Below are 121,060 nucleotides of genomic sequence, written 5' to 3' on the forward strand. Positions count from 1 at the left end.
CTGTAAAAAGATTTAATCAGTCATGAAGAAACTCCCAAAAAAGAAAAGTTCAGGACCAAATGCCTTCACATGTGAATTCTACCAAGCCTTCAAGAAAGAATTAGTGAAGACTTCCAGAGAAGATGGCGGCTTAGTAAGACACGCGGGTCTTAGTTCCTCCTCCAGAACAGCAACTAAAGAAACAGAAACAATACGAAACAGCTCCCGGAGCCACGACAGAGACCAAAAAGACAGCGTACCCCATTCTGGAACGGCTGAACGGGCAGGGAGAATCCGCTGCGGTGAGATACCCGAGGGGCGCGCGTTTTCCCGGCCGGGGCAGCTAGCGACTGGGGTCCCCTCTACGCACGTGGCTCCCCGGTCTGACTGGGAACGTTGGATAGCGGGGCCCTTCCACCATGCTTGGGGTCTCGGGCCAGCTGGGCAATTTGGAGTGGCACTCCCCCAATCCGCGGCGGCCGGTGACCCCCCACTCCACGCGCAGTTTCCCGGGCCGACTGCGAGACTCGGATTGGCAAGTTAAAGGAGCCACAGCATCTTTTACTGGTGGGACCCGCAGACAGATGAGCGCCACGAGCGCCACCTACTGGGCAGGAAAAGAAAAACAGAGCCCAGAGATTTCACAGAAAAACCTTTCGACCAGCCGGGTCCCACACCCAGGGAAATCTATCAAATGCCCAGACGCCAGCAGAAAATAATGGATGACGCTCGGAAAATTGAAGATATGGCCCAGTCAAAAGAACAAACCAATAGTTCAAATGAGATACAGGAGCTGAGACAACTAATGCTGAATATACGAACAGAAATGGAAAAACTCTTCAAAAACCAAATCAATAAATTGAGGGAGGACATGAAGAAGACATGGGCTGAACAAAAAGAAGAAATAGAAAAACTGAAAAAAACAAATCACAGAACTTATGGGAGTGAAGGACAAAGAAGAAAAAATGGAAAAAACAATGGACACCTACAATGGTAGATCTAAAGAGACAGAAGCTACAATTAGTGAACTGGAGGATGGAACATCTGAATTCCAAAAAGAAACAGAAACTACAGGGAAAAGAATGGAAAAACTTGAGCAGGGGATCAGGGAACTGAATGACAATATGAAGTGCACAAATATACATGTTGTGGGCGTCCCAGAAGGACAAGAGAAGGGAAAAGGAGGAGAAAAACTAATGGAAGAAATTATCACTGAAAATTTCCCAACTCTTATGAAAGACCTAAATTTACAGATCCAAGAAGTGCAGCGCACCCCAAAGAGAATAGACCCAAATAGGCGTTCTCCAAGGCACTTACTAGTTAGAATGTCAGAGGTCAAAGAGAAAGAGAGGATCTTGAAAGCAGCAAGAGAAAAACAATCTGTCACATACAAGGGAAACCCAATAAGACTATGTGTAGATTTCTCAGCAGAAACCATGGAAGCTAGAAGACAGTGGGATGATATATTTAAATTACTAAAAGAGAAAAACTGCCAACCAAGACTTCTATATCCAGCAAAATTGTCCTTCAAAAATGAAGGAGAAATTGAAACATTTATAGACAAAAAGTCACTGAGAGAATTTGTGACCAAGAGACCAGCTCTGCAAGAAATACTAAAGGGAGCACTAGAGTCAGATACGAAAAGACAGAAGAGAGAGGTATGGAGTAAAGTGTAGAAAGAAGGAAAATCAGATATGATATATATAATACAAAAGCCAAAATGGTAGAGGAAAATATTATCCAAACAGTAATAACACTAAAAGTTAATGGACTGAATTTCCCAATCAAAAGACATAGACTGGCAGAATGGATTACGACCCAGCAATACCACTGCTAGGTATCTACTCAAAGGACTTAAGGGTAAAGACACAGACGGACATTTGCACACCAGTGTTTATAGCAGCATTATCTACAATTGCAAAGAGATGGAAACAGCCAAAATATCCATCAACAGACGAGTGGCTAAACAAACTGTGGCGTATACCTACGATGGAATATTATGCAGCTTTAAGACAGACTAAACTTATGAAGCATGTAATAACATGGATGGACCTAGAGAACATTATGCTGAGTGAGTCTAGCCAAAAACTAAAGGACAAATACTGTATGGTCCCACTGATGGGAACCGACATTCGAGAATCAGCTTGGAATATATCATTGGTAACAGAGACCAGCAGGAGATAGAAACAGGGTAAGATAATGGGTAATTGGAGCTGAAGGGATACAGACTGTGTAACAGGACTAGATACAAAAACTCAAAAATGGACAGCACAATAATACCTAAGTGTAATGTAACTATGTTGGAACACTGAATGAAGCTGCACCTGAAATATAGTTTTTTGTTTGTTTGTATCTTTTGTTTTGTTTTTTTCCTTTTTTTATATATATATTTTTTATTAGTATTATTATTTTAATTCTCTTCTCTATATTAACATTCTATATCTTTTTCTGCTGTTTTGCTAGTTCTTTTCCTAAATCGATGCAAATGTACTAAGAAATGATGATCATACATCTATGTGATGATACTAAGAATTACTGAGTGCATGTGTAGAATGGAATGATTTCTAAATGTTGTGTTAATTTCTTTTCTTTTTTTTGATTAATAAAAAAAAATTAAAAAAAAAAGAAAGAATTAGTACCATTACCCTAAATCCAAAGCCAGACAAAGATACTACAAGAAAAGAAAATTACAAACCAATCATTTTAATGACTACAGGTGCAAAAATCCTCAACAAAATACTTCCAAATCGAATCCAGCAGCACATTAAAAGAATTATAAGACATGATCAAGTGGGATTTATTCCAGGTATGCAAGGCTGCTCAACACAAAAAAATTAATGTAATATACCATATCAATAAGTCAAAGCAGAAAACCAAAAAAAATAAAAAATAATTAAAAATTTTTAAAAAAGCAGAAAACCACATGATCCTCTCAACTGATACAGAAACAGCATTTCACAAAATCCAACATCCTTTCTTGATGAAAATACCTCAAAGGATAGGAATAGAAAGGAACTTCAACATGATAAAAGGAATATATGAAAACCCACAGCCAACATCATCCTCAATGGGAAAAGACTGAAAGTTTTCCCTCTATGATCAGGAACAAGACAAGGACTCCCACTGTCACCATTGTTATTCAACACTGTGCTGGAAGTTCTAGCTATAGGAATTAGACAAAAAAAAAAAAGAAAAGAAATAAAGGGCATCCAAATTGGAAAGGTAGAAGTAAAACTCTCACTGTTCGCAGATGATATGATACTATATGTCGAAAATCCAGAAAAATCTTTAACAAAGCTACTAGAGCTAATAAATGAGTACAGCAAAGTGGGAAGGTACAAGATGAACACACAAAATTCAGATTGCTGGTAATGAGCAATCTGAGAAGGAAATCAAATAAAAAATTCCATTTACAATAGCAACCAAAATAATCAAATATTTAGGAATAAATTTACCTATGGATAGAAAAGACCTATACACAGAAAACTACAAGAAATTGCTAAAAGAAGCCATGGAAGGCCTAAATAAATACAAAAGCATACTGTGTTCATGGACTGGAAGACTGTTCTAGTTTGCTAGCTGCCAGAATGTGACATACCAGAAACAGAAAGGCTTTTAAAAGGGGGAATTTATTAAGTTGCAAGTCCACAGTTCTAAGGCCGTAAAGATGTCCCAATTAAAGTAAGGCTTTACAAATGTCCAATCTAAGGCATCCAGGGAAAGATACTTTGATTCAAGAAGGCCAATGACGTTCAGGGTTTCTCTCTCAACTGGAAAGTTGCACAGTGAACATGGCAGCATCAGCTAGTTTTCTCTCCAGGCTTCTTGTTTCGTGACGCCCTCCTGCTGGGACATTTTCCAAATGACTCTGACTGAGTGGGCTCTTGTGGCTCTAAAAGGGACTCTCTCCAAAATGTTTCCTCTTTTAAAGTACTCCAGTAAACTAATCAAGACCCTACCTGGAATGGGTGGAGTCACAACTCCACGGAATCCATCTAATCAAAAATTACCACCCACAACTGGGTGGGTTACATCTCCATGCAAATATTCAAAAAGCTCCCAGCCAGCAATATTGAATAAGAGTTAAAGGACATGGCTTTTCTGAGGTCCACCACAGATTCAAACCAGCACAAAGACTAAATACAGATAAGACATCAATTCTGCCCAAACTGATTTATAAACTTAATGCAATACCAATTAAAATCCCAACAACTTACTTTGAATAGAAAAACTAATAACCAAATTTATTTGGAAGGGCAGGGGTACCCCGAATAAATAAAAATATCTTGAGAAAGTAAAATGAAGTGGGAGGTTACCTGACCTTAAAGCATGTTAGTGGTCTCACTAACATGAACTAACATTAATGAGTGAACTCTGAGAGTTAAAGTTGAGAATACAGGCTATCAGGAGATAGAAAGAGGTTAGTGACCGGGCGATTGATGTTAAAGTAGTACAGAATGTTCAACTAGGATTCATCGTATAGATTCAGAAATGGATAGCACAATAACTCTTTCTGGCAGCACAATATTGACAGCACATCGAACAAAGATGAGTACGAGTATGGTTGAAAGAAGGTTAGAGGCAGGTATGACAGCAGAAGGAAAGAAGACAAAGACTGAACTGTTTTTTCAGTTTTTTCATGCTCTCATGAAATGTTTTTGCATGAGAACAAATGAATGCCAACAGTGTAAGGTGCTGAAAAAGATATGGTATACAGGTAAAATATAAAATTGATGCAAGTTAGGGTCTCTAATCAACAGTAACATTTTAACATGCTTCCACTCAATGTAACAAAAGCATTATGCCAAAATAAATGTCAAGCAAGGGATACGGGGGAGAGGCATGGGTTCTTGCAAAAAAAGGAAACACCTCATATAGATTATGGTAGCGACGGCATGACATATTTATTTAGGTTGGATTTTATGATGTGCAAATAAAACTGTTTAAAAATGAACAGAGAAAAATAAGTGCTAGAGGAAATGTGGAGAAAGATGCTAACTAATCACTGTTGGTAGAGAAGCTGACAGGTGCAGTTCCTCCGAAAGGAATGGTGGTGGTTCCAAAGGAGACTATAGGTAGGGTTGCCATACGATCTTGCAACCCCATCACTAGGTATATCTACCTGGAGGAACTGAGAGTGGGGACACAAATGAACGTTTCCACACTGGTGCTTATGGTGATTCACAATGGGTAAAGGTGGAGTAATGTATAACCACTGAGGAAAGGAAGGGGGAACTGTGGTGTTTACATACAATGGACAACTGAGCACTGCAAAAAGGGATGAAGTTGCAAGGCTTGCAACTAGGGGAATAAACCTTAAGGACAGTATGTTGAATGAAATGTCAGAAACAAAAAAAATATTATCATGCCTCACTTGTGGACATCTCCTTCAGAGATGTTCCCCAACTTTGCAAGAGAACCAGACCTTTGTTCCCCCACCTAAATTGTCATTGGCTGTGAGGAGACAGATCACTTCAACAGCAGGCAAATCCCAGAAATGGACACCCATCTGAGAGCTATCTGTCATCAACATCTAGAAGTTGGTGGCAAAGTGATATCTGGCAGTGTCCCACCTTATCCCCTGCAAATGCCACTGATTGTGAGAGTGATTCTGATATCAGATACTAGAATATGAAAAGGTGTACATCTCAAAATGTAGTGTGTTTCTCATTCATATGGACTAACTACAATACACAAACTCAGAGAACTGAAGAAGAGCATGAGTTACCAGGTTGGGGCCTATGTAATCAGTCCTTGGTTGTAAGCCCTTACAGCAGCCACTTATATTCACAAGTTGCAAATTATTTCTAAATTCTGAAATACCGCGCTAATTGTATATAACATGGTTGTTCCCTGAAACTTCGGGTACTTATGTGACACGTGAAATCAAGAATTAGAAAGCCGAAGCTATGAAAGTCAGCAAAAAAAAAGCTGACAAAGAGATCAGACTTCAACTAGAAATGTGAATGAAGCTTATCTAGACAGGATTAAGGTAAAGCAGAATACTGGGTAAAGGATGATATGGCCTATATTTTCAAACTTCAAGTTCTGTGCAAAACCAAAGGAAGAGAGGTTTATTTGGTACAAAATTTAGATTTTTGGGCAGCACATTATCTTATTTAACTTGTATGGTCAGTTTTCTTGAACATCATAATTTCATGGAATCTTGAATAGGGCATGAAATCTTGTTGGTTTGTACAGGTTAGTGTGATGCCCCATTATATCCCAGAATAAGTTGGGCACAGAATAAAAAAGTATTGGTAAAGTCCCCTTGGGGGACTGGGAATAAAGGAGAAAATATCCAACTTCCCCACTCCCAATATTCTCACAAGCAAAGGGGACAACCAATTCAACAGGCTGAGCCCTCAATCTTGAGGCTCGCCCCTGTGAAGCTTACTCCTGCAAAGGAGAAGCTAAGCCTAATAGTTATAATAATGCCCAAGAGTCACTCCCAGACACCTCTTTTGTTGCGCAAATGTGGCCTCACTCTAAGCCAATTCAGCAGGTGAATTCACTGCCCTCCCCTCTACGTGGGACCTGACTCCCAGGGGTGTAAATCTCCCTGGCAATGTGGGTCAGAACTCCCAGGATAAGCCAGGACCCAGCATCATGGGACTGAGAAAGCCTTCTTGACCAAAAGGGGGAAGAGAGACTGAGACAAAAAGTTTCAGTGGCTGAGAGATTCCAAATAGCCAAGCGGTCATCCTTATGCATCATACAGATATCACTTTTTAGTTTATGGTGCATTGGAGTGGCTAGAGAGAAGTACCAGAAACTGTTAAGGTGTGTTCCAACAGGTTTGATTCTTGAAGATTATTGTATAACTACATAGTTTTTGCAATGTGACCATGTGATTGTGAAAAATCTTGCGTCTGATGCTTTTTTTTATCCAGGGTATTGATAGATGACTGAAAAAAAGAAATGATAAAAATTAAATAATGAGGGAATAAGGGGTAAAAAATTGGGTAGATTGAAACACTGGTGGTCAATGAGAGGAAGGGGTAAGGGGTATGAGATGTTTGAGTTTTTTCTTTTTTCTGTTTATTTCTTTTTCTGAAGTGATGCAAATATACTAAAAATGATCATGATGATGAATACACGGCTATGTGATGATACTGCAAGCCACTGATTGTATAATAGGGTTGGACTATATATATGTGACGATTTCTCAATAAAAATATTTAAAAAAAAGTTATTAGTGACTTTATCTTTTACAATAATAAGCCTCCCTGGTGGAGCCTCTACCACTACTGAAGTAAACACAGAAAGTGCTAGACGGGACTGGTGCCTGGGCTTCACCTCAGAACCAAGCTCCATTCCATGACCCCTTTCCCTGGTCTTGGAAAAGAAAAGGAAAACATGCTCCATGCTATGGCTCAATACTGACTTTTACTTAAGTTAAAGAAGGCTTCACTTACTTAAAACTGCACTTTAAAAACATTTTAGTGGGGAAACGACACTTTTAAAGAAAAAGATAAAACAAGTCTTGGTGCCTAAATAAAATGACAAACTGTGATACGTTTTTAACAAGAAACTTTATTGAATTACAAATTTAAAAATGAATGACTTAATTTAAAAGTGGGAGTAACTTTACTCCTTTCTTAAATTTACTCTTTCCAAAAATGCACTATATTTTTTAAGTGACAATGCAATAGGTTAATCTGTGAACTCACAAAGTAAAGACGGGCTGGTGGAAGGGGGCCAAATCTTACAAATATGGGTCTTAACGTGGATGTTCAAATATTATCTTCCATATTACATCAAACTGATATGCAACAAGAAATGGGAAAAAGGGGGATTGGAGGGGAGTGTCAAGCATGGACTGAGGTCTCTTTAGCAGCATCTGACAGAATGCAGATTGAGTGGGATAACATGTAGCCTTTTTAACAGTGGCCTTTCAGATGCACTGGAACAAGTGCACAATCAAGGAACCTGATAGAACAAATGTACACACCTCAACAAAAAGTAAAATTTTAACTGTAAGAGCTGTATAGAAGACAACTTACACTACAGCCCATATCCAGTCTGTTCAACCTCATACAACATGTAAAAGAGAAAATCAGCAAATAAAACTAAGGGCAAAAATATTTTCCATCAACCTCCGTATGGAAAGACCACAGTTTTAATGGCTTATACAATCCTTAAGCTTACTCCTAGGTCAGTGTGGATTTCCAAATCAAAATCAGATCTTGAACTGTTTACATTAACTACTCGATAGTAAAATGCTAACATTTTCTTCCCAGCAAGTCTTCCATGAAGGACAAAAATGGTTAAAAGCTTTCATTCTTCGCCTATGCAGGGATTTATGAAAAAAAACTAGGTCAGCGTGGATCTCCAAATCAAAATCAGATCTCGAACTGTTTACATTAACTACTCTATAGTAAGATGCTAACACTTTCTTCCTAGCAAGTCTTCCTATGAAGGACAAAAACGGTTAAAAGCTTTCATTCTTTGCCTATGTAGAGATTTATGAAAAAAACATACTAAACTATGACAGCGTTCTGCAAAACTAAAATAATTACAAAATGAAACAGGCAAACAAACAACGAAACCCAACTGATTTCAACAAAGTAAAGTCAAGTTACCAAAAGTAAAATCTGTTAAGAACAAGTACATGTACAAGAAATTACAAGAAATGATGATCATGGTTAGTTACAGATGCAAAATATCTAATTATCCCATGCTTGAGAACATAATAATTAAAATCAAATTCATATGCTGGTTCAAATATTATATATAATTTAGATAAGCTGGTCAAGTACTATTTGAATACACACCATATTTGATAAACCTAAAATTATATTACCTTTTCTTCTTTTCTAATATTTGCAGGTACATGCCAATATGGAAATAATCTAATTTCCACTTATGTATAAAGAGAAGAATAACATTTTTAGTGTAATGTTTCAGACTGTAAAAAAGATAAGGTATATTTTCCTTTAACAAGAAAAGAAGAAATCGAGTGCCAAAAATTTAACTGATAAAAGTTTAATATCAACTTACTTATAAAAATGAAAGAAATATTCTGAAACAGATACCATACAATTATTATATGGTCTCCCTACTGCTATTTGAACACAGAAGGTATTTAAGGAAGGGAAGTTAAGTCAAAAACAGACTAACCCAAGGGATGTATGCTGCTTTAAAAATCTGATTTGTCAGAAAACTAGTTGCTTGGCAGAGTTTTAAAGCTAATTACAAAATCCATTTTCTTAATGGTCCAGACATCTTGCCAATTCTCCCAACTCAGCAGAACTGTCAAAAAAGAAGAATATTTTGTAAGACTTTTAAATACAGGCAATGAGTTACATCCCCCATTTATTACAGCATAAAACTTCTTTTGCTAAAGAGGCATTTTTGAAAACGATGCTATATTTTTCAGATGTGATTATCTACCTAAAATGTTTTACTGTTCCAATTTTTAAAAATGTTAGTAGAAATACCTAACTAAAGAACCAGTATAAAAATACTTTTAGCATTTTTTTCCACTCATTTTTAGCATCTATTCTTAACTTTTCAAGGCTTAAAACAATCATTTAACAACTCCAAGGACATTTCCTTGAAGAAGAACACATCTGAACTTCTTGAGTAAGGCCACACTAGGCACTGAACTTTCTTAAATCCAATAGGTACTATGTCTGAACTTGTGCTGCAATCAAATAAATGCCTGTATTTAAAACCAACTTCAATACGCCTGCTCATGATAACAATAATGATCCATCAAACAAAACAAACTTAAGAGACTATCTGGAAACTCTGCATAACCTGAAATGTAGGTATTATTTCTACTTAGTACATAAGATGTCAGTTCAGTAAAAGTGGCAAGGAAATTCAAAATCAGTTTGTTTGCCTCCAAAGACCATACTTCTACCATCTCAGCTTTTCCAATCCCACCCCACACTACCCCATCCCCAACTCTGTTAAACATAAAATTGTTCTCAGGACCGATGTGCAATTCTTCTTCCAATTTTAAACCCTACTTTTTTGGCTTATCAAAACCACTTAAGAACGTATCGTTTAAATTACATTAATTTCCTGCTGGGGCTACTTCAAGAGTACACAGACATTATGACAGCTCAGTGAAAAGCCTAGCAAACTATGACAATATTTATCTGTAATTTCTGAAATAAACACTAAAATCGTTGGGCTTGATTTGAAGAAGGTAATGTAATTTTCCAGAAGCAAAATCTATTAAGACAAGTAACACATGGATACAGATTTTCCCAAAATACAAGAGTAAAAGCAAACTTTTGTACACTCAAACTAAATGACTACAATACAGAACTGTGAAACAGTCACCACACATTTATGATTCACTCCTGCTATTTCTGCAACAAAACTGTATAAAAGTAATAAAATAATGTTAATACTCTTTATTTCCAATGGGGTACAAATTGGTATATTTCATTACAAGTGGTAGGTCACAGCATTCCAGAGCTCTGTGTAATGTGAGGATGTATACTTATTTATATACACAGGTAGGCTTATAAAAAGTCTTGAGCAAAGTACCCTTTAATAAAGAAGTACATGCTTCACCTACTCTAAAAGACCAAAGGAAGAGAGGTTTATTTTGTTCAAAACTTAAATTTTCTGTAGCATATAATCTAATTCGACCTGTCTGGATAGATCATTTAAACAACTCACTCACTGAGCCCAGAATGGGAATGAGGGCTTGTAATTCCAAATAGCTTAATGTAATCCCCAGATACATCCCACAATATATTGAGCAGATAATTTAAAACTATTTGCAAAGTCCCCTGTGGAAAAGAAAGATGTTTATTTGCTGCAATATTTATATCTTGGGCAGCATATTATCTAATTTAACTTGTATGGGCAATTTACTTGAACACCATAATTACATGGAATCTTGATTAGGGTGTAAGATCTTGTTGGTTTGTACAGGTTAGTGTGATGCCCCAATACATCCCAAAGTAATGTGGGCAGAGAATAAAAAGAGTATTTGCAAAGTCCCCTTGGGGGACTGAGGAGAAACGAAGAATATTAAACTTCCTTATCGGGGAATTTCTGATATTCTCACAAGCAGGGGAGACAACCAATTCAATAGGCTGAGCCCTCAATCTTGGGGCTTGCCCCTGTGAAACTTATCGCTGTAAAGGAGAAGCTAAGCCTAGTTATAATTTTGTCTGAGAGTTACACCCAGGGAACCTCTTTTATTGCTCAGATGTGACCTCTCGAAACCAACTTGTCAGGTGAACTCACTGCCCTCCCCAACTATGTGGGATAAGCCTCCCAAGGGTGTAAATTTCCCTGGCAACATGGAACCTGACTCCCGGGGATGAAGCAGAACCTGGCATCATGGGATTAAGAAAGCTTTCTTGACCAAAAGGGGGAAAGAGAGAAATGAGACAAAATAAAGTTTCAATGGCTGAGAGATTTCAAACAAGTTGAGAAGATATCCTAGAAGTTATTCTTAGGCATTAATAGATATCCCTTTTTAGTTTATGGTGTACTGGAGTAGCTGGAGGAAAGTACCTGAAACTGTTGGGCTGTGTTTCAATAACCTTGATGCGAGAAGATGATCATACAATGATATAACTTTTACAATGTGATTGTGTAAGTATGAAAACCTTGTTTCTGATGACCTTTTATGCAGGGAATGGACAGATTAATAAAAAAGTAGATAATAAATAAATAATAAGGGGGATAAGGGGTAAAATAAATAGGGTAGACTGAAATACTTATGGTCAATGAGAGGAAGGGATAAGGGGTATGGCATGCATGAGATTTTTTTATTTTTATTTCTTTTTTGGGAGTGATGCAAATGTTCTAGAAAATGATCCTGATGATGAATATACAACTATGTGATGATATTGTGAGCCACTGATTGTATATTATATATGGACTGTATTGTCTGTGTGTGAACATTTCTCACTAGAAGTATTTTTTAAAAAAAGAAAGTCTCACAAGGGATGGGAGAAAAAAATATGAAACTATTAAATTTCAACAACAGGGAAATCCTTGATACTGTTTCAAACATTAGGAACTCCCATGTCAATAGATGCCAAGCCCTTGATCTTGAGGCTTGCTTTTCTGAAGCTTACATGTGTAACGCAGAAGCTCAGCATACCTATACTTATGCCTAAGAGTTACTTCCAGAGGACCTCTTTTGTTGCTCAGATGTGGTCTTTCTCTAAGCCCAATGCTGTAAGGAAAATCATTAACCTCCCCCTATATGGGACATGACATTTCCGAGTGAGAAAGTCTCCCTGACAACATGGGATCTGACCCTGAGGGATGAGCCTGACCCTGGCATTGTGGAATCGAAAACGCCTTCCGGACCAAACAGGGGAAAATAATTGCAACAAATAAGGTAGCAGGAGCTAAGAGAGTTTAAATAGAGTCAAGAGGCTACTCTGGAGGCCAATTTCATGCAAGCTTCAGCTAGATATTGCTACTTATCATGGTTTCCCAAACCCCAACCAAAACCATTCCTGCCAACCCTAAAGACCACCCAGGGTATTGTATGACATTCTACAAAGGTTCCATGCGTAGGATTACTTTCCAGAAACCTACAACCTCCAGATTGGTCTCTGGACCAGATAAGTCCTTAAAATACAGATGGGCCAGGCTCTCCAGAACATCAGCTATTTCCATCCCCTATTCCATATTATCAACAGCTCCTTCCAACGTGAAAAAGTTAGAATGGGCATAGCCCAAATACCCCTAAGGTGTGGGAGGAGTTATAACAGAGAAGACAGGATTTAACAAATGAATATGACTTCTGAATCATTACATTAATATTTCTTTTAGTTTGCATTTCCTTGGAGCAGCTAGAAGAAAAAACCTAAAATTGTGGAATTGTAACCCATACCAAACTCTAAAATCTATTCTATAACTAATTGTTGCAGTGTGCTTTGAAGAATAATGCTTCTTTGTATATGTTATTTTTCATAATAAAAAAGAAAAGAAATACATGAATGCAAGAGGGTGCCATACCTTCCATCGATTTCCACATTCATTACAGACAACAAATGTTGTCATTGGTTCATCAGCACTACGGGTTTGTACCTGCAGCAAAATTAAGTGAAAAATACTCTATTACTTTTCACAATATCATAAAAAGTCTAAACTAAATAAGAACATTCTACATGAAGATACATAATAGCCACAACAGTCCTACAATAAAATACATAAGGGCCTAAAGCAAGTTCAAATATGGTAATTATAATGTCTAGAACATGCATTCTAATTCTTTCCTTGTCTTCTCATTTGTTTAATTTATCCTATGAAGCGGGAAAATTCACTAAAGTCACTCATTAATTGTTTTTTATAAATGGCTAACAAATATGAAAAAAATGTTCATCACTCTAAGAAGCACAAACATGCAAATTAAAAGTTATTATCCATTTTCCCCTTTCAAATGAGCAGAGATGCAAAAACAAGACTATTATCATTCTGACAAATAAAAGAATGCAAATCTCCCCCTCTCAGCAAACTAGACAGCAATACAGTAGAAACCTTAAATACATTTTCTGTGACCTAGGAATTTGATAGCTGATCTATTTTAAGATGAAAATTAGAAACATGAATAGAGATCTGCGTATAAAGATGTGTGAAGAGTGTAATTTTATAATGGCAAATACAGGAAACAAACACCCAACGGAGAAATAATGAAGTAAGGGAGACTACATCCACTTGATGGTATATAATGCAGATATTAAGATATGTACAAAGATAGTTTTTAATACTTAAGAGGAAAATACTACTTACGTTATAGTAGTTAAGTGAAAAGTATACAAAAATATCTGCAGTGTTTAGCTACAACTCTATTTAGAAATAAATTCACAAAATATTGTAAAAACCAAAATACTGGTCATTCTTCTCTCTGGATGTCAGATCGATGGGGGATTTTGAATATCTTTTTCCTATTTTTCTGTATTTCCAAATTTTCTATAAGAAGGTACTATTATAATGCTAAAAATGTAACATGATTTTTTAAATTCTGTCTACACAGGACAGAAATTTCAGAATTCTGAAATTCTCCACTAAAGAGAACTTCTGGAACCAAAGGTCTAAAAGACAAAAGATTATTTCTTTAAACCATGCATTCTTGAATGAAGCTGACAAAGCATTAGTATATAAATCAGAAGTTAGTCTTCATTTTAATAATTCTTCATTTTAATAATTCATTTTAAGGGGGAGGAAAACATGTGAAAGTAAGAACCTAAAAACTCATAATATTGTACTTTAAATAAGGTATATTTAAATTCACTATGACAGCATATGGTGTATTGAAATAGCTGGAGGGAAGTACCAGAAACTGTTGGGCTGTGTTCCAGTGGCCTAGATTCTTGAAGACGATTGTATAAAGATATAACTTTTACAATGTGACTATGATTGTGAAAATCGTCTGATTCTCCTTTTATCCAGGGTATGAATAGAGGAGTAAAAAAATACAGATAATAAATAAATAATAAGGGGGATAGGGGTAAAATAAATTGGGTAGATGGAAATATTAGTGGTCAATGAGAGGGAGGGGTATGGCGTATGGGACGTATGAGGTTTTATTTCTTTTTTTCTTTCTTTTTCTGGAGTGATGCAAATGTTAAAAAATCATCATGGTGATGAATACACAACCATGTGTTGATATTGTGAGTCACTGATAAGTATGAAATGTATGTATGCAAAGATTTGTCAATAAAAGTTTTTTTTTAATTCACTGTGAAATGATGACATCTCAGTTTATTGCCACTTTAACCATCGGTACTTTCATAGTATCCATAAACTATCAACATAATCTTTAACTCAAAAGATTCTGCATATTTAAGGCCTTAAGATAAAAAGTGGTTTGAAAAACCTTTTTGAAATCTTTTACCCATACTTTAAAATTAATATCCAGCACCCTAAAAGTAGGTATGAGAAGCTGTTAGCTCTCTTGGTAAAAATTTTGTCTTCTGATGGGTACATGTTAACCAACAGACACAATTATTCACTCATCCTTTATCTGTCCAAAAACCCTTGGAGTTTTCTACCTAAAGTCAGGATATTTGATTCTATTAAAAAATGACTGACATCATTTCTATGCTAGATTCTTTCGGTTAAAAGGAACAAACTTATATATTATGTTCTTTTATCTTAGTTGCTATAATTTGAATATATAAATATGTCATTCCTATTTTGTGTATTTTCAAGAGACTAACTTTAATTACCTTTCTAGTATATCAAATATTTTCTACTTAAATGAAACTTTCAGGATAGACTTTTTATTTCTAATGTTTCTCTACTTGACTAAAATAAAACATCATTTCAAATTCAGAATTTTCAGAGTCCACTTTCACCATGTTGTGAAATATAATACTTTAGCAACTGTTAATAATATTTCTACAAAATAAAACACTGAAATGGATCAACCAGCTATGACTAAGTGAAAGACTTCTAAAAGTGCTTTAGACTGATTAAATAAAGCATATATAAAATGGAATATAATGCACCCAAACAAAACAAAGAAGAGACAAGTTTATATTACCATATATATATTTTAAAAATGGAAAAACAAAAGTGTATTCATAAGGTAAAATAGTGAACCTCAAGAGAAAACAGTTTAGCAATGGCATAGAAAGTTAAACACATAACTATCCTATGATCTGGAAATCCACTCCTAGGTATAGGATACCCAAAAGAATTGATACTCAAATAATTACACATCAATGTTCACAGCAGTACTATTCACAATAGCTAAAATAAAAAAACAACCCAAATGTCTATCAACAGATGAATGAATAAACCAATGTGGCATATACACACAATGGAATATTATTCAGCTGTAAAAAAAAAAAAAGTGAAGTTCTGATACATGCAAAAACATGGATGAACGGTGAAGAATCCATGCTGACTGAAATAAGACAGACAGAAAAGGCCAAAAATCTTATGACTCAACTATATGAGGTAGATTAGGAAAAGTCATAGAGACAGAAAATAGATTACAGGGTACCAGGGACTGGGGTGAGGGGCAATGTGAGTTATTATTTTTTAATGGGTGCAGAGTTTCTATTTGGGACGGTTAAAAAGTTTTGGGTATAGATAGTGGTGATGGTTTCAAAACACTGTGAATGTACTTAATGCCCCTGAATTATAAACTTAAAAATCATAAATTTATGTTAGGTATACCTGACCACAATTTTTAAAATGTTAAAAAATAAATGTGCTGTAGTATAAAAAAAAAAAAAGTGGGGCAGTGAGATGGTGGCTCACTGGCAGAATTCTAGTGTGCTGTGCAACCCAGTGACTGCCCACGCAAAAAAAGAAAAGAAAAAGTGAATTCAATTTTGCATGTACATGCACAAAATATGTAGAAACCATAGTAACCCTGGTTTGCCTCCAGGAGGGGGAGCTAAGTGGCCAGAAGTGGAAGGAAATGTTCCACTCTTAACCTTTGGTACCTTCTGAATTTCTACATTAAGAATGTAATATACTTTCAAAAGGTTTTTTTTTTAAACATGAAAGCTCCTTTCCACAACTTATACGAAACGTTTAGCCATAAGATGTCCTATTTATTTATGTGCTGAATTCTCTGTAAATCAGAAAACTCAATTCCTTATATCTCCCTATTACCTAAAATCTAACACTAAGTTATTCTTTAAGTGGAAATTCCACTTGTACACAGATTAGAGATACAGTGCAAAAATTCACATATTTGGCAAATGAAATTAATGATAGCAACAAAAAACATCTTCACATTTGCACATTCAACCAAAACAACTATAATGTGGGTTTTCAGCTGGTTCCAGAACAAAAAAAGGAAAGATGTCAAATCATACAATAATGCTAAAGCTACCAATGTAGTACAAAGAGGAACAAATTTCTGGGATTAAGCCAAAGTGCAAAGGCTGAATGTGAAGGGGAATGAAAAATGCTCATTAAATTATATGGTCCTGAAAAATGTAGGGAATTATAGCCTATTCACCTATAACCTATACTCAACTGCTTCTGAACTCTAAGAGAAAGAATATGGCCATTTTATTAAATTCTATATAATGATTTATACATTTTATTTAACTGATGTAGCTTTCATAGTAACTATTTCCATGACGGCATAAATAACCTATTTTCAATTCAACAGAACCTATAAATATTAAGAAAGCATTCTTACGCTTGAGATCACATCTCCTTTTGAAAAACAATCAAAGTACTGATAATTATCCTTGCTACTTGTTTTGAAATAGGAGTTTCAAGCATGCCTAAGATCAAAATAAGAATCTGTAAACAAGCACCTGTGTGTAAGTACAGTTCTTCTTTTTACATTTGCCACATGTGAACAAGTCAGTCTGGGTTCCACCCGTTTTGGCCATTTGATGCTCTCTGATGGCTTCTTTGGTCAAGTTTTTCCGCATCTCTTTGAGCTCATCGCTAGCCATTTCCTGTTAGGGAGATGGCAATATGACTTGGTTAGAGGCACTTTCTATATTTCTTTACAGTTTTAATCCTCAATTATCCTCAACTAGAGAGTACGAGGAGAACCAACATCAATTTTTAAAGTTATGAAAATGGAAAAATCAGTATTTTTTCTCAAAAAAGATTAAGACTCATACATTTACCCAGCTGTTCCTATACAAACCAACAAGGTGACCGACAGCCCTAGTTTATAAGGAAAGCACATCTTTATTAAAGAAATCCAGCTAATAAATGTGAAAGGAATGGCGGAACCTAAAAAGTTACCATTTTGCAACTCTTAATGATAATCAATTCAGGAAAGGGTTAGCAATAGATAATCCATTAGATGAAAGGCTGACAGAGCATTTCACAAGGTAAGAATCAGGCTGTCAATACCAAAACCCACTGATCAATCTCAACAAGCTAAGAGTAGAGATACAAGACATTATGTCTCCTGGTGTAATGCAATATAACACTGTTAGATTCAGTTGTCAACTTGGCCAGGTGAGCATACCTAGTCTTGTTGCTGCGGACATAAACCAATGGTACATGAACCTCATCTGTTGCTAATTACATCTGCAGTCGGCTAGGAGGCGTGTCTACTGCAATGAGTGACGTTTGACTTAATTGGCTGGTGCTTAAATGAGAGAGCGCAACGTAGCACAGCCTAAGCAGCTCGGCATTCCTCATCTCAGCACTTGCAGCTCAGCCCAGGCCTTTGGAGATGTAGAAAGAAGTCACCCCAGGGAAAGCTGTTGGAACTGAGGGGCCTGGAGAGAAGACCAGCAGAGACCATCCTGTGCCTTCCACATAAGAAAGAACCTCAGTGGAAAAGTTAGCTGCCTTTCCTCTGAAGAACTAACAAAATAAATCCCCTTTTATTAAAAGCCAATCCGTCTCTGGTGTGTTGCATCAGGGCAGTTAGCAAACCAGAACAAACACCATCACTTAGGACATATTTTTTGGGGGAAAAAAAAGAACTTAAACCTAATCAAGTTTATCAATCAAGTTAATCAAGCTTCCAATTTACAAAAACAAAACAATAAAACAGAAAGGATAAGAAAACAAGTTAAACAACACACTGAAGAAGAAAGAGACAAATTCATACTGTGGGATAGTCTACAGGAGAAATGAACTGGTTTCTCTGACAGGTCAATATCATGAAGAAAAGGGGAAAAAAAAAAACTATGGACAGAAGAAACTGCTTTAGATTAAAACAAAAAAATATAAAACTTAAGAGACCAAACTAAAGGTAATGGTGTAGACTTGGGACCCTGTAACAAAGTAAATGTACTGTCGGGAAGACATGAATATGAACTAGATAGCAGATAACCCCAAGGAATTATCATTAGCTTTGTTGGATGTGATAATGGCAAGGTAGCTACATAAGAAAATTATCATATCTTTAAAGATACCTCCTAAGCACATAGAGGTAAAAAGAAATAATACCTATGAGTTGCTTTAAAATAACTGAGAAAAAAAAAATGAAAAAAGGGATAGATGAAATTCTTAAATACCTGAAGCTGGGTAATAGATAGATGAGATTTCACTGCACCATTTTCTCTACTTTGGGGAAATTTTAAACTTTAAATTATTGTATTGAGGCTTTAAAATATATATTTTTAAATACAGCAATTTTTACTTAGTATACAGAAAGAGAATTCACTCTCTTGGGTGCGTAATAAAATAGTGAGATTATAGACAAACTACAAACTATGATTTTTGTTCTCTCCATTACTCCCTGTGAAAATTTAAGGAATAGTCAATAAGATGTGACAAATTTTGGTGTTAACCATGAAAAGTACTTAAAGATACAAAGTCTGTTTGCAATTAGATTCAACTCTTTGATTCTATATGAATCCATATTAAGTAAAACACTTCGGCTTTTTGACAATGAGTCAATGCAATCATCAAAAATCACCGTACAGCTGTGAAAGGGGCAAAGCATTGATGTCAGCAGCCAACAGATTTAATGGTCTTAACAATTAATCTACTCTAGTGTCTATATAAACATATCAGAATAGTTAACTTATTATATGCATAGTATTTATATAATACTTTGATTTAAATGGGATTTACACTTGACATGGAATCACATCATGGAAACTTTACATTACGGTATACTCACCTCTGCTGTCATTCTAGCAAATAAGTCAGGAGGAATATTCCCACACAGTACATTTTTCCTTAAATTTGGATTCTTTGCATCCTTAAGATTTGATATCCTACTGCGTACTCTATTTTTGTATTTCATGTCCGTATTCCTTATTTCTTGATATATAGGTACAACGCCATTAAGGAAAAAAGACTAAATTATAAAGGTAAAACCACGTTTTCCTATTCTGCAAGACTAAGAATTCCTGAAATATTCTAAGCAGTTCACAGAAAATATCTGTTTTTCAGACTAAGCTAAAAACAAGACAGTTTCTATCTGGTTCCTTGTCACTGGCCAATAACAGAAATCATACTAAGACCCTGGGATTGAGTGATGTTTTCCTCTTCATGTTAAATGCCAGCAGCATACAAGCCACTAGGGTTTCAAACAGCAATTCAGGTACTCAACCTGAGGTGAGCAAATTTTGAAAAGAACTTGAACTTTTTTTACTAGTTTTAAGCTGCCCAACTCTGAATTCTAATAGGATCCTCACAGTTGACTGCAGGGTTCCCTTTGGGGCCTTCTGAGAACAGAACATTCACAAAGGCTCTGAAGGCTCATTTCCACCCCCCACCCCCAGCCCTATTCTGCAAAAATTAGTTTAGCAAGAAACTAGGGTAGCAGATTTAAATGATTTGAACAGAAGAGGTCACAGCCAAGGCTGGGCTCTGGAAGAGACTCTTTTCATTTCTTCAACCAATCACCCAGATGATTGGTTGAAGAAGATGGTTCCTGCCTTCATCCCCTACTCAAGATCCCTCTCCTGGGGCCCTCTCCATGGCAGGAAGACACTTCTCTCAGAGGAAACAGGTTCAGTGGATTGTGTGTGCTCTGCTAGGTTTCCTCCAACATGAAACCCTATTTCACATTTACTAGTGTGCTTTCCATGTCCTTTTGTACAATTGTAACTGAAATGCGACATTCTCAATCTGCAAGGCAGAAAAAAAAATGCCATTCAACATATTGTGTTTACTTTTGAACACTTTGAATGACAGGAAAAACAGCAGGAGTAAAATGACATGGATGCCCTCCTCTTTCCCAACAAAACAACAATACAACTGAGATTGAAATCAGAGAATAAAATTTCAGATTCTACACAGGAAAAAAAATTACAGTTAATGTAGCAGATCACATAAAGCAATTATGAATACAAACAAAGGATATCTTCTTCAATTTGAGATCCTAATTCTTCCTCATCAGCTCCAATAGCAATGTAGTCGTCTAAAAGCAGGAACAAAGAATTGTCAAGAATAAGTCACCTTCACACATTAAGAAAAAATTTCAATGCAGGAACTGCATTCCTATTTCTTCAGCCCCAGTTGCCTTCCATAAAGAATCCTTTTAGTTTAGCTTCCTTAGAATCTAGTCCCTTTACTACTCGCTAGACTCCTCTGGATTCACCTAATATCGACAGTGCTCCTGCTCATGTTGACTCTTCAAACCCTCAGGGGCGGGGCAGGACTGATCTAGCAGCAATTCCTCATTTCACAACTCCACAACTTCTGGCTGCTCCAGCAGAGAGTAGAGAAAGTTATAGAAAGAACTGTCTTGTCTCCTGTGAATCAGGCTTCAATGCAAAGAAACCATTCATTTCATCTGCCAATCACATATATGGACAAACTCAGAAGGCTCCTATACAAATATTCAAGAGGATAGAAGGAAATAAAAAGGAACCAGAAAGAGAAAAGAAAAACATACAAAGAAACAATAAGGGAATCAAAACAGAAAGGGCATTGTTTTGACTTTACTATTATTACTTTTATTTTTGTCTCTATATTAACATTCTGTATCTTTTTCGGATATGTTGCTAGTTTTTCTAAACCGATGCAAATGTACTAAGAAATGATGATCATGCATCTATGTGATGATGTTAAGAATTACTGATTGCATATGTAGAATGGTATGATTTCTAAATGTTGGGTTAATTTCTTTTTTTCCGTTAATTAAAAAAAAAAAAAAAGAGAAGGGGTAATTGGAGCTGAAGGGATACAGACTGTACAACGGGACTGGATATAAAAACTCAGAAATGGACAGCACAATACTACCCAATTGTAATGCAATTATGTTAAAACACTGAATGAAGCTGCATGTGAGGTATAGGTTTTTTGTTTTGTTTTTTTTCTTTCTATTAATGTTTTAATTCTTATTCTGTTGTCTTTTTATTTCTTTTTCTAAATCGATGCAAATGTACTAAGAAATGATGAATATGCAACTATGTGATGTTATTAAGAATTAGTGATTGTACATGTAGAATGGAATGATTTCTAATTGTTTTGTTAATTCTTTTTTTAATTAATAAAAAAAAAAACAGAAAGGGCAGAGTAAGGAGAAAAACAGATCAAACTAGCTATGCTTTAGTATAATAGAAAAGAGAAAAGATGAATCTGTATAAGATGATAAGTATTCCTCTTTATGAAACTATGAAGTCAAAACTTTACATGGTCAATCTGGACAACTTCAAATTAAATTAAGTTCCCATACATAAATCAAGATTGCTTTTCCATTAAAAAAAAAAAAGGAGAAAATGGAATTAAGAACACAAAATTTACATACTTTACATCATACTAACGTTTAGCAATGTTAATACTCCAAAAACAATACTCCCCCAAACTCTCCTTCTGGGGGCGGAGGAACCGGTTTACAGATTAAACGTAGGAGAGGAAAAAAGATATCATATTTGTGAAAAACTTTAAAACACTGTGAGTCAGGAAAACATCCGTATATTACAAGAAATCTATTTCTTGGAATTCACTTCGGGTGTCACCATATAGCTCCTCCTCTCCCCCTCCACTGATCCTGTCAGCAACAACTCCTCCCTGAGTTAAGCAGTGGTCAGTGTCTTCAGCTGGACAGTGCCTGTCAAACAGCAAGCATGGAGGCAGAGATGAAGGTGGAAATGATGGTGACGTGAAGAAGTGGGAAGGAAAACAACATATGCTAAACTTACCTCCTGTTCGGAGAGCTGCAGCAAGCATCTCTCTACACTTTAACCGTACAGAATCAGAAGTGCTTGGTGCCCGAGGAAAAGATGAAACATAAGTATCTCGAGCATTTGTCTCATCCTTTCTGCTGCTTACGCTGCCACTGGAGCTACCAAAATACAAACAGGCACACACACACCAAAAGTAAATCAGGAAGAACTCTCCCAAGTAACATTACTGCCATCACTTTCTAAGACCAAATTTGGAGACCTATAAAAATGAGATAGTATTTCAGTGATTCTTACATGAAAAATTTTTTTGCCTGCATATAGATTAAAAAGAAGTTAAAAATTTAGGACAGATAAGAGTGACAAGTTTCATGTATTTTTATTTATTTATTTATTTATTTATTTGACATGCGCAGGCTCTGGGAATTGAACCCAGGTCTCTGGCATGGCAGGTAAGAAATCTGCTACTGAGCCACTGTTGCCCATCCAAGTTTCATGTATTTTTTAAATTAAACATTTCACCTTAATTCATCTTTTAAACATTAAACAATTATTTTTAACAGAGAAAATACCCATTACTACTCAGTACAATAAATCAACAGCAAGGCTCTTGGTTGAGAGGAGAGGGGTGAAGGGGACGGGACCAGGGAACATGAAAACTCTTAACCAAAACGAGGGGGGAAACAAAAGTGTTGGAAAAACCCTGTTCCAATAAGACAACCAGTGGGGTCTACGTTTAAAAATACCCCCTTCAATGTAAAAGCCATGTACAGTGAAAAGTGAGCCATGAGAATTTTAATAAGAAGGCTCAAATTCTCCCCAGATACAGCAACTCATCTGGTCATTAAGCTAATTTAATATCTTTCCAGTCAATCTAATCATTTCAATTGCTCCTGATAAACTCCTTATATTAGAATCTCACCAAAGTAGGTCCTTTACAACGTGCTTTTTTGAGACTGTTTTAACAGCTTTCATTAAAAATATTTGGGATAAAACTTTCTAAAAACTAATATCATCACCCTCTATAGTTCTCATTTGCTGTAATGCTGCAAAGAGTAACCTCCTTGCCTTCTCTTTGAACATAATCCACTGCTACACTTCAATACAAGATGACCGTGGGCAAGAGAGCCATTTCATACACCATCTACTCTGTCATCTCATTCCCAAAGCCTCCTCTGAGTTCTCCCTCTGTTTCCAAAGCATCAGTTTTACACAGGTTTGGATTATGAAGACTTTTCATGATGTCTTCCCTACCAGACCAAGCTTCTCAAAAGCAAGGACTAGGACTTAGTCTTCTTTATATTTCCAATAGGTAGCATACCACCATCAGTGATATATAAATCAATCAATTCTTAAAAAAAAAAAAAATCCCACTTTGTAAATATTTGAATGGTATGTTTTTACTTTCTGTGCTTGTAGCCAGATGCTTAGCCCAACAACAAGAAACTGCCTAGTTGGACAAATGGAGCCTTGTCCATGCTTGCCTCACTACTTCAGGCTCCATTCCATTCTGGTTCTCTTCTAGGCACTCAGTCACATTACTTTCTCCTTAAATTCTTATATAACCCTTCTCAGCTACAAATCACGTAGATCTAACCTTACATCTTCCTTTAGATTATACTTCAGATTCATTCCCCCAATCCTTTTTATTTCCTTCAGTGTGTGTGTGCATAGATCAATCAATCACTTGATTTATCAGGCTTCAGAAGTGTAATAATTCTGTGCTTTTGTAGACAGGTTCCAGGGCCTAAATTTCAAGTACATAAAACTGATAAAAAAAATACTGAGAACTTACTCCCTTTAATATTTATTTAAAATATTTGTCTTTACTTTCATATGTTCAAGGCATTAAACCACGGTCTTTGAATATAACCCAACTGAAAATAGGTTAAAAAAATTTCATAAATTATGGCCCATACCTTTTAAAAATATCAAAGTCATGAAAGACAAGCACAGAGTATAAAGTTATTCCTGATTACAATAAAACTAAATAAATAAGACAACTAAATTCAATGTGTAATCCTGGATTAGATTTTGGAAAGATCTTTTTTCTTTTTCAATAAAAGACATGATTGGGGCAACTGTATAAACATGAATAAGGTCTGTAGATTAGAAAAAAAACATTGTATCAATATTTATTTTCTGATATGACAGCTGTACTATGGTTTTATGTAAGAAAATATCCTTGCTCTTGGGAAGTACACAATGAAGTATTTAAGGGAAAAGGGGGCATAATGTATGTGAATCACACTTATTTGGTAAAAAAAAAATAAAATTAATGTGTATATATATATATATATACTCATACATGCACATGCATATACACATATATACAAAAATAATTTGGGCATTTGGGTAAAGGGCTTATGGGAGTTTCATGTTCTATTCTTGGAATGTTCTTAAAAATCTAAAATTTCTTCAAACTAAAAAGTTAGAAAAAACTGCAATTTAATCCTACTTTTGGCTCACCTCTCCTAACATGAAATATACTAGTACTAATATATAAACCAACAGTGTTTGAGATATTAACAACTGATACTTTAAAAATGAGGGACACGGGGGGGTGTGCAAGGGTTCAGTGGTAGAATTCTTGCCTGTCATGTGGAAGACCTGGGTTCAAGTCCCCGTCCATGCACATCCCAAAAAAACAAACAAGCAAAACAAAAAATAAACAAAGAAAAATTCAATAAATAGTGCTGCAATAACAGGATACTCACATGGGAAAACAATGAAATGTGACCCTGCCATACAGCATACAAAAAAAAAAAGGGGTACATTACCAATTTTGGAAAAATAAAGTTAAAATAGGTAACCTTAATGTCTTAACATATCTTTAAGACTCCAAGTGGGTTAAGCAAGCAAAAAGTTCAGGAATTTTTCACTTTGGAAACCTCTGCTCTAAAGCAGTGGTTCTAAAACTTTAGAATATCAGAATCACCTGAAGGGCTTGTTTTAAAAAAAAAAAAATTCTGGGCCACACCTCCAGAATTCCAGATTCAGAAGTCAATTTTAAAATGACAACCTTCTAAAACAAAGGACCCATATTAATCCACCAGGCATAACATGTATTAGGGCAGTGTTCATTATATGAAAGGGAAGAGTAAACGCTAAGGTTTTATGAGAACTGGAGAGCAATTTGAACCCTCATTACTTAACTTCCCATCTTAAGTTCTTATGACAAATAACTAAATTTGGAAATTAAAACATAAAAAGGAGAATTAGATCCACAGCCAAAATAAATCTAAAAAAGAAATGTTGTAAATGGAAGAAGTGACCATTGAACCCCTAATGGGATGCTTAATTATTGATTCTGTTGGTGCCTATCCCAGCAGCCCCATTCAATGTACAGTACAATGTATATGAGCTTTTCTTATTTATGTTAATGTCTTCTACCGCTCTTTTAAATTTCCAGGAAATCTTGTAAGAAAGCTTGAGTATTTTGCCATATCTATTTAGTAATTGCCTGATTAGAAAATACAAAGAAGAGTAGTTACAGGATCTAAAGACCCTGGAGGAGGTAACGGAGCAGGTGAGGCCGTCTAGGACGTTCTGCATGAGTGAGCTTCCACAAAGTGAGATACCTTTCTTCTCTTGCATCAGGGCTATTCTGCGATGTCATGGCAGGTTCTTTTTTCTTTTCTTCAGAGTCTTTATCAGTTGATGGTCCATCTGAAAATTTATGAAATTCTGAATTTGTTAACATTAGGGTTGGAGGGGGGAGGGTGGAAAGCCCCTGAAATATCGCATGTTATCTTGGTATTTACATACATACAAAAAAACATCAAGATCTTACTTACATTTATTTATATTTATTTATATTATATTTATATTACTATAAATATATTATAATTTATATTTATTTATATTATTTATATAAAGTTTATGCACACAATTCCATTAACGTATGTGTCTGGGTATTTTTCACAGTGCATGTTTAGTCAGCAGTCTCAAATAAATTCCCTCATTTGGTGGGAACAACAAATTACTATGCCAGTGAGAACCCAAAAGGAAAGAAAGCATACAGAAAGAAGGGGATAACAATATATGAAAAAAAATCACCATTCTCATTTAAAAAATAAAAGCAGAGAGCATATATAGCAATATTGTTCTAACAATTTTTCATAAAGCAAAAACATTTAAAGTAGCATCTAGTGCCTGCCCATACAAAAAAAAAAAGGCAGCATCTAAAATATAAATATTTCAGGGATAGTGAATAAAGAACATTATCATAGACTAAAATACCTCAGGATTAGTAAGGTCTACCAAGTACGCACTCTTTTAAATACTCTAAAGCAGAGCACATGAGCTTTAGGAAGTCTTACGGAGATGAGCAATTAGACACTGGGAAATAAAGTACATTTAGATTGGAGCAATGCAGTCAGTACTTTAGGGCTGACAAGAAACAGTCATATTTCAATGCAACAAAGTAGATTTGAAGCTAGATTCTGAAAATATTTGGGCCTACTATATTAAATACCCAACTGATTGACATTTTGCTTCCTATGTAAGTAATAAGGGCTACATAAATAATTCTTCCAAGTCTTCACATCCCTCTGTATCAAATCTGGAAAAACTTAAGCTTATATTCAGCTGTATATCAGGAGGTCCTAGGAAACTTTTAAACATCTCATGCCCAAGCTCCACTCCAGAGCCATTCAATCCAAATCTCTGGTAGTGAGGTGCAGGCATCAGGACTGCTAAAGAGAGGTTCCCCAGAAAACTCCAGTAGGCCATCTGGCTTGAGAGTCACTGATACAGAATGATCCAAATCACAACTCTACAATTTGTCTTGCAGAGTTTAGGTTTATCAAAACTAAAATATAATACAAGCTCATGATACAGCTTAAGTGCATGCCTTAGTTGTAACATACTAATTTTCTAGTCCCCTATTACTCTATATAAGTCAGATAGAGGGCCTCAAAGTCTAAAGACGCTATAATATACTGTGGTGGAAAATAAAGATTAACAATGACATTAAAGAACACGGCAGGCAAGTTTAAGTACATGCAATCTTGAATAAGGCATGAAATCTTGTTGGTTTGTACAGGTTAGTGTGACACCTCGCTATATCCCAGAGTAACCTGCACAGTGAATAAAAAACTATTTGCAAAGTGCCCTTGAGGGATTGGGGAGAAAGGAGGAAATTTTAAAGTTCCCCATCTGGAGAACTTCTGATATTCTTGCAAACAGTGGGGACAACCAAATCAATAGACTAAGCCCTCGATCTTGGGGTACACCCCTACGAAACTTATTCCTGCAAAGAAGAAGCTAAGCCTACCTACAATTATGCCAAAGAGTCACTCCCAGAGAACCTTTTCTGTTGCTCAGATATGGCCTCTAAGCCAACTCAGCAGGTGAACTCACTGCCTTCCTCCCTATGCAGGACATAACTCCCAGGGATGTAAATCTCCCTGGCAATGTGGGACAGGACTTCCAGAATGAGGTAGGATCTGGCATCATGGGATTAAGAAAGCCTTCTTAACCAAACGGAGTAAAAGAGAAGTGAGACAAAATAAAATCTCAGTGGCTGAAAGATTTCAAACAAGATTCAAGAGGTTATCCTGGAGGTTATTCTTATGCATTATATAAATATCCCTTTCTAGTTTATGGAGTATTGTAGTGGCTAGAGAGAAGTACCTGAAACTACTGAACTGTGTTCCAATAGTCTCGATTCTTGAAGATGATTAAACTATATAGCTTTTACAATGTGGCCATGTGATTCTGAAAACCTTGTGTCTAATCTCCTTTTATTCAGGGTATGGACAGATGAGTTTATAAATAAATAAATAATAGAGGGGGGATAAAGGGTAAAAAAATGGGGTAATTCAATTGAAATACTAGTGGTCAATGAGAGAGAGGGTTGAGGGGTATGGAATGTATGACTTTTTTTTTTCATTTTTCTTTTTCTTTTTCTGGAGTGGTGCAGATGTTCTAAAAATGATCACAGTGATGAATACACAACTATGTGATGTTATTGTGAGCCACTGATTGTATACCATGCCTGCCAGTCTGAATCTGGCGTGTACCCTAGAAAAGCCAAGTTCTTTAATCCCCATTGAACATGGCTGGGTGCAAGCTTTTTGACTGTGGGTGGTAACTTTTGATTAAGGGGTTTCCATGGAGATGTGTTTCCACCCATTCAAGGTGGGGTTGCTTACTGGAGTTCTTTAAGAGGGAACCATTTTGGAAAAAACTTTAGAGCTACCAGAACCGACAGAGCCCCAGGGAAGCCACTGCAGAGAAAATTAGCAGATCTCACCATGTGCCTTTCCACCTGAGAGAGAAACCCTGACGTCACTGGCCTTCTTGAACTTGGATGCCTTAGACTGGATATTTTTATTGCCTTGCTTTAATTGGGACATTTTCATGGCCTTAGAACTGTAAATATGTAACTTAATAAATTCCCCTTTTAAAAAGCCATTCTGTTTCTGGTATATTGCATTCTGGCAGCTTGCAAACTAGAACACCATTCACGGACTGTGTATATGTGAGGATTCCCAATTAAAAAAAAAAAAAAACATGTCAAGGACTAAGGGATATTGAAAAGTAACAGGATAGAATATTCAAAAAAGAATGAAATACTATCTAATAAGGAGCTAATATTGTCAAGGGAGCAGTAAAATGGATTTCATACACTACTCTCTATAATGTGAACTAGTACGATCCATCCAGAAGGCAAAGCAGGAAGAGGCACGAACAACCCGTAATACATTCACAGTACTTGAACACAATACAGCACAGTGAGTCGGGTGGTGCTCCAGGGCTGGACCCGGACTGTCTGCAGTCACATCCCAGTTTAGCCACTCACCACTCAGCTGACCATATGCCTCAGTTTCCTATCATAAAATAGGAATTTTAATAGCACCCACCACACTGAACAGCTGAGAGGATTAATTGCATTAATACAGGTTTATGCTTGGGAGTTATCTTAACTATTTAAATCATGCTACTTAATAGCAGTATAAGTAAATCCTCTTCTAGAAATCTAAATAACAGTCTAAAGAAAAAGCTTTAGGAAGAAAGTTATTCCCTGGAACATTAGTTATAATAACCATACAGTAAAAAGAACCAACAACAAATCTAACAATGAGCAGATGGTTAACTAAATTACGGTATAGTCACGCAGTGGATTATTCTTAAAAATCAATAAAAATTACAGTTATGAAATGATGGAAAAATACACAAAATTTTCAAAAAAGGTAGAATTAAATATACATTCAGGTTAAATAAAATTACAGTTAAAGTAAGATCTATGCACAAGAGGAAAAATGATAAGAATTATAAAAAGATATTAACTTATGGCTGTATTTATAGAGGTAGATCTAAGAAAGATCATTTTTCTCTTTCAACTCAAATTTTACGTAATGAACATATAAATCTTTTAACATGTCTTTTAAGTGAAAAAGATTTAAAAGAGACTTTGATATGAAATTCACTGTGTATTTCTAATGATATTCATTTATATAACCAGAAGAAATAATCAGTAAATTTAATAATGATATAATATTGTTATCTACAGAGCTTATACAAATTCTGCCAATTATCACAATACTGATCTTGACAGCAATATTCTTTCCTGATCCAGAGTCCAATTCAGGATAGTATATTATATTTAGTTTTCTAAGACTAGACTTTTAAAAATCTTATACACTTTATAATTTTTGTTTCCTAGGGCCAAAGCTCTTACAATAGATGTTACTTTTGTTGCTGTTTCTGAAATTTTATAAAGTTCACTTTTTGTACTTTCTCTTCTATATAAGACCAACAGCTTCAAAATTAAATTTTCTTGGCACCCAAATTTTGATCTCATATACCATTCTCCACTGAAAGAAACCAGAGGTCCTTAGAGAAATGGCTGATCCCAGACTGGAGCAAGGAAGATAAATGAAAATGGTACATTTTATCATGCCACAAGGTATAAGAAAATGATAAAACAAAAAACTGATGAGTGCATATATAAAGAACACAGAGGCCAGTCTGAAGCCAAATTTGGGGAAATTTAAGTATCAAAATAAATGAAGAAAAGAAAGGCCTTGAGCCCCATTCTATTTGAGTTGAATGTTGTGTATGGTGAGATTTTTGTTTATTTTGTTCTGAATTTAAAGTGTGCAAAATAAGGAAGCTACAGTTTTATTTAAAAAAAGAAAGTATCACAATTGTGTTTACAACTGTTTACAAACCAGTTGTATGACTGGTTTAGCCAAGAATCCGTGAATAGTAAATATTGGGAGGGGGAACATTATATAAGGAAAAACAATAAACTATACAGTGTACATCTTGATTGGGTTACCAAAATTAACATCATCGATGCCTTTGGATGTGATACCCTGAGAAGGATGCAACATCACTCATTTCAACTGCAGAGACTTTTGGATGTGATATCCTGAGAAGGACGCAACATCACTCATTTCAATTGCAGAGACATCAGCTAATCCAGTCATGAGAAAATAAGAGATGAACTCCAAGTAAGGAACACGCTATTAAAAACAAAGAGGGGTGGGGACACTTGTATTCTTCAAGATGTCAGTGTTAGAAAGACAAAGAAAGGCTTAGGAACTGTTTCAGATTAGGACACCAGGTAAGTGATCCTGGGCTGAATCTTGTCTTGGGAGGTGGGGGGCAGACTATAAAGGACATTATTGGAACAACCGACAAACCTGGAACATGGACTGTATAGATACAAATATTGTAACAATGTTAAATTTCCTAAATTTTTTGTACTATGGTCATATAAGAGAATAAACATGCTCTAAGGAACTCCACACCTAAATATTAAAGGGTAAAAGAACATAAAACATGCGATATAGTCTCAAACAGCTCAGAAAAAATAATTCGTGTGTATATATTCAAACATATACACTGAGAATATGACAAAATAAATGTGGCAAAACATTAAAAATCAATTATTTGAATAAGTGTACATGTAAATTTTTAAATAATCTTACAAGTTTTCCTTAAATCAGAAAATTATTTCAAAAAGCTTCAAAAAGTATACACAACCCTTCCCTTGGGGGGAAATTTAATTTGCTTCTTACAGAAGTTATCCAGTTATAAGCGTTGAAAGTCAAGAAAACTAAATCTAACTTAAAAAGCCAATCTCTCAAGAAGGTCAAGCTAACTTCCCTCACCCTTATTTTAAAGCACTGATTTCAGTAACATCTAAATTCATAAAGAGAAAAAATTGCAACAAGCAACTGTTTAAACAAATCAGATCACAAATATATGCAGGAGAAGGAAGATAAATTATACCTAGTAATTTTTTCCAGGATTTGATGAGAGACTTTGCTAAGGATGTAACTTCTTCATCTGTACTCTGCTTGCGAATAGCATTAACTGACATTCCGATTCTTGTGGACTGTAAGGCAATGATAAACAAAATTTGTACAATCTGTGCAAGCAATTTCATTTTAGATAATTTGGCATTTCACTTATGTTTTTCTTCTTTCCCAGATTCCTGTTTCCATCTTAGAATTTTAAAAAATTATAAATTTTTTATAGTATTTTATACACACATTCCTATCAAGCACTGGACTTCTCAATTTCTTATCACAGAAGATCTGCAATCATACAATCTGCTATTGTAACACAGGTAAAGAGGTCAGTCTGGCTTTAGCAATTCTAACAGATGTGCTGCTTAGCTCCTAAGAGCACTTGCTGCATGCAGAACACTCAAATACTGCCATCTACAGAGGTTTAAAAAGCACTTTTTTCTTGGCTGTAATCCACATACAATCACAGATATTAAAATGGGTTTCATGAGGTGGTGAGGGTAGGCAGTAATATGAATGTGACTAATCCCACTAATATTGCATGTTACCACAATTTAGAAAGAGAGAAAGAGCAACTAAAGAGACCAAGACAATTAAATATAATACTGATTTTGGATGAGATCTAGCAAAGGAGGAGAAAAGACTTAGAGGCACATTATTGGGACATATGAAAAAATTGGACTGTAGACCATAAGCTTTATATCAGTGTTAAATTTCTTGAACTTGATGACTAAACTTAAGGTGGTAGCATAAGTGAACATCCTTGTTCTTCAGAAATGCACACGGCAGTATTGAATGTTCAATGAGCTTGATGTATAAAACCTACACTCGATATTCAGAAAATGGATAGACAGACTGAGGGATGGATAGACAGAATGAAATGGCAAATGTGGCACAACAATAAAATTGGTGGATTTGGGTATGGGGCAGCAGAGAAGTGTATCTGGTTTCTCTGCATGGGTTTTGTTGGTGGTTGGCTGGTTGGTTGGTAACTGTCCTGTAAATTTGAAAGTATCACAAAATAAAAAGCTAAAAAATGTGGTGGTGGATAAACAAAGCAGGCCTTCTAGGGGCCTTCTTAGACTGCTGCTTATTCTCCACCTCTGGCTTATGACATGGCCTTGTGGGCTATTATCTCTGTGTCTTGGTTTCCCACACTCAATTCTGAATGTTCACCAAGAAAACACCCTAATAAAGAACTACTGATAGAGTATTTACTATTCTCCAAAATAAGGACTTCATGGAATACAGGGGATTTAACATATGGTAATACTATGTGTCCAGGACTAGGCTGGGAACATCCATACCCAATCTTCCTAATGTCTTAAAGTTGACACCATTATCACTATTTTTAAATACAAAGAAATTGAAAGTTCACATAAATAACTGGCAAAGCTAGGGTTTTTTTTTTTTTTTTTTTTTTTTTTTTTTTGTAGTGGAGGGGGTGGTGCATGGGCTGGGAATAGAAAAGGCTGGGATTTTAATCCCAGACTGTCTATCTCCAAACTCCATGCTTTTGCCATCACTGGTATCCAAACTGTGGTTTTCAAGTTGTGCTCCAAGAACACAAAAGCATGACAGGCCAACTATAGATGATGAGTAAAACATGGTAAACTATTTAGTAAGAATAGGTTAAGAGACAATCTCTTAAAACACGTGGTCTATGAAAGAAAAAAGGAACAGAAGAATTCTCAGTGATAAAAAAAGGAACAAAACCCCTTCTGCAAGCTTTAAAACAGAAAAATAAATGGGCATTTAAGACTTCCTTCTAAATTATTCAATTTGTGTGACAAAAAAGTTTTATTCAAGAATTCAGAATTTTTTTCTTTTCTTTTTTTTTTTTTTTTACATGGGCAGGACTGGGAATCAAACCCGGGTCCTTGGGAATGGCAGGCAAGCATAATCAAACCCGGGTCCTCGGGCATGGCAGGCAAGCATTCTTACCTGCTGAGCCACCGTGGCCCGCCCCAGAATGTTTTTGGCTGGAGTGTTATGTGCAACATCTCTTGGAAAGCTGAGCAAGGCACATAAGGTAAGAGCAGAAAGGTAAGTTTTTAGAAGAAAACCTATTTTATTTAATGAACGGAGGAAATAACTTGAGTTACTAACCTATTTCTGAAGCTTGAGATTGACAGATTGATAAGGAAAGTAGTACTTTAGAAGGGAGCTGGAGGTGAGCAAAGGAATAAGGAGAACATAAGCAAATTGTATGTTGTTGGGTGATTGCTTTTTAATTATCATAGGATGTACTGATCACTAAAAAGTCAACTCCCAGGGGGATGTGAGGCTGTACAGTGGTAGAATTCTTGCCTGCCACGCAGGAGAGGCTGGTTTGATTTACAGCCCATGCACTTCCCAAACAAACAACACACACACAAAAAAACAAAAATTCAATAAATGGTGCTGCAATAAGGGAACACTCTTATGGAAAAAGAACGAAAACATGAACCCCGCCATACAGCATTCAAATTAAAAAAAAAAGCCACTACCCTGCTTAGAAATTTTTTTAAATAGTTAACAACACAGTCATCTATTTAAAAAAAGAAGCTACAGAACCCACATAGCCAGAGACCTTTGGAGATAAAGAAGAAAACACCCCTGGAGAAGCCATTTTGAAATAAGAAGCCAGGAGAAAAAGCTAGCAGACATTGCCATGTGCTTTCCCAGCTGACAGATAAAACGCTGAAGGTAGATAATGACTATACTGCCCTTCAGATTCAGCACATGGCCTGATAAGCTGTCTTACAATATCATTTGGCCCCTTGGCCTTCATGCCAGGAAAACTTGCCCATACAAATGAAGTAAATGTTTTACTTGTGGACTACTGGTTTCCAAAAGTGCTCAGCAAAGCAGGCTGTAGACTAAGCTGACCACAGGAAAGAACATATAAGAAAAATAACAGATGATTTTTTAAAAAGCGAAGAAAAATTTTGAACCCAGAGTTGAATTCACAGAGGATTTGCAAAAAAATGAGTGATGCTGCAGATGATATTGTTAACGTAAGAGAAGATAATAAAAGTGACTTTCAATTTAAAGAAAAACACTGAATTGCCCATAAACCTCACTCCAAACCCAAAACTTCAGTTTTTTTTTTTGTAAATTCAACCTTTAATAAACACTTTTTTAAAAAAGAAAGACTGGGAGGGCCACGGTGGCTCAGTGGCAGAGTTCTCGCCTGCCATGTCGGAGACTCGGGTTCAATTTCCGGTAGCCGCCCATGCAAAAAATAAAAATAAAAAATAAATAAAATAAAAAAGAAAGAGTAATAAACAGTAGAATAGAGAGTGAAGGAAACATTCATTTGGTTTGGGTGACCTGGAAGGTTTCTTTGAAGAGATACATTTGAGCTGACAGTGGAATGATGGAAAGAACTAGCTGTATGAAGAAGTTCTGGGTCACAAACTGTCTAGGCAGGAGAAACAGCAAATGTAAATGCCAGAGGGTGGGGTGGGAGGTGGGACATGTTCAAGGAATGGCAAGAAAGAAGGGGGAAAGCGGTAGGTAGGGAGGAGGCAGAACCGGTTCACTCACAGATTTGTAGTCTGTGGCTTCATCCTCAGTGCAAGAGGGAGCTACTGAGAGGCTTTTCAGAGAAATGACATGAGCACATTTTCATTTTTTAAAAATTGTTCTGATTTCTCTGTGGACAATGGGCTTTGTAAGGTTCAAGCACAGAGAGACCAGTGAGGCATACAGACCAGGGTCACTGTCATGGGCAAGATGTCAGATATGGGATATATCTAAAACTTCAGATATTTTTGAAGACTTTTCTTCAGTGGTGTAAAATCCAATGATATGCTTGCTAATGAGGAACTGTGGGCTCAACCTGGAAGAACTAGAGAGACAAGAAAAATTGCTGGGGAAACTTGATAGCCTGATTCAGGGATTGCAATTGGAGAAGATACAATTTCTTCTGAAGAGGAAAAAGATCAAAATCCACACAGATATGGTACACATCAAGTAACAGATTCTCTTACTCCCAGCAGTTATCATGGGGATTTTACAAATTCAGAACTGTTCAATGGTCAAGTGGCTAGTCAGCTGAATTGTTTGGTGAATGGTATAAATCCCTATCCTAGTAATGAAGAAGATGATGATAATGAGAATGGGGATAATGAAAAAGTCCATTATGCTTTAGGGGTTGGAGAGAATTCTGTACCAACAATATATTTTTCTCATATTGTTGAACCTAAGAGGGTCTGAATAAATACTGGAAAAAAATAGCACATTAAAATTTAGTGAAAAGAAAGAAGTCGAAAGTAAGCAAAAGAACAGCTCCAGCAGTGGTCATTCTGTCCAGCAGCTGCCAACCATTAGGACTGCGGCTGGCATTTACAGAGTCTTTATTGATGTTGTGAATGGAAAATATGTCCCTTGTAAATCAATCCTAAAGTCTTGAAGAAGAGAGAACAGTGTTTGTAGTGACACGAGTGAAAGCAGTGCTGCTGAATTTGATGAAAGACGGTGAATTCTGAAGAGTATTAGCTGTGAAAAAAGTCACCTGCAGTGATACCAGTGAGAGCATTTTGGAAGAACAACAAGAAAATCATCAAATCAAATTTTTGCTTTTACCAGAACATCTGAGGCTTTTTCTGGAACTGTAATAGAATAAGAATTTTTATACCCTCCTCAACATCTCCTGCAGCAACTGTTCATCCTTGCGTTACCCACTATTCCAGAACGAAAATAATTTTGAAGATGTATCAGAAGAAACTACCAGAGGGTTTCAAAGTTCAAAATTCCCAGATTGCAACAGTAAAACTAGGCTCTGCTTGCAGAATGGGAGTTTACATCCTGAACCTTAGTCTTCCATTTGTTTAGGATACATAGCAAAATATGTTACAGTAGTTTGAGATAAAGGATCCTGAGTTCTCTTATCCTTAGAGTAGTATTAAAATTAGATGCTCAATCAAGGGACTGAGAAAACCCCTAGAATGAGCTAAGCCTCACCATCAAGGGATTGAGAAAACCTTCTCGACCAAAAGGGGGTAGAGTGAAATGAGACAAAATAAAGTGTCAATGGCTGAGAGATTTCAAACAGAGTTGACAGGTTATCCTGGAGGTTATTCTTACCCATTAAATAGACACCACCTTGTTAGTCAAGATGTAATGGAGGGTGGGCCACGGTGGCTCGGCAGGTAAGAATGCTTGCCTGCCATGCCCGAGGACCCAGGTTCGATCCCTGGTGCCTGCCCATGTAAAAAAAAAAAAAAAAATTAAGATGTAATGGAGAGGCTGGAAGGAACTGCCTGAAAATGTAGAGCTGTGTTCCAGTAGCCATGTTTCTTGAAGATGATTAAATAATGATAGGGCTTTCACAATGTGACTGTGTAACGGTGAAAACCTTGTGTCTGATGCTCCTTTTATCTACCTTATCAACAGACGAGTAGAACATATGGAATAAAAATAAATAATAGGGAGAACAAATGTTAAAATAAATTTAGTTTGAGATGCTAGTGATCAATGAAAGGGAGGGGTAAGGGATATGGTATGTATGAATTTTTTTTGTTTTCTTTTTATTCCTTTTTCTGAATACATGCAAATGTTCTAAGAAATGATGATGATGAATATGCAACTATGTGCTGGTATTGTGAATTACTGATTATATATGTAGAACAGAATGATCAAAAGTTAAGAATATTTGCATTTGTTTGGTGTTATTTGGTATTTAAAAAAAATTTTCTTTAATTTGATGCTCAAAAATATTTAATATTCAGCTTATTTTGTTAATTCCCTAAATACTACCAGTACACTTGTCTAAATGTGCCCTATGATACAGCAACAGTACTTCAAATTATGTTTCAAGGAATATTGTTCTTATGTATTATTTTTGTGTTTCAATACAGGCAATTTGATACCAGCTGTCATAATGTGCATACTATATGGAGCGTTTTAAAGTAACTATTAAAATTTCAAATAGATTCAACAATTATATTTCATTGCTTGCTTTAGCATTTTAAAGGCACTTTATCAAAAAAAACATTCAACTTATCTTGTAGGTTTTGCAGTTAGGTGGCTATTTAAAAACCTTTCCCCTTTGAATGTCATGCTAAATCTCAAAGGCAGAAAGCTTACATGTACCCTATGAAAAAGTTTCTTTGACTGTAGAAGAATGGTATTTTTTAAAATTGTTTTTTCAAGTAAAAAATTTTATGGAAAAAAAAAGAATACAGTCATCATTTACATTTAGGTAAACAAGCTTACCTAAAAAAGAGATTGCCAAGAATAATAAACAAGGCTGTGAAGTACAGTGATAAACAAGGAGGAAGTTAAAATATTTATTATTTCTTTTAGTTACAATCATAAATACTACTAATATAACTACAGTTTACTGCCTTTATAATTCAAAGAAATGCTCAATTTCAATTACATGGTAGTTCATAGACCATGTTTAATTACTCCTGCCACCCTTCCTTGAATTCTGATGTAATGGGAATAGAAATATCAAAAGCATTCATGGATAATGGGAAATGTCTAGTAAGCAACAACCAGATTCATGTTATTGACTACATTTACTTCCCTCTTTTAACATTTTGCCTTTTATTAATGTTTTATTTTCATCATCTAGTCTTGATAGAACATTAAAATAAGACACCAATAACAAATCAGTGCAGTATCCAGTTCTATGCAATCCAATCCTGTACTTGATGGAGAAGAGCGACACCCAACATCCTCACCGGAGGCCAGCTTCATGTTGGCAGCAGCTATCAATTACACACCACAAATGTGCAATCTTAGGAAACCAACAACAAAGTGCAACCACCCATAGCCAACTTGGAGGTTCAGGTTGTTTCTTCATGGGGAAGTTGAGATTTTTATGTAATGGCAACTTAGTAAATTACTGTTTCATGCTGCTATCTTAAAAAAAAAAATAGAAGTCAACATTGGTTTACACCATAATAGGACAATAAAAAAATTTATAAGGGTACTTAAGATGTTTTGGAATTTCATGGCAATCACCTATTCAAAAACTGTGGCACAAACAAACACAAACCTGTAATAATTCCAGAGTCATGGGAATATTCTTAAGCTCCTTCAGCAAATCCAATGCTCCAGCCTGTAAAATAAAATAATTTCACATTGAATTCCCAAGCTGTTAACGGAGGGACTAAAACAGAAATTTAAAGTTATGTTTCTCTATCCACAACTTACCATCACTCACTTTTAAATGTGAGAAAAAAGGTAGATTCCTATATATATGTAGTGTTTTTCCTACGGAGTTTGTAACAGAGAAGATTATAAAATCCATTTACTGCTTTATGACCAGTACTTTTGAACTAACTGATAAGTATTCTTATGAAAGTATTCTCTACAGTATTTGTTCATATTTGTATCTCAAGTAGAAATGTAAAACTTATTTCTTAGTCTAGTGATGTATACAACACAGCCCAAACTTCCATAAAGAAACTGTGCTTGAGCAAGGAGCCACCCTGAGAAGTGGGAATAGGGATCAGAGGATGCTGCAGCACCACTGGGCATTCACACCACTCAACATGGGAAAGGGTGCCTCTGACAGAATCCTCATGAAGTTCCTCAGTATCACTGCTGTCAAGAGAACATTGCAGGAGATGCTGAGCCTCAATAGCATCCTAAGGCAACTCTGCGAGGAACCCGGTACTTGTCCTGCATTAGGCTCTTTTTCAGCATAGAGATGCCTAAGAAAGCTGATGTGATGAACAAGGCCAGTAACAAATCCTGTGGCCACGAAAGGGTAGGCTGACGGGATACTCATTGAGGAGCACAGGAAAGCAGCAGAGCCCAGGGCCGTCCTGGATCTGGATAAAAGCCAGAGCAAGGAACCAGAGAGACCACTTCCTCACTCTAATCCTATGGCAGTTCATCCTAAAGGCTGTGACATGCCAAACCTGACTCCAAACAAAATGCTATCATTCTGGAGTGATGCAAATATTCTAAAACCTGATCATGATGAAGAATACACAATTATTTGACATCTGAAGCTGTAAATTTACCTATTGCAGCACCTCCCTCAGAAGGAGAAGCTAATGTAGAACTCTGTCAATACCTTTCCAAGGATTAGAAATCAAGAAAAGTGATGTGGTTTCTGATAAGGGTGGTAAATCTCATGAGAAGGTAGTGAAACTTTTGGCCTCCACAACTACAGAAGAAATCTTAGAGAAATTTAAAAAGGAACCTGATAAACCTACTGATGATTACACTTTAGAGTCACTCCCAGAGGAACTCTTTTGTTGCTCAGATGTGGCCTCTCTCTCTTCAAACCAATTTGGCAGGTGAACTCACTTACCTACCCCTACATGGGACATGACTTCCAGGGATGTAAATCTCCCTGGCAACGTGGGCCCCAACTCCCAGGAATGAGCCAGTACTCAGCATCATGGGATTGAGAAAGGCTTCTTGACCAAAAGGGGGAAGAGAGAAATGAGACAAAATAAAGCCTCAGTGGCTGTGAGATTTCAAACAGTGAGAGGTTATCCTGGAGGTTATTTTAATGCATTATATAAATATTCCTTTTTAGTTTATGGTATATTGGAGTGGCTGGAGGGAAGTACCTGAAACTGCTGAACTGTGTTCCAGTAGCCTTGATTCTAGAAGAACACTATGTAATAATATAACTTTTACAATGTGACTGTGTGATTGTGAAAACCTTGTGTCTGGTGCTCCTTTTATCCAGGATATGGGCAGATGAGTAAAAATAAATATATAAGGATAAAAAATAAATAATAGGGGGAGATAAAGGGTTAAAATTAGGTGAACTGAAATACTGTGGGTCAATGAGGGGGAGGGATAAGGGGAATGGCAAGTATGAGTTCTTTTTTTTTTTCCTTTTATTTCTTTTTCTGGAGTAATGCATATGTTCTAAAACCTGATCATGATGAAGAATACACAACTATATGATGATACTGTGAGCCACTGATTGTATAATATGGTTGGACTGTTCATGTGTGGATACTTCTCAATAAAACTACTAAAAAAAAGGTGAAGATAGAGGCCAGAAATGAAAAATACATCCTTGAGAAACTTTTTTTACTGCTACCAAAGATGAGGCTGTTAAATCGGAAAGCATATTTAAATACAGGAAAACATGAATATATATATATATTTGTTTTTTTAATTAAAAATAAGACTAAAAAAATCAGTGAAATTTTAAAAGAACTATATACTGATTACAGGGTTTAAAATTCCCAACACATAGCAGCTTGGAGTATGTAACTACGATTTCATGGCACTATAACATAACAGAGATGGAAAGGATATTCAAGATGACTTCCTTTCACTCCTTTCAGTTTATGATGATGGAGTCTAGTATCCAGAGGTTGAGAAACTTAAGATCAACCACGCAAGATGGTGACTAGAGCCCAGATCCTTTAATTCCTAGTTGAATGTTTGTTTATCGTGATTGGAAATTTAAATGATATTTCCATTCTTGCTTTACTTGTTTAGAACATTTCTGGAATTCTGAAGATCGCTTTCTAATCCAGTTTACAAGTGACAGAATATCTGTCAGTGCATTGTAGTGTTTATTTAAATATCAAAAAAGAGAGAGAGAGAACCTTGCTGTCCATCCTGGCTCTTGCACAGAAGTAAAAAGCAAACTGAAAGAAAATTCAGAACTAAGGATCTACACTAAGCTTCAGGACTGTTCATTGCCAGTTTTCATCTAAAGTCAAAGGCTTCCATGTGGATGATTTAGAAGACCAACACAGATACATGTAAGAATTAGAAAAAGCATCTAAAGTTCTTCTTGACCAAAAGGAGGAAGGTAAATAAAACAAAATAAAGTTTCAGTGGTTAAGAGATTTCAAACATAGTTAAGAGATCATTCTGGAGATTACTCTTATGCAAGCTTCAGACAATTACAAATTGCCATAGTATGTCAAGCTCCAACGAACAATATTCCTGAAGACCCTAAAGAAAACCCTGAGTTTTATCTAAGACTCTATAAAAGTTCTACCTATTAACTTTATTTTTTCAGAAACTTTAAGCCTCCAGCTGGCTCCTATGCCAGAAAAGCCCTGAAACCCAGAGGTACCAGTCTCTCCAAGAGCATCAACCAGTTTCATTTCTCTAAACCATAATGTCAACACCCCTCTTCAGCATGAAGAACTTAAATGGTCACTGCCCAGATATCCCTGAAGACGGAGAGAATGATCAAATGAGAGGGAGGAGATGTAACTGAGAAGTTAAGATTTACAAGTGATTATGACTACTGAATCATTATATAGATACTTCTTTTTAGTTTCTAGTGTGATTAGAATAACCAGAAGGAAATACCTGAAATTGGTGAATTGTAATCCAGTACCCTTGACCTTTGATAATGATTAAATAACTATATATAACGCTCATCTTGTGACCGTGTGATTGAAAAAACCTTGTGACTGACACACCCTTTATCCAGCCTATGGGTAGACAAGTAATAAAGACATATATTAGAAAAAAAAAGTTAAAAGAACGGCATCAGATAAGATGCAACAGCACGACCTACAGCTTGTGGCCCCAAATTCAAATTCAACAGCTACCTTAATCTAACAGTTCATCAAATCGATATTTTCTTTAGCCTAATATTCACTTGATGTACTATATTTAGACACACCACTATTTTATATACCACTAATAAACAAAAAACTATGACTGTTTTCTTATCACTTCTTGGTACTTTTGCATATTGAAAGAATTCCAGTAGACTTGGTGTATTAGTTAGGGTTCTCTAGAGAAACAGAATCAACAGAGAACATTTGCAAATATAAAATTTATTAAAGTGTCTCACATGACCATGGGAATGCAGATCCAAAATCCGCAGGGCAGGGTGTGAGGCCAACAACTCCGATGGAGGGTCTGGACGAACTCCACAGGAGAGGCTCACCAGATGAAGAAGGAATAGAACCTGTCTCTTTTAAATCCTCCTTAAAAGGCTTTCCATGATTAGATTAAGCACCGCTCATTGCAGAGGACATTCCCCTTTGGCTGATTACAAATGGAATCAGCTGCGGATGCAGTTGATTTGCTCATGATCTAATTCTATGAAGTATCATCATTGCAACAGACAGGCCAGCACTTGCCCAACCAAACAGGTACCACAACTTGGACAAGTTGACATACGAACCTGACCATGACAGTTCACCCCTTGTCAACTTGGCAGCTATATATATAACCTTAAACCATACCCAATTTCCAAATAAAAACAAAAAAACACACATTTTTTCTTTTACCTAACAATATTCAACTGTCCTGCATATAACTGGAAACACATTAAATCTCTCCAGAATAGGGTGCAAATCCTTGGGCAACATTCATTCTTAAACTTGATATCTTACAACTTAAATAGTGTAACATGAACAAAACAGCATTACAGTCCTCGTTTCTGTAACTGATCACGTGGTTGAAGTTCATATTTATCACTACCTTCTTCCACTACCCATTCCATGTTCCCTTTACCCTCAGCAAGCACTTCAGCTAGCCGCGGTTCTTTGCCTGGTGGGATGACCCAAACCCCCACCAATGAAGATTCCTGAAGTTTCAGACCCATTGGTAGTCCTGCCTGGACTGGATTGTTGCAGTTTTTCATTGATTTTAATCACAGGGCATGGTAGTACTAAAAGACGCCCTGGGGATCTCCTATATTTCAAGAAAACTCTTCTTTACCTCCATTATGTTGTTGCAGTCCTACTTCCTCCTGATACTCAGGGTCAATCACCCCAGACAATAATGTAATTCCCTTCTTGGCTTGTTGATCCAGTGGCATAAGTAGCCCAAAGTGACCAGGTGGCAGTCTTAACTTCCAGTTCAGTGGAATCATTGTTGTTTCTCCTGGAGGAAGCACTCCCCGTTTTGGAACTAAAACCTGTAGACCAGCAGAGCTCAGGGTTGCAAGAACAGGAAGCAAAAAATTTCCCAGTGGATCACTAGGCGTAATAGTGAGGGGTACCACTCCCATTTCCACCCCTTGGTTTCTGGACCCATGGATCCTGTCTATGGGAGAAACAGCACCATACAGCGGATGCTGATTCAGAGCATATACAGCTTCCTGGAGAACATTACCCCAGCCTTTCAAAGTATTGCCACCTAGTTGGCACTGTAATTTAGTTTTCATAAGGCCATTCCACTGTTCGATCAATCCAGCTGCTTCTGGATGATGGGGAACATGGTAAGACCAGAGAATTCCATGAGCATGTGCCCATTCCCGCACTTCATTTGCTATGAAGTGTGTTCCTTGATCAAAAGCAATGCTGTGTGGAATACCATGACGATGTATAAGGCATTCTGTAAGCCCACAGATGTTAGTTTTGGCAGAAGCACTGTGTGCAGAGAAAGAAAACCCATATCCAGAGTATGTGTCTATTCTACTTAGAACAAATTGCTGCCCCTTCCATGAAGGGAATGGTCCAATGTAATCAACCTGCCACCATGTAGCTGGCTGGTCATTTCAGGGAATGGTGCCATATCGGGGGCTGAGTGTAGGTCTCTGCTGCTGGCAGACTGGGCACTCAGCAGTGGCTGTAGCCAAGTCAGCCTTGGTGAGTGGAAATCCACGTTGCTGAGCCCATGCATAACTTCCATCCCTACCACCAGGACCACCTTGTTCATGAGCCCATTGGGCTATGACAAGAGATGCTGGGGAAAGAGGCTGACTGGTATCCACAGAACGGGTCATCTTATCCACTTGATTATTAAAACCTTCCTCTGCTGAAGTCACCCTCTGGTGTGCATTCACATGGGACACAAATATCTTCACGTTTTTAGCCCACTCAGAAAGGTCTACCCACATGCTTCTTCCCCAGACCTCTTTGTCACCAATTTTCCAATTATGGTCTTTCCAAGTCCCTGATCATTCAGCCAAACCATTAGCAACAGCCCATGAGTCAGTATACAAAGGCACCTCTGGCCAGTTCTCCTTCCAAGAAAAATGAACAACCAGGTGCACTGCTCGAAATTCCGCCCACTGGGAGGATTTCCCCTCACACCACTGTCCTTCAAGGATACTCCAGAAAGGGGTTGTAATGCTGCAGCTGTCCACTTTCAGGTGGTATCTGCATATCATGCTGAACCATTTGTAAACCAGGCCCAAGTTTTCTCTTCCTCAGTCAATTCACTATAAGAAACTCCCCAAGAGGAAATGGCCTTGGTCTGAGAAAGAGAAAGTAATGTGGCAGGAGTGGAGACCATGGGCCTTTGGGCCACTTCTTCATGTAACTTACTTGTGCCTTCAGGACCTGCTCTGGCTCTATCTCATATATACCATTTCCATTTTACAATAGAGTGCTGCTGTGCATGCCCAACTTTATGGCTTTGTGGGTCAGACAACACCCAACTCATGATAGGCAACTCAGGTCTCATGGTAACTTGGTGGCCCATGGTTAAGGGTTCAGTCTCTACTAAGGCCAAGTAGCAGGCTAAAAGCTGTTTCTCAAAAGGAGAGTAGTTATCTGCAGCAGATGGTAAGGCTTTGCTCCAAAATCCTAAGGGTCTGCGTTGTGATTCTCCTATAGGGGCCTGCCAAAGGCTCCAGACAGCATCTCTATTTGCCATTGACACTTCCAGCACCATTGGATCTGCTGGATCATACGGCCCAAGCGGCAGAGCAGTTTGCGCAGCAGCCTGGACCTGTTGCAGAGCCTCCTCTTGTTCAGGTTCCCACTCAAAATTAGCAGCTTTTCTGGTCACTCGATAAATGGGCCGGAGTAGCACACCCAAATGAGGAATATGTTGTCACCAAAATCCCAAAAGACCAACTAGGCATTGTGCCTCTTTTTTGGTCGTAGGAGAGGCAAGATGCAGCAACTTATCCTTCACCTTAGAAGGGATATCTCGACATGTCCCACACCACTGGACACCTAGAAATTTCACTGAGGTGGAAGGAAATTGCTGGATTTATCTCCCATCCTCTGACACGCAAATGACTTACCAGTAAATCTAGAGTGATTGCTACTTCTTGCTCACTAGGTCCAATCAACATGGTATCACCAATATAATGGACCAGCGTGATGTCTTGTGGGAGGGAGAAATGATCAAGGTCTCTACAGACAAGACTACGACGTAGGGCTGGAGAGCTGATATACCCCTGAGGTAGGACAGTGAAAGTATACTGCTGACCTTGCCAGCTGAAAGCAAACTGTTTCTGGTGGTCCTTATTACTAGCTATTGAGAAAAAAGCACTGCCAGATCAATACTGCATACCAGGTACCATGGGATATATTTATTTGCTCAAGCAATGATACCACATCTGGAACAGCAGCTGCAATTGGAGTTACCACCTGGTTGAGCTTACAATAATCCACTGTCATCCATGAAGACCCATCTGTTTTCTGCACAGGTCAAATATGGGGATGTGGTGGGAATCAACATCCTTGCATCCTTCAAGTCGTTAACAGTGGCAGTAATCTCTGCAATCCCTCCAGGAATCTGGTATTGCTTCTGATTTACTATTTTGCTCAGAAGGGGCAGTTCTAGTGGCTTCCTCTTGGCCTTTCCCACCATAATAGCCCTCACTGCACGAGTTAGAGAGCCAGTGTGGGGATTCTGCCAGTTGCTCAGTATGTCTACACCAATTATACATTCTGGAACTGGGGAAATAAATACAGGATGGGAACTGGACCGACTATGAGACAGACCTGAGCTAAAACTCCATTGATCACCTGACCTCTCCATAAGCCCCCACTCTGACTGGTGGACCAGAGTGATGTTTTCGGTCACCTGGAATTAATGTCACTTCTGAACCAGTGTCTAATAATCCCCGAAATACCTGATCATTTCCTTTTCCCCAGTGCACAGTTACCCTGGTAAAAGGCCGTCAGTCTCCTTGGGGAAGGCTTGGAGGAAGATTAACAGTATAAATTTGTGGCAGTGTGACAGGGTTCTCCCCCAAAGGGACCTGGCCTCCCCTTCATTCAAGGGGCTCTGGGTCTGTAAACTGTCTCAAGTCTGGAAATTGATTAAGGGGCTGTGACTCTGTTTTTGCGTAATTCAGGTTAGACTTCTGTTCACTTGACTTAGAACTCTTTTGTTTATACAGCTCGAACAAGAATTTAGTAGACTGCCTTTCTATTGTATTTCTAGGTACCCCATGATTTACTAGCCAATGCGACAAATCTCTGCATGTGATATAATTTTGACGCCTGCTTTGAGTTTGCTGTCTATTATAATAGCCACGTCTACCCTGTGGCGATTAAGTGCTGCCACCTGGCTTCTGCCAACTCGAGATCCCATCATCCCCATTGTGTTTAAAGATTCCAGCTCTGTGACAGCAGTTCCTACAGTAATATCTGACCTACAGAGAAGTGCAACCACAGAGTGCTTTAGGGATGATGGTGCTAGTTTCACAAATTTATTTCTCACCGTTCTGGTAAAAGATGCATCCTCCAGACACTCCTGGGGTGTAAGAGCAGGCTTTGCATGATAAACACACTCTAACATTCCAATCTCTCTAAGCCTCTGGATCCCGTCATCTACATTATATCCGGGCAGTTCTGGCATTTCAACTTCAGGTAATGCTGGCCACCTTTTTTTTTTTTTTTTTTTTTTTAATTTTTTTATGTGGGCAGGCAGCAGGAATTAAACCCGGGTCCTCTGGCATGGCAGCGAAGCATTCTTGCCTGCTGAGCCACCGTGGCCTGCCCTGTTGGCCACCTTTTGATCCATGTTTCAACCAACCATCCAAACAAACTGTTAATACCTTTTCTAACTGCTCGAGCTGTAACACTGAATGCAGAATCTCTGCTTAGTGGGCCCATATCAATAAATTCAGCCTGATCCAGCCTTATATTCCTCCCCCCATTATCCCACACCCTTAAAATCCATTGCCATGCATATTCCCCTGATTTCTGCCTATATAAATTGGACAACACACAGTTCTTTTGGAGTATAATGCACCTCCTCATGTGTGATACTTTGTACCTCACCTTTAGAGGCCTATTGAGACTTTAGTTATAGGTCTGGAAGAAATGAGGGGTGGTGGGGGTGGGTCATGAAAAGAATTAGAAATATCTTCCAAGCCATTTGCTTTAGGGCCTTCATTTGCAGTTTAATCTGGTGAAACAGGATTAATCACTCTAGGGCTAATCCCTTCAGGAGGAGGTTGGGTAGACAACTCCTCAAGGCAGAAGTGGGGCAGTTAGGTCCTCAGGGCAAACCACTACAGGGTTATCTAGAGAAGACTCAGCATGATCTAGGGTTTCAATCTCACCACCCAACATCATTATCATATGTCATCGTCCCATTTTTCAGGGTCCCACTCCTTTCCAATGCCCTCACTTTAATGGCAAACACCAAGCAAGATTGAGATTTCAGTTTACGTTGTAAAGTCGCTACCCTAACAATAAGATTCTGAGTCTGATTTTCAGAGATCTTAAGTCTACAGCTACAGGAAATAAGATTTTCCTTCAGGATACTCATAGAAACATCTATATCTGTTAGACGGTGCTTAAGCTTCTCATTTGAAGCCTTAAGCCCATCCCTTTCACTCCTTAATGTAGCCAGTGTATCTAACAACAACCAACCAACATCTCTATACCTCTTATTTCTACAAAACTGTAAAAGTGTTAAAAACATCGTCCCCCAGAGCCTGGCTTCGTACAAGCGAAGTATTAGGAGAATTGAATGCTGATATTTTGATTATCTCTTTTGCTAACTCACTTCATGGATTGGGAGTGTCATTCTGATTATGGGAATCAGAGTCCTTACTGTCTTTGAGTCCAGTCAGAGCAGAAAACCATTCATAAAAACCCATTTTTAAGATTTTGTTTCTTAATAACCACTCCTGGTACCAAGATGTATTAGTTAGGGCTTTCTAGAGAAACAGAATCAAGAGAGAACACTCGCAAATATAAAATTTATTAAAGTGCTCACGCAATCACGGAATGCAGATCCAAAATCCACAGGGCAGGCTGTGAGGCTGATGACTCCGATGGAGGGTCTGGACGAACTCCACAGGAGAGGCTCGCCAGCCGAAGCAGGAACAGAACCTGTCTTTTCTGATTCCTCCTTAAAAGGCTTCCCATGACTAGATTAAGCATCACTCATTGCAGAGGACACTCCCCCTTGGCTGATACAAATGGAATTAGCTGTGGATGCAGCTGACGTGATCATGATCTAATTCTATGAAATGTCATCACTGTAACAGACAAGCCAGCACTTGCCCAATCAGACAAACAGGTACCACAACTTGGCCAAGTTGACACATGAACCTAACCATGACACTTGGAATTTTTATCTTTATTACCTTTTACACACATAAAAGGGAAAATAAAAGCAAAACAAATTGGTTAAGGTGTGCCTAAAACTACTTAATATTTAGAGTCCAACTCCTAAGAATCCCTTTTGACTCAGAATCGACATCATCTGTTTTTACCTCACAAAGTATTATACTAAGAACAGTAGCAGTAATGCAGCATTTCATAAAAGTTCAAAAATTCAGAGGGTGGCCATGCAGTTTGTAAAGCTAGCTGTGTTTTTCAACCAACTCCTCTTTCAACCTTTCCACTCTTTAGGTTCACACGGTTCACTAATGTCTCTCGAGTTTTCCTTCCATCTGCTGACACCCATTCTAGGTTTGATATACTGCAGTGAAAGTATATCTGGTCAACATTACATATCATCTTGATTTCTGAAATGTGAAAACTAGGTATCCTATAACAAAGCATATTTCAGGAAAATAGAAAGTATGTCCCTCACTATCTTCCCAAAGGAAAAAGCACAGAATCCAAGGCATCATTTATTTCCTAAATATAAAATAAGCAAAAATTTGCAGTCTCATCATTTTCCCATTTAAAGTTGACTGGCATTAGACTTAGCCATGGAAAATAAACAATATTAAATTAATTTTTCTTCCAGCAAAAGACCCATCATTTTAATTTAATCTAATATCTCACAAACAAAAAATTAAGCTTAGAAATTATTAAACAGGATATTATAAAGGATTTCGATGATTTGCTGCTTTAAGATTCCTTCTAATTCTAAACTCTATGAATTCTTCTTATTCAGAATCAACCAAAAGCAATGAATCATTATGGTTGTTAAAGAGACAATCAATGACTTTAAATTTACTATAAAACATGAATTTCTAGAGGCATGACATTTTTGTGAGAAAGTAAGGTCCTCAGCCTCTTATCTACAAATCCCTAAACCGAAAATCAAAAGAATTCTAATTGCACTTTTTTTGTGTCGTAATATATATATAACAGAACTTGTCATTTTAACCATTTTTAAGTGTTCAATTCAGTGGCACTTATTACTTTTACAATATTGTGCTACCAGTACCTGCTTGCATTACCAAAACGTTTTCATCATCTAAAATAGAAGTCCTTTAAGCAATAATTTCCCATCCCCCCGCCCCCGCACGAGTCCCTGGTTACCTCTAACCTATCTCTCTGCATTTACTTATTTTAGATCTTTCATTTAAGTGGAATCTTATGATACATGGCCTTTTGTATCTGGCTTATTTCAAGGGTCATTCATTCTGCAATATGTATAGGAACTTCATTCCTGTTTATGGCTAAACAGTATTCTATTATATGGATAGAACACATTTTATTTATCTACTTATCTATCGATGGACACTTGGGTTATTTCCAATGTTTGGTTATGGTAAATAATGCTGCTATGACCACTGGTGTACCAAGTATCTGTCTGAACCACTGGTTTCAATTCTTTGGGTCTATACGTAGAGTGGAAATGCCAGATCATAATGTGATTCTATGTTTAACTTTTAAGAAACTGCCAAATTGTTCTCCTTCTCATGGGTTGTTTTTTTTTTTTTTTCAGGAATGGATTTTATTTTACATCATAGTACATTATGCATATTTTTTTTAACATTTCCCCCAAATTGTCATTTCTTCCCTTCATACCCTGGCACTTGAAGCAGAAGGCCCTTTCTCTGCCTCAATACATTCTTCTTAATCCATGAGCACTTTACAACACAAAATGACCATCGTAATCATTTCCATGAATTCCATCTCACCAGTTTATTATTCAATCCAGGGACTACTATTCCCAAATTACCAGCAGAACCAGATGTAATCTGGGCAACTGAAGGCCAGTATTAGGCATACAATTAATTTATAAGTGCTTTAGAGGTCCTCTCTTTATCACATGCAAAATAAAAAAAAAGAGGCCTCCCATCCTGATCCTGCACTTGCAGGGGGGAGGGGGGCGAGGGGACAGGGAAGGTCTCTCTGGATTGTAAGATGTGCAAATAAAACTGCTTTAAAACAAACAGAGAGAAACAAGTGCCAGAGAAAATGTGGAGAAAAAGATGTACCTATTCACTGTTGGTAGGGAAGCTAAGAGGTATAGCCTCTTCGGAGGGCAGTGTGGTGGTTCCCCAGGAATCTAGGGGTAGGGATGCCATATAACCTGGTAACCTAGGTACATACTTGGAGAAAACAGACATTTGCACACTGGTGTTTTCTGGGGCAGTTTTCGCAGTTTGTGAGATCTGCAATGGATAGAGGTGGCCAAAGGGTACAAGGACTAAAGAATGGAAGGCGGAACTGTGGTGTTTACATACAACAGACTAGTCAGCCACTCCAAGAAGGGATGAAGTTGTGAGGCATGTAACTAGGTGAATGAACCTTAAGGACAGTATGTTGAATAAAATGTCAGAAACAAAAAGATAAATATTATCATGCCTCATTCATATGGATTAATTATAAGATACAAACTCAAAGAACTAAAGTTGACAGCATAAGTTATCAGGCTGGAGCCCACTGTAAAGGGTCCTAGATTGTAAACTCTTACAGCAGTTACATATATTCAGGAGTTGCAACTGATATTTCTAAATTCTGAGATATTGAGCAATTTGTATATAATCTGGTTGTTCCTTGAAACTCTGGGTATTAATGTGACACCTGAGACTTACAGTTAGAACACCGAAGCTAAGAAGCCAGCATTACCCCATTCACCAACTGTTTAAAAAGCTGAAAAAGCGATCACACTTTATTTAGAGATATGAATAAAGCTGCTCTGGATAGGACCAAGGTAAATCAGAATAGTGGGTAAAGGATGATATGGCCCATATTTTCAAACTTCAACCACTGTGCAAGACCAAAATGAGAGACGTTTATTTGGTGCAAACTTTATATTTTGAGTAGCACATTATCTAAATAAACTCTCATGGTCAGTTTACTTGAACACCATAATTACATAGAATTTTGAACAGAGCATGAGATCTTGTTGGTTTGTACGCATCAGTGTAATGCTCTGACATATCCCAGAATAATTTGGTTGGAGAGTAAAAAAAGTATTTGTAAAGTCCCCTTAGAGGACTGGGGAGAAAAGAGGAAATATTCAACTTCCCCATCTGGGGAACTTCTGATATTCTCACAAGCAGCAAAGGACAACCAATTCAATAGGTTGAGCCTTCAATTTTGGTGCTTGCCTCTATGAAGCTTTTTCCTGCAAAGGAGAGGCTAAGTCTACTGATAATTATGCCTAAGAGTCACCCCCAAAGAACGTCTTTTGTTGCTCAGATGTGGCCTCTCTCTCTCTAAGACAATTTGGCAGGTGAACTCACTGCCGTCCCCCCTACGTGGGATCTGACTCCCAGGGGTGTATATCTTCCCAGCAATATAGAACCTAACTCCCTGGGATGAGCTAGGATCTGGCATCGTGGGATTGAGAAAGTCTTCTTGACCAAAAAGGAGAAGAGAGACATGAAACAAAATAAAGTTTCAGTGGCTGAGAGTTTTCAAAGAGTCAAGAGGTTATCCTGGATGTTATTTTTTTTTTAATATTTCTATAGACAAATTACACACATATAGTCCATTCATGGTATAAAATCAATGGCTCACAATATAATCACATAGTGGTGTATTCATAACCATGATCATTTTTAGAACATTTGCATCACCTGGAGATTATCCTTACACATTATATATCCATTTTTAGTTTATGGTGTATTGGAGTGGTGCTCTAGTTTGCTAGTTTACAATTCTAAGGAAAATGTCTAAAAATGTCTACAAGCAAGTCTATGGAAACGTCCAACCTAAGGCATCCAGGGAAAGATACCTTGATTCAAGAAAGCAGATGAAATTCAGGGTTTCTCTCTAAAGCGGAAAGGCACATGGCGAACACCATCAGGGTTTCTCTCTCATCTGGAAAGCACATGGTGAGCATGGCATCATCTGCTAGATTCCTCTACAGGCCTCCTGATTCATGAAGCTCCCCCAGGGGCATTCTTCTTCATGTCCAAGGGTCACTGGATGGTGGACTGTGCTTTGTGGCTCTCTAACATCCTTCTCTGCTCTCTCAGAATCTCCAAAGGTCGGTGGCTGGTGGACCCTGTGGTTCTCTCAGCCTCATGGCTCTACCTGGCTCTACTATGGCTTTCTGATCATTCTCAAAAGGTATTCTCTCCAAAATAGGTGTCCTCTTTTATAGGATTCCAGTGAACGAATCAAGACCCACGTACAATGGGAGAAGATACGTCTCCATCTAATCAAGTTTAAAACCCACAACTGATTGAGTCACATCTCTGTGGAAATAACCTAATCAAGTTTCCAGCCTATAGTACTGAATAGGGATTAAAAGAAACAGTTGCTCCCACAAGACCGATTAGGATTAAAACATGGCTTTTCAGTCTTTAAGTCCAGGGTACAGGGGGAAAACTGCTATTGCATGGTATGAGCTATGTCAAAAGGAAACCATCAGCATTACCACAGCAACAGCAGAGGTAAAAGGGTGAGGGACAAGAGTTAAGAGGCGGGTTAGATTTCCTATTCGGTGAGAGTGTGTTTATTGGTTTTCTGTCTCTTGGGAACAATGAAATTATCTAAAATTGAGAATGTTGATGGACTGTGAAATTTTGAGTCCTCTACATGATACCTGATGAATGCAGGTGACTGAAGGATGCACTGACGGAGAAGTAGATTACCAAACAATGGTGTACACTTACGGACAAAGGTTATGCTGCTAATAAAAGAAATAATGTTGTGAGGCATACAATGGTGTGAATGAACATGTAGGACATTTGTTAAGACAAAATAAGCCAGTAACAAAGGAACAACAACAGTATGGATACCTTTAGGAAATGCTTATAAGAAAACAGGGGCCTAGATTGTAAGCTTTTAGAGGAGACACATTAAGTTCAGAGTAGTGATTATTATTTCTGGATTTTAAGAAGCTGTTTTATATACATAATCTGATATTTATATATAAGAACGAAGCCAAACACGTTGGGGTCAAAGTAATTCAGGACATAGGGGTAAGGAAGACAGTGTCTATATTTTAGAACCACACATACTCTCTGAGACCAATGGAAGAAAGGTTTATTTGATCTGGAAATGAAATTTTCTGTAGTGCATAATTGAATTCAACCTATTTGTACAGTTCATTTGAACAACTGAAACACAGGGAGTAAAGAATAAGAAAGAGGTCCTTTAATCCTGTATAGATTATTGTAATGCCTGGAAACATCCTAGAGTATATTAAACAGATAATCAGAAAGTATTGGCAAAGTTCCCTGAGGGAGGGGAGAAAAACTATGGAACTATTAAACCTTACCATCAGGGAATCCCCTGATACTGTGTCAAACTTTAGGAATACCCAAATCAATAGGCCATGCCCTCGATCATGAGGCTTACTCTTGTGAAGCTTATGTAGGTAGCAGAGGAGCTTAGACTACCTATACGCATTACTTCTGGAGGACCTCTGTTGTTGTTCAGATGAGGCATCAGTCTCTCTCAGCCCAACTCTGCAGGTGAAATCACTGACCTTCCCCCTACGTGGGACATGACATCCAGGGGTGAAAGTCTTCCTGGTGACGTGGGAGATGACTCCCAGGGATGAATCCAGACCTGACACCATGGGGTCAACAATTACATCCTGACCAAAAGGGGGAAAAAGAAGTGTAATTAATAAAGTATCAGTGGCAGAGAGAGTTCAAATAGAGTCGAGATGCTACTCTGGAGGTTGCTCTTACACAAGCTTCAGGTAGACCTTGCTACCTATCATAACCTGCCAACCCCCAATCAGGACCATTCCAGCCAAACCTAAAGAACACCCAGGGCAATATGTAAGATTCCACAAGGGTTCCAGATACTAGAGTATCTTTACAGAAACCTACAACCTCTAGATGGGTCCCTGGTCCAGATGAGCCCTGAAATCTAGCCCAGTTTCTCCAGAACACCAGATAGTTTCATCTCCCTACCCCATATTAGTGACAGACCCTTCCAATATCAAAAATTTAGAATTGCCATAGCCCAAACAACCCCAAAGAGAGGTATGGAAAGATGAAAGGTGATGATAGAATTATACATACAAGATAGGACTTAAATGAATATGAATGTTGAATCATTAAATTGATATCTCTTTTAGTCTCCAGTATTTTAGATCAACTAGAAATAAAAACCTAAAATTGTGAAATTGTAATCCATGACAAATTCTGAAATATGTTCTAAAACTAACTGTCATGCTGTGCTTTGAAATTTATAGCTGTTTTGTACATATGCTATTGTTCACAAAAAAAGAAGGAAAAAGAGTCAACTGTGATGATAAAAAAGTATTTAAGCCCTCTAGCCTCTTATATTCTGGAGCAGCTAGAAGGGAAAATATGAGAGGATTGCATGGTAGCCCATGACAAACTCTGGGATCTGTCCTGTAACCACTTGTTGAAGAGTGCTTTGAAAACTTGCGTTTTTATTTCTTTGCTTTGTATATATGCTACACTATAGAATTAAAAAAAAAATTTTTAATGGCTTTTCTAGGATACATAATTCCTTTCAAACCAGCACAAGTGGCTGGAGGGAAGTATCTGAAACTGCTTAACTGTGTTACAGCAGCCTTGATTCTTGGAAGACTGCTTAACTATATAGCTTTTACAGTGTAACTATATGATTGTGAAAATCCTGTGTCTGATTCTCCTTTTATCCAGGGTATGGACAGATGAGTTAAGAAAAAATAAAAAGAAAGGGTAAAAATAAATAAATAGGGGTGCAAGGATAGTTCGGTGGTAGAATTCTCGCCTGTCATACAGTGGACTTGGGTTGGCATTTCCCCAAACAGAAACAAACAAAATACAACAAACAAAAATTCAACAAATGGTGATGCAATAATGGGATACTTACACAGAAAAATAATGAAATGTGACCCTACTACATAGCATACAAAAAATAATAATAAATAAACAATAGGGGGAGATAAAGGGTAAAAATTGGGTGGACTGAAATACTGTGAGTCAATAAGAGGAAGGGGCAAGGAGAATGGGATGTATGAGTTCTTTTTTTTTTCCTTCTTATTTCTTTTTCTAGAGCGATGCAAATGTTCTAAAAACGATCATGGTGAAGAATACACAATCATGTGGTGATACTGTGAAGCACTGACTATATAATATGGTTGGACTATGTGTGGCCATTGCTCAATAAAAATATTTAAAAAAAAAAAAGATCAAATCCAAAATAAAAAAAAAATAGCCTCTTACTTGGGCAGAAATGTAACTATACTATTATTTTACTTTAGGCATGTGGGAATGCTGCAGCTAGTTGTAAGGTGCCTAATATTCCTCTTTCCAAACTTCCAGACCTAGTGTGAACGTATATACCCTGCTGAATCCTTGAATGCAGATGATTGTTATCAGTTCAAACTGAAGGGAGAACTTTCTCATAGATTTTTTTTTTCCTTTTTTTTTTTTTTTCGCATGAGCGGGCACTGGGAATCGAACCCACATCTCTGGACTTTTAATCAACTCATCTGGCAGCAAAACCTAATCTCAACTGAGGTAAAACTATTTATGTTCTATGGCACCCACTTAATATGAGAGCCCTACATTTCATAACATAGAAATATTAATGTCTGATTATTGGGATTTGCCCAGATTCCGCTGGGGATATTATATAATAAAAAATGTGTATACCATATTATCTTTATAAAATCTGAAAAATTAGGAATTCCCCAATATATCAGACCTTAAGAGCTATGGTTAAGATACTGTGGAACTGTACCCTATATCTATCATGGACATGTAACTTCTCCCTATGTCTCCATGGGCTTTCCTATCCATTTTCAACCTAGGATGAACTTAAAAAGAAGATATAGGTGTGCACAGGTGATTCAATGGTAGAATGCTCGCCTTCCATGCGAGAGACCCGGGTTCAATTCCCGGACCATGCACCCCCCAACCCTACCTCCGCCAAAAAAAAAGAAGATATAAAAATCACACTTACAGTTCCTTAAAAAGTTCCCCTAAGACTCACATCTTCTTGTCTGTCATATATAAAGTTGAGTCTTCTAACACATTAGCAACGTGACATAAGATTTAAGTTGTTTTCCAAGTAGAAACAATAGATTTGCATTGATTTAGTCACACTTTCCTTTTCTGCTTGGTCATTTCAGTGACAGTGGGACTAGAGATACAAGCCATGGAAGGGGACAAAAATAAGTAACACAGGATCAAACGAGGTCCTTTTACATAATTACGCTGTGCTCTAATGAAGATGAGAATTTCATTCAAGGATTTTTAAGAAATAAAAACTGTAATGATCTGAATGAATGACACTGATAAAAAAACAGGTGATCATACATTAATTCAGTGAGAATAAACTTGCTGTGAGTGTTGGTGGATGACAGGCATTGTGGTAAATACATATATTACCTCATTTCATCCTCACAATAAATTACCTTACGCATGTAGATACAATAGGACCTCAATTTTACAGATGAGGAAACTGAAGCCCAGATAAAATACTTTCAGAAGGTCACATGATTAATAACTAGAAAAGGTAAGATCTGACCACAGTTCTGTTAGGCTACATTACATTGCCTTTCAGCAAATATTCACTAACAGTATAAGCCAAGTTCTGTTCTGCGCTGAGAATACAGCAGGGGACAAGACAGAAACCCTTTCTGACTTCAGGGAAATTGTGATCATTTACTTCAAACCTTAAAACAGAGAAAGGAACTTAAATCCCAAAAAGTAAAATGACCTACCTGCCTAAGGTCATACAGATGGGTAGTATGAAAGTAAGGACGAGAAACATCTGACTTAACACGGCTGTGTTTTCCGTTATTAGAGGCAACTAAATAATAATACACCAGTGGTAGTTCTGCTATATGTTTTGCTTTGTGAGCAGGTGAAAAAGTATTATCAAACAAGAAGCTGTTCTCTAACCTTTCCCAATCATCACCTGCCTCTAAAGGTCAAGTCTATTAGATTGCAGCATCTTCTATGTAGAATGATGCAAGAGAAAGAAAGATTCTACCTAAACTTTCAAAGACAAATCAGTTCACAGTACTGGCTGAAAAATAAACTATGGCTATCACAGTACTTTATTACATCATTGGTGTTCATATCTGTTAATGAAAATAAGCATTTTCATGAAACATGGTGTACAGACTTTTACTGAATATCCTATATATAAAAGACTAGAGGATACAGACATCCCTCTTTCTTCAAGGAGATGTAAGAAGAAGGGAGCAAAAGGGGAATTTACAGTTAAGAACATGGGGTATAGCTTTTTTTAAGTAGGCGAGCATAATACACCAACCTCAAGGAGTCTAGTTGAAATGGTCAAATGAGGTAATATGACCCATATAAAGTATCCAAATATAAGCCTGACACATAGGAGATGACTGACAAGAAGTATAAAGGTAGAAAAAGAATGATCTATATCTATCATAACAAAATTCTTCAGGAATTATAGGCAGGCATTTTAAGTGAGCCTTACTGAAGCTCTATTGACTCAAACACTTCTCTATACAATGTATTATGCGTTCAAGGTTTAAAAAAATAAGATGCTATTTTTTAAAAAAGGAAATGCTAAATTATAAATATGTGAGTTACAGCTCAGCAGTATCACCATAAACTAGAAATTACTTCTTACAATACTATCTCAAAAATTGTAGTCATTCAGCACCAAAAGCACAACAGACAACAGAAAAAACTAACTGAACTTCATCAAAATTAAAAATGTTTGTGCTTCATAGGGCACTAACAAAGGAATGAAAAGACAAATGAAAGAATGGGAGACAACATTTGCAAATCCTGTAGATGAGTCTTGTACACAAAACATAAAGCCTCAAGACAGTAATGAAAAAGATAAATAAATAAACCTCAATACCACCCACAAAATCTCTCACTGAACTTCAAAATTTTAAGTTCTTGCTTCACTCCTTCCCTTCTACAGTTTAAACTAGCATCATAAATCCTATGCAGATAAAGCCAACTCCAGACTGTATTTTTTAGTTCTGACTATACCTAGGCACTGGCAAGCATTTTATATTTATTCTTCTCTGAAGCACCTCCAATTTAAATCAAGAAAAGCACTTTACAGATGCTAAGGAACCTGCCTAAAATCAGGCAAAGTTCAGAAGAGCCAGGATTTGGAACCAGATTAAGAGTAATGTTTGGTTATTCACATCATGTCAAAATGATAAAATATATATGTTAAAAAAACACTAATTTGGAACTACCTTATGTGGTTCATCATGGTCTAAGAATTTGTACTACAAAGCAGTACACAAAGTCCTAGGTTGTGCCAGGGTCAGGATATTGATTTGGGCATTAAGTGTTGAAAAAGCAACCTGCCCCTAAACAGCAAGTACCCTTACTTCCTGGTCTTATATCCACTTAACTACTTCAAAAACAGATGTTCAGGTCTTCTACAGACAGTGTAGCATGGGCCTTGGAGCAAAATAGATCCATTTGGCCACTTACTGTGTGGCTTAGGGACAAATGACTTAACTCTCTAAATACTTAGTTTCCTCATTTTTAGAATGGAGATAACACTTACCTTGCAAAGTTGTCTGAAGAATATATGAGATAAGGTATTTAGCAGAATTCCTGACTCGGAATAATTGTTCAATAAATGATAGCTGTTCTTATAATTACTTATATGTGATAGCTATATTTTATTAAACAAAATGATGTCCAATAACAGCACTCAAACTTTTCAATTCCAATGACAACTATTTTACTTCAAACAAAATTTACCTTTTTTATAGTATAAAAATAATACGAGAGAAAATCTGGAAACCAAAGAAAAGGAGAAACAAATCTACCATAACCCTGCAACCCACAACACAACTTCTGTTAAATCACTGGACCCTTGGAAAGCTATTTGTTGGCTGATTATGTGCTTTGGGGGCTAAGGGGAGTCATCTGGACCATTTTCCTTTCTCTTTATTTCATCTGCCAATTTGAATTTCTAGAGGATAGACAGGAAAATGAAAAATGAAAAAAAAAAAAACATGAAAAGAGTTTTTCCTTGGGGAGGGGCAAGCTTTCGTGTGTGTAAAGTTTTAAACTATTAAAATGAGATTTGACAACAGAATTAGATTTGGGAATTATCTGTGGAATTTATCCTCATCTTCCCTCAGACTCATTACTAAAGATCTGAGTACTTATTGATAATTTGAGAACAGCATATAAAATACAAACTGCTCTTCTCTGTACTTACCCACTAAGGAATTGCTCATTCCAAGAAACACCTATTATTATAAGACCAGACTAATGGGTCACACGATTAAAGGACACACATTACAGCCAGAGTTAGGGAAATAAATTACCCCCCCAAAAAAAGGCTTTTTCCCTAGGAGTTTTCATTGTGGGAGTCTTGGGATCTCCAGACAGAAAGAAAAAAAAAACTGTTTAAAGAAAATAATAGAAATGTTCAGCCTATCAAGTAATCAGAAGGGGAACAGGGAGAATGAAAAGGCTATATTAATAAGAAAACTAATGACATATGTAATGGCTGGGGCAGAAAACAAACAGGAAGTACAGTGAAAGAACAAAATTGCAAATGAAGATTAACAATGTATGAAATTAAATGCTGGGCAATGCACCTGTTAAAGGAAAAAAGGGACAGAATGTGTCTGAAGTCTTCCAGTTCAGTGCTAACACTACTTTCCACTCTGGCTGCTCTACCAGGGGGATGCTGTCCAGTAGCAAGCCAGGTTCTGGCTCCATCTAAATAACACACCACTGGTGAACTACTCAACATTTCTGACTCAGTTTCTCAATCTGTAAAATGAATACACCTTATGGACTCAACAGCTGTGTTCTGAGGATCATTTAAGAATTCTGCCCAGATCCTTCAGTAAACTGTTAATCCAATAAGTCTGACAGACATAAAAAGGAGTACTCCTTTTTTCCTTCACATTAGTTTAACAAGGAATTTACTCTACAGATGGGAAAGTTTTTTCAGATACAGTGATACTGAAAATGTGCCAAGCATAGTGGAACAAATTAAGGTAGTGAGAATCATAGAAGTTTAGCTGAAAACATGACTTTGATGCAAGGGTTTTAGAATGGCACACAGGTGGACAAAAATGTAAAAACTGAAAAAAAAATTAAATGTAGAAACTCATACAAATCACCAGAGAACATGTTCACATAAACACACATCAAAAACAAGACAATGCCACCGGTATTAACTGCAAACCACCTAGAAAGTAGCAGCAATGGCATTTGTCCAAATCCATCTACCATCACACTCGGTTACTGTTATTTTATCATCACAGTTTTTTGTACACTCCCAATTCAACAACGTTCACTTTTTAAAATCAGTTTAGCAACTGCCTAGACACTGGCACACTCGATCATTTGCACTGCTAAACAAACCTGCAGCGTAGGTGAGATAACCAAGTGAACAGTTGAGTCTCCCTCAAAAAACAAGACGGGAATTCTAAAACGTCTTTGAACAGCACAATGTTGAAAGCAGGTCACACGCCTCTCTCTGATGTTATTTCTAGTTGTTGGCCAATAAGCACGGCAAAGAGGATGCACTCTTTTAAACAGTGAGGGCTCTCTGTGCTTTTCAATTCTTAACCTGAATTAACCAGGTTTGATGACTACGAACATTTTAGCTTTAGTTTTAAAAGGAGAGCGTGCCCTAATGCCTGACTTGATGGGTTTATGGTGCGGCACTAACAACCCCGGCTCCCAAGTACCGAAACGGGTCTGATAGCCTCGGGACGGCGGCCTCAGGCGCGAACTCCCTAGCGAACCCTCGGACAGAACACCCGCGCAGGGTGCACCCGGCGTCGCCGCGCGGGGCCGCAGGTATCCCGGGCGCTGGTGGATGCCCCTGCCCTGCCGTCGGCCGCCGCGTCCCGACCCCACCGAGGCAGCCATCGCCGGCCGCGGCTCCATGGCTCCCGCGGCGCCCGCCCCCCGCCAACCGGCCTCCGTGCCAACCGGCCTCCGTCCCAGCCAGCCACGGTCCCGCCCGCCACGCTCACCGCGTTTTTCTTCTGCACCATCTTGTCCATCTTCTTGGCGATGCGCACCACTTCGTCCTCCATGGCGCCGGCGAGAGGTCGGAACAGCCCGGGCGGAGGGGGGAAGGGGCGCTCAGCGAGCCCGGCACGGCAGGCCCGGTCTAGGCCCTTCCTCTCACAGCGAACCCGCGGCAGCAGCGGCGGAAGCTCCGCCCTCGAAGGCAGCACCAATAGAGCGCCGCGTGCGCCGCGCAGGCGCGACTCATCGACCCGGATGGACGGAAGCGGGAGAGCCGGGGGTGGGGGGTGGAGTGCGCGGCGAAAGGCGGTGGGTGTGGTGTGGTCGGGCGGTGGAATGGGCCCTGTTGTGCCCGCGGTCACTCCACGCGGCGCTTCAGCACCCGGGGACTTAAGAGGTTTCGGGCACCCACAGCCGCGCGTCTGAACGTCAGGCGGGTTCTCGGATTGCAGCCCCGGCGAGGGCGACAGCCGGCCGTGGCACTGGCTCTTGGTGGTAGACGACTACCGTGAAAAACGGAACGCAGTTCCCTCCTTAGCCGGTTCGGATGTGGTGGATTTTTTTTTTTATTTTCTCTGATTTGCAGTTTTCATATATGGGGGATACTAAATCTTGGTTCCTTATGTATCTCGCATGTAACTTTTCTCAGTCTGTAGGGTGGCAGATTGTGTCCGAGAAAAGAAATAAAACGTGTTATTAATCTTAACGCAGTTCACATATCGTGAACCCATTGTAAATTGGATCTTTAAGATGTTATTTTAGTTAAGGTACAGCCGACTGAACCGGGAGGCATCTTAATCCTATTATAGACGCCTTATAAAGAGAAAAGCCACAAGAAGGAGCCGCAAGCCTGAAGTCAAGGCAACAGAAAAAGAAAGGAGACCATTAGATGGCATGGGAAAGGCAAGGAACCCAAGATTGTCCCCTAGCCAGCCAGAACACTACCTATCCTGGGAGGAAACAATCCTTCAGCCCCTGAAGCCCTAAATTCTTGTTGTGAAACCCATTGTGTAGTCTTAGTCATAGCAGCTTGGGAACTTAAGACATACAGCATGCCTTTTGTTATTTCATACTTCATTCTCCCATTTATACAGCACATTTTTAACGCATGCCTAATGTGAAGTAAGCACTGTTTTACAATACAGCAGTGAACCAAGCCTCTACTTTCCTGGCTTCCAATCTGGTGAAGGGAAGACAGGCAATAAACAAGTAAATATCTTATATGTGATAAGCACTACCAAGAATAGAAGGGCAAGGCAGTTTATGGGAAATATAAATTGGGGGGGAGGGCAGGTTGCTAATTGGGATGTTCAGGAAAGCCTTTGTCAGATAATTAAGGGAGCAAGCCACAGCTGAGAATAGGGCCTTCCAGGCAAAGGAACCCCAAGTACAAACAGCAAGACATGACAGCATGCCAGGCAAGTTTTACAACAGCAGGAGGTCAGTATCCATGAGCAAAATAAGCAAGGAAGAGAGTAGGTTGGAGAGAGCATAGAGTCAGTTGATAGGGTGCTGTATAAGGACTGGGGCTCTCACTTTAAGGCAGGAAGCTATTGGTTTTGTTTACAGTGTCTTATGGCATTTAAAAGATTTTCATTTTTAGTGGGTGCAAGGGTAGTACAGTGGTAGAATTCTCACCTGCCTTGCAGGAGATCCAGGTTCTCAAATTCATGGCCCATGCACTTCCCAAAAACAAACAAAAGCAAGCAGACAAACAAAAAAATTCAACAAATGGTGCTGCAATAACAGGAGACTCACATGGAAAAATAATGAAATGTAACCCTGTCATACAGCATACATTAAAAGAAAAAAAGAATAAAGAATTTTGCTTCTTCCCAATCATTGCCAGGTTATGTTTGTTTTATGTTTGCTTTAGTTAGGAAAGCCACACAATATTGAGTGTAAATTGTTAGAGGGCATACATGTCTCAACCATTTATTTCACAACTGATAACCTGTGGATTTTATGTGGCTTTCCTCTATTGAACTGAAGAAATCCCTTTTTATCCCTAATTTACAGTAGTTTTTATAATAAATAGGTGTTGAATAATAAAAGCAGTTTTTCAGGATCTATGTCGGTAATTAAAGTCGCCTTTAGTCCAGAGTTGTGATTATTATTTCCGGATTTTGAGAGGATGTGCTATATATGTATAACCAGGTATTTAGAGATAAGAAGAAAGCCAATCATGTCAGAATTAAGGTAATTCAGAGTACAGGGGTAAGGAAGACATTGTCTGTGTTCTAGAACTTTACCTAGTCTATGAGACCCAAGGAAGAAAGCTTTATTTTGTCCAGAACCTAAATTTTCTGTATCTCATCATCTAACTCAACCTGCCTGAATAGCTCATTTAAACAACCCCAACATTTCTGTAGTGGAGAAGCTAAGCCTATCTATACTTATACCTAAGTGTTACTTCCAGAAAGTCTCCATTGTTGCTCAGATGTAGCCTCTCTCTCTCTCACTCTCATTCTCTAAGCCCAAGTCCATAAGTAAAACATGATTTTACTTATGGATAAAGAATAGGAATGAGGGCCTTTAATCTTGTATAGCTTAATATAATGCATGGTTACATCCCAGAGTATATTAAGCAGATAATCAAAAAATATTGGCAAATCCCCTTGAAGGATGGGAGATAAAATATGGAACTATTAAACTTTACCATGAGGGAAACCCCTGATATAAACATTAAGAACACCCAAATCAGTAGGCCACGCCCTTGATCTTGTGGTTTGCTCTTGTGAAGCTTATGTATATAGCAGAGAAGTTTAGCCTATGGATAGGTATGCCTAAGAGTTACTTCCAGAAGACCTCTTTTGTTGTTCAGATGTGCCCTCTTTCTCTCTCTAAGCCCAACTCTGCAAGTGAATCATCACCCTGGGCCATATGTGGAACGTAACATCCAGGGGTGAAAGTCTCCCTGGCAGTGTGGGAAATTACTCCCAGGCATGAACCTGCCTTTGGCACCATAGGAAGAACAACATCAATATACAGCTTTCACAGGCACTGCACTTGCAACATATACCCACCTGGAGAAGAGACCAATCAAGGTCAGCTTCGCAAATGGGCATCAGTCCACTTAACCAGCAGGTCTCACTCTACAACTGACAAAGGGAGACGATCTACATGTATCTCTCTCTGTGTGAGGTGAAGAATTCCACTCCCTCCCAGCAAAAAAGAGATGAGGCAGTGCTGATGGGCCAGATGCCATGAAATGAACGTCCTCTAGACAGAATGTCTCTGGGGAAGGTTTACATATGTTCAGGCTAAAAGAAAAAGTGTCAAGACCTATCTTCTAGGAAACTTGATCTCCAGGGACTCCTGAGAAGGGAGTCAGCCCACATTTTTATCATCCTATCCTTGGAATCAAGATACTAAATCCAATCCTGTGTATGTGATTTATTTGTGTGTCCCAAGGAAAGGTGGCAGACTGTACTCAGCCAGTCCCCTACCACACGTATGATCTGAAAACATTTTCTCTCATTCTGTAGGCTGTCTTTTCACTCAATTTATAGGATCCTTTGATGCAAGGAAGTTTAATTTTGATGAGTCCAGTTTATTTTCTCTTTTGTTGCACACACTTTCAATATAGTATCTAAGAAAGCTTTGCCAAATCTAAGGCCATGCTCCCAGGGATGAGCATGGCCCTGGTACCATGGGATCAACAATGCCATCCTGACCAAAAGGGAAAAGAAATTTAACAAATAAGATATCACTGGCTAAAGGATTCAAATAGAGTCCAGAGGCTACTCTGGAGGTCACTCTTACGCAAGCTTCAGTTAGACATTGCTACCTACCATAACTTGTCAAACCCCAACCAAAACTATTCCTACCAATCCTAAAGAACACCTAGAGCATTATATAAGATTCTACAAAGGTTCCATGCACTAGGGTAACTTTCCAGAAACCTACAACCTCTAGATCGGTCCCTGGACCAGATGAGTCCTAAAATGCAGAGGGGCCAGCCTCTCCAGAATAGAACTTCAACTACTTCTATCCCTCATCCATATTAATGACAGCCCCTTCCCCCTGTGAAAAAGTTAGAGTGAGCATAGCCCAAATACCCCTAAACAGTGGGAGAAAGATCAAAGGTGATGGTGGAATTATACAGAGAAAGTCGGGTTTAGCAAACTAGTATGATTGCTGAATCATATTGATGTTTCTTTTAGTCTCAAGTGTCTTAGAGCAGCTAGAGGTAAAAACCTAAAATTGTGGAATTGTAACCCATTCCAAACTCTGAATTCTGTTCTACAACTAATTGTTGTGCTGTACATTGAAATTTATTGCTGTTTTATATATATGTTATTTTTCACAAAAAAAGAAAAAAGCCTCCAGCGTTTTGGAGCAACTAGAAGGAAGAATCTGAAATAGTGGAATTGTAACCCATAACAAACTCTGAAATTTGTTCTGTAACCTCTTATTGAAGTGTACTTTGAAAATCATTGCCTTTTCCTTCTTTTCTTTATATATTTAACAGTAAAAACATTTTTTTAAAAAAATCTAAGGCTATGAAGGTTTGCTTTTATATTTTCTTCTAAGAGTTTTATGACTAGCTCTTATTTAGAGGTCATTGATCAATGCTTAGTTAATTATCATATAGTATAACTAACTGATTTTCATATGTTGATTCACCCTTGTTATCCTGGGATTAATCCCATTTGGTCATGGTGTATAAAATTTTTAATATGTTCCTGGATTCTGCTTATTAGTATTTTGTTGAGAATTTGTGCATTTATACACATAAAGAATATTTATCTGCAGTTCTCGTGAATATCTTTGGCTTTGGTATTGGGTAATAGTGGCCTCACAGAATGAGTCAAAAAGTGTTCCCCTCTTCCATTTTTTGGAAGAGTTTGAGAAGGGTTGATGCTAATTCTTTTTCAGCTATTTGGTGGAATTCACCATCAGGTTTTGGGCTTTTCTTAGCTGAGAATTTGTGTTGTTTTTTTTTTATTAGAGAAGTTGTGGGTTTACAGAAAAATCGTGCATAAAATTCAGGGTTCCCGTACCACCCTACATTACCCACACCTTACATTAGAGTAGTTGGTTGTCACAATTGATGAAAACACATTTTTAGAATTGTATTGTTAACTATAATCCATGATTTTCTTAAAGATTCACTATTTGTGTGGTACAGTCCCATGGATTTTTTTTTAAGTATTCTACTAACATATGTTCATCCCAAAATTACCCCTTTTAACAATATTCAAATATATAATTCAGTGTTGCTCATTATGTTCATGATGTTGTGCTGCCATCACTACCATCTACTACCAAAAGTTTTCCATTATCCCGAATAGAAGCTGTACAATTTAAACATTATGCCAACTTGACTTCAATAACAGACCCACACAGGATTCCTTTACCCTTCTGTCTAGCCACCTTTTTTTAGTATTTGCTATAAATTACATCTTTTGTTTATTGTATATCAACGATCATAATCAGTACTTTTTATGTGTTTGCATTTTGGCACCTGTAAGGAGTAAGTAGTGGAGTTACATGCCAAACAATATAATACAGTAATACTGGCATTTATAATTACCCAGATGGTGCTCTTTACTGGAGGTCTTTATTTCTTTGTGCTACTTTGAACCACTTTCCTTTCAGTCTGTACCCTCTTCTTTCAATCAGAACATCCTTAAGTATTGCTTAAATGACAAGTCTAGTGATGATGAACTCCTCAACTTTTGTTTATCTGGGAATGTCCTAATCTCTCTCTCATTTAAAAAAAAAAATTCTCACCAGATATAAAACTCCTGGTTGGCAATAATTTTCTGTCAGTACCTTAAGTATTTCAACCTACTGCCTTCTTGTCTCCATGGTCTTTGATGAGAAATGGGGATTTAATCTAATTGAGCCTCCTCTGTACATAACATGTTGCTTTGTTCATGCAGCTTTCAGAACTCTCTCCTTGTCCTTGCATTAGACAGTTTGACCATTATGCATTGGGGCATTTTCTAAACATAAAAGCAGTTTATCCTATTTGGGGTTCTTCAGGCCTCTTACATGTGCTTAGTCTCAACTTTTGCTAAGCTTGGAAAGTTCTCTTTCTTTATTTCTTTTTTTTTTTAACTTATTTAATTGTATAGTATAACATATATACAAAGCAAAGAAAGAAAAAAGCAATAGTCCTCAAAGTACTCTTCAACAAGCAGTTACAGGACAGATCCCAGAATCTGTCATGGGCTACCATAAAATCCTCTCAGATTTTTCTTTGTCAGTGCCCCAGAATATAGGAGGCTAGAAGGCATAAATATTTCTTATCATCACAACTGACTTTCTTTTCTTTTTTTATGAGAAATAACATATATATGAAAAAAAAAACCAATAAATTTCAAAACACAGCACCACAATTAGTTGTAGAACATATTTCAGAATTTAGTACAGGTCACAATTCCACAATTACAGGTTTTTACTTCTAGCTGCTCTAAGATACTGGAAACTAAAGAGATTTAATGATTCAGCAGTCATATATTCATTTGTTAAATTCTATCTTCTCTGTAAAACTCCACCATCACCTTTGATCTTTCTATCACTATCTTTAGGGGTGTTTGGGCTATGGCCATTCTAAATTTTTCGTGTTGGAAGGGTCTGCCAATAATATGTGGTAAGAAGATAGAACTATCTGATGTTCTGGAGAAGCTGGGCCCTCTAGGTTTCAGGACTTATCTGGTCCAGAGACCCATCTGGAGGTTGTAGATTTCTTGAAAGTTACTCTAGTGAATGGAACCCTTGTGGAATCTTATATATTTCCCTAAGTGTTCCTTAGGATTGGCTGGAATGGTCCTGGTTGAGGTTTGGCAGGTTATGATAGACAGCAAAGCAAGGTCTAACTGAAGCTTGAGTAAGAGCAATCTCCAGAGTAGCCTCTCGATTCCACTTGAACTCTCTCTGCCACTAATACTTTATTTGTTACACTTCTTTTCCCCATTTTGGTCAGGATGGAATTGTTCATCCCATGGTACCAGGGCCAGACTCATCCCTAGACATCATCTCCCATGTTGCCAGGGAGACTTTCACCCCTGGATGTCATGTCCCATGTAGGTGGGGAGGGAAATGATTTCAGCAGCAGAGTTGGGTTTAGCAAGAGTGAGACCACATCTGAGCAACAAAAGAGGTCCTCCAGAAGTAACTCTTAGGCCTACCTACAGGTAGGCTAAGCTTCTCCACTACCTACATAAGCTTCACAAGAGTAAGCCTCAAAAAAAAAAAAAAAAAAAAAAAAAGCCTCAAGATCAAGGGCTTGACCTATGGATTTTGGTGTCCCTAAAATTTGACACAGTATCAGGGGATTCCCTGATGGTAAAGTTTAATAGTTCCATATTTTTTCTCCCACCCCTCAAATGAATTTGCCAATACTTTTTTATTATCTGCTTAATATATTCTAGGATGTTTCCAGGCATTACATTAAGCCATACAGGGTTAAAGGACCTCTTTCCTGTTCTGGGCTCCCTGTGCTTCACATGTTCAAATGAGCTATACAAATAGGTGAGTTAGATTATATGCCACAGAAAATTTAGTTTCCAGACCAAATAAATCTTTCTTCCTTTGGTCTCAAAGAGTATGTGTGGTTCTAAAATAAAGACAATGTCTTCGTTACCCCTGTGCTTTGAATTACTTTAACCCCAACCTGATTGGCTTCACTCTTATATCTAAATATAAGGATTTATATATATAAACAGCCTCTCAAAATCCAGAAATAATAATTACCACTCTCAACTAAATATGTCTGCTATAAAAGCTTACAATCTAAGCCCCTGTTTTCTTATAAGCATTTTCTAAAGGTGACCATACCATAACTGTTCTTTCATTTCTGGCTCATTTTGCCTCACCCAATGTCTCACACGTTAATTCACATCATTACATAGCTCAGAACTTCATTTCTTTTTGTAGAGGCACAACATTTGATCATATATATACATTATTGTTCGCCAATCTACTACTTACTCAGTGCATCCTTCAGCCACCTGCACTCAACAGGCATCATGTATAGTTTCCAAAGTCCACAGTTGATCAATACTCTCAATTTTAGGTAATTTCATTGTTCCCAAGAGAGGTTAACCAATAATCACACCCTCACCAAATATGAATTCTAAACCTCCCCTTAACTCTTGTCCCTCACCCCACTTTTTACCTCTGCTGTTGCTGTGGTAGTGCTGATGTTTTCCTTTTAAACATAGCCCATAGCATGCAATAGCAGTTTTTCCACTGTACCCTGGACTTAAACCCGCTTTGTACAAGAATCATATCTTTGAAGTAGTTTTGCAAGAACTAATTTATATTTCTAGTGTTAATCAGTGGGACACATAGGTCTATACAACCCCTTTCAATCTTGTTCATCTTTAATATGGTAATATTACTTATAGACCCACTAGAGAACCACCTTCACTACTATCTAATTCTGTTACATTGGAGTTAGCAATTAGTTAGCAAACTGTTCACCCATCTCTAGCTTCTCTGTATCTCTAAGTCCCCTATATTCTGTATTATAAGCCCCTGATCTTACCTTTACCATGATCATACAGGTGAAATCACACCGTATCTCTCCTTTTGTGTCTGGCTTATTTCACTCAGCATTATGTCCTCAAGGCTCATCCATTTTGTCATTAGCTTTAGGCATCATTTCATCTTACTGCTGCATAATATTCCACTTTGTGTATATATCACATTTTGTTAATCCACTTGTCTGTTGATGGGCATTTGGATTCTTTCCATCTTTTGGTGATTGTGAATAAGGCTGCTATGAATATCAGTGTGTAAATGTCTGTTTGTGTCACTGCTTTCAGCTCTCCTGGGTATATACCAAGTAGTGCTATTGCTGGGTCATAGGGCAACTCAATATTTAGTTTCCTAAGGAACAGCCAAACTCTTCCATAGTAGCTGCACCATTATACATTCCCAACAATAGTGCAAAAGTGCCCCAATTTCTCCACATCCTCTCCAACATTTATAGTTTCCTGTTTGTTTAATAGCAGCCATTCTTATAGGTGTGACATGGTATCTCACTGTAGTCTTGATCTGCATTTCCCTTAAAGCCAATGAAAATGAACATCTCTTCATGTGCTTTTGAGCCATCTGTATTTGCTCTTCAGAAAAATGCCTATTCATATCTTTAGCCCATTTTATAATTGGGTTGCTTATTCTTTTGTTGTTGAGTTGTATGATTACTTTAAGTATACAGGATATAAAACTTTTGTCCAATGTATGATTTCCAAATATTTTCTCCCATTGAGTTGGCTGCCCCTTCATTTTTCAGACAAAGTCTTTTGAAGCATTTGATTTTGAGGAGTTTCCATTTACCTATTCTTTCTTTTGTTGTTTGTGCTTTGGGTGTAAAGTGTAGGAAGCCACCTCCTATTACTATGTCTTGAAGATATTTCCTAGAAGCTTTATGGTGCTAGGTGTTTGATCCATTTTGAGTTAATTTTTTAATAGCGTGTAATGTAAGGAAGGGTCCTCTTTCATTCTTTTGGCTATTGATATCCAGTTCTCCCATGCCCATTTATTGTCTGAAAATGTTTTAATTTCTCCCTCATTTTTTTTATTAATTAAATAAAAAAAAGAAATTAACACAACATTTAGAAATCATTCCATTCTACATATGCAATCAGTAATTCTTAATATCATCACATAGATGTATGATCATCATTTTTCTCCCTCATTTTTGAAGGACAGTTTTGCTGGGTATAGAATTCTTGGCTGGCAGTTTTTCTCTTTTAGTAATTTAAATATATCATCCCACTGTCTTCTCGCCTCCATGGTTTCTGCTGAGAAATCTACACAGTCTTATTGGGTTTCCCTTGTATGTGATGGATTGCTTTTCTCTTGCTGCTTTCAAGATCCTCTCTTTCTCTTTGACCTCTGACATTCTGACTAGTAAGTGTCTTGGAGAACGTCTATTTGGATCTGTTCTCTTTGGGGTACGCTGCACTTCTTGGATCTGTAATTTTAGGTCTTTCATAAGAGTTGGGAAATTTTCAGTGATAATTTCTTCCATTAGTTTTTCTCCTCCTTTTCCCTTCTCTTCTCCTTCCAGGACCCCCACAACACGTATATTTGTGCACTTCATATTATCATTCAGTTCCCTGATCCCTGCTCATATTTTTCCATTTTTTCCCTATAGTTTCTGTATCTTGTTGGATTTCAGATGTTCCGTCCTCCAGTTCACTAACCTCTGTCTCTTGAAATCTACCATTGTAGGTTTCCATTGTTTTTTTTTTCATCTCTTCTACTGTATCTTTCATCCCCATAAGTACCATGATTTGTTTTTTCAGACTTTCCATTTCTTCTTTTTGTTCGTTCCTTGCCTTCTTCATATCCTCCCTCAATTCATTGATTTGGTTTTTGATGAGATTTTCCATGTCTGTTCATATATTCTGAATTAGTTGTTTCAGCTCTTCTATCTCGTTTGAACTGTTGGTTTGTTCCTTTGACTGGGCCATATCTTCAATTTTCCTGGTGTGATTTGTTATTTTTTGCTGGTGTCTAGACATTTAATTACCTTAATTAGTTTATTCTGGTGATTGCTTTCACTTCTCTTACCTAGGGTTTTCTTGCTAGATGAATTTGTTGTCTATCTGTTCTTTGACCTTCAGTTCAGCTTTTTCTGGACCTCTAGCTTAGGTTTTGTTTAACAGAGGATAATTTTTCAGTTCTTGTTTTCTTGTTTCTTGCCCTGCTTGTATGGTGCCTTTTCCCTCCCCACCCTTAGGAGGGTCTGTGTAGGTATTATAGACTCGAGCTGGGTTTTCCTGAACTAAACTGGCCTCCTGTCAGGGGTAAGGAGTTACCTGCGTCAGTTTGCCCTGAGGGTGAGACCCAGCAGGTTAAAAGACTTTCCTGTGAAGTCTCTGGGCTCTGTTTTTCTTATCCTGACCAGTTTGTGGTGCGTCTGCCTGTGGGTTGCACTAGCAAAAGATGTTGTGGCACTTTTAACTTTGGAAGTCTCTCCCTGCTGGGGGCGTGGTGGAGACGGAGGAGAGGTTGTAGGCTGGTTTTAATGGCTTCAAATTGCCAAGCCCTGGGGTCTGAATTCTTGAGGGAGGGATTCCACCTGAGTTGGGCTTCACCCCTCTCCTGGGAAAGGCACAGGTGGGAGACAGCCCTGAAAGCAGTCCGTTTCTGCCTATGCATGGGGCAGTTGCAGCCTGAGAAGTCCCGCTGATGAATCCAGAGGTTGCCAAGTCTCCGTAGAGACACAGCCACTAAAGCCTCCATTTCCTCCCCTCTCCTCTTTCTCTGTGAGCCCAATGAGCAACCTCTGCCTTGACCAGGTTTAGAGTCTCTTTCCTTTCCCTCTGGGAAGCTGCCTGTGGGGGAGGGGTGCCAGGCACCGGCTGCCACGGCTTGGGGAACTCACGGTTTTGGGGAGGCTTGCAGCCGGTCCAGCTGGTCCCGATTGGGGTATGCTGTGTGTCTGCTCACTGACGTGGCTCCGGGAGCTGTTCGGTAACTGTTTCTGGTTATTTAGTAGTTGTTCTGGAGGATGAACTAAAACGCGCACATTGCTAAGCTGCCATCTTGGCCCCTCCTCTCCCATGCCCATTTACTGAAAAGGCTATTTTGTTCAGAGGGTTTGGGGGCCTTGTCAAAAATTAGTTGACCATAGATTTGGTGGTCTGTTTCTGCACTCTTAATTTGATTCCATTGGTCAATACTTCTATCTTTGTGCCAGTACCATGCTTTTTTTGACCACTTTGGCTTTATAATAGGTTTTATAGTCAGGGAGTATTACTCCTCCCCCTTTGTTCTTCTATTTTAGGATGCTTTTAGCTATTTGGGGTCTCTTTCCCTTCCAGATGAATTTGGTAACTAGCTTTTCCAAGTCTTCAAGGTAGGCTGTTGAAATGTTGATTGGCACTGTGTTGAATCTTGTATTAGTTAGGGTTCTCTAGAGAAACAGAATCAACAGGAAACACTCACAAATATAAACTTTATTAAAGTGTCTCACATGACCACAGGAATGCAGAGTACAAAATCCTCAGGGCAGGCTGTGAAGCCGATGATTCCGATGGCGGGTCTGGATGAACTCCACAGGAGAGGATCACCAGCCGAAGCAGGAAGCGAACCTGTCTCTTCTGAATCCTCCTTAAAAGGCTTCCAGTAATTAGGTTGAGCATCACTCATGGCAAAAGACACTCCCCTAGGCTGATTACAAAAGGAACCAGCTGTGGATGCAGCTGACATGATCATGATCTAGTTCTATGAAATGTCCTCATTGCAACAGACAGGCCAGCACTTGCCCAACCAGACAAACAGGTACCACGACTTGGTCAAGTTGACAAATGAAGCTGACCATGAGAAATCTGTAGATCAATTTGGGTAGAATTGACATCTTAACTATATTTAGCCTTCCTATCCATAAGCAGGGAATGTCTTTCCATCTATTTAGATCTCTGATTTCTTTTAGCAATGTTAGGTAGTTTCTGTGTACAAGTCTTTCATGTCCCTGGTTAAGTTCATTCTGAAGTACTTGATTCTTTTAGTTGCTATTTTGAATGGAGTTGTGGGTAGCTTTCTGGAAGTTTCATCATGGCTGCATCTAGGGCAATGGCAATGCAGTGGCCTCCAGCAATGGCAATGCAGTGGTCAAAGGAGGGCAGCCAGGAGGTGGCTGTGGGTACTAATAGTGCAGGGGTGAGGCTGTCTTTATTTCTTGAATATTAATTCTACCTCTCTCTATATATTTTCTTTCTGGGACTCCCATAATGCATATATTGGTGCATTTGATGGTGTCTCACAAATCTCTTAGACTATTTTTGCTTAGAAATTTTTTTTCTTTCTGCTCCTCAGCTGAACTCATTTCAGTTGTCTTTTATTTGAGTTCACTGATTCTTTCTTCAGCCCGTTCCAATCTGTAGTTGAAAACCTCCAAGAAGCTTTCATTTCAGCTATTGTGGTCTTCAACTCCTATAGTTCTGTTTGATTCCTTTTTAAATTTTCTATCTCTTTATTGAGATTCTCATATTTTTCATTCATTGTTTTCCTGATAGTTTTTAGTTCTTTCTCTGTATTTTCCTTCATCAACTTGAGCATATCAAGGATAATTTTTTGAAAGTCTTTGTCTAATATATCCACATTCTGGTATTCTTTGTTGATGTTTTCTGGATTTTTATCATGTTCCTTTGGATGGGCCATAATTTCCTCATTCTTTGTTCATCTTTCAATGTTTTGTGGCACACTGTACATTTTAATATTTTAAAATGTTAAGTCTGGTATTTTTTCCCTGAGATGCCTGTTTCTTGAATGTGTATCCAGCTAGTGATATGACAGAGATTTTCTTGATTGTTAGGAGCTAACAAAACCAAGCAAACCTAAGCAAAAACAGAATAAAACAAGCAAACAAACAAAAAAACACCTTTCACAGTCTTTGCAATTTCACTTTGCATTACCTGGTACGCTTCTTCATACTTCAGCCCTCCTGTCAAGCAGATCAGTCTGTTCTAGTTTGCTAGCTGTCGGAATGCAATATACCAGAAACTGAATGGCCTTTAAAAAGAGGAATTTAATGAGTTGCTAATTTACAGTTCTAAGGCCGAGATAATGTCCCAATTACAACCAGTCTATAGAAATATCCAATCAAAGGTATCCAGGGAATGATACCTTGGTTTAAGAAGGCCGATGTCGGGCCGCGGTGGCTCAGCGGGCAAGAGTGCTTGCCTGCCATGCCGGAGGACCTCGGTTCGATTCCCGGCCCCAGCCCATGTAAAAAACAAACAAACAAAATATAATAAAACAAGAAAATGTTTAAAGATGTTTCCCTTTCTTCCTCCCTTCCTTCCTTCCATCCTTCCTTCCTTCTCTCTGTCTTTCCTTCCCTTCCTCCCTCTCTTTAAAAAAAAAAAAAAAAAAAAAAAAAAAAAAAAAAAAAAAGAAGGCCGATGATGTTCAGGGTTTCTCTCTCAAGTGGAAGGGCACATGGCGAACACAGTCAAAGCTTCTCTCTCAGCTGGAAGGGCACATGGCAACACAGCATCATCTGCAAGCTTTCTCTCCTGACTTCCGGTTTCATGAAGCTCCCTGGGAGGCATTTTCCTTCTTCATCTCCAAAGATTGCTGGGTGGTGGACTCTCTGCTTCCTGGTGCTGCAGCATTCTCTGCTCTCTCTGAATCTCCTATTCTCCCAAATGTTTCCTCTTTTATAGGACTCCAGTAAACCAATCAAGACCCACCCAAATGGGTGGAGACATGTCATCACCTAATCCAGTTTAACATCCACTCTTGACTAAATCACGTCATCCAGGGAGATGATCTGATTACAGTTTCAAACATACAGTATTGAATAAGGATTATTCTACCTTTATGAAATGGGATTTTGATTAAAACATGGCTTTTCTAGGGGGCATACTTCCTTTCAAACCAGCACACAGTCCAAGGTGAACACAAAGTGCAGGAGCCTCCCTGCCTTTTCTGAGCCTCGGTTTTGTCCTAGGCTTGTGCTTGCTAATGGCCTTAGGAGTTCTCCAGTTTACAGGAGTTTGAATGGCCCCTCTAATCCCCAGGAAACAGACCTTCTTCCCCTCCTGGTGTTCCACTGCTGGATTTAAAGCAGGTAATTTTTTCCTCCAGACTGGCTGACTTAATTGTTTCTTAATCTTCTTTTCCTCTCTCAAGCTACTTTTGCCTGGAGGGCAAATTCAGGGTGTGGGAGAGGCATGCCGGGATAGAGTTTCCTAAAACAGTCTTTCCCAGTTGGAACAATCCAACTTGGGGCCCCCAAAGAGAGTGCTGGCAAGCTCCAAATTGTCCTGGGAAGGAGGTAATTGAGGGGCCAGGAAGGACACAAGGAGCTTCTCTCACCGCTCCATAAACTGTACTTTCTTGACTCTGCACCTGCCCAGAAAATGCAATCTTTCAGCTGTCCTCTACAGATTAAGTCTCCTCTGCTACCTTTTCCAGGGCTGGTTGGAACAATGCATTCTCGGAGGTAGGCCCCCAGTGATCTGAAGCAGCTAATCAAAAGCTGCGATATGCAGTGAAGCCATATACCTCTGGATCTTGAGGAACTAGGTCATGTCCCACTTTGGCACCAGCACATTGCACTGGGGTTGGGGTTTGCCTCTTTGTTGCCAGCCCTTACACTGGGTGATGGGTGACAGTAGCCATCCACAGAGAATTCAATTCACCGATATTTACTGCAGTTTACCAGCCTCTTCCTCTTTCTGGATACTGTACAGTGTTCCTACTGAACTCTGGAGTTCTAAAATAGTTGATTCAGACAGTTCTGCCCTGTTTAATAATCGTTCTTGTGAAGGGACTAATTCCTGGTGCTTCCTACCATGCCATGTTCCCACATCCTCTCTATTAGGAGATTTTTTTATTACCAACTCAGTTTCTTTACTTGTGGTAGGTCTATTCAGCTTTTCTACTTCCTGAATCAATTTGGTATTCTGGGTGTTTCTTTCATTGAAACTGGAGTGTTGAGGTCTCCAACTATTATTTTAAAATTGTCTATTTCTCCTTTCAGTTTGGTCAACTATGCTTCATCTATTTTGTGTCTTTCTTGTTAGCTAAGTATATGTTTATATTTATATTTGTGATATCTTATTGATGGATTGATCTTTTTATTAATAACTGATTTTCTCTATCTCTTAGAATGATTTTAATGCAATTTTATTTGTATATATTCACACAACATAGAAACCATCCAAAGTATACAATTACTGGTTCACAGTATCATCACATACTTGTGCATACAACCCCATGATCAAATTTAGAACATTTCCATCTCGTAATGACTTTTTAACCTAGAGTCTATTTCATCTGATATTATAGCCACCCCAGCTCTCTTTTGGTTACTACTTGTTTAGAAAATCTTTGTCCATCTTTTCACTTTCATTCTATTTGTCTTTGGATCTAAAGTGAGACATTATATAGCTAGATAATTTTTAAAATCTATTTTGCCTACCTTTGCCTTTTACTTGGCGAGTTTAATACATTTGCATGTAAAGAGATTACTGATAATGTAGGACTTTCTTCTGCCATTTTACTGTTTGTTTTCTACATCTTAGACATTTTTATTTCTCAAGTCCTAATCAGTTTGATCAATTGATGATAGGGACTCCAAATAAAACCCATGATCAGGGCTAGATGTGTTAGCCTTGCTTCTAGGACAGAATGATAAATATGAGCTGACTCCCTCTTTGGGAATGCCTAGAGATAAAATCCATCCCCTAGCAAATAGTGGCCTGACAGCATATTTTTTTCCTTATTGTCCTTATCATATGTAAACATTTACTGGCAACTGTTTGGCTAAGTATGTGCATTTTATAGCACCTGGTATACCCCAGGTATATTGGTTCACCGCAGGAAGGGAGTAGGGTCCTTCACTTACAGCACAAGAGGAGTCAGTAGAAACCATCTCCCTATGTTGGTTGTGGATTGATACTGCCATGGGGTCTGATGTCTCCTATTGAAGCTGAACTTGCTCTAGGTCTTCTCTATGTAGGCAAAATATTGTTCCATGCACGGTTGATGTGAGTCATGTCTGTTGTTTAGTGACCTGGACACCTACAAACCATTGTTGCTATCCTCCATCAAGTGGGAATACTCCCCTGGAGACGGTAATAGGTATCTCTCCTCTGACATTGATTTTTCTGCACTGTACCATTTTGATTACCTTCTCATTTCATTTTCTGCATTTTTAAAAAAATTTTTGATGGCTACCTTGGGGATTATAATTAATATCTTAAATTTATAACAATCTCATTTAATACTGTTCTAGTTTGCTAGCTGCTGGAATGCAACACACCAGAGACAGATTGGCTTTTAATAAAAGGGGATTTATTTTGTTAGGTCTTCAGAGGAAAGGCAGCTAACTTTCCACTGAGGTTCTTTATTACGTGGAAGGCACAGGATGGTCTCTGCTGGTCTTCTCTCCAGGCCCCTGGGTTCCAACAACTTTCCCCGGGGTGACTTCTTTCTACATCTCCAAAGGCCTGGGCCGAGCTGCTTAGGCTGTGCTACGTTGCACGCTCTCATTTAAGAACCAGCCAATTAAGTCACTCATTGCAGCAGACACGCCTCCTAGCTGACTGCAGATGTAATTAGCAACAGATGAGGTTCACGTACCATTGGCTTATGTCCACAGCAACAAGACTAGGTATGCTCACCTGGCCAAGTTGACAACCCGATCTAACTAACACAAATACCACTTTAATTTCAATAGTATAAAAACATTCTGCTCCTTTATATGTATGTTTCCCCCTTTGTTTTTGTCACAAATTACTTCTCTGTGTTGTATTAGTTTAATCAAGTTATTTAATATCAGTTTTTTAATCTCAGGCAGTTTTTAAGCCCTGGATCCAGCATAATTTGCCTTGAGTAGAATGAAGCGGCTGCTTCTTGAACCAGCAGAACATTCCCAAGCATGTTGATAAAAATTTTAAAGTCATATCTGTTCTGGCTGTTCTGTGAACTATCCCGTAGTGACATCCATTCTTTCCTTCTTTGAGTTTGGTATCAAGGTAGAAGGAAAACATAACAACAACAACAAATCAAAGCCTATTTGGTCTCATGTTGGCCAAAAATCTCCAAAGCTAAGAAGATAGCAAGGTGGTGAGTTGTATCAAAAAAGTGCAGCAGGTTTCTGAAGCAGCTCCCTACAATGAAACTTGATATCTGTATTACTTTCCCAAAGAGATTATTTTCTTTCTATCCCAGATTGCATTAATGGAGTTATTTAAGGAAAAGGTATTTTTATACTAAACATTATGTTAGATCTTTTTCCTTCCTTCCTTTTACCCCTATAGGACTAAGGAAAGGAGGACGAGAACAATTTTAAGCTCTGCCATTTAAAAATAAAAGTTTGGGGGGAAAAACAAAGACACCAAGGAAATAGGGGTGCATAGCATTTAAGACTTAGAAATATTTACAACCATAACCTCATCCCAACCTCACGAACTTGTCTGTTGAGCTTCCTGGGCTCATGCTGTTATTTTAATATATATATCAATGCTATAAAAATATTCACACTTTAAGGCTTTCCTCCACTTTCTCTTAGATTTCTTGCCCACAGAAGTGGCAAATATCGAAAACACAAATATTGGGTTAAATACATCATGAAAGCACAAAAATTGGAAGTGTGTATGTGTTTAAGATAAAAGAAAAGAAGTTCAAAATGATCAAGCCTATTTATAAATGCATGAGGAGAAATCACGTGGTTTTGGCCTTGGCCCTGGGCTCTGTCTCCTTCTCATACACAGGCTTGTCTTCTCCACAATGGTCCTTTCAAAGGTGTTTTGCCCTTGTGTTTGGCGTTAAGGGCCTTTTCCTCTTCCTCATTGGAGGATCTGTGATCCTGACCTTCAGCACTCATGAAGTTTATCCAAGTCCTGAAAGCCACTTGTGTCACTTTCCTCTACCTCATTTTTCCCAGCATCACCTTGAAGGCATGGATGGTGAAGTCACAGATGTAGACATATCCTTCTTGTTTCAGACTCTCTAAATTCCTTTTCAGTGGTGTTATCCAGCTGGGTCGCTATGAATGCCTTTTCCTCCCACCTTTTCCCCCTCCATTCCACCTTCTTACTCAAAGGAACAATTTTCCTGGCACTGTAGTGTAGGGGGGACGGGGGGGTGGGAGGTGGGGTTGCATGGTCTGGGAATCGAACCCGGGTGTCCCGCATGGTAGTGTAAGTTTTTGAGTTCAAATTAGGTACTAGATAATCTTGGAGAATCTGCTTACAGTTATGTCGAATAAAACAGCAACAGTGAAGTAGAATTTCATCAATTTGCTCCAGTGCTCTCTCAAAGTTTTTATTGAACCAGACCCATTCCTGAGATGCCAAGGAAAAGCTGTTCATTCTATAACCTTCATATACAAGTAGAACTGTCCTTTTTCTTCATTGATATTGATATACTGATTGTTTGCCAGGGGACAGGATAACCAATTGCATAATCCAATTAGGCTATATGCATTTCGGCAGAAGCTCTGAATCTTGGTCCCTATTTGAAGAACAAAATTGTTTCCTTGTTGTTCTAGTTTGCTAGCTGCTGGAATGCAACACACCAGAGACGGATTGGCTTTTAATAAAAGGGGATTTATTTTGTTAGTTCTTCAGAGGAAAAGCAGCTAACTTTCCGCTGAGGTTCTTTCTTACGTGGAAGGCACAGGATGGTCTCTGCTGGTCTTCTCTCCAGGCCCCTGGGTTCCAACAACTTTCCCCGGGGTGACTTCTTTCTGCATCTGCAAAGGCCTGGGCTGAGCTGCGAGTGCTGAGATGAGGAATGCGAAGCTGCTTAGGCTGTGCTACATTGCGCTCTCTCATTTAAGCACCAGCCAATTAAGTCAAACGTCACTCATTACAGCAGACAGGCCTCCTAGCCAACTGCAGATGTAATTAGCAACAGATGAGGTTCACGTACCATTGGCTTATGTCCGCAGCAACAAGACTAGGTATGCTCACCTGGCCAAGTTGACAACTGAATCTAACTAACACACTTGTGCATTACAGATATCATCGGATTATGCTGTTGGCGGTTCCACACACCACAAATTACTTCTTTGTACACTGTGCACTCTTTAATGTAGATTTATATTATTATTTTATTTGTTTATTTTTGAAATCATATAGGATAAAAGTTAGATATCAAATGTACAATAATATTGGATTTTATATTCGCTTTTGTAGTCACCTTAAATGCTGTCTTTATTATGTCATAGGGTTACATTTCAACATTAAGAACTCCGTTTGCCATGACTTATAGGGGAGATCTACTGGTGAACTCAGGTTTTATCTGGAAATGTCTTAATTCCCACTTTTTTTTCTTTTTTGCATTAGCAGGCACTGGGAATCAAACCGGGTCTCTGGCACAGCAGGCGAAAACACTACCACTACTCCACCATCACCCGCCCAATTCCCTCTATTTTTTTTTTAACTTTTTTGATTGTATAGTATAACATATATACAAAGCAAAGAAATAAAAAGAGCAATAGTTTTAAAAGCACTCTTCAACAAGTGGTTACAGGACAGATCCCAGTGTTTGCCATGGGCTACCATACGATCTTTTCATATTTTTCCTTCTAGTTGCTCCAGAATATAGGAGGCTAGAGGGCTTAAATACTTTTTTATCATCACAATCAACTTTTTTCCTTCTTTTTTTGTGAACCATAACATATACACAAAAAAGCAATAAATTTCAAAGCATAGTACCACAATTGGTTGTAGAGCATACTGCAGAATTGACATGGGTTACAATTCCACAATTTTAGGTCTTTACTTCTAGCTGCTCTAAAATACTGGAGACTAAAAGAGATCTCAACCTAATGATTCAGCATTCATATTCATTTATTAAGTCCTATCTTCTATGTATAATTCCACCATCACCTTTGATCTTTCCATACCTCTCCTAGGGGTTGTGTGGGGTTGATATTGGAAAGATCTATCAAAGTATTGGGTAGGGCAATGAAACTATCTGATGTTCTGGAGAGGCTGGGCTAGGTTTCAGGACTTATCTGGACCAGGGACTCATCTGGAGGTTGTAGGTTTCTGGAAAGTTATCTAATGCCTGGAACTCTTGTGGAATCTTATATCTTGCCCTAGGTGTTCTTTAGGATTGGCTGGAATGGTCCTGATTGGGGGTTGGCAGGTTATGATAGGTACCAAGGTCTAACTGAAGCTTGCATAAGAACAACCTCCAGAATAGCCTCTCAACTCTATTTGAACTCTCTGCCACTGATACTTTATTAATTACACTTCTTTTCACCCCTTTTGGTCAGGATGTAATTGTTGACCCCACAGCATCAGGTCTGGATTCACACCTGGGTGTCAACTCCCACATCACCAGGAAGACTTTCACCCTGGATGTCATGTCCCATGTAGTGGGGGAGGGCAATGGTTTCACCTGCAAAGTTGGGCTTAGAGAGACAAGGCCACTTATGAGCAACAACAGAGGTCCTAGGCATGCCTGTATGTAGTCTAAGCTCCTCTGCTACCTACATAAGCTTCACAAGAGGAAGCCTCATGATTGAGGGCATGGCCTATTGATTTGGGTGTCCCTAAAGTTTGACACAGTATCAGAGGATTCCCTGATGGTAAGGTTTAATAGTTCCATATTCTTTCTTACCTCCCTCAGGGGACTTTGCCAATACTTTTTGATTATCTGTTTAATATACTCTGGGATGTTTCCAGGCATTACAGTAATCTATACAGGATTAAAGGACCTCTTTCTTATTCTGTACTCCCTGTGTTTTAGTTGTTCAAATGAGCTATACAGATAGGTTGAATTAGATTATGCACTACAGAAAATTTCATTTCCAGATCAAATAAAACTTTCTTCCATTAGTCTCAAAGAGTATGTGTGATTCTAAAATATAGACACTGTCTTCCTTACCCCTATGTCCTGAATTACTTTGACCCCAACCTGCTTGGCTTCGTTCTTATATCTAAATATCAGATTATGTATAAAACAGCTTCTTAAAATCCAGAAATAATAATCACTACTTTGAACTTAATGAGTCTCCTCTAAAAGCTTACAATCTAGGCCCCTGTTTTCTTATAAGCATTTTCTAAAGGTACCATACTATTGTTTTTTTTTCATTCTGGCTCTTTTTGTCCCACCAAATGTTCCACATGTTCATTCACATCGTTGCATGCCTCATGACATTGTTCCTTTTTGTAGCAATACAACTTTTGTTCATAAGTATACTCCATCGCTCACCAACCTGCTTCTCTGCCAGTGCATCCTTCAGCCACCTGCATTCAGTGGGCATCATGTAGAGGGCCCGAAGTCCACAGTCCATCAACATTCCCAATTTTAGATAATTTCATTGTTCCCAAGAGACAGAAAACCAACAAACAAACCCTTGTCAAATAGGAAATCTAACCCTTCTCTTAATTCTTGTCCCTCACCCCATTATTTACCTCTGCTGTTGCTGTGGTAGTGCTGATGGTTTCCTTTTGAACATAGGTCATACCATGCAATAGCAGTTTTCCTCCTGTGCCCTGGACTTAAACCCTCTTTATACAAGAATTATATCTTTGAAGTAATTCTTACAAGAACTCATTCATATTTCTAGTGTGAGTCAGTGGGACATGTAGGTCTATACAACCTCTTTCAGTCTTGTTCATCTTCAATATGATAATATTACTTCTAGACCCACTAGAGAATCACCTTCACCCCTATCTATTCTCTTACATTGGAGTTCAACCTCATTAGCAAACAGCTCATCCATCTCTAGTATATATCTCTAAGTCCCCTATCTTCAGTATTATAACCCTCTGATTATAACTTTATGCTGGTCATAAAGTGGAATCATACAGTATCTGTCCTTTTGTATCTGGCTAATTTCACTCAGCATTATGTCCTCAAGGCTCATCCATCTTGTCACATGCTTCAGGACATCATTTTGTCTTACTACTGCATAATATACCATCTTATGTATATGCCACATTTTGTTCATCCACTCATCTGTTAATGGGCATTTGTTTGTTGCCATCTCCTGGTGACTGTGAATAATGCTGCAAATGTCTGTTTCTGTCATTGCTTTCAGCTCTTCTCTGTATATACCAAGTAGTGCTATTGCTGGGTCATAGGGCAACTCAATATTTAGTTTCCTAAGGAACCGCCAAACAGTCTTCCATAGTAGCTGCACCATTATATGTTCCCACCAGCAGTGCATATGTGTCCCAATTTCTCCACATCCTCTCTGACATCTATAGTTTCCTGTTGTTTAATAGCAGCCATTCTTAAAGTATGAGATGGTATCTCATTGTAATCTTGATCTGCATTTCCCTTATAGCCAGTGAAAATGAACATCTATTCATGTGCTTTTGAGCCATCTGTATTTGCTCTTCAGAAAAATGCCTATTCAGATCTTTAGACCATTTTATAATTGGATTGTTTGTTCTTTTGTTGTTGAGTTGAATGATTTCTTTGTATATACAGGAAATCAAACCTTTGTCTGATATGTGATTTCCAAATATTTTCTCCCATTGAGTTGGCTGCCTCTTCACCTTTTTGATAATCTTTTGAAATGCACAAGCATTTGATTTTGAAGAGTTACCATTTATCTATTTTTCCTTTTGTTGCTTATGTTTTGGGTGTAAAGTTTATGAAGCTACCTCCTCTTACTAGGTCTTGAAGATGTTCTCTGCATTTTCTTCTAGAAGCTTTATGGTGCTAGTTCTTATGTTTAGGTGTTTGAGCCACTTTGAGTTAATTTTTGTGTAGCGTATAAGATAGGGGTCTTCTTTCATTCTCTTGGCCATAGATATCCAATTCTTCCATGCCCAATTATTGAAAAGACTATTTTGTCCTGGTTCAGAGGATTTGGGGGCCTTGTCAAAAATCAGTTGACCATAGATTTGGTGGTCTATTTCTGCACTCTCTATTCAGTTCCATTGGTCAATGTTTCTGTCTTTGTACCAGTACCATGCTGTTTTGAGCACTGTGGCCTTATAATAGGTTTTAATGTCAGGGAGTATTAAACCTCCCACTTCGTTCTTCTTTTTTTAGGATGCTTTTAGGTATTTGGGGTCTCTTTCCCTTCCAGATGAATTTGGTAGTTAGCTCTTCTAAATCTTCAAGGTAGGCTGTTGAAATTTCAATTGGCACTGTGTTGAAACTGTAGACCAACTTGGGAAGAACTGACATCTTAACTATATTTAGCCTTCCTATCCATGAGCAGAGAATGTCTTTCCACCTATTTAGATCTCCTTTGATTTCTTTTAGCAATGTCATGTGGTTTTCTGTGTACAAATCCTTTATTTCCCTAGTTAAGTTCATTCTTAAGTACTTGATTATTTTAGTTGCTATTTTGAATGGAATTTTTTCCTTAACTGACTCCTCAGCTAGCTCATTGTTTGTATATAGAAATATTACTGATTTTTGCACATTAATTTCATATCCCACCACCTTGCTGAATTTATTAGCTCAAGTTTGCTATAGATTTCTCAGGATCTTCCTAGTATAGTATCATATCACCTGCAAATAATGAGAGTTTTACTTCTTCCTTTCCAATTTGAATGCTTTTTATTTCTTTGTCCTGCCTGATCGCTCTAGCTAGAGCTTCTACAACAATGTTGAATGATAGCGGTGACAATGGGCATCCTTGTCTTGTACCTGATCATAGGGGGAAGGCTTTCAGTCTCTCTCCATTGAGTACAATGCTGGCTATTGGTTTTTCACATATTTCATTATCATATTAGGTAGTTACATTTGATTCCTATCTTTTAGTGTGTTTTTATCAGAAAAGAATGCTGAATTTTATGAAATGCTTTTTCAGCATCAATCGAGATGATTATGTGACTTTTCCCTTTTGACTTGTTAATAGTCTGTATTACATTAATTAATTCTCTTGTATTGAACCATCCTTGCATTCCTGGTATAAACTCCACTTGGTCATGGTGTATAATTCTTTTAATATGCTGTTGGATTAGATTTGCTAATATTTTATTGAGAAATTTTGCCCCTATGTTCATTAGGGAAATTGGCCTGTAGTTTTCCTTTCTTATAGCATCTTTACCCAGTTTTGGTACTAAAAATGATGTTAGCTTCATAAAATGAGTTAGGTAGAGTTCCTTTTTCCTCAATTTTTTGGAAAAGTTTGAGCAGGATTGGTGTTAGTTCTTTATGGAATGTTTGATAAAATTCCCCTGTGAAGCCATCTGTCCCTGAGTTTTTCTTTGTAGAAAGATTTTTGATGACCAATTGAATCTCTTTACTTGTGATTAGTTTATTGAGATCTTCTATTTCTTCCTGAGTCAGTGTAGCTTGTTTGTGTGTCACCAGGAATTTGTTTATTTCATCTAAGTTGTCTAGTTTGTTGGCATATCGTTGTTCATAGTATTCTCTTTTAATTTCTTCAGGGTCTGTGGTAACACACCCCTTCTTATTTCTGATTTTGTTTTTTTGCATCCTCTCTTTTTTCTTCACCATTCTTGCTAGTGGCCAATAATTTTAGTGATTTTCTCAAAGAAACAACTTTTGGTTTTATTGATTTTTTCTCTTGTTCTTTTGTTGTCCCATTCATTTCTGTCTGCTTTAATCTTTGTTATTTCTCTTCTGTTTGCTGTGGGTTTAGTTTGTTATTCTTTTTCAAGTTCCTCTGGGTGTGCTGTTAAGTCCTCAAATTTTGCTCTTTCATGTTTTTTAATGTAGGCATTTAGGGCAATAAATTTCCCTCTCAGCATAGCCTTTGCCACATCCCATAAGTTCTGATAAGTTGTATTCTCACTTTCACTCATCTCCAGATAGCCCCTGATTTCCCTAGCAATTTCTTCTTTGACCCACCAGTTGTCTAAGAGTGTGTTATTCAAACTCCGTATATTTGTGAATGTTCTCATTCTTTGGTGGTTATCAAGATCTAGCTTCATCCTATTGTGATCAGAGAAACTGTTTTGAATAATTTCAACATTTTTAAATTTACAAAGACCTGTTTTGTGCCCCATTATATGATCTATCCTTGAGTAGTTCCTTGAGCACTAGAGTAGAAGGTATAACTTTGTACTTTGGGGTGCAATGACCTATATATGTCTGTTAGGTCTACTTCATTTATCAAGTTATTTAACTCATCTATTTCCTTGTTGATCTTCTGCCTGGTTGTTCTATCTATAGAAGAGAGTGGTATACTGAAGTCTCCTACTATTATTGTTGAGACATCTATCACTCCCTTCAGTTTTGCCCATGTCCGTCTCATGTACTTTGGAGCTCCTTGATTGGGAGCATAAACATTTATGATTGTTATATCTTCTTCATGAATTGACCCTTTAATTAGTATATAATGTCCTTCTTTGTCTCCTATGATGTCTTTACATTTAAAGTCCATCTTGTCCATTATTGCTATAGATACTACTGCTCTCTTTTGGTTACAACTTGCACGGAAAATCTTTTTCCATCCTTTCACCTTCAATATATTTGCATATTGTGTCTAAGATGAGTCTCTTGTAAGCAGCAGATAGCTGGATTATGTTTCTTAACCCATCCTGCCAATCTGTTCTTTTAATTGGTAAGTTTAGTTCATTAACTTGAAAGTTATTACTGAAAAGGTGTTTCTTGAATCCACCATCTTATTTTTTTTATTTGTCAGACCTATATATTCTTTTCCCTCTTTGTCTTTATATTTTTTAAATTACCCTTAGTGCTACTCTCAATTCTGTGCCCTCTTCCAGACCTCCCTCTCCTGTCTTTTTTTTCAGCTGGAAGAACTCCTTTAGTATTTCTTGTAGGGCCATTCTCTTGTTGACAAATTCTTTCAGGACTTCTTTGTCTGTGAAAACTTTAATCTCCCCCTCAGTTTTGAAGGACAGTTTGTCTGGGTACATAATTCTTGGCTGGAAGTCTTCTTCTTTCAGGATCTTGAATATATCATACCATTGCCTTCTCATCTCCAGGGTGCTAGTTGAGTAGTCTGAACTCAGTCTTGTTTGGTTTCCTTTGTATGTAGTAGATTGTTTTTTTCTTGCTGCTTTCAGGATTTTCTGCTTTCCTTCAACATTTGACAGACTCATTAGTATGTGCCTTGGGGAAGACCTATTTGGATTTATTCTGTTTGAAGTTTGTTGGGCTTCTTTGACTTGTATATTTATGTCCTTTATGAGGGTTGGGAAGTTTTCCCCCATTATATCCTCAACTACTCTTCCTAGGCCTTTATTTCTCTCTTCTCCCTCTGGGACACCAGTGATTCTTATATTCATGTGCTTTATTTTGTCTTTCCTTTCCCTGAGTTCCCATTGAATTTTTTCCGTCTCTTTTGCCATTTGCTTTTTTGAGTCTTCAAAGTCAATTATTGTGTCCTCTATATCACTTATTCTTTCTTCTGTCTCTTCAAATCTGGTGTTGTGTGCCTCTAGTATGTTTTTTATTTGGTCAACAGCATCTTTAATCTCTGTGACTACTGCTATTTTTTTATTCTTTCAAATTCCTCTGTGTGCTCTTCTGCTGTCTTTTTGATCAACTTTATGTCGTTTTCTATCCCACTTATTTTATTAACTAGAGTTGTATGAACATCTTTGATTAGTCGTTCCAAGGTCTGTGTCTCCTCTGCAAATATTTTCTCCCATTCTGTGGGTTGTTGCTTCCTTTCAAGAAGTTTAAACTTCATTAACTTCATGGTATATACTCCTCTAGACTAGGTATTAAAAACCTCATTTCTCTGAGGAGAAATTGAAGCATAAAGAGGTTAAATGACCCTTCTAAAGCTGTAACTATTTTTCAAACTCACCATGACTGATTCTAGAGTTTTCCTTTTACCCATCATGCTAGCTTGTCTCCATAAAGGCCTACTTGATTTTATAAAACTTTATGAGAAACAACTGTTGTACACAAATGAAGAGGGTCAGAGTGTGCTTACAGTACATTAGGGGCTAAAGATGAGAAGCATTTCAAAGGCTGGGTAGGCTTTAGGATCTGCCAGTTCTAAATAATTCTCATCCTGCAGTAATGATATCAACCTACAGTTAAGTATTCGGAGGGACTCCTCATGTCCTGAGGCTTGTTAATACTGATAGGAATAAAGGTTCTAATGTCAAATCAGATCATTTCCCCTCCCTAGTTTGAAGCAGGGGAGAATCCCACCTAGTTTGGAATAAAATCCTTACTGTGGTGTACAAGCCCTCGTGTGATCTAGCCCTTGCCAATTTCTTATCTCTCACTACTTTTCCTTTTCTTACTATTTTCCAGTCAAATGTGCCTTATTCTCACTCCCAAACAATCCAGGCTTGTATATGCTGGAGCCTTTGTACCTGCTATTCTGCCAGCCTGGAACATGTTTCTCTCACATCTTCTCACTTCTGGCTTCTTTAGGTGTCAGTTCGAGCCCTTCCTTTAGAGGGGTTATCCATGACCCTATCCGAAGAAGAATGACTTCCATCCCTCAATATACATACTTCAATTTTTTCACAAAATTTATCATGGTCTGCAATGTTTCATATCTTATCTCCCACTTATTATCTATCTTCTCTAAAGAAAATAAGTTTCATGAGAACCAAAACCTTGTTCTTTCTGTTAACAGCTGTTCTAGTTTGCTAGCTGCCAGAATGCAATATACCAGAAATGGCTTTTAAAAAGGAGAACTTAATAAGTTGCTAATTTACAGTTCTAAGGCCAAGAAAAGATCACAATTAAAGCAAGTCAATAGAAATGTCCAATCTAAGGCTTCCAGGGAAAGATACCTTGGTTCAAGAAGCCTGACGAAGTTCAGGGCTGCTTTCTCAAGTGGAAGGCACATAGCAAACACAGTCACAGTTTCTCTCTTGGCTAGAAGGGCACATGGCGAGCAAGGTGTCATCTGCTAGCTTTCTATCCTGGTTCCTGGTTTTATGAAGCTCCCTGGGGAGGTGTTTTCCTTCTTCATCTCCAAAGGTCACTGACTTGTGGACTCTCTGCTTCATGGTACTGCAGCATTCTCTGCTCTCTCCGAATCTCTCATTCTCCAAAATGTTCCCTCTTTTATAGGACTCCAGAAACTAATCAAGACCCACCCAAATGGGTGGAGACATGTCGTCACCTAATCCAGTTTAACAACCCATTTTGACTAAATCACATCTCCAGGGAGATGATCTGATTACAGTTTCAAACATACAGTATTGAACAGGGATTATTCTACCTTTATGGAATGGGATTTCGATTAAAACATGGCTTTTACATGTTTTATGAAAGGACATGCATCCTTTCAAACCAGCACAACAGCTATATCCCCAACTCTGAGAATAGTGTTACATTGTAAGCATTCAATACATATTCACTACATGAATTAATAAAAGTCCTGGGCCCAAGTCAATTCTGAAGAATTTGTAGAATTTGGACTTCCCAGCCTGAGGTTTTAAGGGCAATTTCCAAGAGTTACTCTTTCCAACTACTCCTCTATTTTACACCTAGGAGGGAGGAGTGCTGCAGTGTTTCTGGTAGCTGGCCTCAAAATTTGTCATGGGTGGGCCAGGGTACCTCAGCAGGCAGAGTTCTTGCCGGCCATACCGGAGACCCAGGTTCATTTTCGTTGCCTGCCCATGCAAAAAAAAAAAAAAAAAAAAGTTTATCATATTATGTAGCCTCACTGTTTCTAAGCCCAACTCTGCAAGTGGAATCATTGCCCTCCCCTCTACGTGGGACATGACATCCGGGGGAGAAAGTCTCGCTGGCAGCGTGGAAGACTTTCTGAGGAGTCCGGCCCTGGCACCGTGGGATCAACGATTTCATCCTCCCAAAGTCCCTCTGTGATCTACACTCTTCTTTCTAAAGCCATTTGAAACTATCGAAACAGGAATAAGAGGAAACAGCCAACACCAAGGAGAAACTGACTGAATTTCTATAATAGGTACTTGCGTCATAGACATAGTCTAGAAAACTAAAGAAATGCAAATGATCAGGCTCAATATAACTATGTTAGTTATCATCTTCATATATCGTTTGCATATATGGTCGCCAAGATCAGTCATGGAAAACAAGGATATATGGCCACATGGGGAATAAAACAGGAAAGCCTTTCTGAGAAAAGTCAGTTATGTTGTCAGCACAACGATCGCTGAGAGGCAATCACAGATAACATGTTCCTCCGGGTAGAAAAAAGAAAAATATCTAAACCCTAATTATTTCCGGAAATTGCTGCTGAAGAGCTCAAACTCATACGGGAGAGGTTAGCGAAGCGCATCCTCTGAGAACTTACAGTGTAGATTTCCCGGGAACTTAACACCTGAAGTCAGAGACCAGGAAGGTGAAAGGGAAAACGGAGGCAGCCAATCGGCGGGCCCAGCGCTGGCGAGCTCCGCCCCCGGCTTCCAGAAGTCGCTCGGGGGCAGTTTCACAGCTCGAGCTTTCCAATACGCTAATAGGGGCGAGTCCTCGGCCGCGAAGACGCAGGGTGCTGGGCTTGAACCTGGGAGAGTCTGGACGGCGAACCTCACGGCAAAGCGCGCTCTGGTCCCTAGGCTGGGCGCGTCGCCGGAAGTCCAGGTCCAGCCACGCAGGGGCCAGACTCCTGGAGCTCATAATACGCCTCACTGCGCCTCCGCCTCCATCTTCGGCGCTCTACTCTAGTGACTTTTATACACTTTTTTGTAAAGACTATTTTTTGGTCAGGTATGATCCCTGAAATTTTCTTTGCTTATTCATCAGCTAGTGACCAGCGATTTCCTTAAATATGTGGAAAGAGGAGAAAAAAAAGGCTCCTGGGCTTTTTTGTATGTCTGTTTTTTGAACCCAAACTGATAACCTTTGCACCAGACACTAGTGGCTGGTTCATCTGTGTTTGAGTGTTTGATGACTGCCCTCCATGTAGCTATTTCTCTGTCCTGGGAGACTTCTGAGTTAAGTGAAATAAAGGGATGAAATTTGCAATAGCCTTTCAAGGAGTAAACCAACAGATGAAAACAATTATTTACAAGGTTTACTATGCTCCCTTTGCCACCAGGAAATCATATCAGAAATACTAACTCTGACTTCAATGACACCAGCGTGCCCAGGAGGGGGATAGAAGGCAAGGGCAAGTTAAAATGTTACAGAGCTCTTCTACCAGGTTTGAGTCGTCTGTTGTTCTCTCAGTTGCTGTAAATCCCTGATTATTTTCAGAATTCTGATAAAGTTGACTCTGATAATTTTTGCCAGTTTTTTCAGCATTTCCGTGGCGGAATGGGCCAAGTTTTACTGCCATCATTGTCATTTTTGTTTTACATATTTTGAGACTATAGGGGGTGCTACGTATTTAGGATTAGCATATTTTCCTAAAGAATTATCTATTATTCTGTAGTGATCAATTTTATTGTTAATTATACTTTGCAACAAGGTATGTATTTTTAAATAGCCATATTGATCTAGTGCACCATATTATTCACCCACAGAAAAGTTTACAATTCAATGATTTTTAGTATATTCACAGGATTGTACAACAATCATCATAATCTGATTTTAGGACATTCTGTTTTCCCCGAAAGAACTCCTTTACCTATTAACAGATACACCACATTGCCACCCCCGCCCCCACCCTAGGCATCTACTGATCTACTTCTGTCTCTATAGATTTGTCTTTTCTGGATTTTCATATTAACAGAGCATGTGATCTTTTATAACTGAATTCCTTCACTTATAACAATGCTTTCAAGATTCTTCCATGTTTGCCCCTTTTATTGCTGAATAATAATCTATTGTACGGACATGTCACATTTATCCATTCATTAAATGATGGACATTTGGGTAGTTTCCTCTTTTGGTCTATTATGAATAATTGTGCAAAAATTTTTCTGTGGATATATGCTTTCATTACCTGAAGTTTATTTCACTTCATATTAATATAGCTAGGCCAGCTTAATTTTGCTAGTAATTGTTGAATATATTTTCCATCCATTTATTTCAGTTTTTTTATACCTATATCTGTTAGATGTCTCTTGTAATTAACATATAATTCTTTTGTCCAGTCTGATACGTCTTGTCATTTTGTCAGCAAATTTAGTCCATTCACATTTGTAATTACTATAATTTTTGGATTTGTTTCTACCTTATTATGAAATTTATTGTTCTGTTCCTCTCCTTTCTTCTTTTGACTTGCCTATCCTGTATTTCAAACACCTCCCTCCTCAACTAGTTTGGAACATACATTTATTTATCTTGTTTTATTTAATCTTATAAATGTTCAGTCTAAAGAGAATGACTATTTCCCTCTTAATCTCTGACAGTACAAGAACCATAAATTTCAGCTTCTGTTATTTCTCCTTCTGCACGGTTTTTAACTTTTTATTTTGAAACAATCATGGATTCAGAAGAATTTGCAAAGATGCTACAGAGTCCTAAGTACACCACACCCGGTTTTCCCCAATGGTTGCATTTTATATAACCAGTAAATTAACATTATTATAAAGTGTGTGTATTGTTCTATGCCATTTTATCACATGTAATATACCTGATCACTACCACAATCAAGATACAGAGCAGTTCTGTCACCACAGAGATTTTCATGCTACCCTTTTAGAATCACACCCACCACCCTCTTACCCAACATTTTTACCTTCCAAAAACCACTTACATCCTATCTGTAAAATGTTGTCTCTTTGAGAATAGTATGTTAATGGAAGCATAAAATATGTGGCCTTTGGAGATTGAGATTTCTCACTCTTCATAATGCCTTTGATTTCTGTGCCAATATGAAGCTGTTATGTACCCAGAAAAGCCATGTCCTTTTTCCTGATACAATCTTGTGGGGTCAGCCATGTTTCTTTAATCCTTATTTAATATTTAAGGTGGAGACCTTTGATTAGATTATTTCCACGGAGATTGACCCACTCAATTGTGGGCATGCCCTTTGTGATTAGATTACTTCCATGAAGATGTAGCATGCCCAATTGTGGGTGTGGCCTTTGATTAGATGGAGATGTGACTGTGCCTATCCAAGGTGGGTCTTGATTAGTTTATTAGAGTCCTGTAAAGGGAGACGTTTCAGAGAAACCTCAGCTGCAGATACTTGAAGAACAGTTGCTTCAGAACCGACAGAGACGCAGTCATTTGGAGATGCTTGGAGTGCCAACAGAGAGAGCAGGTGTCTGGACATGGACATTGGAGATGTAGAGCCCAGCACATGTCTCCATGTGCCTTTCCAAGAGGAGCTAAGCAAATCAGAATCCAGAGTTGTGTCCCAAAGCAGCTAAGTGAAAGCCCACAGATGCTTAGAGAAGAAATCACTGGCACCAGCAGTTGGAAGCAACAGAACCAGGAACAAGGCAGATGCCAGCCATGTGCCTTCTCAGTAGCAGACATCTACCTTTCTTGAGCTAAGGTGTCTTTCTCTGAATGCCTTCGTTTGAACATTTTTATGGCCTTTAGAACTATAAACTTGTAACTTAATAAATTCCCTTTATAAAAGCCATTCTATGATGGTTTGAATCTGTTGCATACCCCTAGAAAAGCCATGTCTTAATCCTCATTCAATATTGCTGGATGGTATCTTTTTTATTGTTTCCATGGAGATGTGACCCACCCAATTGTGGTTCATAATTTTTTAAAAATACTTTTCTTGTAAACAACATACAAACATTCTTGACATGGTTACAATTAATGGCTCCCAATATCATTACATAGTTGTGTATTCATCACTATGATCATTTTTTGAACATTTGCATCTCTCCAGCAAAAGAAATAAAAAAGAAAAAGGAAAAAAATCACACATACCATACCCTTTCCCCCTCCCGCTCATTGATGAATGATATTTCAATCTACTTAATCTATTTTAACTTTTGTTTCCCCTATTATTTTATTTCTTATCCATATTTTGTACTCATCCATCCATACCATAGATAAAAGGAGCATCAGACAAAAGGTTTTCACAATCAGGCATACTGCAAAAGCTATATCATTATACAATCATCTTCAATAAACATGACTACTGGAACACAGCACTACAGTTTCAGGTACTTCCCTCTAGCCACTCTAATACACCATAAACTAAAAACGAGATAGCTATATAATGCGTAAAGATAACCTCCAGGATATCCTCTCGACTCTGTTTGAAATCTCTCAACCATAGACACTTCATTTTGTCTCATTTCTCTCTTCCCCCTTTTGGTCAAGAAGGTTTTCTCAATCCCTTGATGCTGAGTTCCATCTCACTCTAGGATTTCTGTCCCATATTGCCAGGGAGATTTACACCCCTGGGAGTTATGTCACACATAGAGGGGGGAGGGTAATGAGTTTGCTTGCCATGCCAGCTGAGAGAGAGAGAGAGAGGCCACGTCTAAGCAACAAAATAGGTTGTCTGGGGGTGACTCTTAGACCTAATTTTAAATAAACTTGACCTATCCTTTGCAAGATAAGTTTCAGAGGGGCAAACCCTAAGATTGAGGCTTCAACCTATTGACTCGGCCATCCCCATTGCTTGTGAGAATATCAGGAATTCTCCAAATGGGGAAGTTGAATTTTTCTGGAGGTGGTAATTTTGATTAGATGGTTTCCATGGAGATGTGTCTCCACCCATTCAAGGTGGGGTTGCTTACTGGAGCCTTTTAAGAGGGAACCATTTTGGAAAAAGCTTTATAGCCACCAGAGCTAGAAGAGCCATCAGAACCAACAGAGCCCACACAGCCAGAGATTTGGAGAACATTCCCAGGAGAGCTTCGTGAAACAAGGAAAACACCTGCAGGGGAGCTTCATGAAACAAGAAGCCAGGAAAGAAAGCTAGCAAATTGTGCTGGTTTGAAAGGATGTATGTCCCCTAGAAAAGGCATGTTTTAATCTAAATCCCATTTCGTAAAGGCAGAATAATCCCTATTCAATACTGTATGTTTGAATCTGTAATTAGATCATCTCCCTGGAGATGTGACCCAATCAAGAGGGGTTGTTAAACTGGATTGGGGGATATGTGTCTCCACCCATTTGGGTGGGTCTTGATTAGTTTCTGGAGTCCTATAAAAGAGGGAACACTTTGGAGAATGAGAGATTCAGAGAGAGCAGAGCAGAATGACATAGCCATGAGAAGCAGAGTCCACCAGCCAGCAACTTTTGGAGATGAAGAAGGAAAATGCCTCCCGCAGCTTCATGAAACAGGAAGTCAGGAGAGAAACCTAGCAAATGATGCTGTGTTCACCATGTGCCATTCCAGATGAGAGAGGAACCCTGACTGTGTTCACCATGTGCCTTCTCACTTGAGAGAGAAACCTTGAACTTCATCGGCCTTCTTGAACCAAGGTATATTTCCCTGGATGCCTTGGATTGGACATTTCTATAGACTTGTTTTAATTGGGACATTTTCTCAGTCTTGGAACTGTAAACTGATTAAATTCCCCTTTTTAAAAGCCATTCTGTTTCTGGTATATTGCATTCTAGCAGCTAACAAACTAGAACACAAACTTTGCCATGTGCCCTCCCAGCTGTGAGAGAAACTCTGAATTTCATTGGCTTTTCTTAAGTGAAGGTAACCTTAATTTGGACATTTTCATGGCCTTTGAACTGTAAACTTGCAACTTAATAAATTCCCATTTTAAAAGCCATTCCATTTCAGATATATTGCATTCTGGCAGTATTAACAAACCAAAACACTATCCAAGTTGTTCTGTGTATGAATAGTTCATTCTTTTTGTGTGTGTGTGCGGGGGGGGGGGGGGTGCGTGGGTCAGGAATCAAACTCAGATCTCCCACATGGCAGGTGAGCATTCTACCACTAACCACCTGTGCACCCAATTCATTACTTTTCATTGTGGAATATGACTCCATGATGTGGATATACCAGCATGGTTAAACATTCATTTATTGTAAGTTATTTTAATTGTTTACACTCTTTTGGCTCTTGTGAAAAATCATGTACAGGTTGCTTTTTGTGTGTGCACATAAGTTTTGATATCTCTAGGATAAATGCCCAAAAGTGCAATTGTTGAGTCACCTAACTATATGTTTAAACATTCCCACCAGCAATGTGTAAGATCTAGTTTCTCCACTTCCTCATTAGCCTTCATATTTCACTATTTTTATTTTAGCTGTTTTAACATGTGTGTAGTGGAGTCTCACTGAAGTGTTAATTTCAGTTTTCCTAATGGCAAGTGTATTAGTTAGGGTTCTCTAGAGAAACAGAATCAACAGGGAACACTTGCAAATATAAAATTTATGAAAGTGTCTCACGTGACCGTAGGAACCCAGAGTCCAAAATCCACAGGGCAGGCTGCGAAGCCGATGACTCCGATGGATGGCCTGGATGAACTCCACAGGAGAGGCTCACCAGCCAAAGCAGGAATGGAACCTGTCTCCTCTGAGTCCTCCTTAAAAGGCTTCCCATGATTGCATTTAGCATCACTAATTGCAGAAGACACTCCCCTTTGGCTGATTACAAATGGAATCAGCTGTGGATGTAGCTGACGTGATCATGACCTAATCCTATGAAATGTCCTCATTGCAACAGACAGGCCAGTGCTTGCCCAATCAGATGAACAGGTACCACAACTTGGCCAAGTTGACACCTGTCCCTAACCATGACAGCAAGCTATGTTGAACATCTTTTCATGCTTTTTGTTTTCCATAAAGCCTCCTCATGAAATATCCCTTCATGTGTTTTGCATATTTTCTAATTGGATTTTTTTTTTTTACAGTTGTGTTTCTAGAGTTCTTTATTCTAGGTAATAGTCCTTTGTTACAACATGTGGTTTGCAAATACTATCTCCGAACCTGTAGCTTGTCTTTTCATCCTATTAATAGGGACTCTCAAAGAGTAAAAAGTTTCTTTTAAGGATCATGCTTTTGATGTTGTATTTATGAACACTTCACTAAGCCCTAGGTCTCAAAGTCTTCTTTCCTGCATTTTATTAGTAATGTTTTCTAGTTTTATATTTGACATTTAAATCTGTGGTTCTTTTTGAGTTAAATTTTGCATAAGAATTGAGACAGGTTCCAGAGAAGATGGCGGCTTAGTAAGACGCGCGGGTCTTAGTTTCTCCTCCAGAACAGCAACTAAAGAAACAGAAACAATATGAAACAGCTCCCGGAGCCACGACAGAAACCAAAAAGACAGCGTACCCCATTCTGGAACGGCTGAACAGACAGGGAGAATCTGCTGCGGCGAGATACCCGAGGGGCACGCGTTTTTCCGGTCGGGGCGGCTAGCGCCTGGGGTCCCCTCCACGCACGTGGCTCCCCGGTCTGACTGGGAACGTTGGATAGCGGGGCCCTCCTGCCATGCTTGGCATCTCGGGCCAGCTGGGCAATTTGGACCGGCACTCCCCCAAGCCGCGGCGGCCGGCGACCCCCCCTCCACGCGCAGTTTCCCGGGCCGACTGCGGGGGATTGGCAAGTTAAAGGAGCCACAGCATCTTTTACTGGTGGGACCTGCAGACAGATGAGTGCCATGAGCGCCACCTACTGGGCAGGAAAAGAAAAACAGAGCCCAGAGATTTCACAGAAAAACCTCTCAACCAGCCAGGTCCCACACCCAGGGAAATCTGATCAAATGCCCAGACACCAGCAGAAAATAATGGATGACGCTCGGAAAATTGAAGATATGTCCCAGTCAAAGGAACAAACCAATGGTTCAAATGAGATACAGGAGCTGAGACAACTAATGCTGAATATACGAACAGAAATGGAAAAACTCTTCAAAAACCAAATCAATAAATTGAGGGGGGACATGGAGAAGACATGGGCTGAACAAAAAGAAGAAATAGAAAATCTGAAAAAACAAATCACAGAACTTATGGGAGTGAAGGACAAAGAAGAAAAAATGGAAAAAACAATGGATACCTACAATGGTAGACCTAAAGAGACAGAAGCTACAATTAGTGAACTGGAGGATGGAACATCTGAATTCCAAAAAGAAACAGAAACTATAGGGAAAAGAATGGAAAAACTTCAGCAGGGTATCAGGGAACTGAATGACAATATGAAGCGCACAAATATACGTGTTGTGGGTGTCCCAGAAGGAGAAGAGAAGGGAAGAGGAGGAGAAAAACTAATGGAAGAAATTATCACTGAAAATTTCCCAACTCTTATGAAAGACCTAAATTTACAGATCCAAGAAGTGCAGTGCACCCCAAAGAGAATAGGCCCAAATAGGCATTCTCCAAGACACTTACTAGTTAGAATGTCAGAGGTCAAAGAGAAAGAGAGGATCTTGAAAGCAGCAAGAGAAAAACAATCCATCACATACAAGGGAAACCCAATAAGACTATGTGTAGATTTCTCAGCAGAAACCATGCAAGCTAGAAGACAGTGGGATGATATATTTAAATTACTAAAAGAGAAAAACTGCCAACCAAGACTTCTATATCCAGCAAAATTGTCCTTCAAAAATGAGGGAGAAATTAAAACATTCTCAGACAAAAAGTCACTGAGAGAATTTGTGACCAAGAGACCAGCTCTGCAAGAAATACTAAAGGGAGTACTAGAGTCAGATACGAAAAGACAGAAGAGAGAGGTATGGAGTAAAGTGTAGAAAGAAGGAAAATCAGATATGACATATATAATACAAAAGCCAAAATGGTAGAGGAAAATATTATCCAAACAGTAATAACACTAAAAGTTAATGGACTGAATTTCCCAATTAAAAGACATAGACTGGCAGAATGGATTACGACCCAGCAATACCACTGCTAGGTATCTACTCAAAGGACTTAAGGGCAAAGACACAGACGGACATTTGCACACCAGTGTTTATAGCAGCATTATGTACAATTGCAAAGAGATGGAAACAGCCAAAATGTCCATCAACAGACGAGTGGCTAAACAAACTGTGGCGTATTCCTACGATGGAATATTATGCAGCTTTAAGACAGACTAAACTTATGAAGCATGTAATAACATGGATGGACCTAGAGAACATTATGCTGAGTGAGTCAAGCCAAAAACTAAAGGACAAATACTGTATGGTTCCACTGATGTGAACCGACATTCGAGAATCAGCTTGGAATATATCATTGGTAACAGAGACCAGCAGGAGTTAGAAACAGGGTAAGATAATGGGTAATTGGAACTGAAGGGATACAGACTGTGCAACAGGACTGGATACAAAAACTCAAAAATGGACAGCACAATAATACCTAAGTGTAATGTAACTATGTTGGAACACTGAATGAAGCTGCACCTGAAATATAGTTTTTTGTTTGTTTGTTTGTTTGTTTGTATCTTTTGTTTTTGTTTTTTTCTTTTTCCTTTTATATATATATATTTTATTAGTATTATTATTTTAATTCTCTTCTCTATATTAACATTCTATATCTTTTTCTGCTGTTTTGCTAGTTCTTTTCTTAAATCGATGCAAATGTACTAAGAAATGATGATCATACATCTAGGTGATGATACTAAGAATTACTGAGTGCATGTGTAGAATGGAATGATTTCTAAATGTTGTGTTAATTTCTTTCCTTTTTTTGATTAATGAAAAAAAAGAATTGAGACAGGTCAAGGTTCATTTCTTTTGCTGGTGGTTATCTAATTTGTATGAAGATTCTCCTTCCTCCACTGAAATACTTTGTACCTTTGGAAAATGTCAGTTTTTTTTATGCTTGTATGGAATGTACGTGTTCTCTATTTTGTTCAGTTAATCTCTGTGTCTATAGCTCTGCCAATATTACAGAATTTTGATTAATGTCACCGTATAGTTTTGAAAGTGATTCCTATCAATTTATGCCTGTCCAAAACTGTTATAGCTATTCTAGTTTCTGTGCTTTTACATATTAGTTTTAGACTTATGTGTAACTAAAAAAATCTTATTGGGATTTTGATAGGAACTGAATTACACTTCTATATCAGTTGGAGACACCTGACATCTTTACTGAGTTTTCCAATCCATTAACATGGTATGTCTCTTCATTTTTTTAAGCTCTCCTTTGATTTCTTTTATTAGCATTTTGTAGTTGTCAGATTCCAAATCCTGTATGTGATTTCTTACATTTAAACCTAAGTATGTATCTTTTTTCAGAATTACAAATGGTATTTTATTTTATTTTATTTTATTCTTTTTATTAATTAAAAAAAATTAACTAACATAACATTTAGAAATCAATCCATTCTACATATGCAATCAGTAACTCTCAATATCATCACATAGGTGTATGGTCATCACTTCTTAGTACATATGCATCAATTTAGAGAAAGAAATAGCAAGACAACAGAAAAAGAAATAAAATGATAATATAGAGAGAAAATAAAAATAAAAATAAAAAGTACAAAAATATATAAGAAAAAAAACAAAAAATATATAGCTCAGATGCAGCTTCATTCAGTGTCCCAACATAATTACATTAAACTTAGGTAGTACTGTGCTGACCATTTTTTTCTTTTTTTTCTTTCAGAAACCATACCATTCCACATATGCAATCAGTAATTCTTAACATCATCACATAGATGCATGATCATCGTTTCTTAGTACATTTGCATTGCTCTAGAAGAACTAGCAATACAACCGAAAAAGATATAGAATGTTAATATAGAGAAAAAAAAATAAAAGTAATAATAGTAAGAACAAAACAAAACAAAACAAAACAAAAACCTATAGCTCGGATGCAGCTTCATTCAGTGTTTTAACATGATCACTCTACAATTAGTTATTATTGTGTTGTCCATTTTTCAGTTTTTGCATCTAGTCCTATTGCACAGTCTGTATCCCATCAGCTCCAATTATCCATTATCTTACCCTGTTTCTAACTCCTGCTGAACTCTGTTACCAATGACATATTGCAAGTTTATTCTTGAGTGTCGATTCACGTCATTGGGACCATACAGTATTTGTCTTTTAGTTTTTGGCTAGACTCACTCAGCATAATGTTCTCTAGGTCCATCCATGTTATTACATGCTTCATAAGTTTATCCTGCCTTAAAGCTGCATAATGCTCCATCGTATGTATATACCACAGTTTGTTTAGCCACTCGTCTGTTGATGGACATTTTGGCTGTTTCCATCTCTTTGCAATTGTAAATAACGCTGCTATAAACATTGGTGTGCAAATGTCCGTTTGAGTTTTTGCCCTTAATTCCTTTGAGTAGATTCCCAGCAATGGTATTGCTGGGTCATATGGCAATTCTATATTCAGCTTTTTGAGGAACCGCCAAACTGCCTTCCACAGTGGTTGCACCATTTGACATTCCCACCAACAGTGGATAAGTGTGTCTCTTTCACCGCTTCCTCTCCAGCACTTGTCATTTTCTGTTTTGCTGATAATGGCCATTCTGGTGGGTGTGAGATGATATCTCATTGTGGTTTTGATTTGCATTTCTCTAATGGCCAGGGACATTGAGCATCTCTTCATGTGCCTTTTGGCCATTTGTATTTCCTCCTCTGAGAGGTGTCTATTCAAGTCTTTTTCCCATTTTGTAATTGGGTTGGCTGACCTTTTGTTGTTGAGTTGAACAATCTCATTATAAATTCTGGATACTAGAACTTTATCTGATATGTCGTTTCCAAATATTATCTCCCATTGTGTAGGCTGTCTTTCTACTTTCTTGTTGAAGTTCTTTGATGCACAAAAGTGTTTAATTTTGAGGAACTCCCATTTATTTATTTCCTTCTTCAGTGCTCTTGCTTTAGGTGTAAGGTCCATAAAACCGCCTCCAATTGTAAGAGTCATAAGATATCTCCCTACATTTTCCTCTAACTGTTTTATGGTCTTAGCCCTAATGTTTAGATCTTTGATCCATTTTGAGTTAACTTTTGTGTAGGGTGTGAGATATGGGTCTTCTTTCATTCTTTTGCATATGGATATCCAGTTCTCTAGGCACCATTTATTGAAGAGACTGTTCTGTCCCAGGTGAGTTGGCTTGACTGCCGTATCAAAGATCAAATGTCCATAGATGAGAGAGTCTATATCTGAGCACTCTGTTCGATTCCATTGGTCGATATATCTATCTTTAGGCCAATACCATGCTGTTTTGACCACTGTGGCTTCATAATATGCCTTAAAGTCAGGCATCGCTAGACCTCCAGCTTCGTTTTTTTTCCTCAAGATGTTTTTAGCAATTCAGGGCACCCTGCCCTTCCAGATAAATTTGCTTATTGGTTTTTCTATTTCTGAAAAATAAGTTGTTGGGATTTTGATTGGTATTGCATTGAATCTGTAAATCAATTTAGGTAGGATTGACATCTTAACTATATTTAGTCTTCCAATCCATGAACACAGTATGCCCTTCCATCTATTTAGGTATTCTGTGATTTCTTTTAGCAGTTTGTTGTAGTTTTCTTTATATAAGTTTTTTGTCTCTTTAGTTAAATTTATTCCTAGGTATTTTATTCTTTTAGTTGCAATTGTAAATGGGATTTGTTTCTTGATTTCCCCCTCTGCTTGTTCATTACTAGTGTATAGAAATGCTACAGATTTTTGAATGTTGATCTTGTAACCTGCTACTTTGCTGTACTCATTTATTAGCTCTAGTAGTTTTGTTGGTTGTCGATGTATAGTATCATATCGTCTGCAAACAGTGATAGTTTTACTTCTTCCTTTCCAATTTTGATGCCTTGTATTTCTTTTTCTTGTCTAATTGCTCTGGCTAGAACCTCCAACACAATGTTGAATAATAGTGGCGATAGTGGACATCCTTGTCTTGTTCCTGATCTTAGGGGGAAAGTTTTCAATTTTTCCCCATTGAGGATGATATTAGCTGTGGGTTTTTCATATATTCCCTCTATCATTTTAAGGAAGTTCCCTTGTATTCCTATCCTTTGAAGTGTTTTAAACAGGAAAGGATGTTGAACTTGTCAAATGCCTTCTCTGCATCAATTGAGATGATCATGTGATTTTTCTGCTTTGATTTGTTGATATGGTGTATTACATTAATTGATTTTCTTATGTTGAACCATCCTTGCATACCTGGGATGAATCCTACTTGGTCATGATGAATAATTCTTTTAATGTGTTGTTGGATACAATTTGCTAGAATTTTATTGAGGATTTTTGCATCTATATTCATTAGACAGATTGGTCTGTAGTTTTCTTTTTTTGTAATATCTTTGCCTGGTTTTGGTATGAGGGTGATGCTGGCTTCGTAAAATGAATTAGGTAGTTTTCCCTCCACTTCGATTTTTTTGAAGAGTTTGAGGAGAGTTGGTACTAATTCTTTCTGGAATGTTTGATAGAATTCACATGTGAAGCCGTCAGGTCCTGGACTTTTCTTTTTAGGAAGCTTTTGAATGACTGATTCAATTTCTTTACTTGTGATTGGTTTGTTGAGGTCATCTATGTCTTCTTGAGTCAAAGTTGGTTGTTCATGTCTTTCCAGGAACCCGTCCATTTCCTCTAAATTGTTGTATTTATTAGCGTAAAGTTGTTCATAGTATCCTGTTATTACCTCCTTTATTTCTGTGAGGTCAGTAGTTATGTTTCCTCTTCCATTTCTGATCTTATTTATTTGCATCCTCTCGCTTCTTCTTTTTGTCAATCTTGCTAAGGGCCCATCAATCTTATTGATTTTCTCACAAAACCAACTTCTGGCCTTATTGATTTTCTCTTTTGTTTTCATGTTTTCAATTTCATTTATTTGTGCTCTGATCTTTGTTATTTCTTTCCTTTTGCTTGCTTTGGGATTAGCTTGCTGTTCTTTCTCCAGTTCTTCCAAATGGATAGTTAATTCCTGCATTTTTGCCTTTTCTTCTTTTCTGCTATAGGCATTTAGGGCAATAAATTTCCCTCTTAGCACTGCCTTTGCTGCGTCCCATAAGTTTTGATATGTTGTGTTTTCATTTTCATTCGCCTCGAGGTATTTGCTAATTTCTCTAGCAATTTCTTCTTTGACCCACTCGTTTAGGATTGTGTTGTTGAGCCTCCACCTATTTGTGAATTTTCTGGCACTCCGCCTATTATTGATTTCCAACTTCATTCCTTTATGATGAGATGTGTATGATTTCAATCTTTTTAAATTTGTTAAGGCTTGCTTTGTGACCCAGCATATGGTCTATCTTTGAGAATGATCCATGAGCACTTGAGAAAAAGGTGTATCCTGCTGTTGTGGGATGTAATGTCCTATAAATGTCTGTTAAGTCTAGCTCATTTATAGTAATATTCAGATTCTCTATTTCTTTATTGATCCTCTGTCTAGATGTTCTGTCCATTGATGAGAGTGGTGAATTGAAGTCTCCAACTGTTATGGTATATGAGTCTATTTCCCTTTTCAGTGTTTGCAGTGTATTCCTCACGTATTTTGGGGCATTCTGGTTCGGTGCGTAAATATTTATGATTGTTATGTCTTCTTGTTTAATTGTTCCTTTTATTAGTATATAGTGTCCTTCTTTGTCTCTTTTAACTGTTTTACATTTGAAGTCTAATTTGTTGGATATTAGTATAGCCACTCCTGCTCTTTTCTGGTTGTTATTTGCATGAAATATCTTTTCCCAACCTTTCACTTTCAACCTATGTTTATCTTTGGGTCTAAGATGTGTTTCCTGTAGACAGCATATAGAAGGATCCTGTTTTTTAACCCATTCCGCCAATCTATATCTTTTGATTGGGGAATTCAGTCCATTGACATTTAGTGTTATTACTGTTTGGATAATATTTTCCTCTAACATTTTCCCTTTTGTATTATATATATCATATCTGATTTTCCTTCTTTCTACACTTTACTCCATACCTCTCTCTTCTGTCTTTTTATATCTGACTCTAGTGCTCCCTTTAGTATTTCTTCCAGAGCTGGTCTCTTGGTCACAAATTCTCTCAGTGACTTTTTGTCTGAGAATGTTTTAATTTCTCCCTCATTTTTGAAGGACAATTTTGCTGGATATAGGAGTCTTGGTTGGCAGTTTTTCTCTTTTAGTAATTTAAATATATCATCCCACTGTCTTCTAGCTTGCATGGTTTCTGCTGAGAAATCTACACATAGTCTTATTGGGATTCCCTTGTATGTGATGGATTGTTTTTCTCTTGCTGCTTTCAAGATCCTCTCTTTCTCTTTGACCTCTGACATTCTAACTAGTAAGTGTCTTGGAGAACGCCTATTTGGGTCTAATCTCTTTGGGGTGTGCTGCACTTCTTGGATCTGTAATTTTAGGTCTTTTATAAGAGTTGGGAAATTTTCAGTGATAATTTCTTCCATTAGTTTTTCTCCTCCTTTTCCCTTCTCTTCTCCTTCTGGGACACCCACAACACGTATATTTGTGCGCTTCATATTGTCCTTGAGTTCCCTGATTCCCTGCTCAAATTTTTCCATTCTTTTCCCAATAGTTTCTGTTTCTTTTTGGAATTCAGATGTTCCATCCTCCAAATCACTAATTCTATCTTCTGTCTCTTTAAATCTATCATTGTAGGTATCCATTATTTTTTCCATCTTTGCTACTTTATCCTTCACTTCCATAAGTTCTGTGATTTGTTTTTTCAGTTTTTCTATTTCTTCTTTATGTTCAGCCCATGTCTTCTTTATGTCCTCCCTCAATTTATCAATTTCATTTTTGAAGAGGTTTTCCATTTCTGTTCGTATATTCAGCATTAGTTGTCTCAGCTCTTGTATCTCATTTGAGCTATTGGTTTGTTCCTTTGACTGGGCCATATTCTCAATCTTTTGAGCATGGACATTTATCTTCTGCTGCTGGCGTCTGGGCTTTATTCAGATTTCTCTGGGTGTCGGACCCAGCAAGGTTGTAAGATTTTTCTGTGAAATCTCTGGGATCTGTTTTTCTTATCTTGCCCAGTAGGTGGCGCACATGGCACACGTTTGTCTCAAGTGTTTGGAATGGGTCCCCCCAGTCACCGATCTCTGCGGCCTGGGGATTTCTGATCCAATTCTCTCCGTTGGTTCAGGGGCCGCACGTGGTGGGGGGGGGCGTCAGCTGCCACATCTTGAGGGGACCCTGTGGCTGGTTGCCGGCCGCAGCGGGCCTGGGGAATTCCCCACCGGACCAGGAAGCCTCCCGCGGGGGGGGCACCACGGCTTGGATAGCCCTCTGATCCGAGACTCGTAGCCGCGGACTCGAAGCCGAGACTCGAAGCCGCCTGCAAAAGAGGGGCGCCGGCCACCTCGGCTTGGGAAACTTGCCTCTCTGAGACTCTCAGCCGGCCTGGGAAGGAGGGAGGGAGAAGCTCCGACCGCCGCAGCTGCCGCTGATCGGGAAATCGCGCGCCGCTCGGGGATCTCACCGCAGCCGAGTCTCGCAGTCAGACTAGCCAGTCCAGACTTTGGATAGCCCTCTGATCTGAGACTCGTAGCCGTGGACTCAAAGTCGAGACTCGATGCCGCCCACAAAAGAGGGGCGCCGGCCGCCTCGGCTTGGGAAACTTGCTTCTCCGAGACTCTCAGCCGGCCCGGGAAGGAGGGAGGGAGTAGCTCCAACCATCGCAGCTGCCGCTGCTCGGCAAATCGCGCGCCGCTCGGGGATCTCACCACAGCCAAGTCTCGCAGTCAGACTAGCCAGTCCAGACTGGGTTACGCTGTGTGTCCATTCCCTGCCGTAGCCCCGGGAGCTGTTCTGCACTGTTTCTGTTCACCTATTAGTTGATTTGGAGTTGGAGGAACTAAGATGCACGTACCTTACTAAGCCGCCATCTTGGAACCCCCGGTATTTTATTTTTAATTATGACTTCCATGTTTACATTGGTTAGCATATAGAAATAAATAGAATTTTCTATATATACTTGTTCTAGTTCGCTAGCTGCCAGAATGCAATATACCAGAAACAGAATGGGTTTTAAAAAGGGGAATTTAATAAGTGCTAGTTTATAGTTCTAAGGCCAAGAAATTATCCCAATTAAAGCAAGTTTATAGAAATTTCCAATCTAAGGCATCCAGGGAAAGATACCTTGGTTCAAGAAGGCCAATGAAGTTCAGGGTTTCTCTCTGAAATGGAAGGGCACATGGCGAACACAGTCAGGGCTTCTCTCTCAGCTGGAAGGGCTCATGGTGAACATGACATCATCTGCTAGCTTTCTTTCCTGGCTTCTGGATTCATGAAGCTCCCTGACAGGTGTTTTCCTTCTTCATCTCCAAAGGTTGCTGGCTCGTGGACTCTCTGCTTCGTGGTGCTGCAGCATCCTCTGCTCTCTCTGAATTTCCTCATTCTCCAAAATGTTCTCTCTTTTATAGGACTCCAGAAATTTATCAAGACCCACCCAAATGGGTGGAGACATGTCGTCAACTAATCCAGTTTAACAACCCATCTTGACTAAATCACATCATCCAGGGAGATGATCTGATTACAGTTTCAAACATACAGTATTGAATAGGGATTATTCTGCCTTTATGAAATGGGATTTTGATTAAAACATGGCTTTTCTGGGGACATACATCATTTCAAACCAGCACAATACTTTTTGCATTTTAATGTTATTTATTCTAGCAACCATGTCATTCTTTTTTTATTAACTTTTAATTTTTTAAAAAATATAACAAAAAAACTAACACATTCTTATGATCATTCCATTCTACATATATAATCAGTAATTCACAATATCATCACATAGTTGCATATTCATCATCATGATCATTTCTTAGAACATTTGCATTAATTCAGAAAAAGAAAAAGACAACAGAAAAAAAAATTCATACATACCATACTCCTTACCCCTCCCTTTCATTGATCACTAGCATTTCAAACTAAATTTATTTTAACATTTGTTCCCCCTATTATTTATTTTTATTCCATGTTTTACTTGTCTGTTGATAATGTAGATAAAAGGAGCATCAGACATAAGATTTTCACAATCACACAGTCGTGTTGTGAAAGCTATATCATTACACAATCATCTTCAAGAAACATGGCTACTGGAACACAGCTCTACATTTTCAGGCACTTCCCTCCAGCCTCTCCATTACATCTTGACTAACAAGGTGATATGTACTTAATGTATAAGAATAACCTCCAGGATAACCTCTCAATTCTGTTTGGAATCTCTCAGCCACTGATACTTTATTTTGTCTCATTTCACTCTTCCCCCTTTTGGTCGAGAAGGTTTTCTCAACCCCTTGATGCTGAGTCTCAGCTCATTCTAGGATTTCTGTCCCATGTTGCCAGGAAGGTCCACACCCTTGGGAGTCATGTCCCACGTAGACAAGGGGAGGGGAGTGAGTTTGCTTGTGTTGGCTGGAGAGAAAGGCCACATCTGAGCAACAAAAGAGATTCTCTTGGGGGTCACTCTTAGGACTAATTATAAGTAGGCTTGACCTATCCTTTGTGAGGTTAAGTTTCATATGAACAAACCCCAAGATTGGAGGCTCAGCCTATTGCTTTGGTTATCCCCACTGCTTGAGAATATCAAGAATTCAATTTGGGAAGTTGAATTTTCCCTTTTCTCACCATTCCCCAAAGAGGACTTTGCAAATACTTTTTTATTCACTGTTCAAATCACTCTGGGATCTATCAGGGCATCACTCTGGACGAACCAACAAAATCACATGGCCCACTCAAGTTTCGATGTACATATGGTGTTCAATTAAGCTGTCTACATAAGTTATATTAGAAATGCACTAGTCAAAATATAAATTTTGTGCCAAATAAACATTTTTTGCTTTAGTCTCACACATAAGTTAATATTACAAAAACATAATTTTAATAGTGTTATCTGCTCCAGATATTTTAATTAGCAGCTCTATCATATATAGATTAATACACAAAGTCACTGGATGTCCACCCTTTCTGACCAGATCCACACCTACATATACTCTTCCTTGTCCACAGAGACACCACTGATCCTAAGAACTCTGTCTCCATGATGAAGGCCAGCCTCCTCTGCTGGGCGACACTTCTCAACCACCTATACCAAGAGTCCATCAGTGTCCTTGATTCACAGCAAGAAGCCATAATTTTGCCCTCGTTGTTTGAACAGGTTGCATTCTCAGGGTTTGTAAGTGGAGGTCATTTCTAGATCTGGAAGGGCGAGGAGCATCTCTGCTCGAGAATTCTCTCTCTACATACATGTTTAATGTCCTGTGTTTCATCCTCAATATTAATATTAGTTTTATGCAGTTGATGACTGTTTTGATTTACTCAAATGCTTACTACTTTGTCTTTCTTGTATCTCTCTCCTTCCCTCCAGATCTTTTCTTCTTCTGAAACATCTTTTAAAAGTCCTTTCAGCAGTCTGTTTCTTATAAACTTTCTATTTATTTAACAGTGGATCTTTTGCTTTCACATTTTTAAAAAATTCACACACAATACAGTTATTCCATTTTTACAATCAGTGGTTCACAATATCATCACAAAGCTGTGCATTCATCACAATACATTTTTTTAGTTTTAACTTTTTTCTTGTATAGTATAACATTTATACAAAGCAACGAAATAAAAAATCAATAGTTTTCAAAGCACTCTTCAACAAGTAGTTACAGGACAAATCCCAGAGTTTGTCATGGGCTACAATACAATCCTCTCATATTTTTCCTTCTAGCTACTCCAGAATATAGGAGGCTAGAGGGCTTAAACATATTTTTTAATCATTACAATCGACTTTTTTTTCTTCTTTTTTTGTGAAAAATAACATATAAACAAAAAAGCAATAAATTGCAAAGCACAGCACCACAATTAGCTGTAAAACATATTTCAGACTTTGACATAGGTTACAATTTCGCAATTTTAGGTTTTTACTTCTAGGTAATCTAAAATACTAGAGACTAAAAGAGATATAATTTCATGATTCAGCATTCATATTCATTTGTTAAGTCCTATCTTCTTTGTACAACTCCACCATCAACTTTGATCATTCCATCCCTCTCTTTATGGGTGTTTGGGCTATGGCCATTCTAACTTTTTCACGTTGGAAGGGTCTGTCACCAATATGGGGTAGGGAGATGGAACTATCTGATGTTTTGCAGAGGCTGGGCTAGGTTTCAGGACTTATTTGGACCAGGGATCCATCTGGAGGTTGTAGGTTTCTGGAAAGTTACTCCAGTGCATGGAACTCTTGTGAAACCTTATATATTGTGCTAGGTGTTCTTCAGGATTGGCTGGAATGGTCCTGGTTGGGGGTTGGCACGTTATGATAGGTAGCAAGGTCTATCTGAAGCTTGCATAAGAGCAACCTCCAGAGTAGCCTCTCAACTCTGTGAACTCTCTCTGCCACAGATACTTTATTAATTACACGTCTTTTCACCCTTTTGGTCAGGATGTAATTATTGATCCTACGGTGCCAGGTCTGGACTCATCCTTGGGAGTCATCTCCCACATCGCCAGGGAAACTTTCACTCCTGGATTTCATGTCCCATGCAAGGGGGGAGGACAATGATATCATTTGCAGCATTGGGCTTAGAGAGACAGAGGCCACTTATGAGCAAAAACAGGTCCTCCAGAAGTAACTCTTAGGCATGCTTATAGGTAGTCTAAGCTTCTCCACTACCTACATAAGCTTCACAAGAGTAAGCCTCATGGTCAAAGGCATGGCCTATTGTTTTGGGTGTCCCAAAATTTTGACACAGTATCAAGGGATTCCCTGATGGTAAGGTTTAATAGTTCCATAATCTTTTTCACCTCCCTCAGGGGACTTTGCCAATACTTTTTGATTATCTGCTTAATATACTCTGGGATGTTTACAGGCATTACAGTAATCTATACAGGATTAAAGGACCTCTTTCTTATTCTGTGCTTCCTGTGTTTCAGTTGTTCAAATGAACTATACAGATAGGTTGAATTTGATTATGCACTACAGAATATTTCAGTTCCAGATCAAATGAACCTTTCTTCCATTGGTCCCAAAGAGTATGTGTGGTTCTAAAATATAGACACTGTCTTCCTTACCCCTATGCTCTGAATTACTTTAACCCCAACCTGTTTGGCTTCATTCTTATCTCTAAATATCAAGTTATATATATAAAACAGCCTCTCAAAATCCAGAAATAATCACTTTGGACTTAATATGTCTGCTCTAAAAGTTTACAATCTAGGCCCCTGTTTTCTTATAAGCATTTTCTAAACATGGCCATACCATTGTTTCTGGCTTATTTTGTCTCACCGAATGTCCCACATGTTCATTCACATCGTTGTGTGCCTCGTGGCATTCTTCCTTTTTGTAGCAGCACAACCTTCCTTTATAAGTATATGCGATCATTTACCAATCCCTTCTCTGTCAGTACATCCTTCAGCTACCAGCATTCATCAGACATCATGTAGAGGGCCCAAAGTCCGCAGTCCATCAACATTCTCAATTTTAGATAATTTCATTGTTCCCAAGAGACAGAAAACCAATAAACACACCCTCACCAAATAGGAAATCTAACCTTCCTCTTAACTCTTGTCCCTCACCCCATTATTTACCTCTGCTGTTGCTGTGCTACTGCTGATGGTTTCCTTTTGAACATAGCTCATACCATGCAATAGCAGTTTTCCCCCTGTACCCTGGACCTTAAACCTTCTTTATACAAGAATCGTATCTTGGAAGTAATTCTTACAAGAACTCATTCATGTTTGTAGGTGAGGCAGTGGGACACGTAGGTCTATACAGCCCCTTTCAATCTTGTTCATCTTCAATATGGTAATATTACTTCTAGACCCACTACAGAACTACCTACACTCCTGTCTGTTCCCTTACATTGGAGTTCAACCTCATTAACAAACAGTTCACCCATCTCTAGCTTCTATGTATCCCTAAGTCCCCTATATTCTGTATTAAAAAGCTTCTGGTTATACCTTCATGCTGGACATAAAACTGGAATCATACAGTATCCATCCTTTTGTGTCTGGCTAATTTCACTCAGGATCATGTCCTCAAGGCTCATCCATCTTGTCATGTGCTTCAAGACATCATTCATCTTACTGCTGCATAATATTCCATCGTATGTTTATACCACAGTTTGTTCATCCACTCATCTGTTGATAGGCATTTCGTTTGTTTCCATCTTTGGGCTGTTATGAATAATGCTGCTGTGAACATCAGTGTGAAAATGTTTGTTTGTGTCATTGCTTCAGCTCTTCTGGGTATGTACTAAGCAGTGCTATTGCTGGGTCATAGGGCAACTCGATATTTAGTTTCCTAAGGAACCACCACACAATCTTCCATAGTGGTTGCACCATTATACATTCCTACCAGCAATGCATAAGTGTCCCAGTTTCTCCACATCCTCTCCAACATTTATAGTTTCCTGTTTGTTTAATAGCAGCCATTCTTATAGGTGTGAGGTGGTATCTCATCGTAGTCTTGAGCTGCATTTCCTATATAGCCAATGTAAATGAACATCTCTTCATGTGCTTTTGAGCCATCTGTATTTGCTCTTCAGAAAAATGCCTATTCATATCTTTTACCCATTTTATAATTGGATTGTTTGTTCTTCAGTTGTTGAGTTGTATGATTTATCTGTGTATACAGGAAATCAAACATTTGTCCGATATATGATTTCCAAATATTTTCGCCCATTGAGTTTCTGCCTTTTCACCTTTTGACAAAGTCTTTTGAAGTACAGAAGCATTTGATTTTGGAGTTCACATTTATCTATTTTTTTCTCTTGTCGCTCAGGCTTTGGGTGTAAAGTTTAGGAAGTGGCCTCCTATTGCTAGGACTTGAAGATGTTTCCCTACATTTTCTTCTAGAAGCTTTATGGTGTTAGTTCTTATATTTAGGTGTTTGATCCACTTTGAGTTCATTTTTGTGTAGGGTGTAAGTTAGGGGTCCTCTTTCACTCCCTTGGCTATTGATATCCAGTTCTTCCATGCCCAATTATTGAAAAGACTATTTTGTCCTGGTTGAGAGGATTTGGGGGCCTTGTCAAAAATCAGTTGACCATAAATTTGGTGGTCTATTTCTGCACTCTTGATTCAATCCCATTGGTCAATGCTTCTATCTTTCTGCCAGTACCATGCTGTTTAGACCACTGTGGTTTTATAATAGGTTTTAAAGTCAGAGAGTGTTAATACTCCCCCTTTGTTCTTCTTTTTTTTAGGATGCTTTTAACTATTTTGGGTCTCTTTCTCTTCCAAATGAATTTGGTAATTAGCTTTTCCAAATCTTCAAAGTTGGTTGTTGGAATTTTGATTGCTTCTGTGTTTAATCTGTAGATCTGTAGATGAATTGGGGGAGAATAGACATCTCAACTGTTTTTTGCCTTCCTCCCATGAGTGGTAAATATCTTTCTACCTATTTAGATCTCCTTTGATTTCTTTTAGCAATGTTTTGTAGTTTTCTGTGTACAAGTCCTTCACATCCCTAGTTAGGTTCATTCCAAAGTACTTGATTCCTTTAGTTGCTATTTTGAATGGAATTTTTTCCTTAACTGACCCCTCAGCTAGGTCATTGCTTGTGTATAGAAATGTTACTGATTTTTGCCCATTAATTTTATATCCCGCCAACTTGCTGAATTTATTAGCTCAAGTACGTTTGCTGTAGATTTCTCAGGATCTTCCAAGTACAGTATCATATCATCTTCTAATAATCAGAGCTTTACTTCTTCCTTTCTAATTTGGATGCCTTTTATTTCTTTGTCCTGCCTGATTGCTCTTGCTAGAACTTCTACAACAATGTTGAATAGCAGTGGGGACAGTGGGCATCCTTGTCTTGTTACTGATTTAGGGAGAAAGCTTTCAGTCTCTCTTCATTGAGTATGATGCTGGCTATCAGCTTTTCATATATGCTCTTTATCATACTGAAGAAGTTATCTTTGATTCCTATCTTTTGGAGTGTTTTTATCTGAAAAGGAAGATGAATTTCGTTGACTGCTTTTTCAGCATCAGTCAAGATGATCATGTGATTTTTCCCTTTTGATTTGTTAATGGGATTTACAGTAATTGATTTTCTTGTGTTAACCATCCTTGCATTCCTGGTATAAACCCCACTTGGTCATGGTTTATAATTATTTTCCTATGTTGTTGGATTCGATTTGCTAATATTTTATTGAGAATTTTTGCATCTATATTCATTAGGGAGATTGGTCTGTAGTTTTCCTGTCTTATAGCATCTTTACCTGGTTTTGTATTAAAAATGATATTGGGTTCATAAAATGAGTTAGTTAGAGTTCCTTTTTCCTCAGTGTTTTGGAAAAGTTTCAGCTGGATTGGTGTTAGTTCTTTTTGGAATGTTTGATAAAATTCCCCTGTGAAGCCGTCTGTCCCTGGGCTTTTTTTGTAGGAAGATTTTTGATGATGGATTGAATCTCTTTACTTGTGATTGGTTTGTTGAGCTCTTCTATTTCTTCCTGAGTCAGTATAACTTGTTTGTGTGTCTCCAGGAATTTGTTCATTTCATCTAAGTTGTCTAGTTTGTTGGTGTATAGTTTTTCATTGTATCCTCTTATGATTTCTTTTATTTCTTCAAGGTTTGTGGTAATGCACCACTTCTCATTTCTGATTTTATTTGCATCCTTTTTCTTTGTCATTCTTGTTAGTGGCCATCAATTTTATTGGTTTTCTCAAAGAACCAACTTTTAGTTTATTGATTTTCTCAAAGAACTAACTTTTGAGTTTATTGATTCTTCTATTGTTCTTTTATTCTCCCATTCATTTATGTCTGCTTTAATCTTTGTTATTTCTCTTCTATTTGCTGTGGGTTTAGTTTGCTATTCTTTCTCAAGTTCCTCTTGGTGTGCTGTTAAGTCCTCAAATTTTGCTCTTTCTTGTTTTTTAATGTAGGCATTTAGGGCAATAAATTTCCCTCTCAGCATAGCCTTTGCCACATCCCATAAGTTCTGATATGTTGTATTCTCATTTCCATTCATCTCCAGATAGCTACTGATTTTCCTAGCAATTTCTGCTTTGACCCACTGATTGTTTAAAAGTGTGGTATTTTATTTACTTATTTATTTTTACATGAGCAAGCACCAGGAAATGAACCTGGGTCTCGGGCATGGCAGGCGAGAACTCTGCCACTGAACCACCATTGCCCACCCAAGAGTGTGTTATTTATTGTCCGTATATTTGTGAATGTTTTATTTCTTTGGTAGTTATTGATATCCAGCTTCATTCCCTTGTGATCAGAGAAAGTGCTTTGAATAATTTCAGTGTTTGTAAATTTATAAAGATCTGTTTTGCGCCCCAGCATATGATCTATCTTGGAGAATGTTCCATAAGCACTAGATAAGAATGTGTTTTGGGGTACAATGACCTATATATGCCTTTTTGGTCTAATTCATTTATCAGGTTATTTAACTTCTCTATTTCTTTGTTGATCTTCTGTCTGGTTGTTCTATCTGTAGAGATGAATGGTGTATTGAAGTCTCCTACTATTGTTGAAACATCTATCACTCCCTTCAGTTTTGCCAATGTCTGTCTCATGTATTTGAAGCTCCTTGATTAGGAGCATATACACTTATGATTGTTTTATCTTCTTTGTGAATTGACCCTTAAATTAGTATATAGTGGCCTTATTTGTCTCTTGTGATGTCTTTACATTTAAAGTCTATTTTGTCTGATATTAGTATAGCCACTCCTACTGTCTTTTGGTTGCAACTTGCATGGAAAATCTTTTTCCATCCTTTCACTTTCAATATATTTGCATATTGTGTCTAAGATGAGTCTCTTGTAAGCAGCAGATAGCTGGATTATGTTTTTTAACCCATCCTGCCAATCTGTATCTTTTAATTGGTAAGTTTAGCCCATTAACTTGAAAGTTATTACTGAAAAGGTGTTTCTTGAATCCACCATCTTATCTTTTTTATTTGTCAGACCTATATATTCTTTTCCCTCTTTCTCTTTGTATTTTTTAAATTACCCTTAGTGGTACTCTTCAATTCTGTGCCCTCTTCCAGACCTCCCTCTCCTGTCTTTTTTTTCAGCTGGAAGAACTCCTTTAGTATTTCTTGTAGGGCCATTCTCTTGTTGACAAACTCTTTCAGGACTTCTTTGTCTGTGAAAACTTTAATCTCCCCCTCAGTTTTGAAGGACAGTTTGTCTGGGTACATAATTCTTGGCTGGAAGTCTTCTTCTTTCAGGATCTTGAATATATCATACCATTGCCTTCTCATCTCCAGGGTGCTAGTTGAGTAGTCTGAACTCAGTCTTGTTTGGTTTCCTTTGTATGTAGTAGATTGTTTTCTCTTGCCACTTTCAGGTTTTTCTGCTTTCCTTTGACATTTGACAGACTCATTAGTATGTGCCTTAGGGAAGACCTATTTGGATTCATTCTGTTTGAAGTTTGTTGGGCTTCTTTGACTTGTATATTTATGTCCTCTATGAGGGTTGGGAAGTTTTCCCCCATTATATCCTCAACTACTCTTCCTAGGCCTTTATTTCTCTCTTCTCCCTCTGGGACACCAATGATTCTTATATTCATGTGCTTTGTTTTGTCTTTCCTTTCCCTGAGTTTCCATTGAATTTTTTCCATCTTTTTTGCCATTTGCTGTTTTGAGTCTTCGAAGTCAGTTTTCCTGTCCTCTATATTACTTATTCTTTCTTCTGTCTCTTCAAATCTGGTGTCACATGCCTCATTTGTTTTTTATTTGGTCAACAGAGTCTTTAATCTCTATATCTGCTAGTCTTATATTTATTCTCTCAAATTCCTCTTTATGTTCTTATATTGTCCTCTTGATCTCCTGTATGTCATTTGCTATCCCATTTATTAAGTAGTTTGTGAACATCTTTGATTAGTTGTTCCAAAGTCTGTGTCTCCTCTGTTTTAATTTGGTCATTAGGCAGGGCTGTATATATGTCTGCATTGTGATATGTTTTGTGATCCTCTGCTGTCTTCGTTGCATGTAAATATCTTGAATGATTTACTTTGGGAGTTGATTTCTTTCAGTAGCCTAAGGCCTTCTGTTTGCGGAATAGTTGTACAGCAGCGAGCAGGGTACGGGGTGGGCTCTCAGGTGGTGAATTGTTTCAGGGCAGGTATAGGCGCAGGTTGGGGATGTTACACTGATGCTTGTGAACATGGGCACCCAGCAGCTAGGTAGGATGTAGCTGTGCAGATGCACTGGTCTGGGGGCGTGACCCTGGTGTGTGCTGGTTCGAGGCTAGGGGCCCTTTGTGCACATGTGTACAGCTATAGCAGCAGGTCGGAGTTATGCCTTCATGGATTGGGGGCAGATGTGACCGGACTGCGCAGGTGAGCACTTTGTCAGAGCTGGGAAGTATGGCTGAGGGCCATACGCATGCACGGTTCTAGGATTGCTGTAAAATGTGGTTCCCAGAGCTGAATGATGTGATTGGGGGCCTGTGCACAAGCATGGGCCTAGGAGTGCTGTAAACTGATGTGCAGAGCTCAGGGCTGGGGTGAGGTGAAGCTGCGTGATTCTATGGGTGCGGGGCAGGGGTAGCCTGGGTATGGAGGTTAGTGCCTGCAGCCTTTATGCACTGTCAACAGCCTGCATAGAACAGGAAGGGGTAGGTAGTGCTTGGGAGGGGTGCAGGAGAGGTGAGTTGGGCTGCACTTGGGGTGGAGGTTGGGGCAGATATGTGCACTGGGGGCTGGTAGGGTGGGGGTGCCTGGAGTGACAGGAATGGGATCAGGTAACAGTGTTCAGGTTTGTAAAGTGTGGGATGAGTCGCCCGTCACACAGCTGTGCTAGTGAGGGTAGCGCGCCCAAGAAACACAGCTTGGCTTACTTCCTAGTCCCAGGCTTCCAGCTGTGCACTCCCACAGGTTCCGTGGCTCCCCACATCTGCGCCAGGCTCCAGCTTTCTGCCTCTCAGTTCCTCTCTCAGTTCCTTGTTCTCTGCAACTAGGGCTGCCCTATGTGGTATAAGGCTCTCCCAAGTCAGATTCACTCCTAAATCACCGCCTTAGTCACCCTCCTGTTCTTTAACTTTTCCCTGGAACAGGGCTAATCTCGAGCTACTCTATTCAGCCATCTTCCCGGAAGTCCTCATCACAACAGATTTTTGAACATTTTCATCACTCAAAATAAATAAATAAATAAAGAACACTTAAAAGAGCCTGTAATCCGCGCCCCCTCCCGCCCCAATTATTTAGTTTTGGTCTTTTTTTTTTTTTTAACTCATCTGACCATACACTGGATAAAGGGAGTGACAGTCACAAGACTTTCAAAATCACAAGGTCACACCTTAAAAGCTCTGTAGTTATTCGATCATCTACAAGAATTAAGGCTATTAGATTACACTTCAACAGTTTCAGGTGTTTTCCTCTAGCTACTCCAATACACCAAAAACTAAAAGGGAATATCATATACCACATAAGAATAACCTCCAGAATGACCTCTCGACTGTATTTGAAATCTCTCAGCCACTGAAACTCTTTTCTTCTCCCTTTTGGTCAAGAAGGCTTTTTCAAGCCCATGATGCCATGGCCAGGCTCATCCCCTGTAGTCATGTCCCAGGTTGCCAGGGAGATTACACCCTTGGGAGTCATGTTGCATGAGGGGGAAGGGCAGAGAGCTCACCTGTGGAGTTGGCTTTGAGAGAGACCAAATTTGAGCAACAAAAGAGGTTCTGTGGGGGTGACTCTAAAGCATAATTATAATTGGACTTTGCTTCTCCTTAGCAGGAATAAGTTTTCATAAGGGTGAGCCCCAACATCAAGGGCCTGTCTCATCAAATTGGCAGTTCCCAGTGCTTGCAAGAATACCAAGTCTCCCCAAAGTGCAGAAGTTTCATATTTCCACCTTCTCCTCCTGTCCCTCAAGGGTTTTTGATAATAGTTTTTAATCTTCTGACCAGATTACTGTTTTCCTCACTTTTGCATGAGTTTACCTAAATAAAAAAGTCCAAGTCGTAACATTCCATTTCTTCCACCTCTGCTGTTTCTTCTTTCCTGAAGTCTACTGTTTAAAGTTTAAGTAAGCTCTCTCTCTTTTTTTTTCTCCCTGGTTACCATACAGATCTTTTTTCGGGGGCGGGGGGGGGGTCACTATTCTCCAGGATGTTTCATGTTAGAGATTTCATTTATCCTGTTAATAATTCATTCAGCTTCCTGAATGAGGTTTCTTACCTTTCACCAGTTCTGCTAAAATTTCAATCATTTTATCTTCAAATATTGCTTGTCTCCACTTCTCTTTATCCAGAACTACAGTTAAACTTTGTTGGAGCCTTCATTTTATTTTACTAGTCTCTTAACCTTCTTATTGCTTGCCGGGCTTCCTTCGGGGTAAATTCTCAGAGCTATCATCTAGTTCTTTTGGGTCTAACATGCAGTTAAACTCACCCATTTGAAGCTTTTTTAATAGATGATGGTCCTAAAAATAGTCAAGGTCTTCCAGAGAAACAGAATTGACAGAGTATATGCATAGATACGGCTCATGCAACCGTTAATCTTGACAAATGCAAATTCCACAGGGCAGGCCACAAATTGGGAACCCTAATGATGAAGGTTTTGATTAATTCCCCAGAAGCTGACTAGCTGCATGCAGTAAGAAAAAGAAATTCTTCTACCTGCTCAACTCAGTGTTCTTCCTTTAAGGACTTTAACTGATTGGATGAGACTCCTCTTATTGCTGAAGACAGTTCCTTTTTTGCTGGAGATGTGATTAGCCATAGATGTAATCAAGTGACTATTTAAATTCACAAAATACCCTCATACCAACAATCAGGACAGTACTTGCTTCACCAAACAACTGGACACCCTAACTTTCCCACAATGACACATGGACTTAACCATCAGTTATATAACATTATTCAAAACCTAAAGAAAAAAAAGTATATCCAGAGGACTTGCTTGCTAACACTCTTGTCCTTACTCGTGTGTTTCTTCCCCATTTACACTCCAGAGTAGCCTTTCAACTCTGAACTCTCTCAGCCACTGATACCTTGTTACAATTCTTTTCCCCGTTCTGCTTAGGATGGCATTGTTGATTTCATGATTCCCGGGCGAGACTCATTCCTAGGAGTCATCTCTCTCTCTCCAATTTTTAAAGGTTCATTTGTGTTTTGGACCCACGTGTATCTTGGTGATTATATCCATGAGCTTGGGAAGAACGTGTATTCTTCTGTTGTTGGAATGTTCTATAAATGTCAATTAGATCCAGTTGATTGTTCACTTACTTCATCTATATCCTTATGGAATTTCTGCCTGCCCCCTTCCATGTTTTTA

At 38.3% G+C, this 121,060-nt stretch overlaps 1 protein-coding gene and 2 pseudogenes across 1 annotated transcript; 1 reads left to right on the forward strand and 2 right to left on the reverse strand.

The window, feature by feature from the left end:
• Positions 1–8,951: 8,951 nt before the first annotated feature.
• On the reverse strand, positions 8,952–62,073 carry TCEA1 (transcription elongation factor A1). The gene is made up of 10 exons (XM_077166761.1): positions 61,865–62,073; positions 38,718–38,780; positions 31,704–31,809; positions 26,036–26,123; positions 22,473–22,615; positions 20,690–20,746; positions 19,499–19,653; positions 17,211–17,357; positions 12,937–13,008; positions 8,952–9,234 (listed from the first exon to the last, which is right to left on the reverse strand). The coding sequence occupies exons 1-10, from the start codon at positions 61,925–61,927 to the stop codon at positions 9,226–9,228; spliced, it is 903 nt and encodes a 300-aa protein (XP_077022876.1). The 5' UTR covers positions 61,928–62,073; the 3' UTR covers positions 8,952–9,225.
• On the forward strand, positions 33,696–36,413 carry LOC143685696 (unconventional prefoldin RPB5 interactor pseudogene; annotated as a pseudogene).
• A 17,939-nt stretch (positions 62,074–80,012) lies between the features above and the next one.
• On the reverse strand, positions 80,013–91,784 carry LOC143686769 (protein MAK16 homolog; annotated as a pseudogene).
• Between the last annotated feature and the right edge of the window lie 29,276 nt (positions 91,785–121,060).

Source organism: Tamandua tetradactyla, chromosome 6 (genome assembly GCF_023851605.1).
Source record: "Tamandua tetradactyla isolate mTamTet1 chromosome 6, mTamTet1.pri, whole genome shotgun sequence".
In the NCBI taxonomy this organism is placed as follows: domain Eukaryota; kingdom Metazoa; phylum Chordata; class Mammalia; order Pilosa; family Myrmecophagidae; genus Tamandua; species Tamandua tetradactyla.

Coding starts and splice junctions, on each gene's coding strand:
- TCEA1 (XM_077166761.1), bottom strand. CDS start 61,927: ATGGAGGACGAAGTGGTGCGCATCGCCAAGAAGATGGACAAGATGGTG. Junction 26,124..31,703: donor ATCCTGGAAAAAATTACTAG/GTATAATTTATC, acceptor ATAAATTTTCAG/ATGGACCATCAACTGATAAA. Junction 20,747..22,472: donor TGCAGCTCTCCGAACAGGAG/GTAAGTTTAGCA, acceptor TCCTGCTTTTAG/ACGACTACATTGCTATTGGA.